This window comes from Panthera tigris, chromosome F3 (genome assembly GCF_018350195.1).
Source record: "Panthera tigris isolate Pti1 chromosome F3, P.tigris_Pti1_mat1.1, whole genome shotgun sequence".
Taxonomy (NCBI): Eukaryota; Metazoa; Chordata; class Mammalia; order Carnivora; family Felidae; genus Panthera; species Panthera tigris.
Window position 1 is genome coordinate 21,327,974 of NC_056678.1, and position 144,179 is coordinate 21,472,152.

General features: G+C 38.9%; 2 protein-coding genes across 8 annotated transcripts in view; both read left to right on the forward strand.

Moving 5' to 3' along the window:
- The first annotated feature begins 2,472 nt into the window (after window positions 1–2,472).
- TDRD5 (tudor domain containing 5) lies at window positions 2,473–101,995 on the forward strand. Of its 7 annotated transcripts, XM_042975984.1 has the most exons (19): window positions 5,269–5,284; window positions 8,077–8,314; window positions 9,023–9,087; window positions 9,256–9,430; window positions 11,434–11,630; window positions 27,404–27,487; window positions 29,784–29,840; window positions 50,486–50,639; window positions 59,550–59,758; window positions 63,765–63,985; window positions 69,124–69,336; window positions 69,879–69,945; window positions 74,129–74,329; window positions 75,083–75,241; window positions 78,001–78,162; window positions 90,041–90,223; window positions 90,991–91,134; window positions 93,758–93,968; window positions 101,428–101,995. In XM_042975984.1, exons 2-19 carry the CDS (start codon window positions 8,083–8,085, stop codon window positions 101,670–101,672), a joined length of 2,979 nt encoding a protein of 992 aa, XP_042831918.1. In that variant the 5' UTR covers window positions 5,269–5,284; window positions 8,077–8,082; the 3' UTR covers window positions 101,673–101,995. The 7 variants fall into 7 exon arrangements, with proteins under 7 accessions (XP_042831915.1, XP_042831917.1, XP_042831918.1 ...); XM_042975981.1 differs by lacking the exon at window positions 5,269–5,284 and adding an exon at window positions 2,473–2,720 and having other exon boundaries at window positions 9,023–9,430; XM_042975983.1 differs by lacking the exon at window positions 5,269–5,284 and adding an exon at window positions 4,875–4,889 and having other exon boundaries at window positions 9,023–9,430.
- Window positions 101,996–142,780: 40,785 nt separating this feature from the next.
- The window catches only part of FAM163A (family with sequence similarity 163 member A), a 78,722-nt gene continuing 77,323 nt past the window's right edge, over window positions 142,781–144,179 (forward strand). The window contains exon 1 of the mRNA XM_042976727.1: window positions 142,781–142,822. The gene's annotated coding sequence lies outside the window, so the exon portion shown is untranslated. The remainder of the gene's footprint in view (window positions 142,823–144,179) is intronic.

Sequence of the window (144,179 nt, forward strand, 5' to 3'; positions counted from 1 at the left end):
GGCACTGCTCACCTCTGAGGACGTAGAGGGCACATGCCCTCGAGGAACTTACAGTCTAACAGGGAGAAACTGATGTGTAAACAGGTGTAATAAAGTGTTATGATGGAAGGGTAGCCTGGGATAAGGCTGTTCCTTTTATTTTATTTTATTTTATTTTATTTTATTTTATTTTATTTTATTTTTTATTTTTTTAAAGGTTTTTTCGGGGGGTTATTTATTTATTTTGAGAGAGAGAAGGAGAGAGGGCACACACAGGGGAGGGGCGGAGAGAAGGAGGGAAAGAATCCCAAGCAGACTCCGTGCCATCAGCGCAGAGCCTGATGTGGGGCTTGAACTCACGAACCGTGAGATCATGACCTGGGCCGAGATCAAGAGTCGGCCGCTTAAGCGGCTGAGCCACCCAGGCGCCCCTCCTTTTATTTTTTTAATGTTTATTTATTTATTTTGTGTGTGTGAGAGAGAGAGGCAGAGAGAGAAGGAGAGAGAGAATTCCAAGCAGGCTTTGTACTGTTAGCACAGAGCCTGATGGGGGCCCTGATCCCACAAACCCTGAGGTCATGACCTGAGCGGAAACCAAGAGGCAGACACTTAACCAACTGAGCCACTCAGGTGCCCCAAGGCTTTTCCTTAATTGTAGGTAATCTTCCGTCCCAAATCTGGAGGTATTCCTGATTGCCAAGAGGGAGGGAAGACAGAGAACCATGAAAAGAGAACATAGCACTCGGAAAAGGGATTATGGACAGCTTTGGCTCCATTATACTTCAATTTAGAATTTGTTCCCATTGCAGATGAAATTCCCTTAAATTTCTTATTTCTGCTGACTTGTGTGACCCTGAGGATGCTGTTTTGTATGTTACCTGTTTAAGTGTTGGGTTATGGAGGAGATGGAGGGGGAGGGAGAGGGAGGGGGAGGAAGAGTGAGAGAGAGATCTTGAGATCCTAGAGCAGTGCTTCTAATTTGCCCATTATGGCAAACATAATTTGAATAGCATACTGGGGCAAACAAAAGGATTTGAGGTTATCTATAAAGGGCACAGCAATAAAATTATATCTTTGAGGGGAGCTGGGTGGTGTAGTGGGTTAAGTGTCCAACTTTGGCTCAGATCATGATCTTGTGGTGAGTTTGAGCCTCATGTCCAACTCTTGTGCTGACAGCTTGGAGCCTGGAGCCTGCTCTGGATTCTGTGTCTCCCTATGTCTCTGACCCTCCCCCGCTCATGCTCTGTCTCTGTCTCTCTCTCAAAAAATAAACACTTAAAAATTTTTTAGAAAAATATATCTTTGATATATGATCATGGTAAAAAGAAAATGGAAAAGTATTAGGGATTCAATATCAGAAGGTTTGTGTACTAATAAAATATTTTTTTAATTACTTTGAAAAAATGTTTATTTATTTATGTTTGAGAGAAAAAGAGTGAGAGCATGAGCAGTGGAGGGCAGAGAGGGAGAAAGATAGAGAATCCCAAGCAGGCTCTGCACTGCCAGCACAGAGCACAATGTGGGGCTTGAGATCTCACTCATAAACTGTGAGATCATGACTTGAGCTGAAATCAAGAGTCAGATGGTTAACTGACTGAGACACCCAGGCGTCCCCTAATAAAATATTTTCAATTTTAAAATACAATCTTGAAATGCATGAAGGGAGTAAAGAGATACAAACTTCCAGTTATAAATAAATAATGGAGATATGTAGTGGCATGGTGACTGTAGTTAATAGTACTGTATTTCATAAGAGAGTAGATCTTACAAGTCCTCATTACAAGAAAAAAATTTTTTCTAAACTGTGTAGGGGCATGGATGTTAACTATTGTGGTGCTCATTTGCAATATATACAAGTATCAAATAATGTACACATGAAACCAACATGTTACATGCCAATTAATTATATAAAAAAATTAAAGTTCACTTTAAATGAGGAAAAGAAGAATCGTGAGCTTGCTTCCACAAATATATTGTTTGAAGTTGTTACATAAAATTTCTAATCAAATCTTTTTAATAACAAACTTTTAAAATTTTTGTCACCATTGATGAGAAATGTGTTCACACAATTTTAAAAGTTATTTTCCAGCTTTAGTGAGCTATAATTGACAAAAATTATTTTTAAGGTGTCTAACACGATAATTTGATATACATCGTAAAGTGATTAAAAGAGTTTTTAAAACTGGAATGTGTGGGTGGCTCAGTTAAGCACCGAACTCTTGATTTTGGCTCAGGTCATGATCTCACGGTTAGTGGAATCGAGCCCTGCGTTGGGCTCTGCACCGACGGTGCGGAGCCTGCTTGGGATTTTCTCTCACACAAAATAAAAGAACGTTGGAAAAAAAAGCTGAAAACTATTCTTACAACCACTTAAAAATTTAGGTTAACAGTTGAAGAGTCGAGTAGCTTTCATCAACAAATGTAATTTTGATATTCCTTGTGATGATGCAAATGGATTTAAAATCCAATCAACCTTTTTCCTAAGGACTATTTCAGAATCACGATGAAACCTTAAGGACCAGGTGCCTTACTAAGAGCGCTCAAAGCACAGCTAGAGCGGAAGCTGTCCTGAGTGCGCAGACAAGGGCCCAGCAAGAGCCACGCCCCTCCACCGTCGCGGGCCTAGCTTCGCGCTGCGCTGCGCAGGCTCTCTGCGTTCAGGTCGGGAACTTCATCCGCGCAGCCGCAGGGGTGGCCCTGAAGCAGAAGTAGAACCTTTAGCGCCTAGCTTGAGCCTGTTGGTGAGTGTTGAACGGCCCTTGCCTTCCTACCTGGGTCCCTGTGGGTACTGCGTCTGACCCCACTTGCTTGCCTCTGAAAAGTCTGGGTGGAGGCTACTTTGGGCTGGAGGGCTTCCAGCACCTGCTTGCCCCCACCCCTGAAGTCGCCCCAGTGGGCTGAGAAAAATCAGCATTAGACTCCAGGCTTGTAATGTATTCATGACGCGTGCGGTGGGAAACTGCTCTGGAGTGGTGGTTCTCACTTTGCATGCCTCAGAATCACCTGGAGGGCTTATTAAAACACTCTGCTGGACCCTCTACCCCTCCCCCGCTGCCGTTTCTGATTCAGCAGGTCTGGGGTGGGGTCTGACAATTGGCGTTGCTAACAAGTTTTCAGGTGATGCAGCGGCTCTGGAACCACACGTTGTAAAACCACTATCGTAGAGGCCAAACAAAACAGTTTTCTAAATACTTCATTTAAAGCAGTCCCTTCTCACTCCCTTAAGCAATTATTACTCGACATATATTTATCTGCCTTTTGCTTGTCCTTGTTACGGTCCGGGAGAACAGGCACTTTGTTTTGCTGTTTTAGTCCCATCTTCTAGAACGCTGCCTGGAACGTAATAGGAGCTAAAAAGATATTTGTTGCTTAAATGAACAAAGGCAGCCCCCAAAGCTGAAACCATGAGAAAGAAAAAGGTCACTCAGGAAGAGGGAAGAGTAAAAAGGAGAAGGGCCAAGGACACACCCTGGAGTACGTGGGCATTTCATATCAGAAATAAATAGAGCAGAAAGCTAGGATCCAAGGCTGGTGCAGCATAGAAACCCACCAAGGAGAGATTTTTAGAAAAGGAGGGGACACCAAAAGTAAACATCAGAGATTATCAAAGATGAAAAGATTGAAAAGTCCTTAAGAGTTGTCAATTACAAGATTTGTCATTGGTGATTTTGCTAAAAGTAGCTTAAGAAAGCTATTTAGAGTAGCAGGCTCCTTGCTTTGGGTTGAGTAGTGAATGGTGGATGAAAAAGTGGGAAAAAAATGAGCGTGGACTGTTTATTCAAGGACTTGGCCACGCAGGAATGGCTACAGAGGTACATAGGTCAAAAGTGTATTTTTACGTTTCCCACTCCCTGTGTCTGTGTTGTGTAAGATTAAAAGGATTAGCGCAAAATTTTGTTACAGGAAAGGAGTGTAAAGAGATGTTGATTATACAGGACTGTGTAATAATAGCCAAAGGTCATGGAGCTAGAGGAGTTGGGGAGATAGACACAAGAGTAGGATGGATGGGTGAGATAGATGGTCCCTCACCTGCTGAGACCACAAGGAAAGCTTGAGAGCAGGGCTAGTTGAGTTGTTTGTGAGTTGGAAGCTCGGAAGGTTCATGCATGAGAGCCTCCACTTTGTCTGGGAGTCCAAGCAAAGTCAATTTCTAGTGGTGAGGCAGGAGTGGGTAAAAAGTGTAGGAGGGATGGCAAAAGTTGGAGTAGTTGCTTGTGGGAAGAAAAATTGAACAATACCATCAAATGGTCCCAAATTAGGCATAATGTTAAAAAACGTTGGGAGGCAGGAATGCTATATTGGTTCTGTCATGAACTTGAACTCACCCACTCTCTCTTCTGTTTATCTAAAGATCCTCTCATTCTTGTCATGAGGCATATTTAAAGCTTCAGAAGCTTGAACAAAACACAAAAACCTCTTTCCTGGCTGTTTTCTAAGGCAGAACTGCTGGTAGCAGCAGCTGCAATTGAAATACACTCCTAGATGCAAGCAGGGATGGGAGGAGACCAGCTGGAGACAGTTAATTACCAGAATTAACTGATCATCATAATAGGCAGCAGGGTGGAAAAACACATTGGTCTAACTCACAGAACTCTCTGGTTGTTGTTAATTAATGGTAGGATCCCAAGGAATGAACTCAAAAAACAGCGGAGTCTTTTTGATTTGTGTAACAACAAAAGCAAACAGACCAACAAAACACTATTGTAGGTCCAGGGAACAGACGCATCTCATGAGTGAGAGACCTGGCTTTGTCACCCTGTTCCTCAAACTAAATCAGATCCTGGACCCAGAGTCTCTTGAATGCAATCTGACTATTCTCTTACAGAAAGATGCTGCCCTACCTAACATTGCAAACCTTCATCCTTTTTAGGATAACTGCTCTGAAGAAAAGGAAGCGCCTACGTTTTTCGGTGACTATCACTTCCTAATGCTAACTAACTCTAATTTCTGGGACCCCAAAAGTCAGTTTGCCATTCACATTCTGAGTGTACAGGGGTTGGTGATAAATGAATTCTGGCCCACTGTCACCTTTGGATAGGGCTAGTGGGACTGTGAGTTCCTCTTGTGGTTATGTACCCTGCTTGCCAAGTGAAAAACTGGACTAGGAATCTCAGTAACAGACAGAATTCCTGCATTGGTGCATTCACTCATTGAGTAAGGGCTATTCTGGTAGAAAATGCCAAGCAGAGTGCCAGAAACATACATCAAAAGCCTACCTGGAGAACTGCAGAGGCAAGTGTTACCATCAAAGACATGGAAGATACCTGGTGTGATTGTTCCTACCTTATTTCCATTCACTTCCCAGGTGAGTCATCACAAAAGACTTTTGGGTCTTGGAGAATGACTGCATTATCATAAACCCAAGCACGTGAGGACTTTCAGTGGGGTCTCCTCACTGGAGTAATTCAAATAGCCCCTGACTCTTGGTTTTCAGTTATTGATCTGGGATTTAGCTCCAGAATAGCTTTCTAAAAGTCTCTTTTTTCTTACCTTTCTAGATTGAGCCGTAAGTTTTATGTTTTTCTTGCCTATCACTCTTTGTTGTACCTTTGTTCATGTCTGTATACCCGTTTCTTCACTTTAACGTGGGGATCATGATTGTACCTCAGAGTAACTGGGGAGAAAATTAGATATTCTACATAAAAGAGCATCTTGTAAATGCTCAATGTGTGGTAGCTGTTAGATAATTGGGGATGAGAATCTGGGATATTGTTTTTTCAATTCATTGTTCATTTTGCAGGAGTCATTCTCAAGTTAGATAAGCTTTCTGAACCTTACATGTCTGAAAATGTCTTTTCTTTTCCTGCACTTAATGCTGGTTTGGCTGGGTAAAGGATTTGTTTCAGCTTTGAAGATACTGCTCCACTGAGAAATCCGATAGCTATCTAATGTCCAGTGCTTATATAATCCCTTTATATAAAATCTCTTGGGTGCCTGGGTGGCTCACTTGGTTAAGCATCTGACTTTTGGTTTCAGCTAGGGTCATGATCCCACTGTTTGTGAGTTCGAGCCCCACATGGGGCTCTGTGCTGACGGTACAGAGCCTGCTTGGGATTCTCTCTCTCCCTCTTTCTGCCCCTCCCACACACACTCTCTCAAAAAACTTAAAGAAAAAACAAAACTCTTGATTCCCTTTCTCCTAGGCTTGGGATGGGATCTTCTCCTAGGATGGGATCTTTTTTTTCATTAGTTATTCTAAGGACTCACTCGGCCCTTTTAATCTGAAAATGTGTTTTTCTTCACATCTGGGATATTGTCCTTCTTTTTTAACTCCCAGACCTCACCACCATTCTTTCCGTTGCTTCTGTAACATTTGTCATTTGGATGTTGGAACATCTAGATTCACTTTACACATATCATTTTCCTTTTTGTTAATTTGCTGTTTAGCCTTGTCCATTCGACTATAAACCAGCCCATAAATCTTTTCTATTTTCTGTCAGGGATTCCTCAATATACCTGCCTCATTGATGGAACATTTTGTTCCTAGAGCTTTTTTGGATTTAACATGTCATGGAATTTTAGGTGGAAATTAAAGTAGATGTGCGTGCACAGCTTTCCTTCTTAATTCAGATTCCTTGGTTATGTTTTGGTTTGCCTTTTTACTTTTTTAGAGTGTACATCTTAAAGGTCTTTATACTGTGCCTCTGTTCTGCACCTCTTAAACTGTTTTCTAGTTCTCCAGGACCATACAAATCGGGCTCATTCCACCTATCCAGTAAATACATTCCCAGGTTATTTACCCAAATATACATTCCCTTTTTTAGTTTGCCAGCTCGTTTTTCTCCAATGGCACCAGTAAGTTTCTTTTTCCAGGTCCCAGTCATTCGTCTCTTCCCGGAGCTTAAATTGCATGTAACTCTGCAGGGATTCAACACCTAGCGTCAGAAATGCCTGTAATTTCCCCCGACGATCAGACCTGGGTATCTTTTTTCCCCTTAAACAAGCTCCACCGGTGATTATGAGGCACACCCAAGTCAAGAACCTCGAGGCCCCCTCCACCTCCTCCTCCCACCTGCCTGTCCCAAAGGCGGGACGGCCCGCTGCCCTTGCCCCTGTCGGGCTGGGGATGTGGTCGGAGAGGTTCTCGAGCCGCGGCCCCACCTCGCGTCTCCCAGCCACGCTGGACGAGGTAGGCGCCGGCGATTTCCGTACCTCCCCACCCCCCACCGAAGGAGCCAACGCCGCCCGAGAGCCCCGCGCCGGCCGGCCCCCAGCCTGGACCCCCGAGCGTCCCGCCCTGCCCAACCGTCCCACCCGCCGCGCGCCCTCGGGGCTGGAACGCCGCGCGGGTTGCACGCTTCCCGCCCTCCAGCACTGGTGCGCAGGCGCGCGGGCGCCTTGGCGCTGCTCCTCCAAGGCGGCTGGACGGGAGAGCGCCTTTGAGTCTCTGGGCCACGCAACGGCAGCGCCCGCACTGTGGGCGACACGGGTGAGGGGCGACACTCCACCCCCCTGCCTCCTGCCGGCCTCTCCCTACAACCCCCTCGCTGCGTGGGCAGTCCCCAGGGATCGAGGGAAGGGAAGCTTCCCCTTCCGCCTGGGGGCAGGGAGGGACGTTGGGGTGGGCAGGGGACCCCGCTCCCGGGCACAGATGAGGTCGTTGACTTGGGTAAGAGGAAGCGGGCAGCCTCCCCGTCGGTCTGGGCCGGACCAGGTATGCCGGTGCGAGCGTCTTTACCGGGAGCCCTCTCCTGGCGCTGGGGAAGGCGGTATTGCGTTTGCCTCCTTCCCGAGCTTTTTCCCAGCGTCGAGGAGGGATCCCGTCTGAAGCGAAGTTTGCGGTGTAGAGACCCCAGACAAACCGTTATCGGGGCTTCAGCAAAGTCGAGCCAGGAACTTGGACTTCCCACACGTTAGCCAGGGGCAATGATGTCTCCAGACGCGTGCAGGTGAATCGACACAGGTTGAGAGAGCTTGAATTGTGTGAAACGCCGACTTTCAGAGAATCCTCATGGTTTTGCTTCTGCTTTATCACCTTTAGAACTCTGATGTCGATTGTTTATATTCCACTATCGATCCTTTTAAACTCTCCCCTCCCTCCGTCTTGGGTTTGTCTGCTCTTCCTAATGAACCACGTTTCTATCTTAAATCCGGTAGGGTGCCATGTCTGAACAAGAGCGTATCCAGGAATGCCTGAGGAAAGAAATAAGGTCACTTCTCATCTCCACCAAAGATGGTTTGACCCCACAGCAGTTGGAAAAGGAGTACCTTTTGATGGTTGGCAGCCATTTACCACTCCGGGTTCTTGGATATCGGTCCACTATGGAGCTGGTGTTGGACATGCCTGATGTTGTCACTGTCTGCCCTTGTGGGGATGGTACTGTAATACTGAAAGGTAAGCTTAGAATTTGAAGATCTATAAGTAACACGTAATTAGCAAAGAATTTTTCTGGTAAATAGGCAATGGGGAGTACGCCAGGTGATGTATGGAATTATTGAATGTGGTACACCTGAAACTAATATAACACTGTATGTTAACTGGAATTAAAAATATAAAAGAAAAAAGAATTGTTATAGCGATTATCCTGCACCCCAGGCAGGGGATTTTAATTTTTTGAGGGGGAGAGGGTTCATGGTTACCTTTGAAGTTGTGGGCAGAGTTAAAGCTTTAGCAAAATCAAGAATTTATTTCTCCAGAAAAATGTGCATTCACAGGAACTACATTTTGCATGTGATTTCAAATTATTGCACCTTAAATTGGAAGAAGCATAACAATGGGACTTTAACCATGAATTCATGTTTTAAATTTCGTGACGCACAGAAAAAAACATTGCAGGAAAGTTTGTTCATCTTGAGAGTTTCAGATATTTCAGGAGTCAGAAGTAATGTTAAATATTGGGCTTGATCTTTCTGTCTTCATCTTCTGATAGAGGAGCTAACAAGTGGTTGTCTAAAAGAAATGGAGGAACCAAGGGTTCATGTTTATCATGTTACCTAGATACACAGCTCCTTGGAGAATTAAAATTGTATAACCACAGATGTAAGGGTAAAGAAAGGAGCAAGTTTTCATCTAACTGTGATTTCTTTTTTCACACCTCCTTAGCCATTCCAGATGAATCCACCAAAGGAATAGCAAGTTTAGTTGCAAAACAGAGGAGCAGCCATAAGGTTCGAAATTCCATGCCAAGGGGAAGGGCCAGTGTTTGCTCTGGGCCGAGCTCCCGTCGGCGAGTACCTTACCGGGGAAGGGTGCCTCCCATTCTTCCAGCTGTTGTGAAGAGTGAGTTGAAAGACCTGTTGGCGTTATCTCCCGTTCTCCTTTCTGATTTTGAAAAGGCATTTTCCAGGCGATTTGGACGTTCATTCCAGTATGTACAGTATGGATTCCTCTCTATGTTCGAAGTACTTAATGCTGCTTCAGATGTCATTTCAGTAGAGCAGACCAGAGCAGGTTCTTTGTTGATGCTAAGGAAGAGCGTAACAGAGGAAAAGCAGAGAGGATGGCCAGCAGGTAAGCATGTTAGCATTAGTACTTAGTAACTTAGTAATTGTGGGTTAGCAAATTTTGGAGCAGTCATGGTAGATAGAGAGGTAGGTAATGCCTAAGCTCCCAGAGTTTGTCAAAGTTGCATCTTGGCTCTGCCACTTGCTGGTTGAGTGATCTCACTCCAGTTACTTAAAACATCTGAGCCTTAGTTTCCTCATCTCTAGAATAGGAATAATCATACTTGCCTCTTGGAGTAGTGCTGAGGATGAAACGAGATGAGGTCTGAAAAGTGCCTGGCATTTATAAGGGTGTAATAAGTGGTAGCTATTATAAAAATACAAGATCTGCTTTCTCTGGAACACTGTAAGCGAACATTAGTTGCGTGTGTTCATGTAAGGAAGATAGGGAAGATGAAAAGTTTAAAACTAATACTAGTTAGTAACATTTGCCATCTGAGTTTTGCTGGCACTGATGTTTGGTATCCTAGCAGGCGCTGCAATAATTTATGTAGTGTAATGATAACCACTTATATAGCGTTTTACCTTGGATTCTCCTAGCCACACCGTAGGGTAAATGACCCAGTCTTAGGGATAAGGAAAACAAAGCTCAGGATACGTAAATGACTTTTGCAAAGTTGCACGGCTAGAAAGGTGTTATAGCCAGGGTTAGAAACGCAGCTGTTAATACTGTTTAGCCAGTGCTGTTCTTACCCAGTCATTGTCCCTCTTGTTTTTGTTTTATGTTTATACACGCACACTACTATATACCTATATAGTAGTTGAGTTGACACACAGTGTTACATTAGTTTCAGGTGTGCAGCACAGTGATTTGACTGCCTTGTGCTGTGCTCCCCACAGTGTAGTTACCATGTGCCATACAATGTTGTTATAATACCATGGATTGTATGCTGTACCTTTCGTCCCCGAATCACTGTCCCTCTTAAAGTCTCAGAAGACCAATGTGATCATTTGTATAGTGCCTCACTAGACCCTTGACGATACAGAATCTATACACTGAGCCTATTTTGGGAATCTCTACGCCTATTTCAGTGATTTTTCTTTTTCTCTAAAATCTGTATTTAGATTAATATAGGTGAAACCATGAGAATGTCCCCAGTTTAGAAACGAATACTTAAACTGTGGTAGGAAATGTAATTTGATGTAGATATCCTAGGGGGTTTACGAGCTCTGGTCAGGGAAGACTATAGGGGCCAGTGTGTGTTTTGAATCTTACCCTCAACCATCAGCAATATCGGTATTCTTGAGTTACTTGAACTTGGGGAGACAAACCTATGCTATTAAAGTTGTAAGAGGTTGATAGTGTATAAAGCAGCTTGCCAACTTATTGAATGGGGGGAGTGATATTCCTTCCCAGTGATTGGATTGTTCATGTTTCTCACCTGTGATCCTTCTTCCTATCATCAGGGTATCTTGGAAACAATTTGTGTGGGGGGGGGGCTTGATCTTATGGTAAAGAAAGAGACCACAGTGAGGTCTAGTGATTGATCATTCATGTTGTACATCAGCATATATCTTGCCAGTGGTATTTTCCTCCCTATAAATCTTGAAGAAAAAAATCTGTACTCTAGAACAATATCCTTTATTCTATAGCTTTTTATCCCCCTTTCCTGCTCCCATACTACTAGGTGATTATTCAGTTTGAGAAGCATAGTTTTAAGCAGACTTCTTAGTTGGAGACTTTTTGGCCTCCTAAACGTTTTTCGGTTTTTACCTATTAAAATCTGCCTTTCTGTATTATATTCAGGTGATCTTAAATGGAGTTTTTAGATAGCTCCAACCTTTTCAGTAACACATGTATGATCCCTTGGTTTTCTTTTATAGATGACTAATCTTTTCCATTGTATGTAAATTTTATTTGGCAATATGAAAATGTAAGCTTACTTTCCATAATTGTTATTTCTAAGTTGAGAACAGTTAGGTCACAGTAGCCTCTATATAGAATCACCAGAAAATAAAGTAGAAATTGTTAGTGACAACTTTTCTCCGCTCTTCTTTTATTCACAAAAGGAGGTAAAATGTTTACCCAGCCTTTTAGAATGAAACAACAAAGGTCCTACCCTACAGTCTCCCCAGTCACAAAGGCACGCTTTTCGCAACCCACTTCAAACTTGGAACCACCGAAGCAAATACTGAACGTGGAAAATACTTTTAAGTCAAATGTGGTAGAGACTTCAAGGCTGCATCACGCTGAAAAATTAAACCAGGTGAGATATAGGAGTTTGGAGGTATAAACCAAAAATGTGTTTAAATTCAGTGGTTAATACTTAGACGGAGAAGCTTAATTTCAGATTTAACTTGAGCATTTTCTATGGTTGTGTGGATTATTAGCTAGTAAGAGGTGGCAGTGAGAAAAGAATAAAATTGTATCAACTCCCATGGTTTCTGTTACAGGCTTCCCCCACTATTGGAAAGTAGGGTGTTCCTATGAAACCTTTTGAAAGTTGAAACCGTGTAAAGCAAAGAAACAATTGCCATTAATTTATATAGAAAAAATTTTGAGCCTTCTTAGACCCCAAAAATAACCTCTCTTAGGCTTTTCTGATACCTTATGATACATCTAGCCAATGGATTTTCTACCTTAGGACACATCTTGCTAATGGATGCACAAAATAAATGGGGGTAAAGCACAATTCAAAGCTATGGTGGTTTGATGCTGAATGTAGTTCTTGGGGAAGGAGGCTGGTGATGCCACTCTGGCTGCTCGGCGCGCGCTGCCCCTATAACCGCTCACTGCAAAACGATTGCTGGATGCTCTTTTTGCTTTTGGCCTTTATTGATAAAAGTGAAAATCCTCTTTCGATTTCTTTGGGTTAGCAAAAATGAGAACGGACCCTAGATTTTTCATAAAAGTGAAAGGGCATAGCATGAACTTTTGAAAAGTGAGGGACACCTGTACTTTGTGCAGCTGTCTCTAGTTCCAGCTTCTCACCAAAGTCCTAGAAGTATATGTGCAGCTTCCCTCATGAATATCTTTACCTGAATGGCTGGCCCTGAGCACTACAGTCCTGGTACTTTTCTGACTGTGTGTATGCTGAAGGAGTTTTGAACAAAAGCTACTAGAATATAACCAACAAAAACCCTGGTTAAATTAGCAAGATGACAACTTTCGTAGAGCTTAGAAGAAGCACATGGAAATTAAATTCAAGATATAAAAGTGCCTTACCTTTATAACTTAAAAAATACTAGCTTTAGTAGCAGAACTTACATATAGTTTATCCATTTAAAATGTACACTTTGAATTTTGACAAATGTACCTCACTGCATAATCATCAAAATCAAGAGGCCAAACATTTCCATCATTCTCAAAAATTTCCATTATGCTGCTTTGTAGTTGATCTCTTTCCCCAGCTGTAGACACTACATAAATATTGCTTTCTGTAAGTTTGACTTTTCAAGAATTTCATATAAATGGAATTAAATAACATCTAGCGTTTGTGTCTAGCTTCTTTAACTTACCATGGTGCTTTTGAGATTCATCAGTATCAGTAGTTTGTTACTTTTTCTTGTTGCGTACCATTCCACTATATTTATCTCAATTTGTTATCCATTCCCATCAGGTGATATCTGGGTTCTTTCCTGTGTGGGGTATTTATATAAATAAAGCTGCTATGAACATTTGTATACACTTTGATCGTGGACTTCTCTTGAGTGAATACCTAGGAGTAGGATTGTTGGGTCGTTCAGTAAGGGCATGTTTAACTTTATAAGAGATTGTCAGACTCTTCTAAAGTGGCTGTATGATTTCACATTACTGTAAACTACATATGAGAGTTCTAGCTGCATCTTTGTTAATGTTTGGTATTCTCCACTTAAAAAAATTACTATTCATGGGGCGCCTGGGTGGCTCAGTTGGTTAAGCATCCAAGTTTGGCTCGGGTCATGATCTCATGGTTCATGGATTTGAGCCACGCGTTGGTGTGGTGACACCTGTGCTGACAGCTCAGGGCCTGGAGCCTGCTTCCGATTCTGTGTCTCCCTCTCTCTGCCCATCCCTGACTCGTGCTCTGTCTCTCTTTGAAAAATGAATAAACATTAATTTTTTTTTTTTAATTATGGGTGTGTAGTGGTATTTCATTATGGTGTTGAAATTTCTCTAATGATGAATAATGTTGGGCATCTTTTCATATGCATATTTTCCATTTGTAAATTTTCCTTAAGGTGTCTCCTTGCATCCTTTGCTTGTTCTTAAAAATTGACTTTTGTATTGAGTTGGAAGAATTATTTATATATGAATGGGTACAAGTCCTTTACCAGACATGTTTTGCAAATACGTTCTCCTGGTATATGCTTATCTCATTTCCTTAGTTCTGCCTTTTGTGAAGTAGAAGCCTTTAATTTTGATGAAATCTAATTTATTTATATTTTTCTTTTGATTCTTGCCTAACTAATCTTTGTTGAATCGAAAGTCACAAAAATGTTGTATGTTTTCTTCTAGAAGTTTTATGATTTTAGTTCTTAGGTCTATTACTGATTTCTTTTTTTTTGTTTTTGTTTTTTTAATTTTTTTTTTCAACGTTTATTTATTCTTGGGACAGAGAGAGACAGAGCATGAACGCGGGAGGGACAGAGAGAGAGGGAGACACAGAATCGGAAACAGGCTCCAGGCTCTGAGCCATCAGCCCAGAGCCTGACGCGGGGCTCGAACTCACGGACCGTGAGATCGTGACCTGGCTAAAGTCGGATGCTTAACCTACTGCGCCACCCAGGCGCCCCGGTCTATTACTGATTTCAAGTTAATTCTTATATAAGGTACCAGTATGGACCAGAGTTTTTTGCAATGGATTGCTAATTCCTCTAGCACTATTTTTTTGAAAAATACTCTTTTCCTTGCTGAACTACCTTATTACTTTGGCACCTCTGTGAAATCTGTTGACCACTTGTATGTGTAGGTTCTGTTTTTAGGACTGTCCATTCTGATCCATTGATCTACAGGTTCTTTTGCCAGTACCCTTCTCTCTTAATATAGCTTTATAATATCTTTCTTTTTATTTTTTTTAATGTTTATTTATTTTTGAGAGAGAGAGAGACAGCAAGCGGGGGAAGAGTAGAGAGAGAGGGAAAAACAGAATCAGAAGCAGGTTCCAGGTTCCGAGCTGTCAGCACAGAGCTTGACACGAGGCTTGAACTCATGAACCACAAGATCATGACCTGAGCCCAAGTCCGTCGCTAACCCAGTGACTGAGCCACCCAGGTGCCCTTTAACATCTTGAAATTATGTAGTTAAGTCCTACAGCTTTATTCTTTTTCAAATTGCTTTGGCTACTCTAGGTTCTTTGCATTTTCATATAAACTTAATTTGATATAAATCAGCTTGTCAATTTCTACCAAAAATAAATATGCCTCTTGTGATTTTGATTAGAATGAAACAAGGGATCTAGAGGTAAGTTTGGGGATAAATGACATCCTGACAGTATTGAATCTGCTGATCCATGAGCATAGTATAATTTCTCCACTTCAGTCTTTAAATTTTTAGTACTCTTTTATAGTTTTAAGTACTCAAGGCCTACATATGTTTTGCTAAATTTTACCCCCCCCCACCACCATTTTTCATACTTTGGATATTATAAAGGGTATTTTCAGTTTATTTTCTAGTTAATTGTTATTAGTACATAGAAATCAATTGGATTTTTGTATATTGACCTTGCATCTTGTGACCTTGAATCAGGGCACTTGATAAACTCAATACTGTAGTTGACAGGTATTTTCAGTTTATTTTCTAGTTAATTGTTATTAGTACATAGAAATCAATTGGATTTTTTTTTATATTTTGACCTTGCATCTTGTGACCTTGAATCAAGGTACTTGATAAACTCAATACTGTAGTTGATATCATTCTAGTAACTATTTCGTAGAGTTGGGATTTTCTGCATAGACCATCATACCATCTGGGAGTAGACCATTTTACTTCCTTTTCAATCTGTATGCCCCCCCCCCCTTTTTTTCCCCTTACATAAGCTGGGCTCTCTAGTATAATAATGCATAGAAATGGTGAGCATGGAAATTCTTGTCTTGTTCCTGACTATAGGGGAAAAACATTCAGTCTTTCATCATTAACTCTGGTGTTAACTCTAGCATTTTTATAAATGCTGTATACCAGGTTGAGAAAATTCCCTTCTGTTCCTAGATTCTGAGAATTTTTTCCATGAATGTGTGTTGAAATTTTCTCCATCCATTGAGAGGATTATAGGATGTGCTATTGTGATTTATTATATAAAAATTATATTCCTTTTCTCATTTCTAGCATAGAGCTCCTAAAACTCTTGGAATTTTTGAAGTGGTAAGAAATGTAAAGGTATCTTTTGTTGCTAATGAAGTGTCTTTAGAAAGGACCTAAAGATGGGGGCTGGTTGCCAGTTGGAGCAAACGATGTCATTAGAGGGTCTGAACTTTTAGTCCTACCCCAACCTCCTGAGAGAGGAAGGGGGCTACAGATAGAATCACTGGCCCCTAGTGAATGAATCAATCAGTTGTGCTGTTGTAGTAAAACCTCCATAAAACCCCAAAATACTGGATTTGGAGAGCTTCTAAGCTAGTGAACAGTAGAGTTTTGGGGGAGACTGGCATGCCTGGAGAAGGTATGGAGCTCTGTGCCTCTTCCCACTTATCTGGCTGTATGCATCTTCTCCATCTCACTATTTCTGAGTTCTATCTTTAAAAAAAATTTTAACAGATTTTTAAAAAAAATTTAAGATACAGTTGATATATTAGTTTCAGATGTACATGATGCTTTGATATGTGTATAATGTGAAATGATCACAGTATGTCTACTTAACATCCATCAGCACATATAGTTAGAAATTCTTTTTGTGATGTCTTAAGATTTACTGTCTTAGCAATTTTTTGTAGTAACATATAATACATGTTATTATAATTGTATAATGTGTCATGTAGTCTTATTATATTTATTAATACATTATGAAATATAGTTACCATGCTGTATATTACATGCTGTACAGGACTTAATTATTTTATAACTGGAATTTTATACCTTTTGACCCTGTCCACCTATTCTACCCACTCCCAAATACCTGCTTCTGGCTATCATCCATCTGTTCTCTATATCTATGAACTCAAGTTTTTATTTTTATTTTGTTTTTTAGATTCTGCGTATAAGTGAGATCATACAGTTGTCTTTCTCTGACTTATTTTCCTTAGTGTGATGCCCTCAAGGTCCGTTCATGTTGTCACAAATGGTAGGATTTCCTTGCTTTTTTTTTATGGCTTAATAATATTCCAGTGTGTGTGTGTGTGTGTGTGTGTGTGTGTGTGTGTATGTGTATCATACCATCTTTGTCCATTCATCCGTTGATGAATGCTTAGGTTGTTTCCATGTCTTGGCTATTGTAAATAATGCTGCAATGAACATAGGGATTCAGATATTTTTTTGAGTTAGTGTTTTTATTTCCTTTGGATAAATAACCAGAATTGAAGTTGCTGGATCATGTGGTAGTATAGTTTTTTTGAGGAACCTCTGTAATGTTTTCCATAGTGGCTACACCAATTTACATTCCACCAACATGCCCCAGGGTTCCTTTTTCTCCATATCCTCACTAGCACTTACTGTTTCTTGTCCTTTTGATAATAGCCATTCTAACAGGTGTGAGGTGATACTTCATTGTGGTTTTGCTTTGCATTTTTATGATGATTAGTGATGTGGAGCACGTTGTCATGTACCTGTTTGTCCTCTGTATGTCTTCCTTGGAAAAATGTCTATTCAGATCCTCTGCCCATTTTAAAATTTGGTTGTTTTCTTGCTGTTGAGTTGTATAAGTTCTTTATGTATTTGGGATATTAACCCCTTATCAAATATTGGACTTAGAAATTTTTTCTCCTTTGAAGTAGGTTGCCTTTTGATTTTGTTGATGGTTTCCTTTGCTGTGTAGAAGCTTTTTTGATGTAGTCCCATTTGTTTATTTTTGCTTTTGGTACTTTTGGTGTCCAATCTAAAAAATCACTGCCAAGAATGGTATCAAGGAACTTACCATCTGTGGGTTTTGTTTTTTTTTAGGGTTTGTATGGTTTCACATCTTACATTCAATTTTAATCCATTTTGAGTTTTTGTGGGTGTAGCATTATATTGTTTCATAATAAACCAGTAATAAATCAGTAAGTAAAATGTTTATGAGTTCTGTGGCTGCTTTAGCAACTCGGTTGAACCCAAGGAGGGTGTCATGGAACTTCTGATTTATAGTAACTTGATCAGAAGCACAGATAATAACCTGGACTTGGAATTGTGGTGGGGGTGGGGCACAATCTTGTTGGACTTGGCCCTTAATTTATGGAAGCTGATGTAATTCCAGGTAGATAGACATGAATTGAAGTACAAGATACCCAGCTGATGTTGGAGAATTGCTTGAGTGTGGGATAAAATCCACATACATGTAATTCGAGTCAGAATTCTATAGTGCTTTTCTTTTCTAAAGAAAAATTATTATAATTATAAAAAAATTATAATCCAAGTAATACAGGCCTCTTAAAAGGAATTGGGAAGTTTTTCTTTTATTTATTTATTTGGCGTTTTCTTATTTTTTATTTTTAATATGAAATTTATTGTCAGATTGGTTTCCATACAACACCCAGTGCTCATCCCAATGGGGGGGGGTGCACCCCCCCTTCCCTCCCTCCCCGCCCCCATCAACCCTCAGTTCTCAGTTTTTAAGGGTCTTTTATGTTTTGGCTCCCTCCCTTTCTAACACTTTTTTTCTTCCCCTTCTCCATGGTCTTCTGTTAAGTTTCTCAGGATCCACATAAGAGTGAAAACATATGGTATCTGTTTCTATGTATGACTTATTTCACTTAGCATAACACTTTCCAGTTCCATCCACGTTGCTACAAAGGGCCAGATTTCATTCTTTCTCATTGCCACGTAGTACTCCATTGTGTATATAAACCACAATTTCTTTATCCATTCATCAGTTGATGGACATTTAGGCTCTTTCCATAATTTGGCTATTGTTGAGAGTGCTGCTATAAACATTGGGGTACAAGTGCCCCTATGCATCAGTACTCCTGTATCCCTTGGGTAAATTCCTAGCAGTGCTATTGCTGGGCCATAGGGCAGATCTATTTTAAATTTTTTGAGGAACCTCCACACTGTTTTCCACAGCGGCTGCACCTGTTTGCATTCCCACTAACAGTACAAGAGGGTTCCCATTTCTCCACATCCTCTCCAACATCTATAGTCTCCTGATTTGTTCATTTTAGCTGTTTTCACTGGCGTGAGGTGGTATCTGAGTGTGGTTTTGATTTGTATTTCCCTGATGAGCGACATTGAGCATCTTTTCATGTGCCTGTTGGCCATCTGGATGTCTTTGGGGAAGTGTCTCTTGATGTTTTCTGCCCATTTCTTCACTGGATTATTTGTTTTTCGGGTGTGGAGTTTGGTGAGCTCTTTATAGATTGGATACTAGCCCTTTGTCCGATATGTCATTTGCAAATATCTTTTCCCATTCCGTTGGTTGCCTTTTAGTTTTGTTGATTGTTTCCTTTGCTTTGCAGAAGCTTATTATCTTGATGAGGTCCCAGTAGTTTATTTTTGCTTTTAATTCCCTTGCCTTTGGGGATGTGTCGAGTAAGAAATTGCTGCGGCTGAGGTCAGAGAAGTTTTTCCCTGCTTTCTCCTCTAGGGTTTTGATAGTTTCCTGTCTCACATTCAGGTCCTTTATCCATTTTGAGTTTATTTTTGTGCATGGTGTAAGAAAGTGGTCTAGTTTCATTCTTCATGTTGCTGTCCAGTTCTCCCAGCACCATTTATTAAAGGGACTGTCTTTTTTCCATTGGATATTCTTTCCTGCTTTGTCAAAGATGAGTTGGCCATACTTTTGTGGGTCTAGTTGTGGGGTTTCTATTCTATTCCATTGGTCTATGTGTCTGTTTTTGTGCCAATACCATGCTGTCTTGATGATTACAGCTTTGTAGTAGAGGCTAAAGTCTGGGATTGTGATGCCTCCCACTTTGGTCTTCAATATTACTTTGGCTATTCAGGGCCTTTTGTGATTCCATATAAATTTTATGATTGCTTGTTCTAGCTCCGAGAAGAATGCTGGTGCAATTTTGATTGGGATTGCATTGAATGTGTAGATTGCTTTGGGTAGCATTGACATTTTGACAATATTTATTCTTCCAGTCCATGAGCACGGAATGTTTTTCCATTTCTTTATATCTTCTTCAATTTCCTTCATAAGCTTTCTATAGTTTTCAGCATACAGATCTTTTACATCTTTGGTTAGATTTATTCCTAGGTATTTTATGCTTCTTGGTGCAATTGTGAAGGGGATCAGTTTCTTTATTTGTCTTTCTGTTGCTTCATTATTAGTGTATAAGAAAGCAACTGATTTCTGTACATTGATTTTGTATCCTGCAAATTTCCTGAATTCATGTATCAGTTCTAGCAGACTTTTGGTGGAGTCTGTTGGGTTTTCCATGTATAATATCATTTAATATTGTTATAAATCTATTCTCCTATGCTTATAAAGGAAACATATATACTTGTAGAGTTTTGAGTAGGAACAGCTAGTAAACTCCTCTATAATTTTGAAGAAATGGCAAGTTGTACTTTTATAAATAGGATCTTCAGAAAGGTAATACCTTTGTGGGTAGCTCTAGACTGAAGGTTTTCTCTGGACTGTCTTAGTCACTAGTGCTTCCATAATAAAGTAACTTAGATCAGGTAGCTTTAAACAACAGAAATTTATTTTCTCACAGTTGTGAAGGCTGGAAGTTCCAGACTGGGGCGATAACGTAGCTGTGTTCTGCTGAGAGTTCTCTTGCTGGCTTGCCCCTTCTCACAGTGTGCTCACATGGCCTTTCCTCAGTGTGTGCACATGGAGGAGACCAAGCTCTCTGGTTTCTCTTTTTGTAGGGGTGCTAATCCCATCACCACAAAAAAAAAATTACATTGGGGGTTAGGCCTTTAAAATACGAATTTCAGGAAACATAATACCTATCCTAACAAAGCAAAACTCAGAATGATTGAGTCCAAATAAATTAACTGTGTGAAGCTCCACAATGAATAAGTTTGTTTTGGCTTTTCCAATGTTTGAAGTTATTTCCATTTTCCAAATTTATTGTATTGATTAAAAATTCCCGAACAAAATATTAGAGAATGATATAGCATGTTTTTTGGAGAGTTTATAGAATTGGGTGGGACTGTGTGTTTAGCCATCAGAGCCAGGGAATAACAAATGCAAAGTCTAGGACCTTTGCTCCTGGCATGGCTCCAGGGAGAAGGGTGAGAAAGATGCACATACACTTCTATATTTTTTCTCCTTTGAGTTTCATCCTGTGTTTTGCAGCTCCAAGAATTCCTCGTAGCTGCTGTCTAATAACCACATTTCACTTCTGGGTGAAGTTTTTGCCATTGGAACTATTTAAATCTTGTTCCAAAGAGTTGGCTCTCATTCTTGAACTATGTATTTTAATTTGGCAGCAGACCATACTCTACATAATTACCAGATCTTGCATAATCCTATTTGTAAAAAGTACAACTTCCATTTCTTCAAAATTTTAGATCAGTTTGCTATGTGTTTTTGATCAAAACTCCACATGTATTTATGAGCATAGAAAAAGAACAGATCTATAACAAATTTAAATTATGAATTTACAGACTTCTTTTTGATCATCTGTATTTCACGTATTTCCAGTGAACACATTATTTTGTAATAAGGAAAACATGTTGTTAACAAGAAGAAAAATAAGTTTCTCCTTTGTAAAATGAGGGTTAGTATTTTTTTCATCTTTCACCTTCAAGAGAAACAGCCAGGGTGGTCACTAGTACCTACCCTTTGTCCATTGTAATGCTTTGTTTCACAAAGGAAATGGTTAGAACAGTTTAAAGCCTCTTTTGCAAGATACGAATAATCTTTTTACCACATTCTATTAAATTTCCTTTAGATTGACTGAAGGGAAGTTTGGATGGAGATGCAAATGTGAGTAGGTGAGAATGGATTAGCTGTATTTTCTAGTGAATGAAGCTTCCTGTAGTCCTACATCACAGGTAACCATAGTGTTACTGTTATTGTGAATAGGTCATGGCCTGTAACAGTGGCCGGGGTTTGGTCGGGGAACAGGGATCTGACATTTCTAGGTTGTCTAGCTTTAAGAGTACCCCATCCCACCCTACCGCACCCTACCCCACCCTACCCCACCCTACCCCATCTTACATAGTAGAAAACTTCATTGTAACATTCAGCATGAGGTTTAAAGTAGGTAAACCTGGAATTATAAAAAGATCTCGCCTTAAACGAATTAAAAATCAGGGCTGGGTGTTAGTTTGCACCTAACTTTTAATTTGCAACCAAACAATTTGGTAGTTTCTGTGTGAATAAGGAGGTGTGCTTGGTTATTGCATATAAGAAAGGATACTTCTTTTATCTCGCTTGGTGACCTGGCTCAACTATCCTGTAAGAGTATCTTCCCTCAACAAGCAGCTGGATACGCTAAACAGTTCCTGTCGGCAGGAGCCGTTCCTGGCTTCATTAATGGAGTTCTCTGGCCAACTCAAAGTAGCTGTTCACTATCTCGTTTTCTTGTGAGTTTGGGTGAAGTTTTTAGTATGGCAAGTCACATTCCGTGCTGCCTGGCTTTTAGTCAGATGAGGTATCTGGCAAATATTTAAGCAGTTGAAAGTTTTGCTTCCGTGTGTGTATTGGTGCCAGTTTTGTGATCTTTATAAGAAATGTGTTCATGTTGTACCATATGGCCAAAGGGCTGGAGCATATTCCTCTAAGGTGTCACTTCTGTACCTACCTTCTTTTCAAAATGCTTCCACCCTCATGTTTCTAAATAGCAACCAGGTGTCTGTTTTTAAAACCTTTTTTTCTTATTACAAAAGTAATATAGATTGATTATAGAAGTTTTGAAATACAAGAAGGCACAGAAGAAAATAAAAATCACCTGTACTTTTATCATCCAGAAAAGCTGATTTTTTAAAATTTAAATTTCAGTTCGCTAACATAGTGTAATTAGTTTCAGGTGTTTAATATAGTGATTCAACCCTTCATACAACACCTGGTGCTCATTGCAAGTGCCCTCCTTAATCCCTATCACCTATTGACCCCTTCGCCTCTCTAGCCATCATCTGGTTCTCTGTAGTTAAAGGTCTGTTTCTTGGTGTGCCTCTTTTCCCCCCCGCTTTGCTTGTTTGTTTTGTTTCTTCAAGTTCACATATGAGTGAAATCATATGGTATTTTTCTTGCCCTGACTTATTTCAAAAAGGATACCTACACTCAGATGTTTATAATATCATTATCTACAATAGCCAAATTATGGAAATAGCCTGTGTCCATTGACTGATGAATGGATAAGGAAGATGTGGTATATACGTACACTGGAATATTATTCAACCATAAAAAAGAATGAAATCTTGCCATTTCCAATGATGTACATAGAGCTAGAGAGTATTATGCTAAGTACTTTTTCTTTTTTTAAATAGAATCATTCTGGTCCAGGTTTGTGACCTGCTTTTTTAAGTCCTAACTGTGAATTGTGAACATCCCACACTGTTAAATATTGTAATGCAACATAATTAAAAAATTGTTTTTAGTGTCTATTTTTGAGAGAGAGAGAGACAGAGAGAGACAGAGCATGAGCAGGGGAGGGACAGAGAAAGAGGGAGACACAATTCGAAGCAGACTCCAGGCTCTGAGCTGTCAGCACAGAGCCCAACGTGGGGCTCAGACTGAGGAACCATGAGATCATGACCTGAGCCGAAGGTGGACACTTAACCGACTGAACCACCCAGGTGCCCCACCAATACAATTTTTAATGGGAGTAGGATGCACCATAATGTATTTAACTTGTAACTTTTGTTAGGCACTAAGGCTGTTTCTAGTGTTTGCTATTAAAAATAGCCTTGTGGGGGCACCTCGCTGGTTCAGTCAGTAGAGTGTGTGAGTCTTAATCTCAGGGTCATGAGTTTAAGCTCCACGTTGGGCATGGAGCCTAGTTAAAAAAATAAAAATAGCCTTGTGATGAAAATCTTGTTCAAATTTGCATATATCCGCTACTCCACAGAATAAATTTCTAGAGCAACAGTCACTGCATCAAAAGGAGTGTGTATTTTTATGTGGTTAAGTTGTCCTCGTAAAAGTTTCAGGTAGCACTGAGATAAGGTGCGTAAGGAATGTGCTTCTTGTACCTTTGATGATACTCAGTATCTCTCCCTCACCACCAACCCAGTATGTTCGGTCTCCCAATGCTTTTCTAATGCCTTCTGGCATATTATCCCTTCATAACACTCTGTGGATCTTTTCATGATATTTTTTATAATTGCAATTATATTTATGATTGTTTCATGTCTGTCTCTCCACACCAGACTGCAAGTTCCAGGAGGGCAGTGACCATATCTAGTTTATTGACCCCTACAGTGTGCAGCACATGTGTTCAGTACATTTTTGTTGAATGAATGGGCATTATTATAAAATTAATTTTCCAATATGATAGGTAACTATATTAGACTATTGTCTTTTTATGAGCTTGATGCTTTTATTGCTTAATATTTATCAGTTGCCTATTTAAGTCTTTATCCTTTTTTCTGGGGAGTCCATCTTTTTGATTCAAAGTTCTTCTCTGCCTCTTTGTTCCTAGAGGCTCCTCTCTGAATATGGTATTTTTTCGCATCACTTTCCATCTTTATTTATGCCCTGATAATGTTTTGTTCACTTGATTTATTCATTCTTTTTGTTTGGTATTTAGGCATCTGGGACTGGAGGATTATTGAAATCAGAGGCCCCTCTTGATTACTTTCCTTATGTCAGTCACTGATTACCTTCCTTTCTTACCCCTGCCCCCGGCCCCCATTTTAATTTCTACCCTCCAATTATAGATATCTCCAAGATTAACTGGACTTTAAAAAAATCTCCCCACCCCATTCAGTTTAAAGTTAGCTTAATATAGTGGTCTAGCTTGAGGCTAAAACCCAGTTTTTTACTTTTTAAAAAAAAATTAAAAAAAATTTTTTTAATGTTTATTCACATTTGAGAGAGAGAGAGACAGAGCACAAGCTGGGGTTGAGGGCAGAGAGAGGAGGAGATACAGAATCTGAAGGAGGCTCCAGGCTCTGAACTGTCAGTACAGAGCCCGATGTGGGGCTTGAACTCACGAACCACGAGCTCGTGACGTGAGCCAAAGTCAGACATTTAACCAACTGAGCCACCCAGGCACCCTGAAGAAAAAATTTTTTTTAATGTTTATTTTTGAGAGAGAGAGAGAGAGAGAGAGAGAGAGAGAGAGAGAGAGAGAGAGAGAGAGAGAGAGAGAGGGAAGGGCAGAGAGAGAGGGAGATACAGAATCCAAAAGCAGGCTCCAGGCTCCAAGCTGTCGATACAGAGCCTGATGTGGGGCTCGAACTCAGGAACTGTGAGATCGTGACCTGAGCTGAAGTCGGACACTTAACCGACTGAGCCACCCAGGCGCCCCTGTTGTGTTGTTTTTTTTTGTTTTTTTTTTTTTTTTCCTTCTTGAGAAACACTCTGTTCCTAGGTAAGAGCATTGTAAACCCAGGCTTGGTAACTGTTTTCTCTAAAGGGCCACATGGTAAATATTTGAGGCGCTGTTATAAACACCCAACTCTGCCCTTGTGGTGCGAAAAGCAATCATGTGAATAATGTGTAAATGAGTGAGTGTGGCCATGTTCCATTAAAACTTTATGAATACTGGAATTTGAATTTCATATAATTTTCATGTGTCACAAAATATTATTTTCTCCCCTAGCTGTTTAAAAATGTTGAGACAATTTTTAGCTTGTGATTTGCCTGTTACAAGCCATAGTTCAGAGGGAAAAATGACATTTGTAATCCTCATCCTGTTACCTCCCAGTTTCTCAAGCTTTTGGAATTGATTGAAAAACAGCAAAATCCTATCTCTGTGTTCCCAGGTCCTTTTTCCTTCTAAACTGTATAGTCTTTGAGGCTGTTTCCCTGGCCTCTTCCTATTCATCCCTCAGCAGTTCCCTCCTTTGCACGGTGTTCTTTCCTAATTTCCCGGATTCCATGTCCCACCTTTGTCGTGCCCCCTCTCTCTAGTCTGACTTGCTTAGTGCCCTGGTGAAGACGCCTGCCCTCAGTTTTCGTGGCCTCCCAGTTGGTCGTCCACCCTCCCAGTATCATTTTCTGCTGCTGCCAGATTAAACTTCTGATGATGCCTCTCCCCTGCTAAAAATCTCCAACATATGGATTTGTCTACATAACCTGGTGAAACTCCTTAGTTTGGCATCTGAAGTATTCTGTAGTACTTCCTTCTCCTTTTGTCAGTGTTCTCTTCTGCTCTTTCCTTATTCCCTTCAGGCAAATTATTATTATTTTATTCCTTTTTTCCTGTGTTCATGAAGTTTCTTATACCTTTATTGCCTTCTCTACCGCCCTTCTCTGTGATGTTCCCCGGCTCTTCAAAAAGGAAGCCTTCGTTACATTTATAACTTAGTGTGATAATATGTCCTTGTGCAATTCTGCACCTCTTCAGTGATGCTCAGAGTCAGCCTTAGCTTATAGTGGTTTATCCATTTATCTCCTTTCCCTACTTAATTTTAAGGGGCTTGAGAAGAATGGCACTGAGGTGACTGTGTGTGTGTGTGTGTGTGTGTCCCCTGAAACACCTAGCACAGTGATAAGAAGTTGTTGTATTGAATCTTCAAATGAGGGGAGCATGTTGGGATGTGAAGAATCCGTTACCTTTAGATGCTCTTACTGTTCACTGGGAGAGCTTTAGGGGGTTATCTCATGGCGATTCAGAAGATGTATGAAGAACATAAGCCCAAGGGCTGAGGCTTTTTGTGAAAGCTAGTGATATAATAATCTTAGGAACCTAATCCGCCCCCCCCCCCATCCCCTTTCCCTGTCAACCTTAAGAGATAGTGAAATTCATTTTTCAGATGAGGAAACTGAGACCTAAAAAGGTTACACAGTTTGTAACTAATAACAGGCCAAGTGTCAACAAGAAGAAAGATGAAAAAATGCAAAGTTTAGAAGGAAAAAGTATTAATAATGTTTGCATCTGTGTGATAAAATTTTAGGTAATTTGTTGTTTTTCTCTTTTGTGTCTTTTCTAACATATTTTTTCCACTCATTGTCTTTAAACATAACTGCATGATCTTTCATTCCACTTTAGATCTCCCTGCTGTAGCTGTTCCCTGGGTGTGGGCTGTCTGCATATGCTCTGTGCTTCTCTGACCATGCTTGCCTGTGCTTCCAGCTTGCTTTTCCGAGTATTCCTGTACATCTTCTGCCTTACTGGGGCCTCTCCATGCCATTGGCTTCTCTCAGCTAAAATCCTGAGTCCCCTGTTGTCTTAACTTTGGCCTCTCCTGTTTTCCTTTAGAACTGCCGGTCTGTTGCCCTTGCACAGTCCTCCATCATTTTCTCGCCTTTATTTTTCTACTGTCTCAACTGCCTGAACTTTCTTCCCCTTCCCTCTAACTCTTAGGAATGGGCCTTGCTGCCCAACTCACAGAGAATACTGAAGTCATCAGGTAGTAACTCCACCTGACCCCACATTCTGTATCCTATGCCTCCTGGTTCTTTCTCTCTTTTTTTTCTACTACAGCAGAAGAGCTTTTCCTTCTTGCCAGGCTCAGGTGCTTTCCTGCCTCCCAGGGACCTTCCATCATCCAGTCTCTTCCTTGCATTTGGCATTCACTAAGCATATGTTTAGTAAACACTGAATTTTTTTAAATAGAAGGAAACTAGTAACAAGAATCCTTTCTGGGTACGAGTAGGAGATTGAAAAATTGGATACTCTAGAATCTAATTGTTAAAGAGAATGTTAATTATTCTGGAAAATTGAGAGTGTTTAGTTTTATAGATTCCATCTATTTTAGAGGTATTTTACATGGTATGAAATGCTACAGTGCCTCTTAAGAACAATGTTTTACCCATTTGATTGAAATAAAATGTCCTGTGGTAGATGTTTCCTTTTACATATTGTTCATATTTATCTTTGATCTTTTTGGATTATAACCTGAACTACTTTTTTTTTTTCATAGTTGGAGAACACATTCAAATCAGTTATTGCACAAATTGGGCCTGGAGGGACTATCAATCCAGAACTAAAACATAAGATAAAATTGGTAAGTATTTTCTGTTTCTGGGAAATGAATAGGGATGATTGATTGTACAATTTAAAAATTTTTTAATGTTGGTTTGTTTTTGAAAGAGCACGAGCAAGGGAGGGGTAGAGAGAGAGGGAGACACAGAATCCACAGCAGGTTCCAGGCTCTCAGCTGTCAGCACAGAGACAGATGTGGGACTCAAACTCACAAACTGCTAGATCATGACCTGAGCTGAAAAGTTGGCGTTGAACAGACTAAGCCACCCAGGCACCTCTAATTATATATTTAGATCTCATTTGTGGTTAAATTTAATTTGCCTGTAAGTATTTATTAGTTTTACACATATACCTGATCTTTTCAAATATATAGCAAATGGAGTGGCTATTCGTTTAAGATCAGAAAAAAAAATACCCACTCCTAAAATTTTTTAATGTTTTCAAAATTATTTTAAAAATTGAAGTGCCAGAAATGCTGCCTGCCTTTTGTTCTTCCCCTTACCCCAATAAATTGTTAGCAAACAGTTCAAGGTCTTTACAGTATCAGTTTCGTACATATGTATGTCAAATATTCTAAAAGTTATGTGGCATTTTACTCTGTCGATGTACTATGTTTCATTTATAAGATGTGCAGTTAATTAAATTGGGTTATTCTAGCCTTGGCTATTAAAAAATACTACAGGTAATGTCCTCAAACATGTATCTAGAAGTAGACTTGCCAAAGGTATTGAATAGTGTCGTTTTGGTCATTAATACCTAATTACCCTCTAAAAGGTTTGAACAGATTGACACCCCAAGTGACCGTGAAATGTTACTATCCAATTGGGTTTTTGTAATTTATACCCCTTGATTTTTACATTGAGCATCTTTTCATATGCTTAGTAGCCATTTGTATTTCTTATGTGAATTGCTTTTTCTTGTCTTTGGCTTAATGTGTTGTTTTTCCCTATTAACTTGTGAAAGTTCTTTGCCTGTTACGTATCAGGCTAAAGGGTATGTACACTTGAAATTTTGGCAGGAGCTATTCTTATTTGAATGGTCAGAGTGCCATTACAACTCTTACTGCTTTTGAAGTTATTCCATTTCTGATGTCATGATTTTACTGGGAGAAATGCAAAAACCATGGTGCATTCAAATCCTGCTTTTTTGTTTGGACATTTGACCATGTATCCAACGATTATTTAAGGATGTTGAATATGATTTTTTTATGGTAATAAAAAGGAGAAAAATTAAGTATTCACTGGTAAAGCATTGGTTAAATTAACTACCCAAACTAGACAACATCATGTGGCTCATAAAAATGTTTCTTTATCTCTCACTTAATTTACATGGGAGTATCTTCTGGACATATTGTTAGACTTTAAAAACAGGGTTTATAGAATAGCATGTTAAGTGTGGTCCTTTCATGTAAAATCATGTGTAATGTGTGTGTACATAAAGGGGTTTCTAAAAGGATGATTTCTGAAAACCAGCAGCAGCTATCTCTGGGTCACAGGATTTTGGAGTCATTTTTATATTTTTCTGAAACTTGATTTAGACTTTTTAATTAAATATGTAAAATTTGGAAAAATCTGGGAAAACAAAGCTTTTTATACTTCAAGGGGATAGAATAAGTTTGCTTTTAGGAATTTTTCCTAAAAATTGGACAAGTGTGAAAGATGCAAATAAGAGAATAATTATAAGATTTGTGATGATAATAAACAGGACACAACCATAAAGAGAGGATCTAGTAAATAAATTTAAATATATTGAATTATTAGAAAACCCTATAACCAGTAAATATGTTGATCCGTATTTACTGCCATGGAAAGATGGTGGTATGATAATAAAAACTTGTTATGGAAATGACCTTATTTTTTATATTAAATATAGATATTTTTATGTGCATATGGACAACAATGACTATGGATAATTTTTTTCTTTGCTTAGTGGTATTTTTTCAAAGTTTTCTATAGTGTCCATTGTATTTTTTCCTTCCATTTAAAATACTTGAAGCTATGCTGTAGGGTATTTATTTTATGTGAGCTAAAGCTAAATATGTTTGCTAAAGATTTGTAGGAATTTCTGGAGAGCTGTGGCATTGCAGTGTTATGTAAGAATGATTTCCCACTCTGGAAACATTGGAAATCACTGCCTTTGTTTGGTTATAACCTTTTTTAAAACTGGAAACTGATCTAAATTATTGTGACTTTTAATTCATTCACTCAATAATTTTTTTTTTACCTTTATTACTATTTAAGTTTATACTGTTTTATTTTAATACTTTGTTAGCAGCATCCTAATGGTGTCTATTTATATTGCATTTTATTTTCTATTAGGTTGTATCCAAATTTCCAGAGGGTTTGCTTATTTCTAAACTTCTTGGAGAGTTTGAGGTGAGTATTTTTTTTTTTTTTTTTTTAATGGCTTATGTTTCTTGTGATGGATAGAAATTTTGTTGCCACTCCTGGGATCTTCCAAGTGTGTGCCCTAGAACTTAAATATTTTGTTTTGCATTTTGGTATCCTTTTCTTTAGCAAAAGAGTTAAGAATATGGTGCTTTGTAAGTACTTCATTATACATAGGAAGGATATCTTTACCACTTAAAATTATTATTAGAATCAAAGTTAATTTATTTTTAAGGCCTGACAATACCAAGTGTTAGTCGGCATGTGGAGAAACCAAATACGTCCTCCACTGCTTGTGCAACAGAGCCCCTTTGGAGAGCATTTTGTCAGTATCAAGTAAAGTTGAAGATTTGCACCCCCAGTGATCCAGCATTTCCACTTCTAATGTACACTCTAGAGAAACTGCTGCATGTGTGCACATGCACACATATGTAAGATGTGCACGTGGCAGCAGAGTAAAAAGTGGAAACAGATTAAACGACTGTCATAGGAAGATGGATAAATTGAGGTGGACATTGATGCACTGGAATAATACACAGTAGATAAAATGAACTAGGTTTGTTGTGCAATGCAGATCATTTTTGGAGCCATCTGTTGAGTGAAAAAAATCAAGCTGCAGAAGGGTAATTCAGTTATTACTGTAAATCCAATTAAAAAAAAATGCTAAGACCTGTATGAGTTCTATGCCAAGCTGCATTCTGACTGCTTTTCATATTGTAATTCATTTGACTTTCACAACAGACTGAGGCACACAGCAGTGACTTGCCTAAGGGTCACATAGCCAGTAACAGGTAGATCCAGGATTTGAACCCTAGGCATCCTGGCTTCAGAATCCTAAATCTTAACTACTGTGCCATGAAAACTGTCATATATTCGCAGATAAAAACACAGATATTGTGATATACTACCACATAATAGTTAAGATACATTAACCTTTATGTGCTAGTTAAAAAAATTTTTTTTTAATGTTTATTTTTGGGAGACTGAGAGAGGCAGAGCATGAGTGGGGGAGGGGCAGAGAGAGAGAGGGAGATACAGAATCTGAAGGAGGCTCCAGGCTCTAGGCTCTGAGCTGTCAGCACAGAGCCTGACCTGGGGCTCAAACCCATGAACAGCGAGATCATGACTCAGATGCTTAACTGACTGAGCCACCCAGGTGCCCCTGTGCTAGTTTATAAATGATACGTAAAGTCAGGATATTATTTACTCAGAGAGTTTTGTGAAGTTGTAATGACTTCAAAATGAAATGCTTAGAACAGTGCCTGCCATTGCTCAATAAATATTAACTCTTAGAAGAAAAAGAAAGATTGAAAAGACACACATCATGGCTTGGGGTAGTGATAGAGAAAGCTTAACACTGTTTAAAAAAAATGAATCTTTTAGAGCCACACAGTTTATTTCAAATGAACTTAAACAAGGGCTCTTTTTTTTTTAATCAGAAAATTAACTTATCTAATGAAATTCCAGAAAAAAGTCTATAATAGAATATGACTTAATTATCACAAATCTATGGATGAAATCAATCTCCTATGCCAGATTCATAACTCAAAGTGAATAGTTTTATACCACAAATGTAGCTTATGATAAAGTTCATGGCATTAAGGTTGCAAGTCAGCAATCTTGGAGAAATTAAAACAAACCTTTTAGGCTAGTATCCAAAATCTATAAAGAGCTCCCCAAACTCCACACCCGAAAAACAAATAACCCAGTGAAGAAATGGGCAGAAAATATGAATAGACACTTCTCTAAAGAAGACATCGGATGGCCAACAGGCACATGAAAAGATGCTCAACGTCGCTCCTCATCAGGGAAATACAAATCAAAACCACACTCAGATATCACCTCACGCCAGTCAGAGTGGCCAAAATGAACAAATCAGGAGACTATAGATGCTGGAGAGGATGTGGAGAAACGGGAAGCCTCTTGCACTGTTGGTGGGAATGCAAATTGGTGCGGCCACTCTGGAAAACAGTGTGGAGGTTCCTCAAAAAATTAAAAATAGACCTACCTTATGACCCAGCAGTAGCACTGCTAGGAATTTACCCAAGAGATACAGGAGTACTGATGCATAAGGGCACTTGTACCCCAATGTTTCTAGCAGCACTCTCAACAATAGCCAAATTATGGAAAGAGCCTAAATGTCCATCAACTGATGAATGGATAAAGAAATTGTGGTTTATATACACAATGGAGTACTATGTGGCAATGAGAAAGAATGAAATATGGCCCTTTGTAGCAACGTGGATGGAACTGGAGAGTGTGATGCTAAGTGAAATAAGCCATACAGAGAAAGACAGATACCATATGGTTTCACTCTTATTGTGGATCCTGAGAAACTTAACAGAAACCCATGGGGGAGGGGAAGGAAAAAAAAAAAAGAGGTTAGAGTGGGAGAAAGCCAAAGCATAAGAGACTTAAAAACTGAGAACAAACTGAGGGTTGATGGGGGGTGGGTGATGGGTATTGAGGAGGGTACCTTTTGGGATGAGCACTGGGTGTTTTATGGAAACCAATTTGACAATAAATTTCATATATTGAAAAAAAAAACCTTTTAATGTTACAGCAGAGCTCTTTGCTCTTCCTAGTAAACAGATTTATGCAGAAATTCACCTTGATGATTAGAAGTATATACTAAGTATAGATTTAATTTAACTTTTGTTCTAACTTGTGGAAACACTTGCTTAACCTTTATTTATGCAACATGATATAAAAGCTACCTTTATGATTTGCTCTCTTGAAATACCTGGTGAGTAGTCTATCATTTGTTCAAGATCCCTTGTTAAATTGCTAATTGAAGGGAAGATACAGTGCAGTGGCAGCATAGTTTTTGGCTTCTCCTGAGGCTCCACATAAAGAGAGAAAACCAGATAGCAAAACCAGAACTCCACTGATAATATCTACAACAAAACTGGGTAATATATTTTCTAAGAACAATTGTGTGGGGAGTAGTTACCAGCAGCCACAAGGTCTTACTGATACCAGTGTCTGTGTCAGGGTAAAAGAGGGAAGCAGGGGAGCCAATGTCTGATGGATTTAGAAACAAAAAACTATGAAATAACCATCAGATATTCAGTAGATAGTACAGCAAGCCATTTTGAAAACAGCAGCTGAGACTGGATAATATTTTGATATATCTAATAGCAGAGAGTGCAAAGCACATGTATCTAAAAGCAGGGAGTGTTTCATGGTAAGCCTTGAATTAGGCTGGAACATATAGTTACCTGTGAATTCTTGAAATGGACAGGCCAAAACTCTCTTCCAGATAGGACCAAAAATGAGGGAGAAATTGAGCAGGATAGGGACCATAGAAAAAGAAGAGTCCAGATGTAAGTAGGATTAAGGGAAAAGAGCCAGGATGCTTGAAAAACAAGCTACTATATATATATTTTTTATTCATTTTTAAATTTGAATGTAATTGACAACGTTGCATTAGTTTCAGGTGTACCACATAGCAACTTGACAAGTTTAAATATAATGCTGTGTTTACTGAAAGTGTAGCTACCATCTGTCACCATACAATACTGTTATAATATCATGGACTGTATTTCTTGTGCTGTGCCTTAATTTCTGTGACTTATTCTGTAACTAGAAGCCTGTATCTCCCACTTCCCTTTACCCATTTGGCCCCTCCATTCCATCCCCTCCCATCAGTTTTTTCTGTGTGTTTACAAGTCTGATTCTGCTTTTTGTTCTTTGTTTGTTTGTTTGTTTTTTAGATTTCACATATAGTGAACTTATATGGTATTCGTCTCTGACTTATTTCACTTAGCATGATACCTTTTAGATCCATCCATGTTGTTGGCAAGATCCCATTCTTTTTTATGATTGTGTAATTGTGTGTGTGTGTACACCACATATTCCTTATCCATTCATCTACTGATGGATTCTTAGGCTGCTTCCATATCTTGGATATTGTAAATAATGCTGCAATAAATATAGGGGTGCATAAATTAGTGTTTTCATTTTCTTTGGGTAAATTACCCAATAGCGGAATTATTGGATTATCCTGTATTTCTATTTTTAATTTTTTGAGGGATATCTACAGTGGTTATAGTAGGATACTATATTTTTTAACAGTATATGAAAATAGTAGAAGAAGGAACTCTGTGTAGCAGAAAAGCCATCCAGAGTGATGTTTTACAAATTAGGAGAAAGAATTTCACCTAAAACATGCAACAGAAGAGGATCAGGGTCAAACCTCTTCATTGTGTTAAGAAAAAAGAGAAGAAGAAGTAGAATATATTTACAGGTAGTGAAAGTATATCAGAAACACATGCCCCTAGTACAGATCAAAACTGAATCTTCTTTTTCAAAATGATACATTGAGAAAGTGATATAATACATGATATAAAACATAAATCCAAAATACATGAGTTTGAAAATAAGGTAATAATAGACTGGAAAGAATGGGAAATGAAAGAAAAAGTCATTTCCAAAATGAAGACTAAACTGCAAAGATGACAAGAGCAAAAATGCAACAGATAATGCTCTCAGAAAAACAAATATGAGGAACCTTTTGAAAATCAAAAGGAAATGAAGGAAACACTGGGCATCCAGGCATAAAAAAGTCTGTAAGGTTTTTGAAATATAGTGAGAAACTCAGGTATGCAAATAAATTAAGATGATACTATGTCTGAGTAGCATATATTGGAACAGTCTTGAACGTATTACCAATTCTGGACGTAGCGTAAAAAAACTGTCTGAAGTTACTAGATCAATATCTAAAAGTAGGCAGAAACTGGACAGGATTCAGTATTTGCAAGAGGGAAGGCTCCCACCCTGTTTTTGTTTTGGCACCTCTTGTTTGCCTAGATTTTGTCCTGATTGTGGTTCCCATCCAATGTTTGGAATTTGGACAAAAAAATGAGAAGTTTTTACTTCCTTAAGTAACCAAAGGAGCTACATAAGCAGCTGAGAAATGAGAAATTTTAGGATGGAGACAGCTACAGAGAAGTTGCATCAAGTTCTGCATGTAAATTCTGCCCAAATCTCTGGCTGACAGTTGAACTGCACATAGGGTAGGCTCAAAGCAGCCTACTAAGGCTAAAAGAACTGAATATGTTTCGGCTGTTGACCATTACAGAGAGGCAAACTTTGTGTTTAAGTTCAGCCAAATTAATTCCCTGCTGAAACAAAGCAAAAAGCAATAGTCTTAAAAGGAATATAAATGATTCCTAAGTCTTTACACTCTATAATTCATGATGTCCAGGATATGAAACAAATTACTAAATATATTAAGAAACAAGAAAATGTGATCCTTGGTGAAGAGAAAAAGTAATGCAAACATTGGTAACGCAGATGTTGAAGTTAGAAAAAGCGTTTTAAAGGCACTTTTATAGTCATATAAAAGGATATAAAGAAATACATGTTTTCAGCATTACCTTGATTTCAAAACCAGACAAAGATCCCATTAAAAAGGAAAGCTACAGACCAGTTTTCCTGATGAACATGGATGGAAAAATTCTCAAGAAGATATTAGCCAACCGGATCCAACAATACGTTAAAAAAATTTATTCACCATGATCAAGTGGGATTCATTCCTGGGCTGCAGGGCTGGTTCAGTATCCACAAATCAATCAGTGTGATACATCACATTAATAAAAGAAAGGACAAGAACCACATGATCCTCTCAATAGATGCAGAGAAAGGGTTTGACAAAATAAGGCATCCTTTCTTGATAAAAACCCTCAAGAAAGTAGGGATAGGAGGATCATATCTCAAGATCATAAGAGCTGTATATGAAAGACACACTGCTAATATCATCCTCAATGGCGAAAACCTGAGAGCTTTCCCCCTAAGATCAGGAACACAACAGGGATGTCCACTCTCACCACTGTTAATCAACATGGTATTGGAAGTCTTAGCCTCAGCAATCAGACAACACAAAGAAATAAAAGGCTTCCAACTCACAGAGGAAGTCAAAACGTTTTACTCTTTGCAGATGACATGATACTCTATATGGAAAACCCATAAGATTCCACTAAAAAACTGCTAGAACTGATCCATGAATTCAGCAGTGTCACAGGATATAAAATCAATGCACAGAAATTGGTTGCATTTCTATATACCAATAAGGAAGTAGCAGAAAGAGAAATCAAGGAATTGATCCCGTTTACAATTGCACCAAAACCCATAAAATATCTAGGAATAAACCTGACTGAAGAGGTAAAAAATTTATACACTGAAAACCATAGAAAGCTTATGAAATAAATCGAAGACACACAAAAAAGTAAAAATACTCCATGCTTCTGGATAAGAAGAACAAATATTGTTAAAATGTCAATACTACCCAAAGCAATCTACATATTCAATGCAATCCCTATCAAAATAACACCAGCATTCGTCACCGAGTTAGAACAAACAGTCCTAAAATTTGTATGGAACCAGAAAAGACCCCAAATAGCCAAAGCAATCTTGAAAAAGAAAACCAAAGCAGGAGGCATCACAATTCTGGACTTCAAGCTGTATTACAAAGCTGTAATCATCAAGACAGTATGGTACTGGCACAAGAACAGACACTCAGATCAGTGGCACAGAACAGAGAACCCAGAAATGGACCCACAAACCTATGGCCAATTGATCTCTGACAAAGCAGAAAGAATATCCAATGGAATAAAGACAGTCTCTTCAGCAAGTGGTGCTGGGAAAACTGGACAGCGGCATGCAGAAAAATGAACCTGGACCACTTTCTTACACCATGCACAAAAATAAACTCAAAATGGGTGAAAGACCTCAATGTAAGACCAGAAGCCATCAAAATCCTTGAGGAGAAAGGCAGAACCCTCTGTGACTTAGGCTGCATCAACACGTCTCTGGAGGCAAGGGAAACAAAAGCAAAAATGAACTACTGGGATCTCATCAAGATAAAAAGCTTCTGCACAGTGAAGGAAACAATCAGCAAAACTAAAAGGCACCTGACAGAATGGAAGAAGATACTTGCAAACGACCTATCAGATAAAGGGTTAGTATCCAAAATCTATAAAGAACTTACCAAACTCAACACCCAAAAAACAAATAATCCAGTGAAGAAATGGGCAAAAGACATGAATAGACACTTCTCCAACGAAGACATCCAGATGGCCAACTGACACATGAAAAAGCTTCACATCACTCATCAGGGAAATACAAATCAAAACCACAATGAGATACCACCTCACACCCGTCAGAATGGCTAACATTAACAACTCAGGCAACAACAGATGTTGGAGAGGATGTGGATAAAGAGGAACCCTTTTATACTGCTGGTGGGAATGCAAACTGGTGCAACCACTCTGGAAAACAGTATGGAGGTTCCTTGAAAAATTAAGAATAGAACTACTCTATGACCCAGCAATTCCACTAAGTATTTATACAAAGGATACAGGTGTGCTGTTTCGAAGGGGTACATGCACCTCAATGTTTATAGCAGCGCTGTCAACAATGGCCAAAGTATAGAAAGAGCCCAAGTGTTCATTGACAGATGAATGGATAAAGAAGATATGGTGTGTATACACACACACACACACACACACACAATGGAGTACTACTCGGCAATCAAAAAGAATGAAATCTTTCCATTTGCAACAACGTGGATGGAACTAGAGTGTATTATGCCAAGCAAAACTGGAGAAAGACAAGTATCACGATTTCACTCATGAGGAATTTAAGGTACAAAACAGATGAACGTAAGGGAAGCAAAAATAATATAAAACAGAGAGGGGGACAAAACATAAGAGACTCTTAAATATAAAGAACAAACTAAGTGTTGTTGCAGGGGTTATGGGTGGGGGGATGGGCTAATGGTCAGGGGGCATTAAGGAAGACACCTACTGGGATGAGCCCTTGGTGTTATATGTAGGGAATGAATCACTGGATTCTACTCCTCAAATCATAAGTGCACTATATGCTAACAACTAACTTGGATGTAAATTAAAAAAAAACTTTATTGTCACTGATATGAATATTAAGCAATTTTACTCTGTAAAAATGAATTCCTAGTGGGGAATTCCAATGTAGTTTGATACATTAAAGTTATTTTATGATTACTACACTAAAATTTTTTGAAGATTCTTCTCATTAAAAACCAAGAAAACCTTTGGTAATGACAAAGCAAAAGCTGATTGGAGGTTTTTGAAGTTAATGCTAATATGAATTTCAAGTTATTTTTACAGTGGCTTCATTCAATATGACAAGAACAAAATTTTTTAACTGTGTTGTTTTTATTGGTAATATTTTTCACCATCTTGAGTATTCCTCAGATGTTTTTAAGTTGAATAGTTATGAAATGGAGTATAAGTTATTAACTTACTGAAATTTATATGTGTAATCACAAATGATGACAATTCTTACGAATTTTTCTTTCCCATGTAACCATGCACTGTTTTTTACAGAATTAAATATTGATGAAAACTTAAAAAATAAGAAAATAAAGTTAAATGAAGTCATGAGGTGAGGCTCTAATCCAGTAAGGCTGGTGTCCTTTTAAGAAGAGCAAGAGATACCAGGAGTGCGTGAGTGCAGAGTAAAGTCTATATGAGGGCACAGTGAAAAAGCAGCTGTCAGCAAGCCAAGGAGAAGCCTCCTTGCCATGTATTTGATCTTGAACTTTCCAGCCTCCAGACCTGTGAGAAAATAGAAAAGTCTGTTGTTTAAGCCCCCCCCCCATTTGTGGCATTTTGTTACAGCATCTCTGCTTATACTAATACAATATCTAAGATTTTTACCTATTTAAAAAAAATGCATATGCTCATATTGAATGAACAGATAAAATATGTTAATGGAGAAAAATGATTTTCTAGAACTGGAAATAATAGAAGTAAAAAATTCACTGTAGTATCTTAACAAATTGGAAATGGCAGAAGAAACCATCAGTGAACTTTAAGACAGATCAACAGAAATAATTCAATCTGAAGGACAGAGAAAATAAAGATAAGAAAAAAAGCAGAGTCTGAGAGACTGCTGGGAAAATACCAAGTGGTGTAACATATGTGTAATTGGTGTGGAGAGAAAGGACAAAATATTTGAAAATATGGCTGGAAATATTCCAAATTTTATGAAAAGTTTACAGATTTAAGAAGCCCAGATAATCCCACACAGTGAATACAAAGAAAACCTTACACAGGCACATTCTAGTCAAACTGCAGTAAACCAAAGATAATTAGAAAATTCTGAAAGAAGCCAGAGAAAAATGATTTTCAGAGAAAATCCTGAAAGCACCCAACAAAATGCACACGCTTGAACAATGATACAAATGATGACTGACTTCTCATTAAAAACAATAACAGCTAGAAGATAGTGGAAGTATATCTTTAAAGTGCTCAAAGGAAAAATGTTAGGCCAATATTTTGTATCCAGTGATAGTGTCTTTTTTAATGTAATTAATTTTTTCTTTTATTTATTGAGAGAGCACTCAAACAAGGGAGGGGTAGAGGGGGAGAATCTTAAGCAGGCTCCACACTCAGTGTGGAGTCTGACGTGGGGCTCTGTTTCACACCTGTAAGATCATGATCTGAGCCAAAATCAAGAGTGAGATGCTCAACTGACTGAGTGAGAGACCCAAGTGCCCATCCAATGATGATATCTTTTAAGAATGAAAGTAAAATAAAGACATTTTCAAATAAAAAAATTGAGAATAGTAAGCAGTCCTGCACTATAAGAAATTCTAAAGAACTTTCTTCAGGAGCAATGAAATGATTCTAGATTGGACTTAAATCTGCAGGAAGAATTGAAGAGCACAGGAAATGGGTATATATGAGTTTTCTTTTTATTTATTTTTTAATTTACATCCAATTTAGTTAGCATATAGTGCAACAATGATTTCAGGGTTAGTTACCCATTTAGCCCATCCCCCCTTCCACAACCCCTCTAGTAGCCCTCTGTTCTCTATATTTAAGTCTCTTATGTTTTGTCCCCTCCATATTTTTATATTATTTTTGCTTCCCTTGTGTTCATCTGTTCTGTGTCTTAAAGTCTTCATATGAGTAAAGTCATATGGTATTTGTCTTTCTCTAATTTCGCTTAGCATAATAACCTCTAGTTCCATCCACATATTGTAAATGGCAAGATTTAATTCTTTTTGGTTGCCGAGTAGTACTCCGTGTGTGTGTGTGTGTGTGCGCGTGCGTGTGTGTGTGCGCGCCACATCTTCTTTATCCATTCATTCATCGGTGGACATTTGGGCTCTTTCCATACTTTGGCTATTGTTGATAGTGCTGCTACAAACATTGGGGTGCATGTGTCCCTTTGAAACAGCACACCTGTATCCCTTGGATAAATACCTGGTAGTGCAATTGCTGGGTCGTAGGGTATTCTATTTTTAATTTTTTGAAGAACCTCCATACTATTTTCCAGAGTGGCTGCACCAGTTTGTATTCCCACCAGCAGTGTAAAAGAGATCCTCTTTCTCCACATCCTCTCCAACATCTGTTGTTGCCTGAGTTGTTAATGTTAGCTATTCTGACGGGTGTGAGGTGGTATCTCATTGTGGTTTTGATTTGTATTTCCCTGATGATGAATGATGTGGAGCATTTTTTCATGTGTCAGTTGGCCATCTGGATGTCTTCTTTGGGGAAGTGTCTATTCATGTCTTCTGCCCATTTCTTCACTAGATTTGTTTTTTGGGTGTTGAGTTTGGTAAGTTCTTTATAGATTTTGGATACTAACCCTTTATCTGATGTGTTGTTTGCAAGTATTTTCTCCCATTCTGTCAGGTGCCTTTTAGTTTTGCTGATTGTTTCCTTTGCTATGCAGAAGCTTTTTATTTTGATGAGGTCCCAATTGTTCATTTTTGCATTTGTTTCCCTTGCCTCTGGAGACGTGTTGAGTAAGAAATTGCTGCGGCTAAGATCAAAGAGGTTTTTGCCTACTTCTCAAGGATTTAAAAAAAATTTTTTTTAATGTTTGTTATTGAGAGACGGACACAAAGCATGAGTGGGGGAGGGGTGGTGTGGGGAGACACAGAATCTGAAATAGGCACCAGGCCCTGAACTGTCAGCACAGAGCCCGACATGGGGCTCGAACTCACGGACTGTGAGATCATGACCTGAACCAAAGTCAGTCGCCTAACCAACTGAGCCACCCAGGTGCCCCTCTTCTCAAGGATTTTGGTGACTTCCTGTTACATTTAGGTCTTTCATCCATTTTGAGTTTATTTTTGTGTATGGTGTAAGAAAGTGGTCCAGGTTCATTTTTCTGCATGTTGCTGTCCAGTTTTCCCAGCACCACTTGCTGAAGAGACTGTCTTTACTGCCTTGTCAAAGATTAGTTGGCCATATGTTTGTGGGTCCATTTCTGGGTTCTCTGTTCCATTGGTCTGAATGTCCATTCTTGTGCCAGTACCATACTGTCTTGATGATTACAGCTTTGTAATACAGCTTGAAGTCCAAAATTGTGATGCCTCCTGCTTTGGTTTTCTTTTTCAAGATTGCTTTGGCTATTTGGGGTCTTTTCTGGTTCCATACAAATTTTAGGGCTGTTTGTTCTAACTCGGTGAAGAATGCTTGTGTTATTTTGATAGGGATTGCATTGAATATGTAGATTGCTTTGGGTAGTATTAACATTTTAACAATATTTGTTCTTATCCAGGAGCATGGAATATTTTCCATTTTTTTTGTGTCGTCTTCAATTTATTTCATAAGCTTTCTATGGTTTTCAGTGTATAGATTTTTCACCTCTTTGGTTAAATTTATTCGTAGGTATTTTACGGTTTTTGGTGTATATGACTTCTTTCATCAATTAAATATATGACTGCTTAAAGCAAAAATTATTACATAATTGGGTTTGTAACATGTAGGTGCAATACATGTGAAAACTATAGCATAATGAGTGGAGTGCATGGAGCTATAGGTTTCAAGGTTCTTGATAATTTATATGAGGTTGTACAGTAGTACTGACAAGTTAAGGCTCTATAAAGAAGTCATAAAAATGCAGATTTGTAGCTATAAAACCAGTAGATAAATTAAAATGGAATTATATAAAAATACTTTGTAAATCCCAAGGAAGATAGGGCTTACCGATCAGCTCTCTTGCTTGAAAGATGGTGAAGGAACAAAGTTTGAGAGGAACAGAATTCAGATGGTATCAGAAAAAATTGAAGAGAAAAGTGGTAGCTGTAAATCCAATTACATTAATCTCATAAATGTAAGTATACTAAATATTTGGTTTAATGCAATTATAAGACAGGGTGAAAAGGCAAGGTGCAACTAGCTGTCATCCATAAGAAACACACTATAAATATAAAGACAGAGACTGAAAGGAAAAGATGAATAACACGTACAGGTACATGCAGTAAGCATTAAAGGACTGAATGGATTTAAAAAAATCAGATAGGGGCACCTGGCTGGCTCACTCTGTGGAAGTGTGCAACTCTTGATCTCAGGGCTGTGAGTTTGAGCCCCATGTTGAGTGTAGAGCTTACTTAAAAAATAAAATAAAATCTTTAAGAAAATCAGATAAAGCAGAGTTCAAGGCAAAGTATATTATCAGAGGGCCCTTTCATAAGGGTAAATGATCGATTTATTAGGCAGACCCAACAGTTAAATGTGTGTTTACCTATTATTTTAAAATAAATGGTCCAAAAATGGACAGAGCAAATATTTCCATAAACAGATTTTTTCCCCCAGCAGTTGATGGGATAGTAAAAAAAATGAATAAGGATATAGATAATCTGAAACACCTCTTTACCATTTTGATCTATTTTATAGAACACTAGACTCCGCAGTTGCAGAATAAACATTCTATCCAAGTATACATGGGACATTTGCCAAGATAGAACATAGAATAGAGTTAGCTATAGAATGAAGTCTTAAAAAATTTCAAAATACCGAAATCTTAGAGTATGTTCTCTTATTAAGAAGGAATTAAATTACAAATCAATAAATTAATTAAGAATTAACCCTTCAGATAATTTGGAAATTAAGTAGCGTTCTTCTAAATAATTATTAGAGAAGAAATTACAGGGAAATTAGAAAATATTTCCAGCTGCACGGTAATGAAAATGGAACATATCATCTGTGAGATGCAGCCAAAGCAGTCGTCATATGGGAATTTATAGCTCTGAAATGCCCAGATTAGAAAAGGAGAAAGGTATAAAACCATCACTGATCTAGGGGTTTACCTTAAGAAGGCTAGAGAAAGAGGAGCAAAGTAAACTCAAAACAAGTAGGAGGAAGCTAAGGATAGAAATCAATAAATTACCAATTAAGAGAAAGTTAACAAAGCCAAATGTTGATTCAACCAAAACTGATGAACCACTGAATACTTAGGAATAAAAAGAGAGGACACAGATTGCAGTATTACGAAGGAAGAAGATTTTGCCATTATAGATAATTTAGTATTCTACAGGTACTAAAATGACAGGGAATTTATAAACTGTGCCAGTCATTTGACAACTTAGATGAAATGGGCAAGTTCTACAAAAGGCAAATTGAACCTGAAGAGGAGAAATAAAATTGTCTTTATTTGCAGAAAACATGATTGTCTATGTAGACTATATTAAGGAATCCAAGAAAAAGCTACTATAATAAGTGAATTTACTGAGACCAACGGTTCATGGTTTAATATTTAAAAAATCTGTTACATTTCCTGACAAAGTAGAAAACAATTGGAAAATGAAATTTAGAAATTCCTATTTACAATAGTGTCAAATTACTTGAAGATAAGATTAAGAAACATAAAACATTTACACTGAAAACTGCTAAACATTGCTGAGAGAAATGCAAGAAGAATTTATTTTTTTAAATTTAATTTTTAAATATAATGTATTGTCAAGTTGGCTAACATACAGTTTGTACAGTTGGCTCTTGGTTTTGGGGGTAGATTCCCCTGGTTCATTGCTTACATACAATACCCAGTGCTGATCCCAACAAGCGTCCTCCTCAGTGCCCACCACCCATTTTCCCCCTCTCCCCCGCCCCCCCCCATCAACCCTCAGTTCTCTGTATTTAAGAGTCTCTTATGGTTTGCCTCCTTCCCTCTCTGTTTGTAACTATTTTTCCCCCTTACCTCCTCCCCCCATGGTCTTCTGTTAAGTTTCTTGAGTTCCACATATGAGTGAAAACGTACGATATCTTTCTTTCTCTGACTGACTTATTTCACTTAGCATAATACCTTCCAGTTCCATCCATGTTGTTGCAAATGGCATGATTTCATTCTTTCTTATTGCCAAGTAGTATTCCATTGTATATATAACGCACATCTTTTTTATCCATTCATTAGTTGATTGACATTTAGACTCCTTCCATAATTTGGCTGTTGTTGAAAGCGCTGCTGTAAACATTGGGGTACATGTGCCCCTATGAATCAGCACTCCTGTATCCTGTGGATAAATTCATGGTAGTACAATTGCTGGGTCATAGGGTAGTTCTATTTTTAATTTTTTGAGGAACCTCCATACTGTTTTCCAGAGTGGCTGCACCAGTTTGCATTCCCACCAGCAGTGCAAGAGGGTTCCCGTTTCTCCACATCCTCACCAACATCTGTTGTTTCCTGAGTTAATTTTAGCCACTCAGACTGGTGTGAGTTGGTATCTCAGTGTGGCTTTGATTTGTATTTCCCTGATGATGAGTGATGTTGACTTGAGCATCTTTTCATGTGTCTGTTTGCCATCTGGATGTCTTGTTTGGAAAAGTGTCTGTTTATGTCTTCTGCCCATTTCTTCACTGGATTATTTGTTTTTCAGGTCTTGAGTTTGGTAAGTTCTTGATAGATTTTGGGTACTAACCCTTTATCTGATACATCATTTGTAAATATCTTCTCCCATTCCATCGGTTACCTAACCAAAGATGTAAAAGATCTGTATGCTGAAAATTATAGAAAACTTATGAAGGAAATTGAAGAAGACACAAAGAAAGGGAAAAACGTTCCATGCTCATGGATTGGAAGAATATACTGTTAAAATGTCAATACTACCCAAAGCAATCTACACATTCAATGCAATCCCTATCAAAATCGCACCAGCATTCTTCTCAAAGCTTGAACAAACAATCCTAAAATTTGTATGGAACCACAAAAGACCCTGAATAGCCAAAGTAATATTGAAAAAGAAAACCAAAGCGGGAAGCGTCACAATCCCAGACTTTAGCCTCTACTACAGAGAAGAATTTAAATAGAGAGCTGTAACGCATTTATGGCTGAGAAGTCTCAGTATTGTTATTAATTGCTAGATTCATTACATTTGCCATTATAATTCCTGCAGGCTACGTGTAAATCTTGAAAAACCCACGGATTAGTCATATATGAGTATACTTGAAGAGATCTACTCAGATGCACTCAAATGATTTTTGACAGAGGTGTCAAAGGAATTAAGTGGGGAAAGGAAAATCTGTTCAGCAAATGATTCTGGAACATCTGAATATCCATAAAGGAAAAAAATGAACCTCAGCCCCAACTTCATACTGTGTACAAAAGTTAATTTGAGATGCATCATAGACCCAAATGAAAATTTAAACATCTAGAAGAAAACACATATTCACAATCTGGGTTTGGATAAGAGTTTCTTTCTTAGGACGTAGCAATAATTGTTTAAAGGAAAATTGACAATGAGGCTTTATTAAAACTCTCTCTGGGAGAGGCACAGACTACAAACTCGGAAGAAATACTTAAAACCATCATCTAAAAGACTTAAATCTAGAATACATAAAGAGCCTTCTGTAGCTCCATTACAGAAAGGCAGACAACTCCATTAAATTGCATAAAGATTTGAACACTTTACAGATGTAGATATGTGAGTGATTAATAGCATAAAGCACAAATGATGGTAAACTTGTATTTTTGGTACGAATATAAAATGATGCAGTTACTTTGGAAAATGTTCTGTTTCTTATAAAATAATTATATATGTACCCTTTGACCCAGAATTATACTCTTAGATATTTACCCAAGAAAAATCAAAGCCTGTGCTCCCTCTCTCACGCCAAAGACTTCTATATAATATAGCAGCTTTATACTTGCTTAATAGCCCAAACTGAAAATGCTATTATTCATCAATGGGAAAATGAATAAAGATATTATGATACATTCTTACAATGAAATACTTATTCAACATTAAGAGATAAGCTACTCCTTTGGATTCTGTGTCTCCTTCTCTCTCTGCCCCTCCCCCACTTGCACTCTGTCTCTCAAAAATGTTAAAAATTATTTTAAAAAGAGCTAAGCTACTGACACATGAACCAACATGGATGAATCTGAGAAATGCTGTGGAGCGAAATCTCACACAGTGGAGTATTATTGGATGTGTTCCATTTGAAGTGCAAAATAGCCAAAGTTAATCTGGTGAAAAAGAGTTGTTTGTCTCTGGGAAAGGGAGAACTTACTGGACTGTTGGAAATGTTCTAGATCTTGAATACTTTCACTTTTTCAAAGCTAATTTAATTGTAAGCTTAAGTTTTAAACATTTCACTGTATGTAAATTTTTACCTTAAAAAAACGAACAGATCTTGAACTCAGCTAATTATGTACATGCTAACTTATTTTGGGGTGAAGGGCAGGTTCCTTTGAAATGTATAAAAAAATAAGATGGATTGGTAAGTGGATGTATTGATGATAAAGCGAATTTAGTGGAATACTAATAATTATGGTGGTAGATGGTAGGTGGTAGATGTTCACTGTCTAACTCTTTCACCTTTTGTTGTGTTTGAAATTTTTCATAAGAAAATGCTGGAAAAAAATGAACAAAGAAAAAGATTTAAGAGAAAGTAACAGATTTTGAAAACATGCCAAGAAGAGCCAATATAGAAGTAATAAAACCAAAGAATGGAACAGAACAAATCCTGAAAACTGTAATTTGAGTGAACTTTACTGAAATGGAAGATGTGAAACTATATATTGAAAGAACACATGACATATGTGAGAATGTTGACCAGAATGACCCACACCAAAATTACTGGACTTAAAGAACAGTCCTTTGGGCATCTAAAACAAAAAGAGCAAGTGACTTATAAGGGAGACAGAATTAGGTTATAGATATTTTCACAGTAGTGTTTTATACTAGAAGAAAAGAGTAACATATTTCATATACTCAAGGAAACAAAATGTAGGTCAAGGATTTTATAACTAGCAAAATTGACTTTGAGCTATAGAAAGCCAACAAAGCTATTATCACCATGTAAGAATTTAAGAACTTGTTCTGATGAGCCCTTCTCAAGGAGTCTACCGGACAATGAACTTCAGATAACCAGAATTGTTGAGTGATACCAACAGAAGAATTAATCTGTGTTACTTATAAAACTAAGACCAAATGAGAGTTAGAAATGAGAGAATATAGTATATAATGGCTATATACTCTGACAATGTAGATAAAGAACAATTACACAAAATGGTAGAAAGAGAAGAGGTCAGCACAGGCAAAAAAGTTTGATTGCTTTTATTAATGGTATTGATGTTAGTACTGTTATTCAATTTTGAGACTGTTGTGTATTGTATAGAGCATTGAATAATTATGGAATATATGGGATTAATTATGGGATAATTTTTATTGTGTGCATAGTCTAGTTGCATATGCAGAATCTGGAATGTCTTGTCATTCCAGACTAGCAAGGAAGCTTATTAATGACTAGGTTCACATCAGGATGGCTTAGGAATCCACTTGAGTTAGTTGAGGTTTCAATAATGATAATACTTGCAGTGTTTTTGAAACCCACCAAGTATGTTTAACTTTTGAGTTGCTCTGATATTAAAAACTAATTGGTTATCTTGGAGGATGATAGAGGACCAATTTATTTTCTTGAAAAAAGATTAAAAGAAGGAGCCAATCACTTATCCTTGTTTTCCAAATAATCTGGTATGACTGGGTAACCAAGCAGCAGATGAGTGGAGCATATCTCTATAAAATGTTCCAACTAAATAACAAAAAAGAATTGATACAATTTCACTCTACAATTTCTCTTAGTAAAATAGTGGATCTAGGCATTGACCAGGAATGGCTACTAACACCATCAAAAAAGAGACAGCTAGACGTTACATGCCTCTTCATAAATACAGCATCACTTACAGTCATGGAGCAGGAGTCTGACCAAGCCTTTGGATCTAGCTGTCAGTTTGCAGAAAATAGTGTTTGCACTATGAGTATGTCATCTGCAAAATCCACACAGTGAGGAAATGAAATCAGGTTAATAGGAAATATTCATATATTTGAAGGCATAAATATAAACTCTATGGAAGAAATAATATAGCTAAAATTGGAGATGGAAGAGAGAAATCAAGGAAAGTGGGAGTAGAAATACATCAATTCTTCCTTGCTTATGGTTGGGAGTCTATCAACCTGGAGGCATAACTAAGAAATTAGGAAAAAATATATCTGACATACCAATCAGTGGACAGAACCAACTTACTAAAACTGGTTTTCAGAATCACAAAGCAAAACTCAATTTTTCATGTACTGATAAGGAATTCTCTCTGTATTAACTGAAAGCAAAAATGGGCACAATAAATATATGTTGAAGCATGATGTGTATTCATGTTTTGACAATTTCTAGAAAGTTGCCCAAGAAACTGGTGATTTTGGTTTGTGCAAGAAACTGGTAATAATGGTTACCTCCAGGGAAGTGATCTCCTGGGCCACTGAGGGTTGGGAGTGGGCCAGAGACTTAGTTTTTGCTGTATGTTTTTTTGAACCTTCTAAATATCATGTATTAAAAAATTAATAAAATCCTTTCCATCCTAGTCTTGTATTTGACTGACTTGCATGTTCATAGTACTAGCTACTTACAGACAAGGTAAAGAAACCATTAAAGAGACTAATGAACATAAAAGGTAAAGAAGTCGTAATATGTAACGTGCAAAGAAGTAGAGACATAAAGGTTGTGTGGGTGGCTCAGTCAGTCAAGTGTTGGACTTTTGATTTTGGCTCAGGTCATCATGTCATGGTTTGTGAGTTCAAGCCCTCTGTCAAGCTCTGTGCTGACAGTGCAGAGCCTGCTTAGGATTCTCTCTCTCCATCTCTCTTTGCCCCTCCCCTGTGCACATACTCTCCCTCAAAATAAATAAACTTTAACAAAAGTAGAGATACAGTGTCATTTACCATTACGTGACCCCTGTCTTCTACCAAGCCTTTCTCTCTTGGTATTTTCATGATTGGTTATAGAGGTGATATTAATGACCGTTTAAAACCATGACTTGGCTGATGCCCATGACTTGGCCCTCATTTTTCAAGTGTTTTGGGAGAAGTCATAAAGAGTAGAGTTGGGTCTCAGCATCCATCAACAAGAAGGTATACAGCTGTCCCATCCTCTATTAGAGGTCCATTCTTTTAGAGCGTTTGCTTTCTGTGTTTCTATTGATTTTTCCCTAAGGTTATTAAGTCAGAGAAAGTTTATTTCCTGCTCGAAGTTGGAGGAACAGAAAAAGAACTGTGAATAGCTCAACTGCTTTACCTTGGTTAGGGAGACAAAAGTTTGACAATTTGAACATTTTTTTCTCTTTAGAGGGAGCCTGAGAATAGGGGGGAGAGAGGGAGACGCAGAGGGAGGGTGTGCAGTACCCTGTGTGGTGCTCAAACTCACGAACCATGAGATCATTATCTGAGCTGAAATCAAGAGTCAGTTGCTCAATTGACTGAGCCACCCAGATGCTCCAAGAATTTGAACAATTTAATAGGAGATCTCACTAAAAAGGGCAAACTTCCAATTCACTGTCCAGTTTAAACCAAACATATTTAGTATATACCCTGTATATACATTTTTTTATTTGGTATAATTTTTTCCTAAGGCAAGAGAAACAATATTGTGGGTGATACACTGATACCTACTTATTCATCTCAGCTTCTAGGGCGAAATCCTAGAATTTTAAGGAAATATTTTAAAATCATATTACTTTATTGCATGTTGAAAATGGTAGTGAATACTTTCAAAACTGAGAAATACAAGTTTTATTATGACTTTTGTATTTTGTGTACCCCCTTTATTCTTTTGCTTTATAATTAGACATTGTTAAGAACAAGAGGTAAGAGTACCCTGATTTTCACTTCATTGTACCACATACTATATTTATTTATAAAGCTTATTTATTTATTTTGAGAGAGACAGAGAGCAAGTGGAGGAAGGGAAGAGGGAGAGAGAGAATCCCAAGCAGGCTTCACACTGTCAGTGCAGAGCCCAACATGGGGCTCAAACTCATGAAACTGTTAGATCATGACCTGAGCTGTAATCAGGATTTAGAGGCTTAATTGACAGAGCCACCCAGGTGCCCCACCATATACTTTAAAAGGAAGTTGAAACTGGCCTGGAAGCTTTATGTTGTAGGTCTCTAGGTTTGGATTATACCTATATGGAAACAAGCCTTTACTGTAATACCTGAGATTGCTGACCCTTACAAATTTAGTTTGACTAAACCAAAATTATTTAAAAAAATTTTTTTTTCTTAATGTTTTTATTTATTTTTGAGACAGAGCATGAGCAGGGGAGGGGCAGAGAGAGAGGGAGACACAGAATCCGAAGCAGGCTCCAGGCTCTGAGCCATCAGCACAGACCCCGATGTGGGGCTCGAACTCACAGACTGTGAGATCGTGACCTGAGCCGAAGTCGGATGCTCAACCGACTGAGCCACCCAGGTGCCCCTGACTAAAACAAAATTAAGACATTGTTTTAATCTGTGTATGTATCTGTATATATTGTATTACATTTATCTAATGTTTTATGTTATTTTTGTTTCTTTTGTGACAGATAATCTTTAAAGAGCAACTTTCACCAAAAAAATTGGGCTTCTTAAATGTGACAGAACTCGTTGGAGCTCTTGGTGACATTCTGCGTGTTGAGTTCAGGGAAGGAGAACAAGACTTACTGGTGTTTGATGCTGATATGAAGCCACTCCCACCTGGTGAGTTGAATCACAATATGATGCAAACCTGATTTTTTCTTTTTAAATTGAAGTATAGTTAACATCCATTTATATTAGTTTTAGGGGTACAACATAGTGTTTTGACAATTTCATACATTTTGCTGTGCTCACCATGATGAGTGTAGTTACCATCTGTCACTATACAATATTATCACAGTATTATTGGCTATATTCCCTATGCTGTATATTTCATTTCTGTGACTTACTTATTTTATAACTGGAGGTTTGTACCTCTTAATACCCATCACCCGTTTTGCTCCTCCCCTGTTATCCTCCCCTCTGGCAACTACCAGTTCTCTGTATTTATGATTCTGTTTCCATTTTTGTTTGTTTTGCTGTTTAGATTCCACATATAAACGAAATCATGCAGTATTTGTCTTTGTCTGTCTGACTTGTTTTACTTAGCCTAATATCCTCTAGGTTCATCCCTGTTGTCACAAATGGCAAGATTTCGTTCTTTTTATAGCTGAGTAATATTCCATTGTATATATACTACATCTTTATCCATTCATCTATCGAAGGACACTTAGGTTGCTTACATAACTTGGCAATTGTAAATAATACTGCAGTAAAGATAGGGTTGCATATGTCTTTTTAAAAAAAATTTTTTTAACGTTTGTTCATCTTTGAGAGACAGAGAGAGACAGAGCATGAACGGGGGGAGGGGCAGAGAGAGAGGGAGGCACAGAATCCAAAGCAGGCTTCAGGCTCTGAGCTGTCAGCACAGAGCCCGATATGGGGCTCGAACTCACAAACCACGAGATCATGACTTGAGCCGAAGTCGGAGGCTCAACTGACTGAGCCACCCACGTGCCCCGCATATATCTTTTTAAATTAGTGTTTTCATTTTTGGGGGGGGGGGCAAATAACCCAGTAGTGGAATACTGGATCATATGTTATTTTTATTTTTCATTTTTTTAAGGTAACTTTACAGTGTTTTCACAGTGGTTGCACCAATTTACATTCCCACCAACAGTGCACAAGGGTTCTCTCTTCTCCACATCCTTGCCAACACTTGTCTATTTCTTGTCTTGATATTAGCCATTCTGAAAGGTATAAGGTGATTTCTTACTGTGGTTTTGGTTTTGCATTTCTCTGATGATTACTGACGGTCAGCATCTTTTTGTGTGTCTGTTGGCTACCTGTATGTTGCCTTTGGAAAAATGTCTATTAAGATCTTCTGCCCATTTTTTTTGGATTCTTTGTGTTTTCTTGGTATTGGATTGTAGAAGTTCTCTATGTATTTTGGGTATGAATCCCTTATTGGATATATCATTTGCAAATATATTCTCCCATCCAGGAGATTGCCGTATTGTTTTGCTGATAGTTTCCTTTGTTATGCAAAAGGTTTTTAGTTTGATGTAGTCCCAATATTTCATTTGTGCTTTTGTTTCCCTTGTCTGAGGAAACATATTCATAAATACATTGCTAAGGCTGATGTCCAAGAGATTACTGCATATGTTTTCTTTGAGGAGCTTTATGGCTTCAGGTCTCATATTTAGGTGTTTAATCTGTCTTGAGTTTATTTTTGTGTTTGGTATAAGTGGTCCATTTTCATTCTTTTGCACGAAGAGACTGTCTTTTCCCCATTGTATATTGTTACCTCCTATGTCATAGATTAATTGACCACGTAAGCATGGGTTTATTTCTAGGCTCTCTCTTCTATTGCTCTGTGTGTCTGTTTTTGTTCCAGTACCATACTCTTGATTACCATAGCTTTGTAGTATGTCTTGAAAGCTGGGATTGTGATACCTCTGGGTTTGTTCTTTTTCAAGATTGCTTTGGCTATTTAGAGTCTTTTGTAGTTCTGCATAAATTTTAGAATTGTTTGTTTAGTTCTGTGAAAAGTCCTATTGGTATTTTGATGAGAATTGGATTGAATTTGTAGATTGCTTTGGTAGTATGGAAATTTTAACAATATTGGTTCTTCTAATTCATGAGGATGGTATATCTTTTCATTTGTGTCATCTTCATTTTCTCTCATCAGTATTTTATAGTTTTCACAGTACAGAACTTTCACTTGGTTAAATTTATTCCAAGGTATTCTGTTCTTTTTGGTGTAGTTGTAAATGGGACCATTTTCTTAATTTGTTTCAGCTTGCTTCATTATGGTATAGAAATGCAACAGATTTCTGTATATTAATTTTGTATCCTGCAACTTTACTGAATTCATTTATTCTAATAGATTTTTGGTGGAGTTTTAAAGGTGTTTTATATATAGTATCATGTCATCTGTGAGTAGAGACAGTTATATTTCTTCATAATCAATTTGGATGCCTTTTTCTTTTCTGATTGCTGTAGCTGGGACTTCGAGTACTATGTTAAATAAAAATGGCAAGAGTAGACATTCTTCTTTTGTTCCTGAGAGGAAATCTTTCAGTTTTTCACCATTGATTTTGATGTTAGCTGTGGGTTTGTCATATATGGCCTTTATTATATTGAATTATGTCCCTCTGTATACACTTTGTTGAGAATTTATCATGAACAGATGTCAGATTTTGTCAAATGCTTTTTCTGCATCTGTTGAGATGACCATATGGTTTTTATCTCTTCATTTTGTTAATGTGATATATAAAGTTGATTGATTTGTGGATATTGAAACACTCTTCCGTTCCTGGAGTAAATCCCACCACTTGATGGTGGTGAATGATGCTTTTAATATATTGTTGAATTTGGTTTGCTAATATTTTGTTGAGGATTTTTGCATTGTATGTTCATCAGGGATATTAACCTGTAGTTTTCTCACTCTCCCCCCCTCCCCCACACACACTTTCTGTCTGTCTGTCTGTCTTTCTTTTTTGTAATGTCTTTGGTTTTGGTTTCAGAGCAATGCTTGCTCATTGAATGAATATGGAAGCTCTCCTTCCTCTTTTATTTTTGGCACAGTTCGAAAGAGTGGCTGTTAATTATTTAAATGTTTGGTAGACTTCACCTGTGAAGCCATCCAGTCCTGGATTTTCATTTGTTGGGAGTTTTTTGATTACCTATTCAATTCTGTTACTAATAATTGGTCTGTTGATATATTCTGTTTCTTTCTGATTTAGTTAATTCATCCATTTCTTCTAATTGGTTGTCCATTGGTTGTCCAATTTGTTGGTATATAATTTTTTTGTAGTGTTCTCTTATAATCCTTTGTATTTATGTGATGTTGGTTGTTTTGTGTTTCATTCTGATGTTATTTGTTTGAAACCTCTTTTTTTCCCTTGGTGAATCTGGCTAAAGATTTATCAATTTTGTTTCTCTTTTCAAAGAACCAGCTCTTGGTTTCATTGTTATTATTTTTTTTAATGTTCATTTATTTTTGAGACAGAAAGAGACAGAGCATGAACGGGGAGGGTCAGAGAGAGAGGGAGACACAGAATCTGAAACACGCTCCAGGCTCTGAGCTGTCAGCACAGAGCCCGACGCGGGGCTTGAACTCACAAACCGTGAGATCATGACCTGAGCCAAAGTCAGAGACTTAACCTACTGAGCCACCCAGGCCCTCCTTGCTTCCATTATTCATCTACTCTGTTACTTTTTAGGCTCCATTTCATTTATTTCTGTTTTCGTCTTCATTATTTCCTTCCTCTTACTAACTTTGGGCATTGTTTATTCTTTTCCTAGTTCCTTAAGATGTAAGAATAATTGTTTACTTGAAATTTTTCTTGTTTCTTGGGATAGGGACGTATCCCTATAAACTTCCCTCTTAAAGCTACTTTTGCTACATCCCAAAGATTTTGGACCATTATATTTTCATTTTCTTTAAAAAAAAAATTTTTTTTTTAACGTTTATTCATTTTTGAGACTGAGAGAGAGCATGAACGGGGGAAGGTCAGAGAGAGAGGGAGACACAGAATCTGAGTCAGGCTCCAGGCTCTGAGCTGTCAGCACAGAACCCGATGTGGGGCTCAAACTCACGGACCGCGAGGTCCGGACCTGAGCCGAAGTTGGACACCCAACCGACTGAGCCACCCAGGGGCCCCATTATATTTTAATTTTCATTTGTCTTTGTTTTTTTTTTTTTTTAATTTCCTATTTAATTACTTCATTGATTTTTTTGGTTAATAGCATGTTGTTTGGCCTCCATGTTTTGGTGTTTTTTGCAGTCTTGCTTGTAGTTGATTTCCAGTTTCATACTGTTGTGTTTGGAAAAGATGCTTTATATGATTTCAGTTTTCTTAAATTTATTGAGTCTTGTTGTGTGGCTTAACGTGATATAGAGAAGGAAAAAACTTGAAAAGAATGTATATTCTGTTTTTGGATGGAATGTTCTGTATATATTGTCTATCTGGTTTAATGTGTTGTTCAAAGCCATTGCTTTCTTATTGATTTTGTGTTTGAATGATCTGATCATTGATGTAAGTGAGCTGGTAAAGTCCCCTACTATTACTGTGTTAATATCAGTTTCTCCCTTTGTGTCTTTTCATATTTGCTTAATGTATTTAGGTGCTCCTGTGTTGGGTGTGTAGATACTTACAATGGCTCTGTTTTCTTGTTGGATTGATCTTTTTAACATTATACACTGCCCTTATTTGTCTCATTACAGTCTTTATTTTAAAGTCCATCTTATCTGATGTATTGCTACACTGGCTTTAAATTTTTTCTTTCTTTTTTTTTTTTTTTTTGCTTCCATTTGCATGGTATAAGTTTTTCCAGGTCTTCACTTTCAGTCTGCATGTCTTTAGGCTTGGAGTGAGTCTCTTATGGGCAGCTATAGATGTCTTTTTTTTTTTTTTTTTTAATCCATTCAGTCACCCTTGTCTTTTGATTGGAGCAGTTAGTGCATTTACATTTAAAGTAATTATTGGTTAAGTATGTACTCACTGCCATTTTGTTTTTGTTTTCTGGTTGTTTTTATAGTTTTCTGTTTTTCTTCTCTATCTCTCCTTGTGATGACCTCCTTCAGTGTTATGCTTGGATTCCTTTCTCCTTATTTTTTGTGTATCTAGTAGAGGTTTTTGTTTAGTGATTACCAGGAGGCTCATATATAACATCCTGTGTATGTAGCAGTCTATTTTATATTTTTAGTTGATGGTAAGTTTGAACACATTCTAAAAATAGACATTTTTGTTTTATGTATATCATATTTTGTATCTTTTTATTTCATGAGGCCCTTAACTAATTTTTTAGATAACATCGATTTTACTACTTCTGTCTTTTAACCTTCATACTAGTTTTATAAGAGATTGATTTACTACTCTCTGTTTGCTTTTACTTGTGAACTTTTTTCTTTTTATAATTTTCTTCTAATTATGGTCTTTTCCTTTCCACTTAAAGAAGTCTCTTTAACATTGCTTGTAAGTCTGTTTTGGTGATGATGAACTTTTGTTTGCTGGGAAACTAGTTCTTATTAAATTCTGAATGATAACCTTGGTGGGCAGAATATTTTTTGTTACTGTTTTTTTTTCCTTTCATCAGTTTGAATATACCATGCAATTCCCATCAGAGCTGATACTCCTACGGGGCTTCCCTTGTACATGACTTGTTGCTTTTCTTTTGCTACTTTTTAGATATTCTCTTTATCTTTAATTTTTGACATTTTAACTAATGTGGACTTCTTTGCGTCCTTGTTTGGGGTTCTCTGTGATTCCTGGACTTGGATGTCTGTTTTCTTCTCCAGGTCAAGGAAGTTTTCAGCTATTATTTTTTCAAGTTATTTTTCTGTGCGCCTGTGTGTGTGCTGTCTCTCTCTCTCTCTCTCTCTGTCTCTGTCTCTGTCTCTGTCTCTGTCTCTCTCTCTTTGGGACCCCTATAATATGAATGTTAGAATGCTGGATATTGTCCAAGAGATCTCTTAAACTTATCTGAGTTCTCTTAAACTTATCCTCATTTGAAAAAACATTTTTCTGTTTAGTGTGGGTGCTTTCTATTACTGTTTTCCATATCACTGATCCATTCTTCTGCATCCTCTGATATGCTGTTGATTCCCTCTAGAGTAATTTGCATTTCATTTACTGTATTCTTCAGCTCTGATTGGCTCTTTTTTATATTATCTGTTTGTTGAAGTTTCACTGAGTTTATGCACTCTTCTCTGAAGTCAGGTGAGCATCTTTATGATCATTATCTTGAATTTATAAGATAGTTTGCTTATCTCCATTTTGTTGAGTTCTTTTTTGAGGTTTTGTCTTGTTCTTTGATTTGAAGTATGTTATTCTGTTTCATTTTATTTGACGCTCTGTGTTTTCCTATGAATTAGGTGGAACAACTACTCCTAGACTTGAAGGAATTGCCTTATGCAGAACATCCTCTATGTACACTGTGTGTGTGTGGCAGCTTTGGCTGGCTGGCTTAATCTTTAGCAGGTACAGGCTGGGTGTCCCATGGCACTTTGTACTGGGACTACCCTGGTGGTATGGCTGGAGCTGAAGCAGGTACACACCAGGGGATCCTGGTGCTCTTCATACAGGGGGTATTCTGGAGGGACAGTTAGAGCTGAAATGAGTGTGGGTTGGGAGTTCCCAGAGTGCTCTGCATAGTGGGTGCCCCGGTGAGTTGTCTGTAGCTGAAGTGGGTATGGGCCTGGAGTATGCTGGGAGATGCTAACCTGATTTTTAATTGTCTTTGTAAGGACAAGGAAATAAAGCATGATTATGTAATATTCTTTATTGTAAGCATATGAACCAGACAGATTACACATTAGCCTTGAAAACATTTTGTATATGATGACCTTTCTGGTGATACTTATTGTAATAAGGCTAATCGGTATTATTAATAAAGACCATCTATCTGACTTTTTAAAATATACTTTCTTCATTATCCAGATTTTTGTATAACTTTGAGGAAACCAGTTTTCTGAAACAGTGATCTGATGGGGAAGTGCTAGATCAGCGGTTGTTAACTCTGGCTGTGTATCAGAAAGCTTTTTAGAAATACAAGGACATTTTTGGTAAATGGGTGTGCATTGGAACCTAGCACATGTATTTGTTTTTTAAACAAACTTTTTCAAACCTAAAACTAAAAATTATCTTAGGTTTACAGAAAAGTTGCAAAGATATTATAGATTCTCTTGTGCCTTTCATCCATCTAATATTAACATCTTACATTACTATGATACATTTATCAAAACTAAGAAATTAATTCTGATATACTGTTATTAGCTAAACTGTAGATTTTATTTAGGTTTTACCAGCTTTCTCACAATTGTTCTTTTTCTGTTTCTGGATCCACTCCAGGAAACCACACTGCATTTAAGGCACTTGATTTTTGTTTTTTGGGTTTTTCTTTTGAAATTTTTATTGAGAGTATTGTAGGCTTATATACCATTAAAAACTAATACAGGGAGGTTCCATGTATTCTTTATTTTGTTCCTTCAGTGGTAACATGTTGCCAAATTATAGTAGTGTAAGGTACAGTTGACTCTTAAATAACATGGGTTTGAGTTGCATAGGTCCACTTATATGTGGATTTTTTATGGTAAAATCAGTATAATATTGTAAATGTAATTTCTCTTCCTTATGATTTTCTTAACACTTTCTTTTCTCTGGCTTACTTTATTCTAAGAATGGGCATTGAGGAGGGCACCTGTTGGGATGAGCACTGGGTGTTGTATGGAAACCAATTTGAAAATAAATTTCATATTAAAAAAATAAACTAATGGAGGGAAAAAATAATACAGTATATAATACATAAAATATATGTTAATCAACTATTTATATTATCAGTAAGGCTGCTGGTCAGCAGTAGGCTCTAGTAGTTAAATTTTGGGGGAATCAAAAGTTATATGCAGATTTTTTACTGCATTGGGGGTTGATGCCCCTAAATGCTGCAGTGTTCAGGGTCAACTGTCCTTGTATTTTTATAAGCTTGTAAAAGTGGTTTTGATGGATAGCAACTTTTTTCCAGAATATCAATGTATCTTTGATACATACATACCCACTTTGTTGATTTTTCTGATTAAAATAACGAGTTATAAATAATGTATAAATAACTCATGTTATTTTAATAAGTTGAAAGTGAATATTTCCCATCATTTTACTTCCCTGAAAAAATCTGTTAGAATTTTTATTGGTCTTTGAGATTTTTTTCAATGAATATGTAAGCATACATAGATTTTTTAAAAAATTATAAAAGCAATATTTGTTTAAAAATTCCAGTAAGGTAGATTGGTAACTAGTAATTGTTTTAATAGGTCTTTTTCTGGACCTCTTGTATAATACCATAGTTATTTATTACATGTAGAATTTTCTTGCATAAGATAGTGTTCTGTATATATATAAGTTCTTTTTATACTTCGTATGTTATGGATGTTTTTTTCATATCAGCATATGTAAGTTTATTTCATCCTTTTTAACTACATATAATTCTTTTATGTGACTGTATTATAATTGATTTAGTCTCCTGTTGGCAGACATATAGAGTGTATTTATTTTTTGTCATTATAAAAGATACAGTGATAAACATTCTTGTACCTCCATCTTTGTGCACTTACTAGTTTTTCTGTAGGAGCCACTATGGTTTTAGGTCTATCTGGGTCTGTTTTAAGGTGTCAGTCTCTTAAAATCATCATACACATGTAAATTTGAACACAATATGTGATTGATTTTGTAATCCCCTAAAAATTAAGGCATTATATTATGGGATATTCAGTAGTCACATTAATACATTAAGTAACTATGCATATTCACTGCGAAAGTTGAGCAGGAAGTAAATTGAAATCAGGATATTGAAAAAGAAAACCTTTAACTAAAGTTCAAGAAACTTGCCCTTTCCCTGCCAATGTAAGTAATTTAAGATTTGTTCCCATCTAGAACTTCCTTTTGTTTCTCCATACTGAAAGGTCTATAAAGTTAGGTTCGTATCTCTCATTTGTCATTATTTGCCCAGTGCCTGGGCCATAGAATGTGCTTTGTAACAGTTAGACAAATTACTATAATGGCTATCCACAGACTACTCTGTTGATTTTTTCAGATGAACCCATTTCATCAGTCAAAAATTCATGTTTAGTTCAAACAGATAAGAAAATAGAAGTCAAAGCTTGTGTCTCCAGTCCCCCTAGAAATTCACTGTCTACTGCTGCTATCAAGGAGACTGCCTGGGATTGTCTTCCTAAAAACCCTAAAGAGCCAGAAAAGAAGATTTGCAAAAAGCCTAATCTGGTGGTAAAGCCTTTGCAGCTGGTGAGTAGGTGTAAAGACTTTGTACACTGGAGATCAGCATTATGGAAAGTAACTAAATGAATATTTCTTTTTTTAATGTTTTATTTATTTTTGAGAAAGAGAGAAAGTGGGGGAGGGGCAGAAAGAGAGGACCGAGGATCTGAAGTGGGCTCTGTGCTGACAGCAAAGAGCCTAATGTGGGGCTTGAACCATGAGATCATGACCTGAGCTGAAGTTAGACACTTAAGTGACTGAGCCACACAGGCGCCCCTAAATGAGTATTTCCTTACATCAAAATTCTGTTCAGGAAAATGTTGTTTCTAGATGCATGATTTTTTAGAAGAGAGCAGAGTTTTGGTCTGAAATCACCTTATACAGCATTTATTCTTGTTTTCAATCTTTTGTATAACTAACTTTCAACTCTCATTTTAAAGTTTTCAGATGGGTTTGAAGATTTGCCAGTTTTCTCAGGATGATCAAGCCAATGGTCTGTCCATGTTTTTGAAAATGTGGGCTGGAAAACCCTTAAGGGCTTCAGAGGGAAGATTTTGAGGAGCTTTGTTTTAGCTATGTGTCTCAATAATTGCTGCAAATTGCCCCTGCTCATGTACTCAATTATAGGGTGTATTTATTTTTTCTTTTTCATTACGTTTCCACACACAATTTTCCTTTTTTGTGTTCTCATCTTCTGTTATTTATTTTGCTGTTATTAAGGAATTAATTGCTTACACTTCTTTTCTTCTATCGTCTGTAACTGGCTTCTTTCATGGAAGGAAAACATTTTGTTTCAAGAGACTGCTACATATTTTCTAGAGGGTGAGAGAAAAGTCTAAAGGAAAATAATAGATTTTAGAATGAAAATGTTTGAGAAACCCTATTTAAAACAATTTTGGGGGGGGGGAATGCAAGCTGGTGCAGCCACCTTGGAAAGCAGTATGAAGGGTCCTCAAAAAACTAAAAATAGAACTACCCTATGACCCAGTAATTGCCCTACTAGGTATTTATCCAAGGGATACAGATATGCTGTTTCGAAGGGACACATGCACCCCAATGTTTACAGCAGCACTATCAACAATAGCCAAAGCATGGAAAGAGCCCAAGTGTCCATCGATGGATGAGTGGATAAAGAAGACATGGTGTATATATATACATATACAATGGAGTATTACTCGGCAATCAAAAACAATGAGATCTTGCCATTTGCAACTACGTGGATGGAACTGGAGGATGTTATGCCAAGTGAAATTAGAGAAAGACAAAAATCTTATGACTTCACTCATATGAGGACTTTAAGAGACAAAACAGATGAACATAAGGGAAGGGAAACAATATAAAAACAGGGAGGGGGACAAAACAGAAGAGACTCATAAATATGGAGAACAAACTGAGGGTTATGTGAGGGGTTGTGGGAGGGGGGATGGGCTAATTGGTAAGGAGCACTAAGGAATCTACTCCTGAAATCATTGTTGCACTATATGCTAACTAATTTGGATGTAAATTTTAAAAAATAAAACTAAAAAATATAAAAATAATTTTTTTTTTTAAGTTTTTGAGAGAAAGTGCAGGTGAGCATGTGAATGGGGGAGGATCAGAGAGAGCAGGGGAGGGAGAATCCCAAGCAGCTTCCACGCTCAGGTCTGAGCCCAATGTGGGCCTCCATCCCACAGCTGTGAGATCATGACCTGAGCCGAAATGAAGACTTGGACACTCAACCTCCTGAGCCACCCAGGTGCCCTGAGAAACTTGTTGATTGGAAGATTAGTGTGAAATTTATTCTTTAAAGTTACCTTTGTTGGTAGGGTTGGGTAGGAAGACTGTCTTCGTTTAGCCTGAATATTTAAAGTACCATATTTTCAATTTTGAATGGGGCAGTTGTATAACATACTTTTGACTCTTAATTTCATAAGGCAGTTTTCATATATTAATGTAGGTAAGGATCACCTAGGGAATTTTTTTTTAATTTAATTTTTTAAATTTACATCCAAGTTAGTTAGCATATAGTGCAACAGTGATTTCAGGGGTAGATTCTTTAATGCCCCTTACCCATTTTGCCCATCCCCTCTCCCATAATCCCTCCAGTAACCCTCTGTTCTCTTTATTTAAGAGTCTCTTATGTTTTGTCTCCTCCATGTTTTTATATTATTTTTGCTTCCCTTCCCTTGTGTTCATCTGTTCTGTGTCTTAAAGTCCTCCTATGAGTAAAGTCATATGGTATTTGTTTTTCTCTGACTAATTTCACTTAGCATAATAACCTCTAGTTCCATCCACATATTGTAAAAGGCAAGATTTAATTCTTTTTGGTTGCCGAGTAGTACTCCGTGTGTGTGTGTGTGTGTGTGTGTGTGTGTGTGTGTGTGTGTGTGTGTGTGTTTGTATACCACATCTTCTTTATCCATTCATTCATCGGTGGACATTTGGGCTCTTTCCATGCTTTGGCTATTGTTGATAGTGCTGCTACAAACATTGGGGTGCGTGTGTCCCTTTGAAACAACATACCTGTATCCCTTGGATAAATACCTAGTAGGGCAATTGCTGGGTCATAGGATAGTTCTAGTTTTAATTTTTTGAAGAACCTCCATACTGTTTTCCAGAATGGCTGCACCAGTTTGTATTCGCACCAGCAGTGCAGAAGAGATCCTTTCTCCACATCCTCTCCAACATCTGTTGTTGCCTGAGTTGTTAATGTTAGCCATTCTGACTGGTGTGAGGTCTCATTGTGGTTTTGATTTGTATTTCCCTTATGATGAGTGATGTGGAGCATTTTTTCATGTGTCAGTTGGCCATCTGGATGTCTTCTTTGGGGAAGTGTCTATTCATGTCTTCTGCCCATTTCTTCACTTGATTATTTGTTTTCTTGGGTGTTGAGTTTGATAAGTTCTTTATAGATTTTGGATACTAACCCTTTATCTGATGTGTTGTTTGCAAGTATCTTCTCCTGTTCTGTAGGTTGCCTTTTAGTTTTGCTGATTGTTTCCTTCGCTGTGCAGAAGCTTTTTATTTTGATGAGGTCCCAGTAGTTCATTTTTGCTTTTGTTTCCCTTGCCTCTGGAGACGTGTTGAGTAAGAAGTTGCTGTGGCCAAGATCAAAGAGGTTTTTGCCTGCTTTCTCCTCGAGGATTTTGATGGCTTCCTGTCTTACATTTTGGTCTTTCATCCATTTTGAGTTTATTTTCGTGCATGGTGTAAGAAAGTTGTCCAGGTTCATTCTTCTGCGTATCGCTGTCCAGTTTTCCCAGCACCACTTGCTGAAGAGACTGTCTTTATTCCATTGGATATTCTTTCTCCTTTGTCAAAGATTAGTTGGCCATATGTTTGTGGATCCATTTCTGGGTTCCCTGTTCTGTTCTAATGATCTGAGTGTCTGTTTTTGTGCCAATACCATACTGTTTTGATGATAGGGAATTTTGTTTTTTTAAGTTTCGAGATAACACTAGCTGGGGAGAGGGACAGAGGGAGAGAGAGAGAAATCTCAGGCAGGCTCCACGCTCAACATGAGACTCAATGTCATGAACCATGAGATATGACCTGGGCCGAAATCTGGGGTCAGACACTCAACTGACTGAGCCACCCAGTACCCTCTAGGGAATTTTTTTTTTTTTATTTTTTTTTTTAACGTTTATTTATTTTTGAGACAGAGAGAGACAGAGCATGAACGGGGGAGGGTCAGAGAGAGGGAGACACAGAATGTGAAACAGGCTCCAGGCTCTGAGCTGTCAGCACAGAGCCCGACGCGGGGCTCGAACTCACGGACCACGAGATCATGACCTGAGCCGAAGTCGGCCGCTTAACCGACTGAGCCACCCAGGCGCCCCTCTAGGGAATTTTTTTAATACATAATTATGGGTCCCACTTCTAGGTATTCTGAATTAGTAAGTCTGGAATAAGCCTAAGAAGCTTTGTTTTTGTTTTTATAATTTTCCAGGTGATTCTGATAAAGATGACTCATGAAATATACTTAGGGAAATGTCATCATAGAGTTTGAAATTTCACCCAAAGATTTCTTTTATTTCTTTTTTTTAACTTGTAGCAAGTGGAAGGTAACAAGTCACAGCTCAGCCTGGCAATTGCAAACCATGATATCCCACCAGATGCTGTACGGGATAAGAAATTATGCAGACTGCCACCATTAGATACCAGTACCCTTGTGGGGGTCTTTGTGGAGTATATCATCTCTCCTAGTCAATTCTACATCCGAATCTATAGCAGGGATTCATCAGAGTTACTTGAAGACATGATGATTGAAATGCGGTAGGAATCTGTTGTTTTCAATGTATTTTTCATGTTATCTCATTCTAAATCAGTGCTTGTCAGCATTTTGGTTTTAGAGCTTTTAGCAGTTAAGGACTTGAGAGCTTTTGTTTACTGATATTTATCTTAGAAATTAAAACTGCAGCATGTAAAAAAATTTTGTTTAAAAAAACAGTAAGTCCATTTGTGTGGATATAAATGACATATTTCTATGAACAGTAACTACTTTGTGGAAATTAGAATAGTGACATTATTTTACATTTTTGCTGATCTCTTTATTATCTGTCTTAATAGGGGAAAGTTTGATTTTAATGTCTGCTTTCATCTTTAATGTCTTGAGCTTCGTTGTTTTGATTGTAGTGTATGAAAACATCTGGTCACACAGATGCATAGTTGTGAAGAGGAGTATTTTCTTTCTTTTGCCGAAAAAACCTATTTTTATTTTAGAGAGCATGTGAGTGGGGGTGAAGGGCAGAGGGGGAGAGAGAGAATCTTGAGAATCTTGAGAGAGAATCTTGAGCTCAGCATGGAGCCTGATGTGGGATTTAATCTCACAACCCTGGGATCATGACCTGAGCCAAAATGAAAAGTTGGATGCTCAACCGACTGAGCCACCCAGGCACCCCTCTTTTCAAATTTTTATTTTAATTTTAGTTAGTTAAACATACAGTGTAATATTGGTTTCAGGAGTAGAATTCACTGATTTATCACTTACGTACAACACCCAGTGCTCATCACAAGTGCCCTCCTTAATACCCATCCCCCATCTAGCCCATCCCCCACCCATTTCCCTCCATTAACCCTCAGTTTGTTCTCTGTATTGAAGAGTCTTGTGGTTTCTCTCTGTTTTTCTTCCTTCCCATGTGATCATCTGTTTCTTAAATTCCATATATGAGTGAAATCATATGGTGTTTGTCTTTCTGTGACTGTCTTATTGTGTTTAGTGTAATACATTTTTGCTCCACCCACATTATTGAAAATGGCAAGATTTCATTCTTTTTGATGGATGAACGATATTCCATTGCATATATATATTCTATGCATATATATACCACATCTTCTTTATCCACTCATCAGTCAGTGGACATTTGGGCTCTCTCCATAGTTTGGCTATTGTTAATAATGCTGCTATAAACGTCAGAGTGCATATACTTCCTTGAATCTGTATTTTTGTATCCTTTGGGTAAATACCTAGTAGTGCAAGTTCTGGATCATAAGGTAGTTCTATTTTTAACTTTCTGAGGAACCTCCATACTGTTTTCCAAAGTGGCTGCACCAGTTTGCATTCCCACCTACACTGCAAGACGGTTCCCCTTTGTCCTCATGGAAAAAGGCGTTATTTTAGTAGCCTTTTCAGAAATTTGTGAATAATCTTTGATATTTAAGGAAATTTGTGAACATTCCAAAATTTGACAAGTGGTAGTTTCTTAAAGATTGGTTGCAATGTGGAATTTGAACTTTTCATACGCTGCTGTTAAAATTCATTGGTCTTCCTTTGTACTTTGAACAGATTCAGGTTTGGTTATGCTGTTTCAGGTTCCAGTGCAAAATTAAAATGCAAGTCTCCAAGTTGTAAAATTATTAAGTATTTCAAGACAGCAATAGCAGAACATTAAAGCAAGCATAAGGCACTCAGTGTAACCAGCCCTGAAAGCATCTTTTACCTTCATGTATAATTTCAAAACATCATGCATTGGAAAATACTGGTTCACTGAGTTATGTAGGTCTTCCAAATGTTGACACATTTCATCACATAGTATAAAAAATCACATTCTTTAATATCACCACTGATCTCAAAGTATTACGTATTAGGAAGCTGTCAAACTCGTAGTGGATGCAACATTTCCAGAATCTAAATTTTCGCTCGGAAGTCTTGAATTTTAACATTGATGACAAATACTGTCAGTGTTTTTCTTGAAGTGACGGGCTCACTTCATTTTTGAGAAAATGTGCATCAGATACTCAAGTCTGAATAAACATAGTTTGATAGTAGTCATTTCAAGCAAAAATGATGTTCCATGAAAAAAATGTCTAGTTCCTCTTCCAAGTAAAAATGTTCCACAAAACAGCTAGTTCAGTTCTCAGATGCATAATTGCTTTTCTTAAGACAACTTGAGAAGTGTTTTATGTGTCTATTACTTCCTTTTTTGTCACATAGAATATTGAAAAGATGGTCACTCAGTGGTTGAGATTTAATATACTTAATTTTTATTGGTTTATGAAGGACATTCTTACGTGACATTGGCCTCTTTTTCTTCTTCTTCTTTGTCTTTAATATGAGTGCATGGCGGTGACAAGTGACTGCTAGTAAAGTTTGGTGACACTGCCTTGATTTGGCTAAGGCACCTTGCTTTTACACCTTCATTACAAATGTTAATGCAGTGAAAAGGGCAAATAACTATTTTCATAGTAACACTAAAATATTAAATTAGTCTTGACCTTATGGACTTGTTAAAAGGGCATCACAGTCCTGGGGGTTTGTGAACTGCACTTGGAGAACGACTACTCTAGTTAATCTCTTTTATCTGCCGAAATATCATGTCCTTTCTTAGTAAAACACCCTGTAAAATGTGTACATTTGCAGTCACTTTAGATTTATTCATGAACAACAGTGTCTGATTTTTACATTGATGTCGTATATAAGAATAATGTATTTATTTATCCAAGAGCATTCCATCTTTTAATCTAATTTTACTGCATTATAAACTCCTCTCACCCAAGAACACCTGGTATAATGTAAGTCACATAATAAACACTTAGTAAAAATATTATATATTCCATTCCAGTATGCCTGTAAGATTTAGCACATGTTTTAAAGCACACGTACTGGCTCTATGGCCTTGAAGTTACTTTTAACTCTGGGCCTAGTCTCCTTATCTCCAAAGTAGGGATAGTACTCATACCTGCCTCACAGAGTTGGGAAGATTCAAGCACTTAGAATGAAGTCTAGCTCACCTGTTGGCTGCTATTGTTACTAATCCCACATCTGCTGTGTGCTTGGGATTTGGGCATGAGCAGTATGAGGAGAAGACAGACATGGTCTTTGCCTTTGTGAACACCACGATTATCTGGGGATACAGAGAGCGGATAAGTGGGGTACTGCATGAGGCAGTAATTCTGCCTGTTGAAGGTGGAAAAAAGCTTCACAAAAGGAGATATTTGAGCTAGGCTTAAAAAACAAGTAAGAATTTGCCAGTCAAAAAGGTGTGAGTGGGTATGTGTGGATCCAATCACTGGCACCAAGGCCACTGTTGACAACAGAGTAGCGTGGTGTTCTGGGAGCAAGAAATAGGGAAGTGAAGCACCGCTGCATGAGGTTGGGTGACAGTGACTGAATGTGAAACTGGAATACTGAGGAAGAGCTGGAGTATGAACACCATGGGCGGGAATTCTGACTTATTCTGTAGACAGTGTGGAGCCTCTGAAGGTTTAAGAAGGTAGGGGCATCAACAGGTTTGTATTTTAGCAAGATAACTCTCGTTGCAGTGTGGAAGATGGGGTGAGTGAACAGGAGAGCATCCATTAATATGCTAGTCTTGGTAAGAGAGTGAGAGTTGAAAGAAATTGGAAAAAATTTGGGGAAGTAGTTGTCAGGTCTTGGTGACAAGAATGGGGTTGAGAAGGATGAGGGAGAAAAGGAGAATATGAAACCTGTGTTGACTTTAGAGATTGAGTAGGTTTTAGCTGGGGCTAGAAGTTTATACCTGGTGCGTCTAAGGTGACCATGGAGTAGTGAATTGACAATGTTGAGTGGACAGTAATAGTTAGGATTAGGTTTAGCCACTGTTACAGAGACATAACTTAGCCTAAGACATAGTAGCTTAAAAAAGATAAAAATTTATTTCTTCTTCCCATAGTAGTCCATATGTAAGCAGTAAAGGTGGATAAGGTAGCTCCCTGGTGTTAGGGACACAAGTGTTTTCTGTCTTGCTGTCCCAGACAGTGTGTTGCCCCATCTACATGGTCCAGCATGTAGCTCGCCATCACATCCATGAGATCCTCATTTCAGCCAGTGGGAAGGAGAATGAGAAGAAGCTGGGTGGTTGGAGATGTGCCCTTTTCTTTGAAAGACATGAGCTAGAATTTCTATACTTCTACTTTTTTTAATTGTGGTAAAGTACACATAAAATTTACCATCCTAATCATGCACACTTTTTCTCACATCTCATTGCTCAGGACTTAGTATTCACATCTAGATGCTAAGGAGTCTGGGAAGTCTGAATGGCTATATACTCAGATAAAATTTGGGATTCTATTAGGAGAATGAAAATTGGGGAACAACTAGGATCTTCTCTGTATAGCTGGAAATAAAGTTTTAAAGTTCCGAAGTGATTCAGAGTTTAAAGGTCAAGATGGAGAATCATCGTTTATTTGTAGTGGTATAAAGATATGAAAATGGATGAGATGGTGTACAGAAAGAATAGTAATAGTTAATGGGTACTTAACTGTATTTGGACTCTGTGCTTAGCATTCATCTATTTTTGCTAAGGTTTTATTGTCCTCTCCATGCTCAACAAGTAAACTGAAGCACAGAAAGATAAAGTCACACAGCTAGTACATGATGGAGTCACGATTTGAGCTCATGTGACTGGGTTCAAAGCCTGAGCTCTTATTATTTTATACTTCCTAAATGTAAGATCCCAGAGAACCTGAACTTTAAAGGCAATTAGAGAGCCAATATAAGAATAATTATTGACAGAGAAGAAGTAGGAGAAAATAGTGTCTTGGAAACTAAGTAGGATAGAGTTTGAAAGAGGATAGGATCAGGGTCATGCTGCAGAGAAAGAAGTATATTGAAAGCTGGCGAGACAGGCTATTGGATTTGGGAATTAAGGGGCCATTGGTGTCTTTAAAATGTCTATTTTAGGAAGTGCTGAGGAATAAAGTTGGATTCCATTTTGTTCAGAGAATATGAGATAAAATGAGTGTATAACTTTCCATGTGAAGAAGTTTATTGATGAAGAGAAGGGATTTGGAAAAGAAAGAGGAAAATAAAATTAGTTGGTATTAATAAGCATTAACCAATCAGAAAAAGGAGGATTTTTTTTCCTTGCTTTTTGCCAAGACTTTCTTGGTCTTGATGCATCAAATGATATTTTCTCCCTCTTTGAAATTCCCTGTTTTATGGAATTCTACAGGCGCTGCTATTCCAATCAACTGGTTTCTGATCGATATGCCATGCCGGAGTATTTTATCCAGCCGGGACATCTCTGTTGTGTCAGGATTTCTGAGGATAAGTGGTGGTATCGGGTCATTATCCATCAAGTCCTCGGGAAACAGGAAGTTGAAGTATTCTACCCAGACTTTGGAAATATTGGAACTGTTCAGAAGTCCTCCCTAAGGTTTCTCAAGTGAGTTAACAAATCTGGTTAAATTATTACTAAGTTTTGAATCATAATGCTCCTAATGCTAAAGCTGCATGGGGTTAAGATTGCTCTTTTCTCTTGCCTTCCTTTCTTCCATCCCTCTTTTTTTTTTTTTTTTTTTTTTTTTAGTGCAAATGAACTTGGCATATGGTCCCTTAGTTTCACGTTGGGATTATAATCTCTTAGGTCTTCTTTCACATGACTGAATCTGAATGGACCATGAGACTCTAAAAAAACAATCTCTTATTAAGAAAATGATTCTTGGGGTGATGCTAAGAATTGCATTTATATAGCATGAAGGTTGGTCTGTTCCTACCTATATTTTAATTGCATGGGTTTCAAGGACTATGATGTTTAAAATTTTTATTACTTAGAATGCTTTAAAGTGTAAGGCATTAATTTAAAGATGCATGAGTAAAATAGTCTGAAGTGCTGTAAACAGCTAAAATCAAGAGTGGATTAGAGATTCCATAAAATGCAGTTTTAAAACATGATGGAATATTGGGGTTTGTGATCATCTCTTGCAGGTGCTGCTACACAAAGCTCCCGGCTCAGGCCATTCCTTGTTCCTTGGCTTGGGTGAGACCAGTACAGGTATGCTTGTTCCCATTTAATCAGCAAACATTTGGTGCTGAGAACAGTCTGAGGATCTCAGGATACAAAAACAAAACCTGGAATGGGCCCTAAAAGAAATCGTTGTAGATAGTCTGGAAGATGGACATGGAGCCAGAAGTCAGTCCTGTGCTGTGTCACATTCGCTGTAGGGATATTTAATAGTATGTGCCAGGGTTGCCTGGGTGGCTCAGTTGGTTAAGTGTCCACCTTCAGCTTAGGTCATGATCTAGCAGTTTGTGAGTTTGAGCCTCACGTTGGGCTCAGCTCGGATCCTGGAGCCTGCTTCAGATTCTGTCTCCTCCTCTGTCTGCCCCTCCCATGCTCATGCTCTGTCTTTGTCTCTCGATAATAAATAAACGTTAAAAAAAAAAAAAAAAAAAAGCATGTGCCAGATGTGCAAAGAGAGGACTGTGCTTACATCTCTGTTGAAGCTGGTCAGGGATGACCCTGTGGTAGAGTGGAACTTTGAAGGAAGAGTAGGACTATAACTGGACACAAAACGAAGAACATTCCAGACAAAGGGAAAAGTAACATAAAACATCTCGAATTTGAGAAATGTTAAGTGGCTCTGCCTCTGTGGCAGCACGTGAGCTGGAGTTGATGGACGGCAAGCTATGCCAGAGAAATAGGGCCCTGTGATGGGGATCCGTATCCATGTTCAGGAGTGTACGCGTTGTCCTGTAGATGTGGGGGAGCAACTGAAGGGCGTACCTCAGGAACTGCCGTACTCAGTTATGTGGGGTTTTTTTTGAAGAATTCTCTAGTAATGTAGTTGTGCGAGATGAGTGGGATGAAGCAGGAGGCGTCTTCATCCACAGAGATACATTTGTTTATGTAATTAAGATTATCGTGCACCTGACTTTGTGTTTTTCCCTCGGAACTCTTAAATATATGTGGCATACACACTTATTACACCACATTTGTTTACCTTATCATTTGCTTACATGTACATGCATTATTCCTTAAAAAATTTTTTTTTATCTGGAAAGCGCAGTAAAAGGAAAGAAAAAGAAGAAAACATGACCTGTTATTCTACCATTCAGACACATTCAGTTTAGAAATTTGATGTGTGTTCCTTTCAATTTAGTTTATTGGATATTGGGGGGTCAGGGTTTTTGTAGGGTTTCCAGGGTTACATAAAATAGTAATCATATTCTTCACTCGGCATTATTATAGCATAAATTTATGTGTTGCCATAGTTCTCAATTTTCATAGATTCACAGTAATCTGTTAGGTAAGTGTCTATCATAGGTTAACTATCCCTTTATTGTTAGACATTCAATCTGTTTTGATGTTATTGTGAATAATGTATGCAGTTATGACTTTTGTGCAAGTCAGTATTCAGGATTGTTTTCTAGGGTGCATGTTAGCCTTGACCAGGCTTCTCTTTACTACTACCATCAGGAAACTCAGGGCTAAATTTGTGACCCACTTGTGGGTAGTGGTCATTATTCTCATATTATTCAGATGGCTTCCATTTTTGTTTCTCTTTTTGTTTTCTTACTTCCTTCTTGAAATTCTTCTGACCTTAGGGCTTTTGCTGATTCTGATCATTGGAATAGCTTGTTCAAAGAACTATCATGGGTGGTTCCTTTTTGTCATTCAGATTTAAGCTCAGATGTTATTTCCCCAAGAAGGACTTCCTTGACCATGGTGCCAATTGAAAGTACGCATTTCCACTTCGTTCATTGTCACTTTATCTTTATAATACTGTCGGGTATGATCTTAATTATTTGTTCACATACACAGGGTAAGCTCCTGAGATGAGGGGCATTGTCTCTTTACCACTGTACCTCTGATGCTTAGATGAATGGTTGTTTTATGGTAGGTGCTTAATAAATGTTTATAACTAAGTGAATGACTCTCACTGTATTTCTGCATCTTTTTCCTGGTTTCAAAAATAGTAAATGCATTTGGTAATGGCAGAGTAGCAATAGAGTAGCATGGTGGGATGACTATTCCCATAGACAAAATCCAAAGCAGGCAGAGAAGCAGAAATCTATCCTTGGAGGTCAAGCTGCAGTAGGTAAGATCAGGAAATTTTCAGCTTCTATCCTGGGGTCACTCCCCCGTCCATAGCCTTGCTGGCTTGAAGAGTTAGAAGACATCATTTGGGACTGGCTGAAGCTGAGAGTTAAGGGAGAAATGCTTGAAGGGAGGGAGCCACAGAATGGGTGTTCCAAAATCAGTGCATGCAATCTGCCCAAATCCTTAGTTGATTACTAAACTCTGCTGGTGCTAGGAGAACCTAGTGGCCCTGGTGAAAAATCACTGGCTTACCTATTCTTTCTTTTTCTCACCCTGCATGCATCATTTGGAAGTTTTTAAATAATTCCATTAAGTAACACACTATATTATTTTAGGGATCCCTCTAGGACATAAACACATCTGTATGTAAAGATGCAAGAACATTAGAACACTTTCTTCTTTAACCTCCTCTGCTGATCTGTTTTTGTTGTATAATTATTGTTATTGTTTTTAACCCCTCAACAAATTGACCACATAAAATAATGTGCATTTAGATTTAGTCATGTATTTCTCAGTTTCTTGGCTCTTTGTTCTCACCACTCAAACCCTACGGGAACATTTTGCTTGTATTTAAACTGTATCCTTTAAGATTTCATTTTGTGAGGGTTTGCTGATGGCAAACTTAGTTATGTTTACCTGGAAACATAACTTTGCACTTAATTTTGGAAGATACATTCACTAGGTGTAGAATTTTAGGTTGGCAGGTAATACATTTAGTGAATTGAAGATCTCATCACAGTGGCTTCTGGTCTCCCTTACCTTATTGGAGAGGTCAGTAGTCGGTCTGATGGATGTTCCTTTGAAGGCAGTGTCCTTTTTGTCTGTAGCTCTTTGTAACATTTCCTGTTGGTTGCTTGTAGCTTTAGTGTTAGTATCTTTATGTGTGAATTTATTCTTATTTATCCTACTTTGTGGTTCATTGAATTCCATTTTATCCGTGCTTTGTTACTTTTTATTAAATCTGGCAAATTCCCAGCCATTATCTCTTCAGTTATTTATTGTCTTTCCCATTATTCATATTTATATTCCATCTGTCTCTGTTTTTACGTCTGTTTTTCCAGGACCACAATTGAACGTATGTTAAACTTTCTCAATTTATCTTCTGTATTTTTTAACCTCTCTTCTGTATTTTACATATTTCTGTCTTTCCATGTTGTATTCTGGATATTTTTTTCCCAAATTATCTTCCACTTTACTGATTTACTCTTTAATTCTACCAAATCTGCTACTGAATCAACCTATTGGGTTTTAAGTTTTGGTTATTGTGTTGTTACTTTCTAAAAGTTCTCTTTGACCTGTAATTTTGCTAGATAAATTTTTATAGATTGCTGATACTTGCAAAAGCTTTCAAATCTTTTTTGTTTTTGCTTGAAGTGTAGTAAGTCTGGTTGTTTATAATTGTCTGGGAAATCAAATATCTAAAGTTTTTGAAGGTTTATGTTGTTCCTCCTTGTTCTTACTTGTGATTTGTTGTTTCTTTGTGTGCCTTTTATCTTTGCCTGCATATTTTTCATTGTCTTTGAAAAAATTATTTGTAAGAACGTTTGAATAATATGGGCTGAGACTGCCTACCTCTAGAGAGATCTGCATTGTTCCTACCAGGTGCCTAGGAATACTACCAGTCTGGAATCACCTTAATTTAGATGAACAACTTGAGGATTTGTGTACTGTCCAGGTGATGTGAAAATTGAACTGCAAATCCATGTGAAGGCTAGTTTATTTCTTTTCCTTTTTAAGGTAAAATAGTTCCCACTTTCCCTTTAATTTTGTCCTGATAATAATGTTACTCTTGATAGTTCTTGGATACTTTTGGACATATTTTAAAAATACTTTAGAAATTTCAGTTGTTTCTGTGGGAGAGTTAGTCCAGTAATTTAACCATTTCTGAAAACGGAAGTTTTTCACCACATAAATGATAAAAGATTTTCTACAGTCACATTTTTCATAATTTTTCCTTTTTTCTTACTTTTCTCATTCCCAATCATAATTATCCTGAAGTGTGTTATTCTAGTGCTGTTACGGTTTTGTTTTTCGACTAAAATCCCTAGTTCATTAGGAATTTATTTTTGTATATGGTTACTATAATTCATGTTTGAATTTATCATCTAAATCTCATGTCTTGATTCTATTTCAGGAACACTGGACGTCCAGAGCTATTTTGCAGTTCCAGAAGTTGTGTGGTTTGAAGCCATTAGTGGGGGTAGTGGATGAATATGTAGATGGAATCCTTAACATTTTTCTCTGTGATACATCCTCAAATGAAGACATCTACTTCCATCATGTCTTGAGAACAGAGGGCCATGCTATTGTATGCCGAGAAAATGTCCCTTCTAAGGTGGATCAGTCGGGATATATTGTGTAATAGATTTTATTTAATCTCAGCCCTTGAAGGTGTAAGAGAATTTAATGCAGGAGGTTATTTGATACACTCTTTAATCTTGGAGACATTTGTAAGATTCCTGCCCTCTTAATGCAGAGCCCTGTCTTAATTTTCAAATAACCGCAAAAAATACATTTGGCTTATTGTTCTTTAGAATGTGAGTGCTTGTATTTTAAATAATTGATTTGAGGATTTGATCTTACCTCAGACTATTTTCTTTTTTTTTTAATTAAAAAAAAATTTTTTTTTTTTTTTAACATTTATTTATTTTTGAGACAGAGAGAGACAGAGCATGAGCAGGGGAGGGTCAGAGAGAGAGGGAGACACAGAATCCGAAACAGGCTCCAGGCTCTGAGCTGTCAGCCCAGAGCCCGATGCGGGGCTCGAACTCACGGACCGCGAGATCATGACCTGAGCCGAAGTCGGACACCCAACCGACTGAGTCACCCAGGCACCCCACCTCAGACTATTTTCTTGGAGGTCATCTTAGAGAAGACAGCAGTCTCTTATTTTGCAAATATTGATAGTGATGTCTGTATCACTGTTAATATTGATGTTAATTTTTGTGACTAGGAAAAATTGTGACTATGGAAAATTTTTTAACTGTTAAGTTTTTGAAGATAGTACATTTCCACAACACTTGAAAATTATGAAGTGCTAACTTTTTGATTGTTTTCTCTAACCTCTTCCTTCTTTTTTTAATCCTAGGGTTTCAGAGAACTCAACCCTTTAGCTTTATATACTAAGTCTGGTGCAGGACCAGAGGACGTGGTCCTGACAGAACTGGGTTATCCTTCCCAGCAACGCTATTTTAACGAAGACCGAGAGATAAGTCCACAATCAAAGGAGAGTGAGTTATATACCCTGGTAAGAGTTTTTTGGCAAATATTATTATAATTGTTTTTATTATTATTAACATTTAATGAGTACCTGCTATATGCCAGCCCCTATAAAAAGCACTTTTCAGCATAACGTATTATTTAATTCTTATAAAATCCCTGTGATAAAGTTACCATAATTGTTCTTATTTTAAAATTTATTTTTGGGGACGCCTCGGTGGCTCAGTCGGTTAAGCATCCGACTTCGGCTCAGGTCATATTCTTGAGGTTTGTGGGTTCCAGCCCTATGTTGGGCTCCATGCTGACATCTCAGAGCCTGGAGCCTACTTTAGATTCTGTGTCTCATTATCTCTCTGTCCCTCTCCCACTTGCGCTCTGTCTCAAAAATAAAATAATAAAAATAAAATTTATTTTTTTAATATTTATTTGGGGGGTGGGCAGAGAGAGAGGGAGAGAGAGAATCCCGAGCAGGCTTCACGACACGGGGCTCAATCTCACAACCTAGAGATCACAACCGTCCGAAATCAAGAGTCGGACACTTAACTGACTGAGTCACCCAGGCGCCCAATCCTTATTTTATAGATGAGGATCTGAGGCTTTCCAAACCTAGCAAAGTTTGGAAACTTTATGCAATGATCTTAGCAGTACCTTGTCTCTCATTATTTGGTTTGAACCTTTGCTTCAGGAACGCCTGGGTGGTTCAGTTGGTTGAACGTCTCTTGATTTGAGTGACTCTTGATTTCACCTCAGGTCATGATCTCCTGGTTCGTGAGTTCGAGCCCAGTGTTGGGCTCTGTGCTGATGGTGTAGAGCCTGCTTGGGATTCTCTTTCTCTCTCCTTCTCATTCTTCTCCTCCCCTGCTCGTTCTTTCTCTCTCTCTCTCTTTCTCTGTCTCCTCTTTCCTTCTCTCTCCCTCCCTCCCTCCCTCCCTCCTTCCTTCTCTCTCTCACTCTCTCAAAATAAATAAATACACTTAAAACCCAGAAGTCTTTGCTTCAGTCATGCTTTCTTCTGTATTATTTCTTGCATATGCTAAATCCCATGGCTGCCTTGGTGCATTTGTGAGTTTATCTGTACTCATCCAAATGCTGTTCTTCCCTCTGCCCACTTCAGACTCTTCATACTTTATTTCTTTCTCTGTAAACCTTGGTGACTCCCACCCACAATAATAACAATATTAGTATCATTACTACTACTATTGTAATTATGTATTATTCCAGCCAACAAATTAAATAAAATTTAAAAAAATTAGCAACAGCAACCTTTATTGAACTTGTACTACATGGGAGGGGCTGTTTGAAGCACTCACATGTACTGGTTAAGTTAGTCTTCATGATCACTTTTACCAGCTTGGTATTTTAGTATCTCTGTTTTAGATATAAGTAAAGTCAAGCACATAGTAAGAACTTAAATGATTTTTGAACAAATCAGTATGTCCTCTGAGTCTTCTATTCCTCATGACAACAACAAGTATTGGGCTGCGAATACAGGGTGTGTTCAATTTGAGAGCCAAACATGTTTTGAGCACAGCAAGCCTTTTTACTCTCTTTGAAGAAAATAAGAAAAGGGTCTTTTGCTTAAATAGGATTTATATATTTGACTTGTAAAATCAAATTGTGGATGTGATCTTAATATTTTTAGTAGACATTTACAAAGTATTTGATAAAAAGGGAAGGCCAGTTTGACCACTGGGAGATTAACCTGTTCTGGAAAATATGTATGAATGTTTATTGCTGCATGTTTGAAACAGTAAAAGAGTTTTAGATTTCTAGTTTATGTTAAAATTTTAGGCTTGTTTGGCCCATAACACTTTCTGAAGCCTGAATTTTCTTAATATTTATTACTTGATTAGAACAATTATATTTCCTGATTCTTAAATAGTGGCTTGAATACAACCTTTATAATTTTAGAATATCCTGTCATTATTGTATTGATCATAGTTCAGTCCCGAAAATGAAATAAGGCCATCTTTTCTGCAAAAGAGATAAGACTTAAAATTCTCGTATCCCACCCCCGCCTATATTTTAACATTTTAAGACCCTCCCCCACCCCCGAAACCCAGCCCCTGGCCCACCCGCCATATACCTGATTCCTTATAATTCCTACTCTTCTTTTAAGCATCCTGACAGTTTGTGTTACCTCTTTCATTGCATCTTCTCAGGCATCTTCCTCCCCAGCAATATTTTGGTCATATCTCTGTGATGGTTCTACACTGAAGGTTGTATGTTGACTATCTGATTGTATGTCTTCCTGCTATATTTTGAGTTCCTTAAGAGCTGGGACATGCTGCACTCATCTCTGTATCCACAGAGCTACCTTGTGTACATTTCATAATGTGTGCTCAACAAATGCTTGTTGGCTTGGACAGTTTAGCAGGATAGGAAGATACAGGGTCATGGATAAAGTTGGAAAATAATGTAGCATTTGTGTGACCCATAGTGAAAAATTCCTCCTAGAATGTATGGGCATACAGATTTTAGAAACAGCATTCGTGTAGAAAATAATTTCTTTAAAATAATTTTTTTTACCATTTATTTTTGAGAGACAGCATGAGTGGGGGATGGGCAGAGTGGGGAGGGGCTGAGAGGGGCACAGAATTCGACGCAGGCTCCAGGCTCTGAGCTGTCAACACAGAGCCTGACATGGGGCTTGAACCCACAAACCATGAGATCATGACCTGAGCTGAAGTCGGACGCTTAACTGACTGAGCCACCCAGGTGCCTCTGTAGAAAATAATTTCTAAAATAATTATTTTAGAAAATAATTCCTTCTTTCATATTTACAAGCAGGCTATTAATGATGAAAAGGCTTTCAGTCACCTTAAATCTGAGTTAAAGGAGCCATTAAAGGATTCTGAACTCAGTTCTTTGAAAACCCAAGATAAGAGCTGTGGAGAAGATCCCAAGTGGTCCTTCCCGGAGCTGAAGGATCTGAAGGAAGAAAATGAGGTAGGAGAAGGAAGGAGTTTTTTGAAAATGTGATTAATATAATTAATTCACAAGTGAAGGGGATTGGAATAAAATAGCTCTTTACATTCTGCTTTCAGTGCCATCAGAGCACCTTTCACAGATGAATTACGTTTTCTCTACAACTGTCACCAACACCAAAGTTGAAGCAACATAGTCTTGATCACAAAAAAGGAAAGGCATTATCTGGCTTTGATGTGTTAGTTTCTATCTTGTTGCTTCGGATGGTCTTCAAGAATTGTGTAGTGGTGAGAAACTAGTATTGAGAAACAATATTGGGAAAACCCAAGAGGAAAAGTGTTGACAGCATTATTGGAGGATGTATTGTATTTTGATTTTCCTATGTTTTAAAATGTTTATTTTCAGAGGCAGAGAGAACGTGTGTACTAGAGAGAGCGAAGGAGAGGCAGAGAGAAAGGGGGTGAGAGAACCCCAAGCAGGTTCCATGCTATCAGCACAGACCCTGATGCAGGTCCATTCCCACAAATCATGAGATCATGACCTTATTTGAAATCAAGGGTTGGATGCTCAACCAATTGAGACACCCAGGCACCCCTTATTTTTATTTTAATCAAATGTTTATGTACACCTACCTTAGAGTGACCTATAATCCCTTCCTCTACATTTTGTATTTCACAGAGCAACCATTTCATCTCTTTTAGCTGCTGCTTTTGGAATTTACTTCTATTTCTTTCATTAAATAACATGCTTATGTTGTTATTTACTGAATTTTCTGTGTTATGTCCCTCTATGAATGATGAGGGTTTACTTCTCTTTAATCCCTTCACCTCACCACATACACACACACACACACACACATATCCTTTCTGCCCCCTCCCCCTCCATCTTACTAATGTTGTTAAACCTTTTTTTTTTTTAATGTTTATTTATTTTTGAGAGAGAGAGTGTGAGTGGGGGAGGAGCAGAGAGAGAGGGAGACACAGAATCCGAAGCAGGCTCCAGGCTCTGAGCTGTCAGCACAGAGCCTGTCGTGGGGCCAGGCTCGAACTCACGAACCGCGAGATCATGACCTGAGCTGAAGTCGGACACTTAACGACTGAGCCACCCAGGCGCCCCTTACTAATCTTGTTATATACCACGCTTTCCATTAGATCAATATTTACATTATTATGACTGTGAATGCTATTGACAGTCAAGTAGTATGCTGTAGCAACTTTTCCTTTCCAGAATGACTTTTTATTTTCTCTAGTGTTAGGATTTCTTTCTTTTTAAATCAACGTAGAGTAAAATTGACTTTCTTCTGGTGTATTGTCCTATAAACTTTAATATATGTATCATTTTGTGTAACTGTCATTATAATCAGGATACAAGATGGTTCAATCACTGGACAAACCTCCCTGGTGCTATCCCTTTATAATCAGTCTTCCCACATCCTCACCTCTTAGCAACCGTTGATTTGTTTTCTGTCACTATGTGAGTTTTCCATTTCTAAGGTGTCATGTAAGTGGAATCATAGACTAACTTTTTGAGACTGGTGTCTTCAGTTTAGCATGGTACCTTTGGGATTTATCCAAATTGTTACATATATCAATAGTTTGTTCCTTTTGATGGATGAGTAGTAGTTTATTGAATGGATATACCATAATTTGTGTATCCTCACTCATTGAAAAATATTTGGGTTGTTTCAGTTTTGAGTAATTATGAATAGAGCCTCTATAAATATTTGTGTACAGATTTCTTTATAAACGTAATCAGGAGTAATATAAGTGTATGCCAAACTGTTCTTATCTGGAGAGCACTAGATATTATTAATAATTTTTATTTTTAGCTATTCAAATATGTAGTAGCATCACAGTGTGAATTTGCATTTCCCTAATGACTTGTTGAACATCCTTCCATGTGCTTACTTGCCATCTATAATACATAGTTCTTGGTGAAATGTCCAAGTGTTTTGCCCATTTTTTGGTTGGGTCATTTTTTTTCTTTAAATATTCTGAATACAAGTGCTTTGTCAGATACGTGATTTTCAAATATATTCTACTTGTAGCATATCATATATTGTCTTAATAGTGTCTTTTATATGGCAAAAGTTTTTAATTTTGAGAAATTCCAGTTTATCAGTATTTTTCTTCTATGTACAGTGTTTTCTGTATCAAGACATCTTGAGATAATTTTAGTGTAAGGTATGAATATTAATTTTGTTATGTATGGATGTCCAGTTGTTTTAGTATCATTTGAAAAGACAGTGCTTTCTCCATTGATGAATAGCCTTTGTAGACTTGGCAAAAATCAGTTGTCTACATTTGTGTGTCTATTTCTGGACTCTGTGTTCTGCTCCATTGATCTACCTGTCTCTTCAATAATACCACACACTGTCTTGATTACTGTAGCTTTATAATACCTCTTAAAGTCAGGTAGTAGGATTCCTCCTCCTTTATTCTTTTTCAAACTTGTTTTTATTTATTTATTATTTATTATTATTTTTATTTTTTTAATGTTTGTTTATTTTAGAGAGAGACAGAGAGCAGGGGAGGGGCAGAGAGAGAGGGAGACACAGAATCTGAAGCAGCATCCAGGCTCTGAGCTGTCAGCACAGAGCCTGAAAGGGGCTCGAACCCACAAACCATGAGATCGTGACCTGAGCTGAAGTCGGCCACTTAACCGACTGAGCCACCCAGGTGTCCCTCAAACTTGTTTTTAATATTCACCTTCCTTTTACTTTTCATGTAAATTTTAGAATCAGTTAATATCTGAGATTTTGATTGGAATTACGTTAGATCTATAGATAAGTTTAAGGAGAATTAACATCTTTAATCTGTGAACACAACATATTTCTCTCTGTAGGTTTTCTTTTATACCTTTGTCAGGGTGTTACAATTTCAGTATACAAGACATCTTTTATTAGCTTTATACCTAAATATTTCACTTGTTTTGGGAGCAATTGTGATACCTTTTTGTTTCCATATTTTCATTGCTAATAAATACAAGTTGAGTTTTGTATTTTGACCTTAATCCTATGAATTAGCTAAACTAGGAGGTGCTTTATGGATTTCCTTTGAGATTTTCTACAAAGATGATAATGTCTGAATTGGGACAATTTTATTTCTTCTTTTCCAATCTGTATGTCTTTATCTTTCTTCCTGTCTTATTAATAATTATACTGGCTAGGATTTCGAATATGATGTTGAACAAGAGTTGTGGGAGAGGACATCTTGTTGTCCTGCTGAATGGTTTTATCATGAATACATGGGTGTGAATTTTGTTAAATGGTTTTTCTGTACGTATTGATGTGATCATGTTGTTTTCTCCTTTTGATCAAATATTGCAGAAGACTGGAATTCTTGGGATAAATCCAACTTGATCATGGTGTATTATTCTATTTATATTGCTTGATTCCATTTGCTAATATTTAGTGTTTTATGTCTGTTTTCATGAAAGATACTGGTCTGTAGTTTTCTTGTACAGTCTGCCTGGTTTTTTTTTTTTATGTTTTTTTCAACATATGAAGTTTATTGTCAAATTGGTTTCCATATAACACCCAGTGCTCATCCCAAAAGGTGCCCTCCTCAATACCCATCACCCACCCTCCCCTCCCTTTGCCTGGTTTTAGTACCTGAGTACTGCTGGCTTCATAAAATAGATTTGGAAGTGTTCTTTTTCTTTTCTATTTTCTGGAAAAGATTATATAAAATTAGTTTTATTTCTTTTTTATTTTTAATTGACATTTTGTGGTAACTGAAGATTCTTGTGCAATTATAAGAAATAATACAGAGAGATCTTCTGTAATCTTTGCCCATTTTCTCCAATGGTCACATTTTAAAAAATTGTAGTAAGTATTGCAACTGGGATATCGACATTGATAAAATCTGCCTATCTTATTCAAATTTCTCCAGTTTTAATTGTGTGTGTGTGTGTGTGTGTGTGTGTGTGTGTGTGTGTGTGTGTGTGTATAGTTTTATATAGTGTTAGTACATGTGTGGGTTCGTGTATCCAGCAGCACAGTCAAGATACTGAGCACTTCCGGGGGCACCTGGGTGGCTCAGTCAGTTAGCGTGACTTCAGCTCAGGTCATGATCTCATAGTCTGTGATTTCGAGCCCTGCTTCGGGCTCTGTGCTGACAGCTTGGAGCCTGGAGCCTGTTTCAGATTCTGTGTCTCACTCTCTCTTTGCTCCTCCCCTGCTCATGCTCTGTCTCTCTGTGTCTCAAAAATAAATAAAAACATTAAAAAATTTTTTTTTCTAAAGATACTGAACACTTCCTCCATCCTCATGAGGATTGTATTGTCCTATTACAACCACACTCATCCTCTCTCCATAATCCTTAACCCCTGGCAACCACTAACTATTTCTACCTTTTAAAATTTTTTTTTGTCATTTTAAAAATGCTGTATAAATGAAATCATATAGTTGGCATTTTTTGCTCAGTATAACTTATCTGAGTTGTTGCACAAATTGTTCTTTTCCTTTTTTTTGCTGAGTAGCGTTCCATGTACATGTACATGTCACGGTGTTTCACCATTAGCCCTTTGAAGAATATTTGGGATGTTTGGAGGTTTAGCTATTGGAAAGCTGTGATGAACATTTGTATACAGGTTGTTGGGTGAACATAAGTCCTCTGGAATAAATATTCAGGAGCGAAATTGCTAGGTTGTGAGGTAATTACATGTTTGGTTTGATAAGAAACAGTCATCCTGTTCTCCAGAGAGGCTGTACTACTTTATATTACCTCCAGCCAAGTATTGAGTAATCCAGTTTCTCTACATCCTTATTGGCATTTGGTGTTGTCACTATTTTTTAGCCCTTTTGTTAGGTATACGGTACTTTTATTGGTATTTCCCTAATGGCATATTTGGCCTCTGTGTATCATCCTTGGTGAAATGTCTTTTTCCCATTTTCTAATTGTTTTTTTTTTTTTTTTGATGTTTTTACTCTTGAATTATGAGAGTTCTTTATATTCTGGATCCCACTCCTTTATTAGATATTTGGTTTGCTAATATTTTCTCCCAGTTTGTATCCTTTGTCCTCTTTACATGGGCTTTTGCAGAGAAAACATTTTTTAATTTTGATGTAGTCTATTTTAACACATTTTCTTTTTTTAATTTTCATTTTTTAAGTTTTTAATTTTAATTCTAATATAGTTGATAATAAAGTGTTATATTAGTTTCAAGTGTACAATATAGTGATTCAAAGTTCTATACATACTCTGGGCCCATCATGGTAAGTGTACATTTTAATCCCTACCACCCACTTCCCCTCTGGTAACCATCAGTTCGTTCTCTGTAGTTAAAAGTCTGTTTCTTGGTTTGTCTTTCTCTCTCCTTTTTTATTTTTTCCTTTTCTCATTTGTTTTGTTTCTTAAATTCCACACATGAGTGACAGGTTGTATGGTATTTGTCTTTCTCTGACTGGCTTATTTTGCTTACATTATACTGTCTAGCTCCATCCATGTGGTTGTAAATGGCAAGATATCATTCTTTTTTATGACTGAATAATATTGTTTATATATATGTATATGTATACACACATATATATAACAGACACCACTCTTTACACACCATACACACACACCACCTCTTTATCCATTCATTTATTGATACACACTTGGGCTGCTTCCATAATTTGGCTCTTATAATTAATGCTGCAATAAATATACAGGTGCATGTATCCCTTTGAATGAGTGTTTTTGGGTAAATACCCAGTAGTGCAATTACTGGATCATAGGGTAGTTCCATTTTTAACTTTTGAGGAACCTACATACCGTATTCCAGAGTGGCTGTACCAGTTTGCATTCCTACTTACAGTGCACAAAGATTCTCCTTTTTCCATATACTCTCCAACACTTGTTTTTTGTGTTTTTGATTTTAGTCATTCTGACAGGTGTGAGGTGATAGCTCATTGTGGTTTTGATTTGCATTTCCCTGATGATGAATAATGTTGAGCATCTTTTCATGTGTCTCTTGGCCATCTCTATGTCATCTTTGGAGAATTGTCTGTTCATGTCTTTTAGCCATTTTTAACTTGGATTATTTTTGGGGTGTTGAGTTGTATAAGTTCTTTGTATATTTTGGATGCTAACCCTTCATCAGAGATGTCATTTGCAGATATCTTCTCCCGTTCAGTAGGTGATCTCTTAGTTTTGTTGATTGTTTCCTTTGCTGTGTAGGAGCTTTTTATTTCACTATAGTCCGAATAGTTGATTTTTGCTTCTGTTTACTTTGTCTTAGGAGACAATATCTAGAAAAAATTTGTTATGTCCACTGTCAGAGAAATTGCTGTCTGTGCTCTATTCTAGAATTTTTATAGTTTCAGGTCTCACATTTAGGTCTTTAATCCATTTTGAATTTATCTTTGTGTTGGGCATAGGCCAGTGGTTTAGTTTCATTCTTTTGCATGTAGCTGTCCAGTTTTTCCAATACCATTTGTTGAAGAGACTTTTTCCCCATTGCATATTCTTTCCTCCTTTGTTGAAGATTAATTGGCCATATAAATATGTAGGTTTATTTCTGGGCTTCCTGTTCTATTCCATTGCTTTATATGCCTATTTTTGTGCCAGTACCATACTGTTTAGATTACCATAGCTTTGTAGTATGACTTGGAATTGGATTGTGATTTTTCCACCTTTATTTTTCTTTATCAGATTTTTTTTCAATGTTTATTTTTGAGAGAGAGAAAGAGAGAGAAAGGGAGGGAAGGAGGGAGGGAGAGGGGCAGAGAGGGAGACAGAATCAAAAGCAGGCTCCAGGCTCTGAACTGTCAGCCCAGAGCCGGTCATGCGGCTTGAACTCATGAACTGTGAGATGGTGACCTGAGCCAAAGTCAGACATGCAGTTGACTGAACCATCAGATTTTCTTTTGATGGATTGTGATTTTGATGTGAAGACTGAAGACTCTCTGACTAGCTTATAAATCTATTCACTTAATTTTTGTATAAAACATGAAGTTTAGGCCAAGGCTTTTATTTATATTTATATATATAAATGATTATTTTTGAGAGGGAGAGAGCACAAGTGGGGGAGGGGCAGAGAGCGAGGGGTGCAGAGGATCTGAAGTGGGCTCTGCACTGACAGCTAAGAGCCCGATGTGGGGCTTGAACTCATGAACTGTGAGATCATGACCTAAGACAGAGTTGGACACTCAACTGACTGACCTGCCCAGGCACCCCAGTCAAGGCTTTATTATTATTACTATTATTATTGTGCCTGTTGATACCCACTTGTTCTAACAACATTTGATTAAAAGACTACTTTTCTCCATTAAATTGTTTATGCACCTTTGTAAAAAGTCAGTTGAGCATATTTGCATTGGTTTATTTCCGGGTTCTCTGTTCTGTTTCATTGATCCATGTGTCTCTCCCTCGACCAATACTACCTGATTACTGTAGCTATATAGTATGCTTTAATATCTGTGATTCTTCTCACATTATTTTTCTTTGTCGAGATTATTTTAGCTATTTGAGGGTTTGTACCTTTCCAGGATCATTTTAGTATAAGTTGTCTACTTCAACAAAATACCTTGTTGGAATTTTGGTAGGAATTACATTACACTTACTCATCAGTGGGGGACAGTTGACATCTTTACTATGTTGAGCCTTATAATATACAAACATGTTTCTACATTTATCTAGATCTTCTTTGAATCTTTACATCAACATTTTGTAATTTTCAATGTATAGGTCCTGTACATGCTTTAAGTAGGACCTATTTATTTCATATTATTTGGAATGATTGTAAATGGTGTTGTGTTTAAATTTTAGTTTTGTATGCTCATTGCTGGCATATAGAAATGCATTTGATCTTTCTATACCAATCTTGTATTCTGTGACATTGCTCAGATTTTTTGTAGATTCCTTGGCATTTTTTTACATAAACAACTGTGTCATCTGCAAATAGGTTTTGTTTCTTCCTTTCTGATCTGCATGCCTTTTATTTCCTAGCACTATGTTGAATAGGAGTGGTGAGAGACAAACTTGCCTGATTCCTAATTTTGGGGAGAAAAGCATTAAATATAATTTTAGTTGTTTTTTTTAAGATTTTCTTTTTTTTTTTTATCAAGTTGAGAAATTCCCCTCTATTCCTATTTTTCTGGGAGTTTTTCTCAAAAGTGTGTGCTGAATTTTATCAAATGCTTTTTCATTGATTGTTACCATATTTTTCTTCTTTAGATTGTTCATATAGTGGATTACACTGTTTGAGTTTCACATGTTAAACTAGCTTGGCATACCTATAGTAATAGCACCTGGTCATGGTATATAATTCTTTTATATATTGTTATATTTGGTTTGCTAATGTTTTATTGAGGATTTTGCATCTCAGTTCATGACAGATACTAGTCTGTAGTTGGTTTTTGTTTTTTGTACTATCATGTATGGTTGTAGTATCAGGGTTGTAGTATCAGTATACTATTTTCATAAAAGGAGTTGAAAAGAAATGTTGCCTTTTATTTCCTGGAAGAGATTATGTAAAAATTGGATCCTTTTTTGTGGGTGGGTGGAGGTTAAATCTTCACATGGTTTGTAGATTACTTCAGTAAAACTGTCTGGCCTGGAGATTTCTTTTTCAGAAGAATTTAATTCATTGCTTTAATAGATAAAAGATTACTAAAGGTGACTTTCATTTTGGGTTAGTTTTAGTGTTTTGGGTTAGTATTTTGTGTTTTTTGAGGAATTGGTTCATTTAATTTAAATTGTCGATTCTATGTGTCTACATAGAATTGTTAATAGTATTCCTTTATTATCCTGCAGCAGTAATACCCTCTTGCATTCCTGATCCTGGAAATTTGTGTCTTTTATTTTTTTGTCAGTTTTACTAGAGGTTTATCAATTTTAGTGAATTTTTTCCAAATAATCAGCTTTTGGTGTCATTGATTTTATCTGTTTTTCTGTTTTCAAGTTCATTTTTGTTGTTCAGTGTTCAATGTTGTTCATTGCTCTTTTTGCTTTCTTTGGGTTTATTTTCATTTCTTCTTCTACTTTCTTAAGATGGAAACCTAGAGGGGTGCCTGGGTGGCTCAGTTGGTTAAGCGTCTGACTTTGGCTCAGGTCATGATCTCACGGTCTGTGGGTTCAATCTCCATGTCGGGCTCTGTGCTGACTGCTTGGAGCCTGAAGCCTGCTTTAAATTCTGTGTCTCCCTCCCTCTCTGCCCGTCTCCTGCTCATGCTCTCTCTCACTATCTCAAAAATAAATAAACATTAAAAAAATTTTTTTTTAAAGATGGAAACCTAGATTATTGATTTGAGACTTTTTTCTTCTAATGTAAGCATTTCATGCTATGACCTTCTAAACACCACTTTAACTACATCTCACAAGTTTGAATCTATTATATTTTCATTCATTTCAAATATTTGGTGATATCTTTTGAGCTGTCATCTTTGACTCATTATATGACCCATAATTGTTATATGGGGCGTGTAACAGTGGGTCATATACATATGGATTGTTTAGAAGTGTGTTGTTTAGTTTCCAAGTGTTTAGACATTTTCCTGTTATCTTTCTCTTACTTGTTTACAGTTTAATTCTCTAATCTGAGACTTACATTGTATCATTTCAGTTTTTTAAATTTGTGAATGTTTGTTGACACAGGATGTGACCTACCTTGGTGAATGTTCCATGTGCCTTTCAAGAGACTGTATATTCTCCTTTGTTGAGTGGAGTGTTCTATAAAGGTCAATTAGATCTAATTGATTGGTGGTATTATTTACTTCTGTATCCTTGCTGACTACTAGTTTACTGATTACTGAAAAGGATGTTGAAGTCATCAACTATAATCTTGGATTATAGCCATTTCTCCTTTTTTCTTATTTTTCCTTATGTGTTTTAAAGCTTTATTGTCAGGTGCTATCTAGTTAGGATTGGTATGTTTTCTTGGTGAACTGACCCTTTTATCATTATGAAATGTCTTTCTTTGTTCATAGTTACTTTCTTTGCACTGATGCCCACATTGTCTAGTATCAGGATAGCCACTCTAGCTTTATTTTTTTATTCTTGATGTAGTAGATCTTTTTTCATCCTTTTACCTCTAACTTAACCTACCTATATCATTATATTTGAAGTGTTTCTTGAGACAGCATGAAGCTTGGACATTTTTTAATCCATTCTAATTATCTGAATTTTAATTAATATGTTTTAACATTTTACATTTAATATCATTATCAGTATGTTTTGATGATAGGTCTGCCATTTTATTATGTTTCTGTTTGCTCCTTCTACCTTTCATGTTTTTGCTTTTTCTTCCTTCTTTTAGTAGTATTCTTTTTCAGTATTTTTTTATTTAGTACTTTTTTAGTAGTCCATTTTAGTTTATTATGTTTTTATTATATCTACTTATGTAGTGTTTTTACTAGTTACTCTAGGAATTACAATATACATCTTTGACTTTTCACAATAGACATAATCCATATTTACCACTTCAAGTGGAATATAGATATCTTAGCCACCATGTAGGTGTTTTACCCCTTCCCATGTCCTTTATGCTATGTTTACGTAGAACAACTACAGATGTTGAGAATTTATAATGCTAAATTTTTTTGCTTTACACCTTCAAACATATAGATGATTTAGGAGAAAAATAGTCCATTGTACTTACTCAGGTACTTATCATTTCTGTTATTCTTTATTTCTGATACTCCAATCGTCCTTCTGGTATCCCCTCCTTTCTATCCAAGGAACTTCCTTTAGAAATACCTTTAGAGTATGTCTGCTGACAAAGAATTTTTTTAGTTTTCTTCATTCAGAATGTATTTCATCTTCATTCTTGAAAGATATTTTTGCTGGATGTGGAATTCTGGATTACTAGTTCCTTTCTTTCAGACCCCTTTAAAGATTTCATTCCACTTCCTTCTGGCTTTAATAATTTGTGATGAAAAATCTGCAGTATTGAAATTGTTGTTCCTTTATAATTATCATTTTCTTTTGGCTACATTTTAGATGGTTTCTTTGTCTTTAGTTTTTAGCAGATAGATTATAATCTATCTAGACATGAATTTCTGTGGGTTTATCCTGTTTACTAAGCTTTTTGACTTTGTAAGTTTATGTCTTTCATCAAATTTGTGAAGTTTTCAGACATTTCCTCAAATAATTTTCTGCACTGCACTCTTCCCTTTTCTCATTCTGGGACTCCCATGAAACAAATGTTAAACCTTTGGTATTGTCCCCAAGGCTCTGTTTGCTTTTGTTTTCCCAGTTTTTTTCTCTTTGTTGTTTACATTAGATCTGTCTTCAAGTTCATGCATTGTTTACTTGCATTGTTTACTCTCATCTCTGTCCTGCTATTGAAAACAGAGCTAGGGGGTCTTGATATTCAGGGTAAAAACCTTCACTTAATTCCCCTGTTTTTATTATGCTTGCCTTACCCTCAGTTTTATCCCCCAAGAAGACCCTCTGGTTTTCCAGTGGGAAAAAAAAGTATAGTTTCTTGGGTTTGTGAAATAGGGGAGGGTGTCTGAAGAGCTAACTGCTTTTTACACAGACTTTCAACCAGTGCTTTTGTTTTCATTCCCACTTTACATTCTCACTTCCAAAAACCTTGTAGTAGCAATTCCTGAGGGTTTATAGTATCTGTAGTATAAATCTGGGTTGCTTCTCAGTTTTTCCTGCCTATAAGCTCAGGATTCTAGTTTCTCAGGACTGCTTAGTAAGTTGTCACTTGTCTGTTTTCCTGTATCTATAATTGTAGGTGGTGTTTTCTCCTCTTTTCTCTTTATGAGTTTATACCTAAATCTGTTTATTTTGGTGATGTTTCAGAAGAGAGACAGTAATAAATTATGTATTTATAAATTATGGCAAACTGCCATCTTTACCTGGAGTCGGAAAAAAAATTGTAAACCTAAATTTTAAAATGTACTCATATAGCAACTGTAAATTAAAGTTTTTCTTTTACTTTGTCTTCTGATACATTCTAGGATGAGATCCCCACTGGAATGCCATGCCTAGAATCAGTGACTATTGGTGATGATGTTTGGGATGAGAACTGGCTACCTTTGCAGGCTAAAATGGGAAAAGGGGGTGATGCTGCCTCCCACTTATTTACCTCAAGCCTTGGTGGAAAGAAGCCTTATCCGTCATGTGAGGAAATGCCGCAGAAGGTTAGATCCCTGGGAAGACAGAAAGCTTATCATTACTGAAAAACGGAAATGTAAATTTCCTCAAGAAATCTATACACTCGGGTATTCAGAAGCATCTGTCAGATGATAATTCCCAAGAATTCATTTTTTTCCCTCAAGATGGCAGTGGTCGGGAAGAGGACAAGTTGGAACATGGAAGAGTAAATCATGGGCTTATTGTCCCATCTGTCCTTTCAACTATTATGATTTTTATTTTATCACTGGGAACCTTTGGCCTTAGGATCTATAAATAAACTGTTTTCCCTAATTTTATTTTTATTGTATTAGCCTTGTAATATAATCTCTGAATCTCTGCATTGAGAATATTAGCTAATATTAGGCCTAACTATATACTTAAAATTTATTTCCCACTGGTTATTAGAAGAAATATCTATAGTTAAATTGCTCCTTATTATTTGTGCTGTTTAAAATACTAGATGATCATGAAAAATCATCTGGCCATGAAAAACAGTATTGAAGAAAATAATACAAACCAGAGTTGTATTTGTTTCTATGAGAGCTGTGTTCCAAGGAATTCAGGGTATTGGGTGTGGACCAATAAAATAAGGGGGGAAAGTCACACTGATACAGAAACTTAATAAACACTTTTTCTTGTTTAATTGACTTTGCCTCTTTGCCTTTCCCTTGCCCAAGTTATTCTCTGTTTGGATCATGTACTCATATAGCAACTATAAATTAAAGCACTCTAAAACGTATCTTAGTTTATTGTAGCATTTTTTTCTCTATAGGATTGGTGCTTTTCTAAACCCAAAGATACATGGGATGATTCGTGGCAGCCTTCAGGCCTTGTGAATGGAATGAAAGTAGAAGCTCAAAAGCAAGAGGGACTGAGTGCTCAGGAGAAAAACACTGGCACAACCAGAATTCAAAAGGTAAATGTCTAATGAATGTTACTGTGACAGATTCTTATGGGGAAGTACTTTCATTTTTAGAAAGTAAAATTCTGGTTAATGATCCCACTCTGAGCATTTGGTGGAATACATATACACAAAATGTATGTTGATTTAAAATTAATTTCAGTCAATTTAATGTATTTATCTCTTCAGAAGAAAATCCTAAGCCTAGAATTGAAAGATTGATTAAACCTCTATGTTAGAGAAATAGAAAACAGATATTTTCATATAATTTAGCCATAAGGAATGTTTATAGCAATAAATGCGTACATAAAAAAGAACAGTGACACACAACTTAACTTTATACCTTTGGGAACTAAAACAAACAAACAAACCAAAAACAGCAATGAAAAAAACAAACTAAGACCAAAGTTAGCAGAAGGCATGAAATAATAAAAATTAGAGTAAAAATCTATGAAATAGAGAACAGAAAAAAATCAATGAAATTAAGAGCTAGATTTTTGAAGCTATAAACAAAATTTGCAAACCTTCAGCTAGACTAATAAAAAAAGGAATACTCAAATATCAAAATAAAAGAAGAAACATCAAATTTGATGCCAAAGAAATAAAAAATGATCTTACTACAATTATATACAAACTGGATAACCTGGAAGAAATGGATAAATTCCTACAAACATAACAACCTACCAACACTGAATCACGAAGAATAGAAAACTGAATAAATAGGTCAATAACAAGTAAGACTGAATTAGTAACCAAACCCCACCCCTCTCCCCAAAAAAGGATCAGATAACTTCACTGGTGAATTCTACCAAACACTTAAAGAATTGACCTTCTCAGTCTTTCTCAAACTATATCTATATCTATCATAATCATCCTCGTGAGTGTGAAATTGTATGTTATTGTGGTTTGGGGCTATGCTTTTGATTGCATATGTTAATCATGAACATGTTTCTTGAAAGTCTGTCATTAATCTCTAGTTCCATGAGGTATATTTCTAGATAATTATGATGGAGTCAGTCATTAATAACTAGAGAGAGCTGAATTTGGCAGAACAGTGCTTCTCAAACTATAATGTGCCTACAGATGCCCGGAGAATCTTGTAAAAATGTGGGTTCTTACTGGGCGGCATTGGGACAGGGACACAGGTTGTGCATATCTAACACAAGCTCCCGGTTGATGCTGCTACTGCTGGTTGGCGAACCACACTTTGAACAGCAAGGCTGGACAGCACTCTTTGGAGAAGGAATCTTGATTGTCGCTAAGTGCTTAAGTTGACTGAAGGTACTTGGTCTCAGAGTACCATACAGATTTAGAAAGGATTCATCCATGGGTTTGGGGTTGTTGTTTTTTTCAGCATGAGAAGCTATCACAGTGCATCTTAAATACGTTTTAACAGTGCATCTTTCTTCAAAAATCACACTTAGGAAAGAAAAAGAATATAGCTTTAAAAACTTGTTTCTGATTTTGATTTTTGTTAAACTTGTAAAAATAGGCAGCAGACGTGTGGGTGCCTGGGTGGCTCAGTTGGCTGAGTGCCCTACTCTTTATTTAGGCTCAGGTCATGATCTCACGGTTTATGAATTTGAGCCCCATATCAGGCTCCGTGCTACCCGCGAGGAGCCCATTTGGGATTCATTCTTTTTCTCTCTCTCTCTCTCTGCCCCTCCCCCACTTGCATGTGCATGCTCTCTCTCTCTCAAAACAAACTTAAAAAAAGGCGGCAGGGCATAATGTAAAAATCACTTGGTCTGAGTGGTCTGCAGTTTAGGGTTTAGCCTTATCACAACTTAATGCCAGTTAACATTGAAGAAGATAAGTGCTAAGTTACATAGATTGTATCTACTTCAGCAATGACGGTATAGTAGGGTACAGGATCTCATGGTTAAAATTTGACACTCCATTCACTGAAGCCCAAATTTAGTCTCCATATGGGATGTTCATCTCTTTCTCTCAAATCCTAGTTCTTAATGCTCCGTTTTGTCTCTTCTGAGGAGGCTTCCTTTAACTACTTTATGTTCTATGCAGGTAATGCCTCCATTCGTGGCTCGCTGCAGCACATACGCTATTTCCTAACTGAGGACTGTGAGTTTAGGGACAGTGATCCTATCTTACTAGGAGGTGGGCAGGTGGGGCATAGAGAACATGGACTGGGCTGAGTTCTGGTCTCTGCTTTGTCTCCTACTTGTTGACCTTGGATAACTTAGCCTCTTGTGAAAAGCATTATGCTAAGTTAAAGGACCCACAGTAAGGAAGACCTAACACCTAAGCTAGTGCCTTGTACTGTGGTTTAAAGGAAGAAGCACGTGCAAGTAACTTCACGCTGTGCCTGACAGTGTGCCTGCCGTGTGCACTTTCTCATTTCCTGCCACTCTTCCTTAGCTCTGTGTGGCAGCAGACATTACCATGTTTGCTTATAACATGTGTTCAGTAAATGCTTCATGGGTTGAATTGATGGTCACTAAGTTAGAAAAGGACTTGTTTCTTCTGGAGAGTATCTAGGTTCTTAAAAGTGAGTCATTTATTAATTATGATATGAAAAATATTTGTCTTGTATATAAGGATCCAAAACAGGGTTAATTCTTCCTGTTATACTAACAATTACCTTTCATGCTTTTGCCCTACTTTTCCCATACTGCAGCAGCCAAGCTCAGAGAGTTCTTCAGACTCTTCCACATTGCCCAAATTGGAAGAGTTCTACATCTCTCTTATCCAGTCACAGCAGTCAGCAGAAGGGAGCCAGTTTGAGCCCAGCAGCACTCGGACTCAGGCAAAGCAAACCCAGCTACCCCCAGCAGCCTTCAGCGCAACCCCTACGGGATTGGATTCCCCAGAAAAACACTCTGGTTCAGGTAGGTTTACATACAATTGACAGATAACGGTGGTTTGTCATTTATCTTTTCCAGAACATAACTTGAAAAATTGCTGACTTTAGCATTTGTCTCAAGTCCTTACGTTATTCTGGGCTCAATTGTTCCCTTTTATTTTTCCACTCCTTTTTTTTTTTTTTTTTCTTTTCTTTTGCAGTTTGGTTGGGGGAGTCAGTTTTACAGACAGTGAAATTTGCCACTTTTGACGTGTACAGTTCTGTGAGTTTTGACATATGTATCCAGTCTTGTAACCACCACCACCACCATCATGATATAGAGCAATTCCACCAGTTCCTCGCGTCCGTCTGTTGGTCTGCAGTCATTCACTCCCCTTGCTTGCTGGTTCCTGACATGTTACTTTCCTTTTTCTAGAATTTCATAGAAAGAGAGTCATACAGTGTATAGTTTTTAAGTCTGAACTTTTTCACTTAGGATGTTTTAGAGATTCATTTATATTGTTGCCAAGGTCAGAAGTTCGTTCTGATTTACTGCTAAGTAGTACCCCATTGTATGGATATGGCATAATTTGTTCATTACATGACAGACATCTGCGTTGTTTCCGGATTTGGGCCATTATGAAAAAAGCTGTGAACGTTCCCATACAGCTCTTTGTGTACGCATACTCAGTACACGCCAAGGAGTAGAATTGCTGGCTCCCATGATCATTACATGATTAACTTCTTAAGAACTGCCAAAATGTTTTCCAAAGTGGCTGTACCATTCTTTATTCACACCAGTAATATATGAAAGTTGCAATTGCTCCATCTCCTTGCCAACACATGATATTATCAGTCTTAAAATTTTGCCATTCTAGTGCGTGTGTAATGGTATCTTGTGGTTTTAATTTGTATTTCCCTCTTTGCCAGTGATGTTGACCGTCTTTTTGTGTGCTTACATGCAATCTGTATATCTTCTTTAGTGAATTGCACATTCAAATATTTGTTCATTTTTATTAAATTATCATCTTTTCATTGATGTGTAAAAATTATACTTGACACAAAAGCTTTTTTCAGATATATATATATATATATGTGTGTGTGTATATGTATATATACATCACAAATATTTTCAAGTGTGTGATTTCCTTAACAGCATCTTTGGAAGAGCAAAAGTTTTCATTTTGATGAAGTCTGATTGATTTTTTTCTTAGTGTAAAGGTTGACCTTTTTGTGTCCTGTTCAGAAATCTTTTTTAACCCAAGTAACTGATTTTCTCTTTTTCATATGAAAGTTCTCTAGTTTTAGGTCTTACAATTAGATCTGTGATCCAACTTGTTAATTTTTGAGTTACTATTTGTATTGTTATTATTATTATGGTGCGATATAAGGATTAATGTTTATTTTGACTGCATATAAATATTCACTTTTAGCACCAGTTCTTGAAAAGGCTGTCCTTTCTGGGGCACCTGGGATACTCAACAGTTAAGCATCTGACTCTTGATTTCAGCTCAGGTCATGACCTCATGATTCATGGGTTTGAGCTCCCACATTGGGCTCTGAGCTGAGCCTGCTTGGGATTCTCTCTCTCTCTCCCTCTCTCTCTGCCCCTCCCTGGCTGTCTGTCTGTCTGTCTGTCTGTCTCTCTCTCAAAATAAATAAATAAATTTTAAAAAGAAAAGGCTGTCATTTCACTTTTAAACTGCGTTGATATCTTTGTCAAAAGTCAGCAGGCTGTATATGTGAGGGTCTATTTCTAGACTTCTATTATGTTTTAGTAGTCTGTATATCTTTATACCATTGCCTTGATTAGTGTGGCTTTATAAGTCATGAAATCATACAGTTTTGTTCTTTATCAGATTGTTTTGGCTATTTTAGGTCATTTTCCACATGAATTTTATTTATTACTTTTAAATATTTATTTTGATAGAGAACGTGCGTGCGCGCAAGTTGGGGAGGGGCAGAGAGAAGGAGACAATTGCAGGCAGGCTCTGCACTGTCAGCACAGAGCTCAATGCAGGACTTGAACCCATGAACCATGAGATCATGACCTGAGTCGAAATCAAGAGTGGGACACTTAACTGACTGAGCCACCCAGGAGCCCCTTCCATATGAATTTTAGGATTAATGTAAATTTACACAAAGCTTGCTAAAGTTTTTATTGAGATTTTTTTTTTCATATGTTATAATATTAGTTTCAGGTGTACAATATAGTTATTCACCACTTGCATACGTCATCTGGTGCTCATCACAAGTACACTCTTTACCCTCCATCACTTTGCAGGTAGGTACCTTCTCCCATTCAGGGAGGTTTTAGGTTTTTGATTGTTTCCTTTGCTGTGTAGAAGCTTTTTGTTTTGATGAAGTCCCAATAGTTTATTTTTGCTTTTGTTTCCCTTGCCTCTGGAGACTTATCTAGAGCTATGACTGATGTCAAAGAGCTTACTGCATGTGTTCTTCTCCAGGATTTTAAGGTTTCAGGTCTCATATTTAGGTCTTTCATCCATTTTGAATTTATTTTTGTGTATGATGTAAGAGAGTGGTCCAGTTTCATTGTTTTGCATGTTGCTGTCCAGTTTTTCCAACACCATTTGTTGAAGAGTCTGTCTTTGACCAATGATAAGATTCTTTCCTGCTTTGTTGAAGATTAATTGACCATATAATTGTGGGTTCATTTCTGGGTTTTCTGTTCTGTTGATATATGTGTCTATTTTTGTACCAGGACCATACTGTTTTGATTATAGCAGCTTTGTAGTATAATTTGAAGCCCCAAATTGTGATGTCTTCAGCTCTGCTTTTCTTTTTCAGGATTGCTTTGGCTATTTGGGATCTTTTAGTGTTTCCATACAAATATTAGGATTGTTTGTTACAGCTTTTTGAAAAATGCTGTTGGTATTTTGATAGGGATTGCATTAAGTGTGTGGATTGCTTAGGGTAGTATAGACATTTTAACAACGTTTGTTCTTCCAGTCCATGAGCAAAGAATGTTTTTCCATTTCTTTGTATCCTAGTTTCTTCATAAGTGTTGTATAGTTTTCAGAGTACAGATCTTTTACCTCTTTTGTTAGGTTTATTCCCAGGTATCTTGATTTCTTTTTCTGCTGCTTCATTATTGGTGTCTAGAAATGCAACAGATTTCTGCACATTCATTTTATATCCTGTGACTTTGCTGAATTCATGTATTCTAGCAATTTTTTTTGGTGGAGTCTTGAGTTTTCTATATAGGGTATCACGTCACCTGCAAATAGAGAAAATTTGACTTCTTTGCTGATTTGGATGCCTTTTTATTTCTTTCTGTTGTCTTATTGCTGAGGCAAAGACTTCCAGTACTGTGTTAAATAGTAAAAGTGAGAATGGACTACCTGGTCTTGTTCTTGGATGTAGAGGGAAAGCTTTCAGTTTTTCCCCATTGAAGTTGATACTAGCTGTGGGTCTTTTGTATATGTGTTTTATGTTGAGGTATGTTCCATCTATCTCTACTTTGTTGAGGGTTTTTATCAAGAATGGATGCTGTATTTTGTCAAATGCGTTTTCTGCATCTATTGACAGGATCATATAGTTCTTATCCTTTCTTTTATTAATGTGATATATCACATTGGTTGATTTGCAAATATTGAACCAGCCCTGTAGCCCAGGAATAAATCCCACTTGATTGTGGTGAATAATTCTTTTAATGTATACTGTTGGATTGAATTTTCTAGTATCTTGTAGAGAATTTTTGCATCCAGTTTCACCAGGAGTATTGGCCTGTAATTTAGTGGGGTCTTTGTCTGGTTTTGGAATCAAGGTAATGATTCATAGAATGAGTTTGGACATTTTCCTTCCTTTCCTGTTTATTTGGAACAGTTTGAGAAGAATAAGTGTTAACTCTTCTTTAAATGTGTGGTAGCATTCTCCTGGGAAGCCATTTGGCCCTGGACCTTTGTTTGTTGGGAGACTTTTTTTTTAATTTTTAAAAAATGTGTATTTATTTTTGAGAGAGAGACACAGAGCATGAGACGGAGAGGGGCAGAGAGAGCAGGAGACACAGAACTCGAAGCAGGCTCCAGGTTCTGTGCTGTCAGCGCCGAGACCAACATGGGCTCGAACTCATGAACTGGGAGATCATGACCTGAGCTGAAGTCAAGGCTTAACAGACTGAGCCACCCAGGCCCCCTGTTTGTTGGGAAAGATTTGATTACTGATTCAGTTTCTTTGCTGGTTATGGGTCTGTTCAAATTTCCTATTTCTTCCTCTTTCAGTTTGGGTAGTGTGTGAGTTTCTAGGAAAGCAAAGCAGCCATAAATAATACACAAACGAATGAACATAGCTGTTTTCCAATAAAACTTTATTAAAAACCAGGTGGTAGGCAGGCTGGATTTGGCCCACAGACTGTCGTTTATCAACACCTTTGTAGGTCCAGGTTTCTGTCCAGCATTATTTTCTTTTTTGCTTGAAGAACTTACATATCTTGTGGTGCTGGTCTGCTACTGATGTCTTTTCTCAGTTCTTTCACATTAGGCAAAGCCTTTATTTTTATTTCATTTCATTTCATTTCTTTAAGTTTTTTTTCTGGATATAAAGTCATAGGTTGGTAAATTTGTCACTGCATTAAAAGATGTCACTTTGCTTGTCACTGTGATGTCAGGTCTGTTGTCATTTTTGTGTTTGTTCCTTTGTAATGTGTTATTTTCTCTGGATGCTTTTAAGATTTTCTCCCACATCACTGATTTTCAACAATCTGATTATAAGGTGGCTTGGTGTAGTTCTCTTTGTATTTCTTCTGCATAGAGTTCATTGAGCTCTTGGATCTCCAAGTTTATAATTGCCATTAAATCTGGAAAAAATTCAATCATTATTCTTCAAATGTGTTTTTCTGTCACTCCCCCCCCTTTTTTTTTTAACTCCAGTTTTACACATTATATACGATAGGTCACTTTTTCTACACCTACTGGTATACTTCTTTTCCCTAGTCTTTGGATGGTTTCTATTACTGTCTCTTAATGGTGCTCACCTTTTCTTGTTCAGTGATTAATATATTCTTTTCCCATCCAGTATATTTTTCATCTCAGAAATTGTATTTTTCATCTCTACCAGTTTGGTTTGGGTCTTTTTAAATCTTTTTTTTTTTTTTTTTTTTTTCCTCATCATACATGTGTTTTTCTCTGCCTTCTTGTGCACCTGGAGTACCCTTTTTAAAAAAAAAAAATTTTAATGTTTATTTGTTTTTGAGAGAGAGAGAGAGAGAGAGAGAGGCAGACAGAGCACGAGCAGGGGAGGAGCAGAGAGAGAGGGAGACACAGAATCTGAAACAGGCTCCAGGCTGTGAGCTGTCAGCACAGCCCGACGCAGGGCTTGAACTCACAAACCGTGAGATCGTGACCTGAGCCGAAGCTGAACGCTCAACCGACTGAGCCACCCAGGTGCCCCTATACCTGGAGTACTCTTAGAAAAGCTATTTTAATACCCTTTCCTTGTGATTCTGGCATGTGTACCATTTCTGTCATTTGTGTCATTGCTGAATTGGCTTCTACCTGTTGCTTTTTCTCCTGAGAACAAGTCCTATTTTTCTCTCTTCTGTGCACATCTGGTAACTTTTTATTATATGGCAGACACTGAATTTTACATTATTGACTGGGCCTCTTTTTCTTTTCCCTCCCCTCCCCTTCTCTCCTTCTTTTCTCCTTCCTTCTCTGTGTGTATCTCTCTCTCTCTCTCTTTCTCTATCCACCCATCCACCAATTGGTTGGGGGGGATTGGGGAAGATGCAGTTTAATTACCTGAAATTGGTTTTATCATTTTTGCATTTCTTTTAGGTTTCATTAGGCTGGCCTAGAAAAGTCTTTAGTCTGTTGGCCCTGCTATTTAGGCAGTACCATTCTGAGGGTAGAGATAGGACTAGATGTTCCATATGTTAGGATTTCTTTACACTCTGTCTGGTGGGAACACGACCTACTTTGCCCAGAAGCTACAATGATTGTTCTGCCTGTTCCTTTCAGGATGGTTTTCTCCTTGGCCTCATGGTCTCCTCACGTGCCTGAGCCAGATCACTAGCCAGCCTAAGACTCAAAGGGACCTCTCTGCAGATTTCCATCTGCTTCTTCTCTGGTACTTTCCTCCCACAAATTCTAGGCAGCTTGGCCTCCATGAGTTCTAAACTCTGTCTTTTCAGCCCAGTAAGATCTCCAGGCTCAGTTTGGATTCTCCCTTCTTGTACTGAAGCCAGGAAATCATCTTAGCAGTGAGCTGAGGCCCTTGTAAAGCTCACTTCATTTGTTTCCCTTCTCTCAGGGATTACTATCTTGCATGCTTGCTGTTCAGTGTATAAAAGCTGTTGTTTCATACATTTTGTCCAGTTTTCCAGTTGTTTAAGGCAGAAGAGACTGTTTTTCAATTCCTGTTGAATTAACCTTATGTCCGGAAGCAGAAGTTTCACTACTCTTTATCCCCTTTAAAATCTGAACTCACCAAAACTTTGTGTAAAACCACTTGTTTTTATTTGAATGCACCAGCTCTTTTCCCCTCTCGTGGGCATTAGTTACAACTTTTTGATCAGAGTTTTACTCTCAAATTTTTGAACGTAATTCACCACAAATGTACGGAACATATGCCACATGCTGCTATGTTAGATGCTAAAAATGCAAAGATGAATAAAGTACTGATTATGCCTGCGTTTTCTCTAGATTTACTGAAATATGTGTTTTTAAGATCTAGGGCAATGCTTTACAAAATGTAATCATACCGGTGGCAGTTTGGGAAGTGTTTGTGATGATGGACATTGTTTAGCTCACCTAGATTTTTTTTTTAAACTAAAGCAGAGCTTTCTTGAAGGAAGCAGTGTGTTTGCTTAGATGCTGGCATCAGAGCGCCTTCTCTCATTGTAAGCAGGCGGTAAACGGGTGCGCTGGCCTGGAGTAGACGCGTGAGAATGCCTGGCATCCCTTCCTGCTGTTCAGAACTTTTGGCATTGGAGTTCCCAGCGAATTTATTTCATTTAAAAGGTTCTTTCTTCATAGTTGAAACTAATTCCTAAGGAATTTGTTTTATGGCCGATAACTGGTTTTTGGAACTTCTTACAAACATCTTGGTCAATTTTGTTTTTACATTGGCACAGTCTCAAATTGGAGCCACTTTGGCAATAGAAAACACCCGTGGGATACACTTGTGTTCATTGCCGGATGGAAATAGGGGAGCTTAAGGGCTCCTCCCTGGAGTTGGAATCATATCCAACTTATTTTTATCGTGTCCTAGAAAGAAAATTTCCCTTCCTGTTCATAAGTACGTTTCCCCCCTCTTTCCCTCTCCTCATTCTGACAAGGATTTACTTCATCTCAGTGCATGACTCTCCACCCTCATTTCTTTTCCATTTGTTGACTGGTTTCCCAGGCTCATCTCTGATCGTAACAGAAGGTGTCACCATGTAACAGAAGTTGATTGTAACACACGTTAATAAAGAACTAGAATGGGAGAGAGAAGGCAGAGTATGAGAACCCCCTGAGAAGACTTGTGTTTTCTTTCTTTTTCAGTGGAGAGCTCTCCAGAGCGCCTGAAGAATGATTTTTCTAGTAGCCATGCTATTACAGTGTTCAAAGACAAGAGTCACGGAGCCATGGACCAGCTGTCTTTGATTTTGTCTCCTGAGCACCAGATCTCCCAGAAGCTCTACATTCCCCGGAGTACAGCCACTGCCGCCTTAGGAGCTGCTGCGCGGCTGGCCACATCCAGGAGCCTCCTACATTGGTACCCCAGTGTGAAAAGGATGGAAACTTGAGGGAGGAAGTCGAGGAGAAAACAATAAGCCAGGTGCTTTAGGGCTTGGTGATTTCCCAAGGCCAAAATAAGGCGGTATTGAGACAAAACGGTATTTTGATAGTTGATGCTTATGTCTTTCTGTGTGATTGTATGTTAGCTGTGTTATGCTAACAGTCCACTTTGTTGTGTAAGTATTGATATTTAATGTTTTAATTTTTATTAAGTGTTTCTTCCCTATAGTTTTGTTCACCTCAGTTTAATGTAGTGTAAAGGAATTCGTGTGTGTGTTTCTATAAATGTCTTTCTTGTACATAACATGACTGATAAATGAAAACTGGAAAACTGATGTCTTGTGATCCATATTTAGTAAGACAAAAATGATCTCTGATTCTTCAGAAAAAGGATGTCTGAATTGTAAGGCTGCTTTTTTTTTTTCTCATTTGAAATTTTCTAGATCATGGAGATAATGCAGAGCTCCACTTCTTACCATTATCATTTCTTTAAAATGCTAGGCTCGGTGAGAAAATCCATATCCTGAGGCTTTGGTCGTGAAAGAACTTTCACATTAAAAAAAATTAAGCTGTCTTTCAGTACAGGCAGTTTCTTGAAGACTCATAATGCAATTCTAGAGACCGGTTGTTCACACTTAGCTGACTGAGCCTTCCCTGTAGGACTCACGGTTCCCAGGAGCTCCTGGGTGGTAGTCATTCAGGAGGGTACTGTTTAAGCATCTGTATAACATGATGCTCTCTGAAGTCAAATTGTGGGAAACGCTATAGGACATTTTGTTAAGTTCATAGAATGAACCGTCAAGAACAAACAAGAGACTGAAAGGTGAAATTAAAGAATGTGAGTGATACTAATTTTAATTCTTTGTGGTAAAATACTAGACTTATCCCCAAGTTTAAAAAATCCAATACAGAATCATTTCTTAGAATTAAAATTTGAGAAAGCTGTGAATTACTGGTGTGCTACTTATAACTAGAGTTTCACCTTTCTAGCCCCTCTTCTAGGCCTCCTATTTCGGCATTAAATGCCAGAGCTGGCCCCTACTTCCTTTCTCTCTCTCTCTACAATACAGGATTTCTCTTCTTCTCAAGTACTTAATCAGGAAAATGTCCACTGAGGAAGAGAATGAGATGAGAGTAAATTTAGAGTATTACTGGCTGGAACTTCTTAGGATTAAGAATCGTGAAACAAAGTTAAACCCAAAGTCTCTAAATACTGATGGCTTTTGGTTTAAAAACTTAAGAGAAAACATATTTAATGCAATAAAATTTGAAAATCCAGATTCACCTTTAATTCCAATATATCTTTAAGAATGATATTCTAATTGACAAAAATAATAATCTGGAAACATCACGATAGCTGGCCTAGTAGAAAGAGCAAGTTCCCATTTGGGCTTTTGTGATTTTATATCAGACATCTTTATTGGAGAAGACAGTTGAAAAGTTATATGGAGGGTCAGCGACCAGTTAAATATCCTACTCAACTGTGATATGAACTGGAAAAGTTCTGGTTTTCATTGTAGGTTTAGGTAATTATCCACAGCTTGTTTCTAAAGAAGAAGATTCATTTTAGAATCACACTTCTTAGAATTCTTCCTTTAAAGAAACCAAGTGTGAATAATATACTTGACTTCTCCAGATGGGCAGTCATTGGGCTTGGGGTGAGGTGAATCTGGTAGAAGCGATGTTTATATATTTCGTCGGTTACACTGTAACTCTGTGTAATGGCACTGAGCTACCAGTAGGGACTCTGCCAATACTGGGTAACCTGATGGGGATTACAGAATCACTGTGCTAAGGCTCTTTCATATTCCCATCCTTTTGCAAATGGCCAGATGATTATTTAGACACAGGCATCTCTAACAAGTGTCAGTATACTTTGAAAGAAGCCTATTTGGCAATTAATAGTTAACATCCTGAGTGAGCAGAGTGAAGAATGAGCCTCGGAGAGGCTTGTACATATTTTGGCTACTTGACTTTGACTGGGATGGCCAGTCTGCCAGTTTGTTTATGCCATAAGGTGGGTTTTGCTTGGTAGTTAACTAAAATAGCCCAACACATCAACAAAATTTAGTAGATCATTTGAACATGAGTAAATAGATTTATGTATATGGGCAGGGATAACAATAAGAGATGTTAAAACAATAGGTAGCTGCTCTGTAGTTTAGGGTTAACTGTATTTTATTGTCTAAAGATTAGTTGACACATATACTTAGAACAGACCCCGCCCCCTGTATTTTTGTTGTTAAAGATCTGTTAGAAGTGATGGAGGTCCCCAAGAAGTGTTGACTGGGATGTGGGGGCCTGAGGTGTGTGAGAAGGAATGGGTATAAGAACATAAAGGAAAATTCTGGTTATAAACTCTTTAGGGATGGAAGGAGTAGCTTTACTAATAGCCATTCAGGTTTTAAAACCAGTGGCTTGTAGCCAATACCTGTCTTCCATCTAAAAACACCCCACGGGATATCAAAAGGGGCCCTCCTCACTGCAGTCAGCCATGCCTGGACTGACCCTTTAAGTTGCAAACATTTGAGATGCCAGTTGCCCATTTTAAGGTATGAGGCTAACTAGAGGCTTTTGCTTACTGTCAGACTCTGTCTAACCTAGAGAGTTAGAATTGTAGAGTTTTGATCTACATCTTGATATTAGATGAAGAAATTTGAAGCCTAGAAAGACTGACTTGTCTATGGTCACATGCCTCAAATTCCCTTATCTGCTGACTTCTAGGGTCAGTGCCTTTTCCAAAGGAAAATATTGCAACTCTGTGTTTTGTAATTTAAATGATTTGGTTCCAGAAGACAAAGTTTATTACATAAGTCCAAAAGAATGGTGATTCTTTTTGTTGTTGTTGTTGTTTATTTTTGAGAGAGAGAGGGAGACACAGAACCCGAAGTAGGCTCCAGGCTCTGAGCTGTCAGCACAGAGCTGGATGCGGGGCTTGAACCTACAAACCACGAGATCATGACCTGGGCTGAAGTCAGACGCTTAACCGACTGAGCCACCCAGGTGCCCCTAGAATGGTGGTTCTGATAGCTGGGCAAACCCCTGGTGTTGGAGGGGAGAATGATTGATTTACAACATCTTGTATTCTTGAATGTAGATAGCTTAAATGACAGCAGGCCAATTCTAGGGCTAAAGAATCTAAATGGGGTGGGGGGTATGGTAAGGGATGAGAAACCAACATCTTACAGAGCAGTCTTTCTGAAGCTTCCTATTATATTTATACATGTGTAGCAAGGCTTTTCTAACAAACTTCTGATCTCTTTTCAGAATTAAATTCATTTTATTTATATATACAGTGCCATGGACAGCGTTATTCATAATTTTACAGGAGCCATCACTAAGACATCAAAAATTTTTCATTTCCTATAGCGCATTCAGATCTTGATGTTTTACAAGATGACAGTGAAGTTCTGTCTATATTCTTTGAACACAGTCCTTTTCCAAACAGGTGTCATTTGTCTCAGTCACCAGTCAGCCTGGTAAGTTCTTCGTGTCATTAGTCTCTGGTTCTGCAGGAACCAGAATACTTTAAATTCTGCTCGTTTTTAAGCATGTAGACAAATTACTTTAACTTCTCAGTGAAGAAGGTCTTCTCTAACATTTGGAATCACAATTGACTTGGGTGCCACTTCTCACAGGAAACTGAGTGACCCACTTAACAACTGAGTGGAGAATTTATTCACAGCTAAATTTTCTTGGTTATAAGCATAGTTTTCAGGAAATGCTTTTTAGATTTCTGTTTAATATAAACTTTGTTTTATATTTTCTGTTAAAATTTTTTCAAATGTTTTTTTCCTTTGTGGAAAAATGTAAGAAACAATGTTTACTTGATTATTATTACTTCTTAGTGCAATTTAGATAAATAATTTGATGAGGAAACCAAACTTCTGACCCTTTCTCTGCTCTCTAAACTTTTGTTATAGAACTAATGGGAAGTTACTGGGATCAAGGAATTATGATTGGCCTGCTCTTTGGAGTTTGTAACAGCATTTTGTTTGACTTCTATATATTTATGAAGTTGGAATTTGTTTTGTCAAAAAATGTCTAGGTTTTTTATTTGTTTTGTCTAGTTTTTGTTGTGATGATTCTGCAGGAATGAAAATTTCACTTAATATATGACCCAAAGAACTTAATTGACTGAAATACAAAGGTTGCTTATTATATAGTTATGAAAACAGAGATTTGACAATTTTCTTGATTAAAACGTTTGTCTTCATTTTTGGCACGACCTTTTTGTTCTTGACCTTTGTAAGCCTTTGCTGTGTTGTAGATAAAGACTTTTATTCCATAAAGTTGGAAGTTCATTCCCACTAGAGACGCTTCTTAAGTGCCTGACAGCTACATCTCAGACTTGTTTTATTTCTCTTGTTAATAGCAACATCTCAAACCCTTGTAAGCCATGTTCCAGTTTCTTAAATTCTCTTCTGAGACTGTTCCACTCACTGAATACCAGTTTAGTCTCCGCTTGCAGCTGTCATTCAGTGCTGTCTCAGTTGCTTACCTGATTTCCTGGTTCCACATTCAGAGCCTTTGCTACAGTGGGTCTTCTGTCTGGAGCAGATGATTTCTGTTCTCAAGCTCCATGTGGGTGGTTTGGTACAAACTTATCCTTAATCTGTCATTCGATGGGACTATAAGTAGGTACCAAAGTCAGTTTCTTACTGGAACAAATGACTCCTTGACAGAAGTATCCTGGTACTGCAATTGTCACTCATATATTAATACAAAAATTGCTTCTGATACCATATATACGAAAAAACCTGGCACAGCGTACCCTTCTGTTCTCTATTTCTTCCTCATGATACCTGTCATGATACCCTTTGCTTAGAAGGAACTTAAGTGAGCATATATGGGCCAGAGCCAAAAGTTTACCCTTTCTTTTCTGAATTTTAAAAGTGATGGCCTTCCTGTATTGATTTGGAGTAGGATAGTTAAGCAAATTGAGAGTAGGGAGGTGGAACATTTGGCTCTAATTAAGTGATAGCATCCTTTTTACACCTTATGCTTTTGGCAGTGGAACAGCTGTTTATGATCAGATAGAGTGTGAGCTTCAACAACCTTTTCTACAATTGATGTAGACTTATTTTTGGTAAACTTTTTAGATTCAGAAATGGAACTCCATGAAAACTCTTTGGTCTCTATGTAGTTTTTACGTGGAATTGGTCCAATTACCTGGACTCTGTCCAGATTCATGAGGCTCGGAAAAGTTGCCTCAGCAACTTGATTTAAGAGAAATGGTGAGTATTTCAATGAAAGCCAAAATCGGGTGTCACAGGCATCAGTGTAGTTAATTACCAGTGAACCTGCCTTCTGTTTTGGCTTGGCTTAAGATCTTGTCAGAGTCAGAGAGTCCTTCAACATTGTGGAAATCAGTTTGTGGTATCAAATCTGGAGTTCGGTGGAAGTTTTGTCAAGTCTTTTGGCTAAATTGAAAGTAACCCATGATCATCACTGGTACTACTTTGTCCTGGTACTGGGTCGGAAGCATGGAATGCTCTCGAGACATAGCCTTATTAAAGACCATTTGCTTGAGCAGCTTGGTAGAATCATCTGTTTGACATGAATATCTAAAAATTACCAAATTCTATAAGCAATGGACCAGTGATCCCTGACCTTTTATGATGTCATTAACTTCATTTAAAATGTCAAATACTGAGGGCCGTTTCCTGAGAAAGTACACATTCATACAAAATTATTTCCTAATTTCCAGGAGTCCATGACCCCTGTAACTTACCCTACACTTTCTTGAACAGGAGGAGTTGGAAAGATAGCCCTCCTCCACCTCCAGTGTTCCCCACATCGTCCACTAGTTGCTTCAGATAAAAACCTAGGAGTAGAATCGCCCTTGAATACTCCTGGCCCTTCATCCCCACGTTTGATCCATTGTCAAATCCTGTCAGATTCTACCTGCTAGGTATCTCAGTAGCCCCCCTGTTTTTCTGTAAATCTACTGCCATCACCTTAGGTCAAGCCAATTTCACATCTCTCCTGGCATGGGGTAGATGTTCAGTAAGTTTTATTGGGTGAATGAGTAAACAGGATGGAATGGGATATAAATAAGGTTCACCAACATCTTGATCTTTTTTCTACGATGCTATGTTCTGAATGTCTATGAAACAGAAGGCTTCATTGGGAAGAGTTTAATCAAACACGAATAGACACCCAATTTAAACTTTGCATTTAGAATTGAATGAAGAGCACATTGCTCAGGTAAGAGAACAGAGTAGAAAGACCCAAATATTTTGTCTAGGTTATTCTTCTGTACAAACCACACTTGGTTATTTTTCTGGTTTGGTCTGTGAAAGAAAAGGGAAAAAAAAAAAATGATTTGCAGCTTCTTAGCAATCAGCCTCTTGGCCTTCTTACAGAAAAGTTTAATTTATCAAATTGGCTCTTTTTAGTTCATTGTTCTTTGTTCCTGGAAGTACATCTCTGACATCAAAATCCTTCAGTTCCATAGACCCCAGTTCGGTGATGAAACAAATTCATTTAAAAGTGCTCTTTAGGGTTAATGTATTAGTTTGGACGCAAACTGCTTTTTGTGGACTTTCTGGTGGTCTCTCAATTTGGGGCTGAATTGTGTTGTAAGGAGGGGGAGGCAGGCCTGTAGCAGTGCTGAACTGTGCCAGAGCCAGATCGTGACTCCAGGGGCAAAGGCAAAATGAGAGACAACTGAAGAACCTGCTCTCCTTAGCAAGATTCCCCCCACCTTCTGGTTTTGTGGTGACTTTTCTGCCATTAATCTTTTTAAAGAACATATTGACTTTGAAGATTTAATATTGTGAGGCTTCCTGTTTTGAATTCAGTGTAGTGTGAGAAAATGTGATAAAAAAAAAATCACTAAGGCAGCTAAAGAAATGAGCAAGGAAGTTACCGCTAGCTTTAAATTTGTTAGCCGGTTAAATTCTGGATTCACACTGACAAATAAAATGCTGTGACTAACCGTTACCAAGCACCCCTGAGCCAGCAGGGAGGGCAGCAGTTTGCAGGCCTGGCCTTGTATGGTAATCACCTGGAGGAGTGCTCAAAAACTTGCTTGGATCACATCCCCGAAGGTCCTGCCCTTTCCTCCTTTCCCTTTGCCTCTCTCCAGTGGAGCCCATCGTCCAGCCAGCCTCCCTTTCCTCCCAGGCATCCCTGACACAGTGAGCTGCTGGGACAGACTGGCGTGGGAAGAAGTTGAGAACTGTGTTAGAAACACGGTAGTGACAGGCGACTACAGCTGATCGTTTAGATTTTATTTAATCGTAGTAAGAACACAGCATGGGGTTTTACCCTCTAAACAGATTTTCCTTTCCTTTTTTTTTTTTTAATATGTAATTTATTGTCAAATTGGTTTCCATACAACACCCAGTGCTCATCCCAGCAGGTGCCCTCCTCAATGCCCATCACCCATTTTCCCCTCTCCCCCACCCCCATCAAACAGATTTTCAAGAACACAAGACAATGTTGACTATAGGCACAGTGTCGTACAGGGGATCTTAGAACTTCTCCATCTTACTTTACTGAAGTTTTAACCCCACTGATTAGCAACTCCCCATTGCCCACCCAATGATCTTCAGTTGATTGTCATGTTCTTTTATATCCTGTGATGGCACCTTCCCACTAAGTATCATAAAGGTTTAATGTGGGTGGTGTTGCGTCCTTGAATTGTGGTGACCTTACCCCCGCCCGGTGAGGACCGAATGTGATGGCGCCCGGAGAGTGTTGAAGCAGCACACACCACAGTGGGGGGGGTGGGGGGGGGGGAGTGCTCTCCTTTTATTGTTAACCAAACAGTGGTCGTTTTACCTTGGAGGCTTGATAGGAAACCTGAACAAAACTGAATTTCCTGCTGTCTTTGGAAGGAGTCTGTAGGAATGTCAGGGTGGTCTGGTAGTCACGGGGCACTGGCTGGGGGCTTTCCTTCTAGACTCCACACAGCCCAGCTTTCAGGAGCAGCTCCTGAAAACAGAGATAGTGTATGAAAACCTCCGGGGAGTTTTCACGTAGGGATTATAAACCTAGAATGCTTCTACTTGAATTACTCGCCAGAGTAGATTTGGTGAAAGGAATATCTCACCAACGCTGGATTTAAAAAAAAAAAAAAAAAAAAAAGTTTGTGAAATGAAGTATTCTTTACAGAGTAAGTCTTGCCTTCTCCTTACCACCGGGTGGCGCTCTAGGACAGGCGTTCCATTGCCAAGCCCGGAGCCAAATCCTTTCCCTGAAATCCTTTTGTTTCACAAAAAGGAAAAATAAATCCTTTGTTTCATGGCACTGTATGGAGAATTGTTGAGTTGGAAGTGGAGCTTGGAGTTCACTTCCTCCAACCCGTCTTTTCACTTGAAAACAAGCTAAGTGACAAGTGAATTGGGGTAGGGTCTTGGAGGAATTTTCATAGGATCCTCTTTCCCACAGTTTAAAATTTCTCCAACTCGGCCTTACAGGAAGCTGCCTTTTTACACAACTTAGACTTTAATACTGTATGGTTATTTTTACTCCTTGAAGGCAGTGGGGAAACACAACAGGCCTCTATCATATTCAGATGCGACAGCTACTAATTCTCTCTGGCTCCGTTGAAAAAATTGTAAGGAAAAAAAAATCACCTTTCCATCTTTATTTTGGACTTTCCAGGTTCTTACCTCCTTTATAAGTTTCTGTTGTAGAAAAAAAAGAAAAGCAAAATTCTTACGATTTAGTCACATTTTGAGTCTTTAAAGGGATTTTATTCCAGGCATTAAATTTTGTGTGTTTGTATGTTTTCAGAGGAAGGTTCCTCAGGTTCTCAGAAATGATTAAGAACGCCTGCATGAGTTCTGCATCCTGTGTTCTAAGACTCTGCTTCCCAGGTTCTCCAGGGAGATGGAAAACACGTGTTAACCTTTGCGACTTCACTCCCAAAGATCCCTGGTGTAGAGAGTGGGTTTAACTCACAGTGAGATCCTGAGTCAGTTATAATAACCATCACTTGCAAAGGGCTTTACACATCACAAAACAGCAGAGACAGCTGCTGTTAAAAACATCAAAAGACATCAAAAGTTAATGAGGTTAGGGGCGCCTGGGTGGCTCAGTCGGTTGAGCGTCCGACTTTTGATTTCTGCTCAGGTCATTATCCCAGGGTTGTGTGATGGAGTCTTGCAGTGACCATGGAGCCTGATTAAGACTTCCTTTCTCTCTCCCTCTCCCTCTCCCTCTCTCTCCCCCTCCCCCCCCTTCCTTACTCCTTCTCTCCCTCTCCCCAGCTTGCACATGCTCACAGGCTCTCTCTCTCTCTCTCTTAAAAAAAAAAACCAGTGAATGAATTTAGATCACATTACCCAAGGATAGTATTATCTGACAGGAAATTATAAGTTCTGCACCCCATTCACTTCTGAGCAGCACTGCATTTACAACATTCACAAGAGACTTGCTTGGATAATCAGAGCTTTATTGCCACAAGTTATTTGCTTCCAAGTGCTGTATGTAGATTATCTCATTTAATCATTACAACAACACTGTGGGGTGGGTACTATTATTACTTCCACTTTACAGGTAAGGAAATTGAAGCACAGAAAGGTTAAGTATCTTACTACACTCTGACAGGAATTAATACTGTCGTAACAATGTTAATGTTAATTTACTAAGTACTTATATGCTGTGCCCTTTACATATTTAATTTTCACAGCATCCTTATTACTATTTCTTTTTTTTACAAGAGGAGACACTTGTAGCTCAGAAGATTAAGTAATTTACCCAAAGTCAATCTAGGGAGTTGCAGGAACTATAGTTCGATAGTTTCAGGAACTATCTATATTGTCTTCTATTATGCTTCCCCTGTTCCCTCTTAAACCCACTCCAATTCTCCCTGTGCCATTCTTCCAGAAATGCTCCTGTTGAGGCATCCACTGATCTCCGTATTGCTGAATTCAGTAGTCAGTCCTCAGGCTCCATCTCATCTGACTTATCAGTAGCATGTGACACTTTACATGTCCTCCAGTGACCTCACATTCTCTAGGGTTCCCACCTAGAGAGCTGGTCAGTCCTCCACTCCTCCTTTTCTGGCTCCTTCTCTCTTCCCTGACCTCTTACTGCTGAGGGGCAGCGTTAAGGAACTTGCTGAATTCCTCCAGGCTCATGGCTTTAATTACCATCTACACTCTGAAGATGCCCACATTTAGATCTCCAGCTCTGTCTGAGCTCTCTCCTGAGCTCCATACTCAAAATTCCTATGTGACCTTTCCACTCAAGCTGCCCAAATGCCATTTCAGACCTAACAGGTCCAAAATGGCACTCATGGTATTTGTCCCACCTGTACCCCAAAGCATGCCATCTACAGAGCCTTCTGTAAATTAGTTGCTGCAACTCCCTCTAACTACACAGACCAAATTCTTGGAGTTACTACCGACTCTTCTCTCTCCTATCCTACACCCAGTGAGCCGGGAAATCCTATTGGGCATTCTTCCAAAATGTATCTGCAACCCTTCCCACCACTTGCACTCCTACCACCTGGTCTGAATCGTGGTGTTTAGTCTGGGTTACTCCAGCTTCATCTAGTTTCCCCGCTTCCTACGTTACTCTTTCATCTGTTTTCCACAAAATAACCGGAGGGAACCGTTCAAACTCTAAGTCTAATGGAGTCCCTCTTCTGCTCAAGACCCTCCAAGGGCTCCCAGTTTTACTCCCAAGTTCCTACAATGGCGCTCACGTGGTGGCATTGCTAGGTAAGATGCAGGATGCCCAGTTCAATTTGGTTATCAGGGAATGACTTTTTAGTATGTCTCCTGCAATATTTGGGACATAATTATGCTTTTAAAATATTAGGACTCTGAGATTCAGGTTAACTGGGAGTCCATGTTTTTATTTGCAAAGTCGGCCAGCAGTGCCCACAGGCCCCACGTGATATGCCCCTCACCTCATTGCCTCTGACCTCATCCCCCACTCCCTTCCCTTGGCTGACTCCATCCTGCCCAGGCGGACGGTGCGTTCCTCCGGCACAACCAGGCAGCTCCCACCTTTGACTCTGCCTTGGCTGCTCTCCCTCCAGTGTCTGCCTTGTCTCAAAGAGGTCATTTTGAAAATGATTACTTAATCCCCATCCTCCTCATGGCTCCCTTTGCCCTGCTCTACTTTTTCCCCATAGCACCTGACTTTTAGGCTATACCTTTTCATTCTGTTTTGTGTCCATCAACCACAATGTAAACTTCCCACAAAGCAGGTATTTTTGTTCATTATTGTATCCCGAGAGGCTGACATGAGAGCACACAGGTACGTGATGCATTTCTGTTGATAAATAATTGTTGAATGAATGATTTTAAACGCCTGTGTCCCTTTCCGTTGCATTATAGCCCCTCTGTTTCACTTCGTCTTAGGACAAATATTTCAAGAACCTGAGAGAGTGTAAAGCCTGGAGAGGTGATGGGGGAGGCGGGCGCGAGGCGGGTAGAGCACTCACATCTCAGATGTGAGTTCTTTTATCCTAGGGCATTCTGGGTCAAGGCACAGGGCTGTCCGTGCCTCTCTGCTCGGCAGTTACCATGTCCCTGCGCCCTCAGCATTGCCTTCTATGTAACAAAAAAGTTTATTTTCTGTATGTCGGGGCCTCATGCAAAACTCCAAGGCTGTGAGGATAAACAAGGTAACTCCTACTTAGAAGGACCTTACAATGAGGTTCCTGCCTGTCTGATAAAATGAAAGGGAATGGGGCCTTTCCTAATAAAACAAGACAGCTTCCATGTGCCCCGTATATCCTGTCCTCTCCCCCTAGGTTTTTTGTTGTTGTTTTTGGGTTTTTGTTTTTGTTTTTGTTTTTTTTTTTTTCCTACTTAGGTAATCCCCAAGAGAAAATCCCAGCGAATCTGAAGCAGAAGAAGCGAGAAGAACAACTGCTCTAACCTCTCTGTGACCCCGGTCCGTGGCTCGCAGAGATAAATTGCAGCAGGCGCAGGACGCCAGTGGCGTCAGTCTCGAATGACGCCAACAGGAAGGTGGCATGGGAGGTGGAGGGAGCGCAAGTGCGCACATGGGGGCTGAGAAGCCGATCTGCAGCTGAGAATCCTTGCCCCCCGCCCCGCCACATCCCAGGAGCAAAGAGCATTAAAACTGGGGTGGTAATGCTTACCCAGGGGCTTTGTAGAAATTTTCAACCCACCTTGTTTCTGCACGATTATGTTCCTGAATTACCGAACAGAGAACTATCTGAACATGCAATTTGCTAACTAGGAAAATCTAGGGCAGGTCGCGTAAGTGCCCTAGTGACATGGCTAAAATGCATAAACTAGGAAGATGGGGAAAGAAATCTCTTTGGGGGAGGATGGTTTTCTCTTCTGCCTTCCCCAACGTTCTAGGTGAACTGCCGGCATGTATCTGTCGCTAGATGAGAGGTTCTGCCATTTTCTAATTCAATGAAAATTTATTGTGGGCCTGTTTGACACAGGCTGCGTAACTTCCTGTTTCCATGGTATTAAATTTACTAAGAGAGCGCATCCTTTACTCAAAGAACACAGCTCCCTGGTGCAACTGACCAGGCCTACCAGGGCGTAAAAAAAAAAAAAAAACAGGCCTTGGGATCTATTATATGCCAGTTGCAAGAACTTGTTCTTTCTTAAAAAAAAAAAAAAAAAAAAAAAAAAAAAAAAAAAAAAAAATGACCAGGTGCCAGCTAGAACTCAGGACAACTCACAGGACAGCCCCGGGATATAGAGGGAAGCGGACCTCATCAGGTGAACTGGCCCAGCAAGACTGGGAATGAGCCATTCTGATCCAGTACTCTCCCTTCTAAATTTGCTCGCTGTGACCCAGAACTGGCCACAGAGTGCCTGGCCCGGCCCCATCCCGGTGCACGTCTTAGAGTCAGGATTTAGCGGCCAGCGGTACCCACAGGCCCCACGTGATATGCCCCTCGCCCCATTGCCTCTGACCTCATTCCCCACTCCCTTCCCTTGGCTGACTCCATCCTGCCCAGGCACACGGTGCATTCCTCCCGCACAGCCAGGCAGCTCCACCCAGTCCAAACTTCCACTCATTACTTAGTAACTATGAGCGTCTTCTAGTGAAATGTGTCCCTGACTAAACCTCCCCCGCCCCTTGCCTTTCCTTTGCAGTGTATGTAAAAAGGCAGAGAATCTATGCTCTCTGAGTGCTTGCTTCAACACTCTTCATCCTTGCCCTAATATAATGCTTTTCTGTTCCTTGACAATAATGTTCTGTGAGGAAGTATTTTAAACTTATTTTGGCACTGTGCATTTATTATTCTTACTACCTCGATGGGGTGGAAGTCTGGAAGTAAATAAGAATTGAATTGCCAAAAAAAAAAAAATGGTTTTCTTTAAAATTAATTAAATAATTTTACTGGAAAAAAATGACACTTTGAGCACCAAAATAAGAACCCTGTTTTCAATCAGTCTGGTAGATCATGTTGCAAGAGCAAAATGCCCAGGGCAGGCCTGTCAGACCTCCCATAACTATTGGGAATGTTCAGGCATCAATGTCTAGTGCCGTTACTTTTATTTTAAAGGCTAATAAAATTTCCACAGCTACAAAAAGTAGGATCTCACAGGATCTGCTTAAAACTATCCCAAACCCCAGTCTTCCTCCCTATAACAATTCCCAGGAAACTCGGCTATCTAGCAGGGGAACGTGACAAAACCAAATTAAAGGGAGTACTGATTACTATAATAGTTTATCTAACCCTTTCTGGAGAGCTTGCCTTTTGGAAAGTCAATGAATGAATAAAGAAAGTGAGGCTGTAAGTGTCTAGGACAAAATAATTCCTTCTTAGATTTTATGCTTCAAAGTAATATGAAAACTAAGTGAAATTCTGAGCATTATACCAAGGAAAGAACATTCCATTGACCCTCATCATAATGGAGTCAACTTTCAGTTCTTTTTAAAAAAAAAATTTTTTTTAACGTTTATTTATTTTTGAGACAGAGAGAGAGGGAGACACAGAATCCGAAACAGGCTCCAGGCTCTGAGCTGTCAGCACAGAGCCCAACACGGGGCTCAAACCCACAGACTGTGAGATCATGACCTGAGCCGAAGTCGGACGCTTAACCGACTGAGCCACCCAGGTGCCCCACAACTTTCAGTTCTTAATCCTCCCCTGTTTCAGACAAATGTCGGTGAGTAAGTAGTTCCCTTGTTTCTAATTGCTCATATATGGTAACACAAAGTGGTATCATTTTAACTATGAAAAGATGTTGCATTTCTTCATCATGTTATTACAAAGTGTGTAATTTAGTCACACACAAAATGAAAGATGGCCGTTAAAGTTTTCTTCCAAGATATGTTAAATCTCCAACTCTTCCAAACTCAAAGGACCCATTTTAAACTGAGGAATCAGCTCTAACAGGAGACGCTAAAACAAGTGTTAATAAATGTCTGGATGCTTCTGGACGGCTAACGCTCACCTTCTTCAAGAAGCAAATAATTGCCAAGGACCCACTGTGCCAGGCGTTGTACTAGATGCTAAAGAAAAAAGATTATTCCTATATTTAAGGGTTTCACAGTTGGGTGAGAGGGTGGACAGGGTGGAGAGAACTTGCAGATCGACGACCATAATAGGATGTGATAAGTGCCGTAGGGAGCATGTACAGGCATCCTTGGCCACATAGAAAGCTTGACCCAGCGTAGGTTTGGAGGGCAGTATACATTGCAGGGAGTTTTTTCAGAAGTTGCCACCGAGGCTGGGTTTTCAAGGTCATACACCTGTGTCTAGTTTTAGTTCATGGAAGGTATTTCAAAAACACTTAAAAGATACTTAAAAAGCACAAAAGGAAGACACAGACCACTGGGAAATAACATTCCAGTTGGCTGGGAAAAGAAAAAAGTTAAAAAAAAATCAGTTTAAGGAAAATTACCCCAAACTTTTAAGCGTGTAAAAGATGATTTTATGATCTTTTATGTTAAGCTAGGGAATTTTCTGATAAGCCTACCCAACTCTTACTTGCACAGCTAATCATGGCCTAAACATTTTACAAGTCCGTAACATGTGTAATGAGATTTTCTTTCCTGCCAATGTAAAGAAGAAACTCCAAGGGTTGTGGTTTATTGTCTTGTTGGGCATTAACCAATTGGAAACTAACTTAGCCAATTTATTTCACTATTTTTTTTTCTTCATTCCTTATAAATATCCCAAGTTTTCACAGAGTCTTTGAAAATAGCTTTGACATCCTGCTGGTGTCATCATTATGTATAAATAAACACATTAGACATAAACTTTGCAATGAGCTCACTGGTTTTTGTTTAAGAATCAAGTGTTTAAAATTTTGAGAATGACACCTTGATGGATAAGTATGAGCAGAAAATAAATAGCTCATTATAAAAGCATATGCTGTACATGAAGTGTTTATTCAATATAGGTATTTGATTTACTGTTGTTACCCAACCGTCATTAGCTACCCTTTGTTTTTCCATCCTAAGAAAAATTATGATATTCAGTAATGCTCTAGACTCGGCATTTTTATCTAGGCAGCAATTCCAGCTATTGTTCTGTCATCTATATGCACTAATAAGGATATTTTTCCACTGCTTCATCTAGGGAATCTGTGGAAATGTTAATTTGTGCTTCTCCTTCTGGTTTAAAAATACTCTCAGAAAAGCATATACATTCAACAGAGATTAACTTGAGAACATCAGAACCATACAGTGTCATGTAGCAATAGAGAACACGTATACCTGCCAGGAAATCACCTTATATCCTTCTAGAAGCAGTGCAATCTCGTGATTGGGATACTTTCTACTGCTCTTGCCCATCACAAAATCCAAAAGTTTTGATACGAATTTAAACGGGGTAAGTTTTAAGTGAGTGCATGGATATTTTTAAAGGAGTTCATTCCTTCTTCACTTAATTCATTGCACCCACAGTGAGGGACAAGTGTATAGATAGATAAGATGGAGAGCAGCTATGCCCCAGGGAGAGGGACTACATGTACAGAGGCACAGAGATGTGGGGCGCAGGGGCAGAGGGTGTTTAAGGAGCTTCGAGTAGCTCAATATGGCTGAATCACGGAGTGCAGGTAAGGTAATGGAGAAAAAGTTCTGCCCAAGCAGGCAGGGGCAAAATGAAAATGGGCCTTGCAGGTCATGCAAAGGGGTTGTGATTTCTGAGAGCAATAGGGAGTAATTGAAGGATTTCTTTTTTTTTTTTTCTTTTTTAGTTTTAATTTAAATTCCAGTTAGTTCACATACAGTGTAGTATTAGTTTTAGGTGTACAGTTTAGTGATTCAATATGTATATACAACACTCAGTGCTCATCACAAGTGCCTTCCTTAATCCCCATCACCTATTTCACCCAACCCCCCACCCACCTCCCTCTGGTAACCATCAGTTTGTTCTGTATGGTTAAGAGTCTGTCTTGGTTTGCCTCTTTTTTCCCCCTGTGATGTTTTTTTTTTTTTTTCTTAAATTCCACATATGAGTGAAATCATATGGTTTTTGTCTTTTTCTGACTGACTTATTTTGCTTAGCATGATACTCTCTAGCTCTATCCATGTCATTGCAAACGGCAAGATTTAATTCTTTTTTATGAATTGAAGGATTTCAAATGCACTTTATAAAGATCACTTTGACACCAAATATGAAGCCTAGTCTGAAAGACACAAGACTGGAAATAGGGCCATTGGCTAAGAGGTTATTGCAATAATTCATAATTCATGTAGGAGTAATGAAAGTCTAAAGGTGGTAAAAGGGGTAGAGAGGATCAGATTACTTCTTTCTGAAAAGGAAAAAGTCTAAAGATCTTATCAGAAAATACAGCTCTTTTCCATGTCTTGTCTCCACATCTGTCTGAAAATAAAGAGACAACAATAAAATACCAAGCAATAATTGTATCTATGTGTCTGAGTCTATTCAGAGAACAATATCCATTGACATATGGCCTCTCCAGCTATATCTAACTCTGTATGCGTACTTAAGTACTGAGAGTTCATGAAACTTTCCCCCCATTTCTAGGATGAGCATACTGAGAAGAATTGGTCATATGGAAGGAATACTGAACTACTGTTATCTCCCGGTTAGTCTTTTGGAAACAGAAAATTTCCATTTTCACAATTCCAGTGAATCACTTATAACTAATCAAAGCACATTTCTTTAAAAAAATGCATCATTTTCTTTTACTAAATTTGGTATTTTCTTTGGCATGTGGTGGAAAAGCAGATAAGTTGATTTCTTAGAGGGGGCTGTGATACCAGCTGGTTATTTAAGAATGAGAAGGAGGGGCACCTGGGTGACTCAGTCAAGTGTCCAACTCTTGCTTTCAGCTCAGGTCGTGATGTTATGGTTATGAGATTGAGCTCCACATCAGGCTCTGTGCTGAGTGTGGAGCCTGCTTGGGATTCTCTCTCCCTCTCTCTCTGGCCCTACCCCACTTGTGCTCACTTTCTCTCAAAATAAATAAACATTAAAAAAGGAAACTAATGAGAAGAAGACAACTGAAGAGCCCAGGACCCAAAGCTGTCCTCTTTTTCATAAAAGCAACAAGAACACTGGCAAAGTTGTCAGAATCATCTTTTTCAGAATTCTGGAAATTAACCAAAGGTTTGCTGCAATTCAGAGGATGTTTATGCAAGAAAAACTTGCTAAGAAGGGCAAGATTTGTGGCATTTTAACTTGCCCCTGTTTCCATCCTCTCTCCCTAGCATCACAGTAGCCTGGAAACCAGCCACCCTCATACAGAGAAAATCAGCAGACTGGCAGCTGTTGTGGGGGGTACAACAGGATTGGAGCTCTTTCAAGGCCCTGTTACCAGAGAACGTTCATTCTTTGACCTGTCCAGTGGTTCCCTGGAACACTCCACTAGCAAGGATGTCTTTGCTTGACCTGATTCAGAGTTTAACCAGTGCAAACAGCCTTTTATCTGGGGATATTTTATTGAAAATAATCAGAGGCAATTGTTTTACATCATGAATGCCTGAGGTAGCAGATAATAGTTGGAACTATAGGTGAATCCAAAAGCTTGAAAGTAAGGAATGAGAAATGCATATAGAGCTTTGAAAAACTTTGATATATATGTATGTCAGTATATATATAAACTTTGATATATTCCTGGGAATAAAGAACGCCACATGCAAGGCTGTGCACATGCTCTGGAAAGAATTAAGAAAGCCCTAAGCTCTCACCTTTGGCTAAACTTGAGGCTCTCTGCAAGCAGGTAATTAAGGCTAAAGCAGAGTTATAAACAGCCTGGCTGAGTGTTGAAGGCATGCCCCAAATATACACAGAGGTCCTTGGCAAAGAGTGAGAGAATTACTGGCCTCAAGCATTTAAGGAAGTCTCCATCCATTATTAGCTTACCTCTAAGCTAACAAAGAAGGGACTTCAATGGCCACATGAGACTAAGAATACAAACTTCACAGAATTAGTTCACTAAACAACAACAACTACAGCAACAACAAAAACCCTAGGAGGAGGGAGAATATGACTTCCAGAGTTGCTCATTATATTATGTCAGGAATTCCATTTTCAACAACAAATTATAAGACATTCAAGGAAACGAAGTATGGCCCACACATAGGAAAAAGCATTCAATGGAAACTGTAGCTGAGGAAGCCTAGATATTGGGCATTGGACTTACTAGTCAAAGACTTTAAGTCAGCTATTTGAAATATGTTTGAAAATGTAAAGGGAAGTATTAGAAGGATATCTTGCCAAACAGAGAATATTCATAAAGAGATAGAAATAATTTTTTTAAAAAAGAGAAACTTGAGGTGAAAAATAAAATAAATGAAAAATTCACTAGAGGAGTTCAACATTAGGTTTATGCAGACAGAAAGAAGAATCAGCAAACCTGAAAATAGTTCAACTGAGATTATCCAGCCTGAGGAGCAGAATGAAGAAAAATGAACAGAGCCTTGGAGATTCTGTCAAGGCATGGGCATAATGGGTGCCCCAGAAAGAAAGGAGAGAGAAAAAGAAGCAGGATATTCTAAGAAATAATGGGCAAAATCTTCCCAGATTTGATGAAAAACAGAAGTCAAATAGACTTCAGTAGAAAAGGTCAAATGCATCCCCACCTGAATCAGTTTAAACAGTGCAAACAGCCTTTTATCTGGGGATATTTTATTGAAAATAATCAGAGGCAATCGTTTTGCATCATGAATGCCTGAGATAGCAGATAATAGTTGGTGAGAATATAAAATGATTCAGCTGCTTTGAAAAACAGTCTGGCTAGGTGTGCCTGGATGGCTCAGTCGGTTAAGCATCCAACTTCAGCTCAGGTCATGATCTCATGATGTGTGGATTCGAGCCCCATGTCAGGCTCTGTGCTGACAGCTCAGAGCCTGGAGCCTCCTTCAGATTCTGTCTCCCCCTCTCTCTCTCCCCCTCCCACTCCCCTGCTCTCTTTCTCTCTCTCTCTGAAAAATAAATAAACATTAAAAAAAAAAAAAAAAAGAAAAACAGTCTGGCTGAACACATTATTGCCCTATGACCCAGAAATTTACCTCCTACCTATTCACTCAAGAGAAAGAAAAAAAGCTACATCCTTACAAAAACCTGGACACGAATATTCATAGAAGCATTATTCATAGTAGCCAGTAAAATGACTCATGACAACTCATGAGTGAATATACAAAATGTGGTCTATCCGTAAAATGGAATGTTACTCAGCCATAAAATGGAATGGATTAGTGGTGTATACCAACAACACCCAACAGAGATGAACCTTGAAAACATGCTAAGTGAAAGAAGCCAGACACAAAAGAGTACATATTCTGTGATTCCATTTATATGACATTTCTAGAACAGACAAATCCATAGAGACAGAAAATAGATTAGTGACTGCCAATGGCTCAGTGGCGGTGGGGGAGAACAGGGAGTAAATGTTAATGGGTATGGAGTTTCTTTTGAGAGTGATGAGAATATTCTGGATTAGGTAATGGCAATAGTTTCACAATTTTATGAAAAAACTAAAAACCACTGGATTGTACACTTTAAATGGCGTATGAATTATATTTCAGTAAAAAAAAAAAAAAGTTAATAAAAAACAGCCTTTTGATAGGAGCAAAAAAGCCCATGTTGATCAAGCAAGGAGATGTTGACTTCACAGACTCCAGAGGAAGCTTAGTACAAAGTGCTGTGTGGTGATGGGTCTTAAATAGAAACATAGTTGAGAATCACCTGTGGAAGTCTCAGAATATACAGACAACTGGCCCATTTGGAGGTTTTCTGATTTAGTGGGTCTGTAGTGAATCTTGAGTGTTTCCATGCCCATCCCACCCTACCCCTAAAGTGTGGATAAGATGGAAAATAGGATTTTGTATATTCCTGACTTAGTTGTTGAAGACTGCCCAGTTATTAGAGGACAACATTAGAAATCAGAATTAGGAAATCCAGATGCCTCTCATTGTAAGTTATTTTGGTTCTATACCAAAATTTCTTTTACACCGTCTAAGAGTGGTTGCTATCCACGACTCATGAGGAATATTTACACAATATCTCTGTCACTGATACTTCCTTTCTCAAATTCATGCCAATATCTCAATTGTGTCAGACATGTAGCAGGTACTCAATAAATGTAATTTATATTCCCTTCTTTATATCAACTTATGTCCAAGACCCTAAATCTTTAGGAATGAATAGCTTTCTCTACTAGTAGCTTTGGGACTTGGAATAGTAGCTTTTGTAATAATACTTGGAGGGTATTTCTATAACAAAAAGAATCTAGACAAAGATTAATATTGGTTGATCTAAAAGTAAATATAAATTCTAGTGAAAATGGGAAATCTCCTTCATCACTGAATGGCATTACGTATGTAATTCTGTCGCTCACAGCCTGCCTTGGCAAGTGTTAGAACACGAACTCTTTAGGGTTGTCCCAAACACAGTGGGTCCCAGAAAAAGAAGAATGACTTGTGACATGAACCCTGCAGAGTACCTCAATCTGTTTCTATGATTTACGATTCCCTTACCTCAGTGATGACTCCCACCATTTGGTTCAGACCTACAGAGGCCATGTCTGAAATTTTGGCAAAGAGAGGGGCACGTACCATATTGAATCTATCTTGGGTTCGTGAATCACCTTTCTTCCCTGCAAAGTTATCAGCTGCTTAATTATAGATGAGAAGTTTGCATCTGTGGCCAGAAACCAGGGCCAGGTTTAGTAAAACCTGAGCTGGCTCCCAGTTTCCAAGGACAGTCAACATCAAGGAATCCCACTGCATGCTTTTCCAGGACTGTAGGGTTGGTGAAAAATGCCAGTCTTCCCAGGTATGATGTTTTCTCAGATTCATAAATGGCTCCCGACAGTGTCAGTAAAACAATGCTAGTCGATCTGGGTTTAAGTGAGATGGCAAGAAAACCAAAATTCACTATCAAGGTGACCTGTAAAAATTACTTCCCATCTGTCTCCATTCCTTGTCCTCTAAAACAATATGGTGGGGCGTTTGGTGGGGCCCTGTAAAAGGTGGGGGAGAGGAATGAATGACTTCTCCATATTCTTTCACTTCCCACACCGTATATTCCAGTATTGGGGAAATTTTGCGCAATTACTGTTTTTATAGCCCAAAACATACACATTGTACAAAACTTAAAATAATTGAAAAGGTTCCACAGTCTCCCCTCATCCATTTCCCTTAATCTGTTTAGTATCTCAGCCACGGCGGCACTAGACACTGCCCTAGGTCCTGGGGAGAGAGCAGTGAATGAAACAGAGTTCCTGTCCTTCATGAGCTGCATTCTAGTGTAGAGAGACACAAAACAGCTTTGGGTACTGATAGATCCTACACGAAAAATAAAAGAACCTGACAAAAATCAGCCTTTGAGGCTCTGAAGGAGAGTATGGTCAGCTCTTTCAAATGTTACCAAAAGGTAAAGAATGGAGTAAGATGTAGTCATGTGTCTACTACTAGATGGAAAGTAGTCTTCAACCACGAAGATGGTTGGTGACCTCGAAGGTAGGAGGAAGAATGAATGGGAAGTGAGACCGTGGAGACAATGTCGGCTCACCCTGGAGACTTGCTGTGAGTAGGCGGCAAATGGGACGTTGTGACACAGGTTAAACGAAACCGTGCGCGTTCAAGTCCTGAGCCCAGGGCCCGGCCTGGAATGAGCACATAGCTATTCTTAGTGTTATATCTCCTGCCCCCTGACTTTCCTGTGTCTCTTCAGAGTTCATTTTTCTCCTGAAAGTGTTTCCGGTCTGTGACTGTCTTATGCGAGTCCCAGGATTGTACAGTCACTCAGAGAATTATCCACAGTTATGAATGATTGTATCTCTGGCCTCTCTAGACGAAAGTTATGCTTCCAGGAATCGTAAATGGAAGGGCTTTGTGTCTTCAGCGGCCCGTCAGAGTGCATTTGGTGCCGGCAGGATGAAGCTGCATGTCCGCTCACGTCGGCCTGACAGGGTGCTTTGGAGGTGCCAGCAACCACCAGATTTCAGGCCGTGAGTGATCTTCCTGCTTCTCTCTGTGGCGCCGCAGCACAGATGCGAGAGCACCCAGGGAATTCGTGGTCTCCAGACAGGTTTTCTGGTATTTCCGTATTTTCCTGTGACGATTTGGGAGAGGTGGTGTTGGCATGTTTGTGGTTGGATGGCTTCTGGTCTTTTGTTTGCTAAATGTCTGCCAAAAGGACATATGTCCCCAGTTGTCACTATTCATGATCACTTATACGGCCAGAGATTCGTCACAGGGGTTAAAAGACAAAGCAATCTGGATAGCCTACAATCAGCACCAACTACCCTAGGGATGGTTGTGTTCAACCTTAAGTCACTGTGATCCTGTTCCTCAGGGCACCAGCTCATGTCCCAAGCACCAGACCCATATTTGTTCCCGAACATGGGCCTAGGTGCACAGCATGTCAGTCCTGTTAAAGAATCAGTTAATCCCAGATTCTCAGTAAGTGCACCTATTTGTACCCAGCTGGGTAGCTATCATTCTGGGAGGAGAAGAACATTCCTTGTCATATTCAAGGTGCCAGAGTCAGACTGGACTCCCTGCTTCTCCTCCTCCCAGCTGAACAGCAGATCCTGAAGCTACTCTTCTGGGAGTTGTTGCTTCTTAATGCCCTCCCTTGCGGTCTCTCTAGCAGAATCTCCCTTTCCAAGGAAATCTGATGTCCATTCTTCATATAACACCACATATTTGTGACTTCACTCAATCATTGCCTTGCATTGACAGAGAGTTGCTTCGTGTCTGTCTTATTTTTGTGAGCCGTTTAAATGTCTTTGAATTCCATTCAGCTGAGTATGCAGTGTAGACAGTCTGCAAATATTTTTGAATTCGTTTTAATGCATTGCTTTACCCTCAAGGATCTCGGAGTTTCACTGGGAAGGCAAGAGGTAGCCAGGTGAAATAGTTCACTAACAGGGCAAGGCAATAGGTCAGTGCCCAAGCGGAAATGTAGACCCCGGAGGTTCTGTGCTGAGGAAGTGGGGGGAGAAAAGTCTGGAGGCAGGGCCAGTCCGAGAAGGCTCTTGCTTGTAACAGCGGTCGCCTGCAGAGAGAAAATAAGTCCGTAGTTGCTTTCCAACTTGGCCTGGTTTTACAAATGAATCTAGCTAGCATAACAGTATTTCTGCGACTGTCATGTCCTTTGCACACTGATCTCTCTGCTTCCTCAAAGGCATTTGTCCTGCAGACAAGCCAAGCTCCTGACCCCTAGAAATCTCACAACAAAGTTGACTTCTGTCCTCCTTTCCCACTCACCAAAGCCCTTTCATCGCTAGTCTTTTTTTTTTTTTTTTAAGCCTCTGTTTCTTTGAAAAGTTTTATCTTATGGTTCAGCTCTCTGAAAAAAAAAAAAAGAGCCAATAGCAGGAGAAGGAGCAGACAGAGGATGCATACGCTTTCTGGCACCGCTTTCTGGGTGCTGCACTTGTGCTTTTTAATCCGGCTGCTGTCAAGCTCCATTAGGAGATTTGAACATCAGCCTCTTGCCTTTGGGGCCTCGCCTCCCATCAGCCCTGGCTGGAAGGAGGATGGCATTTGAAGGCGAAAGACAGGTTGAGTGTTGCAAAGAGCCCTTCCTCACCATCCTCACAGCCCAGTCACCTTTCGTTCCATATGGCGGCCTTCATGCTCCCACGTGCAAGCACTGACCACTACAGGGAAGCCATCAGATTGCCACGTGCTGGCATCCGCAAGGTGATTCGAAAACCGTAGAACAGGAAGCAAGGCCAGGCCCCTGTAACCCCTGTCTACCTTTGAAAAGAAGCAGATTTCCTCGTTCAGGAACGCCAAACAATGTTGGAGGAGGATTAGAGCCTCCACTCCCACCAAAGTGGTAAAAGTCACTCAAAACGGTCCTGGGACTGCAGGGCGACAGATGTTATAGCCAGACATCCTTCCACCTCTGGCCTCTGCTGTGGCTTTGGTGGGTCGAAGCAACATTTGGACTCTTGCCTCGGGGGCCTGGCAGCAGGTTTCTAGGAAGGAAAAGTCCCCTGGTGACATTCTCTTTCTTTGCATTTGATAAGAAATAGAAACCAGTCCTGCAGAAAGAATCTGTGAGAGTGTTTGTTTCTCAAGCTGAAATTAACACTTTTGTTGGCATCAGCAGAAAATATTAAGTGCCCGACTCTGTAAGTCATTGTGCTGGATCTAAAACCAGAGTCTATGTATGGTTGGTTGGTTGGTTGGTTGGTTTGTTTTGGTGAATGCTTAGTGTAAAAAAGCACTGGTTTGCATTCAGCAAATCTTGAAAATTATATGAAAAAAAAAATAGATGGACCATAAAGCTCATATCATTGTTAGTAGGAAGAACAAATGGAGAGTATGTGTTTATTCCTGTGTTGTTCCCACTATTAATTATTACAGTAAATGCTGCTTCTTTGAAGCTCAAAGTTTAGAAAGAAAGTTCAAGGCTTGCTGAATCAGGTATTTAGTTTGGAAATTTAATTTATTTTCCATTTAATTCAAAATTTTAATATATATACATATTTTTTAAATGTTTATTTTATTTTGAGAGAGAGCGTGAGCAAGGGAGGGGCAGAGAGAGAGGGAGACACATAATTCAAAGCAGGCTTCAGGCTCTGAGCTGCCGGCACAGAGCCCGACATGGGGCTCGCACTCATGAACCTGTGAGATCATGACCTGAACTGAAGTCGGGACCAACAGTCACCCTTTACAATTTTAATATATATATTAAAAAAAAATTTTTTTTAACGTTTATTTATTTTTGAGACAGAGAGAGACAGAGCATGAACAGCAGAGGGGCAGAGAGAGAGGGAGACACAGAATCGGAAGGAGGCTCCAGGCTCTGAGCCATCAGCCCAGAGCCCGATGCAGGGCTCGAACTCACGGACCGCGAGATCGTGACCTGAGCCGAAGTCGGATGCTCAACCGACTGAGCCACCCAGGTGCCCCATACAATTTTAATATATTTTTTATGTAACGTGGTATTAAAATGAATTTGCAAAAGAAGGTGTATTGTAATGCCTATGATTGGGTTTAGTGATACAAATCCAAAACACTTAGTTTTTGAAATGGTTAAGTTGTGCTTCCTTCATTAAGTTGGAGCAAAACTTCTGCCAGTGTTGGGGCACCTGGGTGGCTCAGTCGGTTAAGTGGCTGACTCTTGATTTCGGCTCAGGTCATGATCTCACGGTTTGTGAGTTCAAACCCCACGTCAGGCTCCGTGCTATGAGCAACTCACACTGTCTCTGTCTCTCTCAAAATAAATAACTAAAGTAAACTAAATAAATAAACTAAAACAAACAAACAGCTTCTCCCGGTATTGTGTGTACAGTCAGTGGACAAATCCATGCAGTACTGAAGGTCTGAGACAAGCTGAGACAGAATGGACTGGGAGGAGAGGGGATACAGACTTCGGAGGTAATATGCCCTGAAGAGCTACACACGCAAGCTTGGATGTGAAGCAGTGGAAGAGGGACTGAAGCAACAGGAAATGTCCAGATGACAATGAGCAAATTCCGATGGGAGAGCCTCGGAGAGCGATACCGAGCTAAGCACGGAGATTTGGGGCTCTCCTCCGGGCAGCAATGGTAACAGTAGGAGAGCAGTCTCAATTTTCAGAGGAAATAAGGCAGTTTGCTCCACAAGACAAGACATAGGAGACAACAGTACATTTATATGGTAGATTTTAAACTAGAACTTCTGGAATAAGAAAAAAATACTGACTCGTGGTGCCCACCTTGGGCCAAATAAACAATGCTCGGCCCTTGCATCACTGCAGCAAGACTAAGTGTTGCCCCCACGGCGGTACTAATGGCCCATCACAATCCTCCTGTGTCTTCGTGCAGTTTGCAGATTGCCAGAACACCGTCTTTTCCCTTGTGCTCATCTACCTGCTTACAAATATGCTATAAAAAGTCTTTTTTTAGGGAGCAAATATTGCATCCTTTTTTTGTTGTGGCGTTTCTGTCCTTTATTTTTTCTTTTTTTCCAGCTTCATTGAGGTATAAATGACAAATACATGTATTTAAAAATGTATGATGTGGTGACTTGATATACTTTGTGAGATGATTACCACAATCAGGTTAATGAACATCTCCATCAGTTCACGAAGTTACCTGTATGTGTGTGTGTGTGTGTGTGTGTGTGTGTGTGTGTGTGTAGTGAGAATGTATAAGGTCTACTCTCTTAGCAAATTTCAAGTATACAACACAAGATTATTACAGTATTACAGAGACCATGCTGTATGTTAGCTGCCGAAATTTATTCTTCTTATAGCTGAAGGCAAGTACTCTTTGACCAGCATCTCCCCCATTTCCCCTACCCCTCAGCCTCTGGTAACCACCATTTTACTCTGTTTCTATAAGTTCAGTTTTTTAGATTTCACTATAAGGGATATCATGCTGTCTTTGTCTTTCTTTTTCTGGCTTGTTTCACTTAGCATAGGCCCATCTGTGTTTTTACAAATGTCAGGATTTCCTTCTTTCTCATGGCTGAATAATAGTCATAATTATATGATATATGTATATATCACATCTTCTTCATTCACTCATCTGTTGGTGGACACTTAGATTGTTTCCATATCTTGGATATTGTGAATAATGCTGCAGTGAACATGCAAGTGTAGAAAATTTTAAGATAATGACTTTGTTTCCCTTGGATATATACTCAGAAGTAGGATGACTGACTGTATGATAGTTCTATCTTTATTTTTTTGCAGAACCTCCATGCTGTTTTCCACAATTGCTACACCAGTTTACATTCCCACTAGCAATATACAAGGATTCCTTTTTTCCCACGTGTTCGCTTGTCTTTTTGATAAAAGCCACCATGACAGTTATGAAATGATACCTCAGTGTGGTTTTGATTTCCATTCTCCTGATGATGAGTGACGTTGAGCACCTTTTCATGTACTTGTTGTCCATTTCTGTGTCTTTGAAAAAGTGTCTATTCAAGTCTTTTGCTCATTTTTTTAAAAGTTTATTGACTTATTTTGAGAGAGACAGAGACAGCGCTAGCAGGGAAGGGGCAGAGACAGAGGGAGAGAGAGAACCCCAAGCAGGCTGTGCGCTGCCATGAGGCTTGAACTTACAAAACTGTGAGATCGTGATCTGAGCCAAAACTAAGAGTCACCTACTGGGTGACTTAGACACCCAGTGTCTGGGTGACTGGGTAACTTAACCTACTGGGCCACCTAGACACCCCTTGCCCACTTTTAATTGGATTTTATTTTGTTTTGTTTTGCTCTTGAATTGTATAATTTCTTTATATAGTCTGGATAATAACCCCTTATCAGATCTATGGTTTGTAAATATATTTTGCCATTCTGTAGGCTGCCTTTCATTTTGTTGATGGTTTCCCTTGCAGTGCAGAAACTTTCTAATTTGATGTAGTTCCACTTCTTTTTGCTTTTGTTCCTTGTGCTTTTGCTGACATTCCAATAAATCACTGGCAAGACCAACGTCAAGAAGCTTTTTCCCTAAGTGTTTTCTTCTAGAAGTTTTTTAGTTTTAGGTCTTACCTTTTAGTCTTTAATCCATTTCTGGTTAATTTTTTTCTGAGTAGTGTAAGATAGGGGTTCAATTTCATTCTTTTGCATGTGAATTTACAGTTTTCCCAGCACCATTTATTAAAGGGACTGTTCTTCCCCTCACCCCCCCACCCCCCACCAACCATTGCATGTTCTTGGAGCCCTTGTCAAAGATTAGTTGACTACATATGCATGGATTTATTTCTGGGCTCTAAAATTTGTTCTATTGGCTTAGGTCTTTGTTTTTATGCCAGTACCATACTGTTTTGATTACGGTAGTTCGTGTGATACTTCTGGGCTTGTTCTTTTTCCAGATTGCTTTTAGCTATTGGGCCTTTTGTGGTTCCATACAAATTTTGGAATTTAGTATTTTTTTCTACTGTGGAAATGCCACTGGAATTTATTTTAGAGATAGCATTGAATCTGTAGATCACTTTGGGTAGTGTCGACATTTTAACAATATTAATTCTTCTAGTCAGTAAATGTATCTTTCCATTTATCGATGTCTTCTTCAATTTATTTCTTCAGTGTCTTGTAGATTTCAGTGTATAGGTCTTTTCCTCCTTGTTAAATTTAATTCTAAGTATTTTATTGTTTTTGATGCTATTGTAGCCAGGACTATTTTCTTGACTTCTCTTTCTGATGGTTTGTTGTTAGTGTATGGAAATGCAACTGATTTTTGCATGTGGATTTTGTATCTTGCAACTTTACTAAATGTATTAGTTCTAACAATTTTTTGATGGAGTCTTTAGGTTTTTCTATATAATATCATGTCATCTGCAAATGGAGACAGGTTTACTTCTTCCTTTCCAATTTAGATTTCTTTATCGCTTTTTGGAGTCTAATTGCTCTGGCTAGGACTGCTAGTACTGTGTTGAATAGAAGTGGGGAGAGTATGCATCCTTGTTTTGTTCCTGGGGCCAGCATTACTCTGATACTAAAGCCAGACGAGGACACTACAAGATAAGAAAACTATAGGCCAATATCCCTGATGAACATAGATGCAAAAATCTTCAACAAAATAGTAGAAGCAGAATTCAACAGTATGTTAAAAGCACCAAACACCATGATTAAGTTGAATTGGTCTGTGGGATGTAAGGATGGTTCAACATACACTAAAGTAATAAATGCGAACATCACATTAATAAAAGACAAAAATCACTTGATTATTTTAATATAAATTGACAAAATCAACAACCTTTCCTGATGAAAACTCTCAGCAAATTAGTTATAGAAGAAATGCACCTCAGCATAATAAGGGCATTTATGACAAGGCCACAGCTAATATACTCAATGGTGAAAAGCTCTAAGTTCCTCCTAAGGTCAGGAACAAGACTAATATCACATCTTTGAAGGCAAAGAGATATTTTAGTGCCAACAATGAGTTCCTAGGTCTATGCAGATCTTTTGCATAACTTGAGTAAGTCACTTACATACTCTATCCCCACATGTAAAATGGGCTAATAATCCCAGTTCTTGTGGCCCTTGGAGAAGCTCCCAAAGATGTGAATTCTTTGCTACATGTATGATTGGGTTGGGAAAGATAAATAAGTTAATATCTTTCTCATGCTTTAGGTGGCTAAAAGCAGACCCAAGGCCAACTAATTCCATTTCTTTAATTCATTCTGCTGTCGTTTAAGATTTTACAGAAGTCTCAGGAACGACTTGCAGAGGCTACAAATCTGAATAGGAAATTGCTCCTTACTCATTTACTGAATTATCCTATAGCTCTTTTGCGAATTTCTATTAAAGAACTGATTCACCCTCAAGTATCTTCTGGTGGCCCATGCCAACATGTCAACTTTTCTTTATACTGAAACACAAATGCCCTTCAGCTCTTTGGTGCTGGTGGAACATTTAGGGTGTGGATGCTGGTACTCTGTCCCCATATAGCCACACATACTTTTTTTAATTCCCATTTTGCTCTACCAATTACTTTAATTCAATCATGAGAAAGTACTTCACTATGCTGAGAGTGCTTTTCAGCACATTGTTTTCATGAGTCCTATTTGTATCTTCCTAAGAGAAGAGGCTGACCAGTCACTCTTTTTTTTTTTTTTTTTTAACGTTTATTTATTTTTGAGACAGAGAGCGACACAGCATGAACGGGGGAGGGGCAGAGAGAGAGGGAGACACAGAATCGGAAGCAGGCTCCAGGCTCTGGGCCATCAGCCCAGAGCCCGACGCGGGGCTCGAACTCGCGGACCGCGAGATCGTGACCTGAGCTGAAGTCGGACACTTAACTGACTGAGCCACCCAGGCGCCCCTAACCAGTCACTCTTGAAAGCAGCTGTTCTGGCTGTGAAACGGTGGTGCAGACGGTCTCATGCATCAGCCAGGACACCAGGGCAAGTAAGTGGAATTCAATAATCCCTGAGTCCCACAAAATGACCATAAAATAAAAGACTTTGTCTCCAGAGAGGATGGATGTTTCACTTCTATAAGAGAGACCAGGAAACAGAGACAGAAGAAAACGCAAGATGACATCCAGACTTTCACAGCGGTCGCACGCCCTGTTATTACCTTTTCCTTAGATATTTAACTATACCCTACCACAATCCTAATTCCAAGACCTTGTGAGAGAGGACAACTCCCTCCCCCCAATAACTTCTGGGAGTACTCAGAACTGTCTCACATTCCTCTCTGTCTCTGTGCTCACATATCCATCCCTACTTGCTGCCTCTTTTCTGACCTACATTGAAACAGGCACAAAGCCAACCACTTGCCCCCGTTCCCACACACCTGCAAATTCACTCACAGAAACGCATATTGTCAGTTTGGAAACACTGCTGAAGATCTGGGGGGAGAAGGTCACGGAACGGGGTGCCGCGAGAAAGCGCAGTCTTCAGTCATATGCCCGTGTCCACTTTCCTCCTCTCTTCCTCCTTGTCCCTTACATCCCAGGAGCAACCGCGTCTTCCCCTCACCTCACAGAAAACAGGTTTTTGAAAAATCAATCACCCCTCCCAAATTTAGAAAGGTAATTTGGTGCACTTCCTGTCTATTAGCGTAACACACCCCTAACAGAGACCTGAGCGGCAAACGCATCAATGTTTTTGCAGCAAAATGAATAAATATTGGCACCAAATGAGATAAAGATTTTAAACATCCTCCCTAGAGCTTAAGTTTTGCCCCTACATCAGATCAGGTCAGCTCTGGTTTTGTTCTCAAATGAGATCTTTTCTAAGCTGACTTTCAGAGATTTGTGAATTTGAAATTGTGAAGAAGCCATGGTAGATCTATATGAGAGAAAAACACTGAGCTGGGCCTTATAATCCAGTCCTCTCTAGAGAGAGCTGTGATCTTAATTGCTTTAAAAAGAAAAACTTGAATCCTAATGTGTAGTTTGAATATCAGATGGCAGAGTTGGTCATACAGAAGAAATTAAACTAATATTCCTTTTTTTTTTAATTTTTTTAAAAGTTTTTTATTTATTTTTGAGACAGAGAGAGACAGAGCATGAACGGGGGAGGGGCAGAGAGAGAGGGAGACACAGAATCGGAAGCAGGCTCCAGGCTCCGAGCCATCAGCCCAGAGCCCGACGCGGGGCTCCAACTCACAGACCGTAAGATCGTGACCTGAGCCGAAGTCGGACGCTTAACCGACTGAGCCACCCAGGCACCCCTAATATTCCTTTCTGATATGTCAGGAAGCTTCCACCAGAAGAACTTGTGTTTAGACAAAAAGTAATTTCCCCCCCAATGATACCAACAACACAAAAACTGCTTTGGGAAGAGAGGATGGCCTCCTCAGATAAAGCAGAAGGAGAGGCTTCCAGTGGCCCTGGGAAACGGGGTGTGGGAGGCAGGGTTTTGTCTCACTCCTATTAAGTGATGTGGCCCCTGTCGGAATGGTCCTTTGATTGATTGATTGATTGATTTTTTTAATGTTTTTATTTATTTTTGAGAGATAGACAGAGCACGAGCAGGGGAGGGGCAGAGAGAGAGGGAGACACAGAATCTGAAGCAGCCTCCAGGCTCTGAGCTATCAGCACAGAGCCCAATGCAGGGCTTGAACTCATGAACTGCGAGATCATGACCTGGGCCAAAGTCAGACGCTCAACCAACTGAGCCACCTAGGCACTGCTGGATGGTCCTTTGATTTTATAATGAAAGTCGGTAGAAAAATAATACTTTACTAGAATGCACCTAAGAGTGCAAAAGGTCTGGGTAATTACTTTTTTCCTTGATGGATGTAGTGCTATTGATGTTTAGCAAAAAGGCAGTATTTTCACCCAAAATAAATCCTTCCAGATTAAAACAACAGCACATTCATATATGCTACCAGAGAACTTCTGCTTCTGATGATGATGGCAGACCCATCGTCCTGCAGGGTAAGCTGAAAAGAACTCAAATATTTGATAAAATGTTTTAAATCATCTTAAAAGCATCAAAGAGCCAACTAATTCATAAGGAATTACTAGCTTTAAGTCTCAAGAGAGGGTAGACATTCAAACAGATGAGTCTTACATGTGGGGCCACTGGGGGGCATCTGGTAATCCTGGTTGGAAGTCAAAAGTTAGAGCCCATGGTTCGCCAGAGGTATGGGTGCTGTAGAACCACCCCCTGCTTTGGGTTGGGATCTTAAAGGAGTTACACTCTAGGGTGGGGTGAATGGGAGGCACTTGTACCTGAGTGTGGACTGGATTCAGTGACTCACTTCCAATGCATATTGTCTGTCAAAAGTGACTTTTTTTGCCCATGGCCTTTCATCCTGGGTTTCTTTACACCATGGTGGGTTCAGGGCTCCATATCACACTTGTGAAAATTTAGAAGTTTTGCTTGCGCATTCACATGTGAAAAATGTCATAGTTCCAAATTATATGAAACAAAAAGTGATAGAATTGAAATGAAAAATAGACTATTCTACAACGAAAGTTGGAGACTGTAATTTTAGAAAACTTTTTTTTTTTTTTTTAAAGCAAGCTCTACATCCAGTGTGGGGCTCAAACTTACAACCCTGGGATCAAGAGTTACATGCTCTACTGACAGAGCCAGCCAGGCCCCCTGAAAGTTGGAGACCTTAATATCTCACTTCTGAAAATGAATAGAACAACTAGACAGAAGATCTACCAGGAAATAGCAGACTTTGAGAAACTTTAAGAAAGTTATTCACAAATAGGAAGAAATTAAACAGCAAATAACCACTCCCACATAACCAATGGTTCTAGGAAGAAATCACATGGAAAGTTAGAAAATTTGAGACGACTGAAAATGAAACCAGAATGCACCCAAACTCATGGAATGCAGTGAAAGCATTCTCTCTAAGTGAGAAGTTGACGCCTAGAAACACCTATATTAAAAAGGAAAAAGGATCTCAAATCAACGGCCTAAACTTCTACCTTAGGAAACTAGAAAAAAGAGCACACTGAACCTAAAGCAAGAAGAGAGAAGGAAATAATAAAGATTAGGGTGGACATAAGTGCAATAGAAAATAGAAAAACAATAGGGAATCAATGAAAATAAAACTGCAACTTGGAAAAGATCAACAAAGTGAACAGACCTTTAAGTAGATTGATCAAGAAAAAAAGAGAGAAGAAAACTCGAGAATGAGAAGTAATCACCTTACACAAGCATCAGGATGTTAAAGGAACACCACAGACAGCTGTATGCCAACAAACTGGATGACCTAACTGAAATGGAGAAACTCCAAGAGAGACACAAACTACAGAAACTAACTCGAGAAGAGATACAAAAGTCTGAATACACTGAAGGCAGATTGAATTAGTATTAAAAAAATTACTCTCAAAGAAAGCCTAGACCCAGGGAGCTGATGGATGATACTATTTCAAGATGAATTAACACCAACCTTCACAAACTCCTCCAAACAATACAAGAGGGAATAATTCCCAATTCATTCTATGAGGTCTGTATAACCCTGATGCCAAAACCAGAGAAAGACATACGAGAAAAGAAAACAAATATCCCTTATGAATACAGGTGCCAAACATCACAACAAAATACTAGTAAACCAAATCAGCAACATAGAAAAAGGATTATACACAGGACCAAGTGAGAGTTAATCGAGGAATTCATGGTTGTTTTTAACATCCAAAAATCAATGAATATAATACACCATTTGAACAGAATAAGGGCCAAAACCATTTGATGACAGTAACAGATGCAGAAAACATTTAACAAAATCCTCCATCCTGTTATTACAAAAAAACCCCTCAACAAACTAGGAATAGAAGGGATTTCCTTCAGCCTGATAAAGGATATTTATGAAAAACCTACAACTAATAATTTACTTAATGGTGAAAGGCTGGATGCTTTCCTCCTAAGGTCAAGAACAAGACAAGGATGTCTGCTCTTTCCACTGCAATTCACAATTTCACTGGAGGTCCTAGACAAGACAGGAAAAGAGGAGAGAAGAAGGCTGACCGCATGGAATCAAAGTAGAAATCAACAACTGAAAGATAACAGAAAATCTCCAAACACTTGGAAACCAAACAACACACTTGCAAATAACCCCATTGATCAAGAGGGAAGTTTTAGGGGAACAAAAAAATACGTTGAACTGAATGAAAATGAAAATACAAACGTCAACATCTGTGGCACCCTGCTAAAGCAGTGCTAAGAGGGAAATTTATAGCACTAAACACATATATTAGAAAAGAAGAAAGTCTTTAGTCAGTAATCTTAAGCTTCCACCTCAAGAATCTAGGGGAGGGACGCCTGGGTGGCTCAGTCGGCTAAGCGTCCGACTTCGGCTCAGGTCATGATCTCGCGGTTTGTGAGTTTGAGCCCCACGTCAGGCTCTGTGCTGACAGCTCAGATCCTGGAACCTGCTTCAGATTCTGTGTCTCCCTCTCTCTCTCTGCCCCTCCCCTGCTCACGCTCCGTTTCTCTCGGTCTCTCAATAATAAATAAATGTTAAAAAAAATTTTTTTTTAAAGAATCTAGGGGAAAAAAGAGCAAAATAAACCTAAAGCAAGAAGAAGAACGGACATAATTAAGACAAAACCAGAAATCAATAAAACTGAAAATAGAAGAAAATCAACAAAGAGCTGTTTCTTTGAAAGATTCGATAAAATTAATGAAACTTGGGCAAGACTGGCCAAGGAAAAAAAAGGAGGGCACAACACAAATTACCAATGTTTCTGGAATGAAACAGGGTCATTATACAGTCTGCAGATATCAGCAAGGAAAAAAAGGAATAAAATAAACAACTCTACACACATAAATCTGACAACTTAGATGAAGTGTCAGTTCTTTGGAAAATACAAAGTACAACACATCTCACCCAATCTGAAATAGGCAATTTTAATCACCCTATAACTACTAAGATAATTAAATTTGTAATTTAAAATCTTCATTTTATTTATTTTATTTTATTTATTCTCAAGTAAGTTAACATACTTCAGGAGTAGAATCCAGCGATTCATCACTTACATATAACACCCAGGGCTCATCCCAACAATGCCCTCCTTAATGCCCGTCACCCATTTTCCCCACCCCACTCCCATCAACCTCCAATTTGTTCTCTGTATTTAAGACTCTCTTATGGTTTGCCTCCATCTCTGTTTTTATCTTGTTTTTCCTACCCTTCCCCTATGACCATCTGTTAAGTTTCTCAAATTCCACAAATGAGTGAAATCATGTGATATGTGTCTTATAATTTCAAATCTTCTAAAAGGCCCAGGCCCAGATAGATTCACCAGAGAATTCCAGCAAACATTTTAACAAGACTTAACACCAAATCTACATGGTCTCTTCCAGAAAATAGTAGAGATGGGAACATTCTCCAATTCGTTTTATGAAGTTAGTATCACTCCGATACCAAAACCAGACAAAGACAGCACAAATAAAGAAGACTACTGACCAGTAATCCTCTCGTGAATATAGATGCAAGAAATGCTCAACAAAATATTAGCAAATAGAATTTAGCAATACATAAAAAGAATTCTATACCATGACCAAGTTGGCTTTATTCCAGGACTGCAAGTCTGCTTTAATTTTCAAAAAGCAATCATCAACATAATCCACCATATTAACAGGCTAAAAAAGAAAAATCACATGATTACATAACGCAATGTAAAAGCATTCAACAACATTTACTACTCATTTATCACAAACATTTCCACAAAAAATAGAAATAGAAATTTTGTTAGCTACAGCTAGTTTATACTTAATGATGAAAGGCTGAATGTTTCTCCTTTGTAAAAAAAAAAAAAAATTAATGTTTATTTTTGAGAGAGAGAGAGAGAGAGAGAGAGAGACAGAGTACAAGCAGGGGAGGGTCAGAGAGAGACACACACACACAGAATCCAAAGCAGGCTCCAGGCTCCGAGCTGTCAGCACAGAGCTCGACTCAGGGCCCAAACTCATGAACTGTGAGATCATGACCTGAGCCGAAGTCAGATGTTTGACTGAGCCACCCCGGCGCCCCTGAATGTTTCTCCTTAATATCAAAATGCTAGCAAGGTTCTTGGTAGATATAGAGAAGATTATTCTAATGTGTAAATGGAAAGGCAGAGGACCTAGAAGACCTACAACAATTTTGAACTATTTATTTTAATGTTTATTTATTTTTGAGAGAGAGAAGCAGAGTGCAGAGAGAGAGCAAGCAGGGGAAGGGCAGAGAGAGCGAGACACAGAATCTGAAGCAGGTTCTAGGCTCTGAGCTGTTAGTGCAGAGCCTGACGCGGGGCTCAAACTCACGAATCATGAGGTCATGACCTGAGCTGAAGTCGGATGCCCAACCGACTGAGCCACCCAGGTGCCCCTAAAACAATTTTGAAGAGGAAGAATAACATGGGCAGAATCAGTCTGTGTGGTGGTACTGGTGGAGGAAGAGATCAACGCAACAGATAGAGCATCCAGAAATAGACCCATGCAAATACGCGCAATAGGTTCTGGACAAAGGTGTAAAAGCAACACATGGTGCTAAAGCAATTGGACATACTTAGGCAAGAAAAAAGATCTCAACCAGAAGTTTACATCTTATATAAAAATTAACTCATAATGTTTCATAGACTTAAAGGTTAAAATGCGAAACAAAAAAATCTAGGAGGAAATCTTTAGGATCTAGGGCCATGCAAAGAGTTTTTAGACTTGACAGAAACTGCATGACCCACAGTAGGGAAAAGTGAAAAATTGGACCTTATCGAAACTTAAAAATTCATCTGCAAAATCCACGCAAAGAGGATGAAAAGATGATCTACAGACTGGGAGAAAATATTTGCAAACCATGTATCTGCAAAAGAACTAAGATCCAGAATATGTGAAGAATTATCAAAACTCAACAGTAAAAAAACAAACCCTCTAACTAGAAAATGTCCAAAAGGCATAAACAGATATTTTGCCAAAGAGGGCATTTAGATGGAAATACAGGTGCCAAGATATTCAACATTATTCTCCATTAAGGGGAATGGTAATTAAAAAGCACAATGAGGTATCACCATACACTTCTCAAAATGGGTAAAATTTAAAAAAAAAAGTGACAACTCTAAATTGCTGGCAAGGATGTGGAGAAACTGGTTAATTCATACACTGCTGGTGTGAATGCAAAAAGGTACAGCAAGTCTGGAACACAGATTGGCAATCTCTCTTAAAAACGAAGCGTGCAACTGGCACATGATCCAGCACGGCACTTCTGGGCGTTCATCCCAGAGATATGAAAGCTTATGTTCACACATAAACCTTCACACGAGTGTTTGTAGCAGCTTTAATCAAAATAGCTCAAAACTGGAAAAAAACCCGGATGTCTTTCTTCATATGAGTGAATGAATGGTTACACAAGCCATGGAACATCCATACCATCCAGTTGATAAACCTGGATGAATCCCCAAGGAATTACGCTGAGTGGTGAAAAAAAATACAAAAGTTTACATACTGTATTATTTCATTTATATAATATTCTTAAAATCACACTGTTTTAGAAATGGTAAACAGATAAGTGGTTTCTAAGGGTTAGGGATGAGAAGGGAAGTGGGTGTGGCTATAAGAAGGAAATATGAGGGACTCTTGTGCTGATAGAAATTGTTCTGTATTTTGACCGTGGCAATGCCAATCTCCTGGTTGTATATTGTACTATAGTTTTGCAAGATGTTAAAGATGGGGGAAGTTGGATAAAGGGTACCTGAGATCTCTGTATTATTTCTTACAACTGCATTTGAATCTACAAGTATCTCAAAATGAAAATTCTCTTTAAAAAATTATTCCTGATCATAAGATGAAGGTTAATGAGTGGAGAAGATACTTGCAATCTATAACCAACAAAGGCATTTAGCTAGAAAATACAAAGAACCTTTATGGATCAACAAGAAAAAAAAAATCAGATAACTCAATAGAAAAATGGGTAAAGATTTGAATAGGCACTTCACAAAACTGAAAATTCAAATAGGCTATAAACACATGTAAAGGTCCACAATCTTATTGGTAACTAGGGATATGAAATGAAGACCACAACTTTGATATCATTACACATCCACCAGATTGACAAAAATCAAGAAGCCTAATAATATTGTCTTGGCAAAGATGTGGAGCAATTGGAACATAGCTCGTGGGAGTGTACATTTCATGGCCGTCTCGGTAAACAACTTGGTATTATCTAATAAAGTTAAATAGAAACCTACCTTATAGCCCAGCAATTCCACCCCAAGGTATACCCTAAAGAAAAGTTTGCATTAAAAAATTTTTTTTAATGTTTATTAATTTTTGAGAGACAGAGACAGAGTATGAGAGGGGAAAGGGCAGAGAGAGAGGGAGATGCAGACTCTGAAGCAGGCTCCAGGCTCTGAGCTGTCCGCACAGAGCCCGACGCTGGGCTTGAACCCACGAACCATGAGATCATGACCTGAGCCGAAGTCGGACGCTCAACTGACTGAGCCACCCAGGTGCCCCAAGAAAAGTTTGCATTTAGACACCAGGAGATATACACAAGAATGTTATTAGCAGTATTACAGTAGCAGCCCCAACTACAACTATATGCAACAAAAATAACCCCACGAACATGACCAAGTGAAAGAACAAGCCAGCTACACATGAAAAATCCATGCTATATTATTCCATTTACAGAGATTACAAAAACAAGCAAACTAAACTACAGTGTTTAGGGATGCATAACAAGCTAATGAAACCAAAAAGATATATAAGGAAGTGATTACTATAAAGTCAGGATGGCTGTTGCTTGCGGGGGAAGGGAAGGGCTCAGGAAAACAAATGGGGGCGTTTGTAGGGTGATGTCAATGACCTGGGTGAATACACCAGTTTGGTTTATGATGATTGGTTAGGCTGTACATATACTTCATTTTCACTTTCCTCTCTTGTGTCATTGTGTACAACAAAATAACACGTCTCTTAATATTTCACTTTTGTCTCTGAGAAGAAGTGAGGCCAGGAAGGAATGTAGGCGTGAGGTTTGACTGGGTGAGAAAAGGCAGCACGTCAAGATCCGAGGTCAAAATTTAAAACCTGCGAAGAGAAGGAGGAAAAATGTGGAGTGTTGAAGCAACAGTAAATCTTCTGGAATGAGCAGGTGGGTAGCTTTCCTTTGGATATGATATGTTTTATATATAAATATTATATATCATGAATAAATATAAGAAAAAAATATATATTTAAATAGTGGTTTAGGAATAATAAAGGTTGCTCCAAGTGCTAAATTTCTTACTCCTCTCCTTACAAGTTGGACCTGGGCTGAGGGATCAACGTTTTTCTTTCTTCCTGTTTGAGAAATTGATACAGTGTTCGCGTTTGCTTTGAATCCTCCAGACTGTCCAGAGTATGAAGAGGAAAATATATTTGATGTGGGGAACACGGCCCCCCACCCCCGAGCATTAATTTGGGTGACCCCCTTTCCTCCTCCCCTGTCTTCAGCCCAAGACTGGAGAGCAGGGTCAGGAGAAACATGAACAGATCTGAACAGGCAAAAGTTCCACACTGAGATGCTTTGGAGACGCTAAAAAGTGAGTTTCCGTCCATCTCACCCCACCTACCATGTTCTCCAGGCAGACTGATGTCAGAACTTATTGTCTGGGGGTACAGCACATAAGCTATTTGTAGAGTTTTAAAACACTAAAGGAGGGTAATTTAAAAGAAATCTAGAGCACCGTTAACGTTTTCTTCTCTTGCTGGGGGATGGGGAAGACATTGCGTCCCCTTCCCTGCCTCTTCCTGCTAGATCTCGCCGTCACACTTCCAATTACAGATTGACTCCCTCTCTGCCCGCTACAAGGACGGGGTACCCCTCAACGGCGGGGGCACCCAGGTGTGACTGGACTTCCAGGGAACAGTGCTGGCCAGAAATAGGGAAGCAGATGAGCCTTTCAGGCGGCTCTCCAGGCAAAGTCCGGTGGACAGCGACACACCCTGGTCCTTAAAACTATCATTCCCACGGGATTTTCAGTGCTGGACTTGAGCTGTGGCACATATAGTTCCCTGTATAAGGCGTTCCTAGGGGGCCCGACTCCTGAGCTTACATTTCTTAGGCGAAAAGGCAGTGGAGCTACGGGAAGGCTCTTTGGAAGACGCCAGCCTGCTCTGCTTGGTCCCTTCCCTCCGCCCTCGTGCAAGCAGCGTCTCTCGTGGGGGATTCTCCCAGGACTGGGGCCAGCGCCAATCAGGTGGCTCGGTACCTGCCCCCAGCCCGGGCCACCTGGAGGGGCGTTGAGGCTGTCGGCTCCGTGCAGGGGCAGTTCTCAGAGCGCCGGGGAACGCACAGGAGCCTCACGTGGGCAGCCCCAGGCCCAGGCGCTCAGCAGGACGCGCGCAGACCGGGTGCCAGCCCAACGCGCGAGTGGACGCCGGAAAGGAGCTGCTCAGTCGCGGTAACGGGTTAGGGTGCTCCTCGAGCGAGGTTCCCCGAAGGAAGAAAAGGAGGGACGGGGCGGAGCGGGGCGGGCCGAGGATTCCTTCCCCGCCCCCCACCGGGGCGCCCGGCTCCGCGCGGGGAGGTGCCGGGCCGGGGCGTACTTCCGAGGGCGCCTTAGCACCGGGGTAAGCGCGCCCCGGGGCCACCTTCTCCGCGCGCCCCTATCTTGACCGCGGCCGTGCCGGACTGGGTCTGGGTCGCCGCTTGGCTCTCCCGCTCCGCACCGCGGGCCGCGCGCTCCGAGGGGGTGGGGGTGGGGGTGGACGTCTCCGGCCTCGTGGCCAGGCCGCCGGTCGCGCTGTCCCCGCCTCGGGGCTGGACTTGCCGAGTCCCCGTCCCCGCCTGCGTCGCTGCCGCGCGCTCCTGCTCCGCGAGCGCCTTCCGCCGGCCGGAGCGCACACGGACCCGGCAGCCGCGCCTCGGCGCCCGCCAGCACCCGGGAGCATGCGGCGGCCCGGGCCCGCGACGCTGCACGCTCGGCGGGACCGCGGGGCGCGCGTGAGTGAGCCGGGCCGGGGCTGAGCACCGCGGTGGGTGGGTGCGGGGCGGGCGGGACGCTCCGCCGCCGTCGGTCTGTGCGTGCGGGTTCCTCCGAGCGCGCGGGCGCCTCTGCGCCAGCCCTGCACCCTGGTGATCCTGCTCAAGTTTGACCATGCTAGGAGGGCGGACGTGCGTTCGCGGTGTGGGGTCGCCATCTCTGCCAGGCTGTCCGGGTCCAAGACAGCCGGCACCGACGTCTGCCTAAGGGACAGAGAAACCGGACTGTCACCCGGGCCGCTGTCCGTTTCCTCCCGAGGAGGGAGCTTGCGTTCCGCACCCCTATCCCCAGGGCCGTGCGCGGCGGGCTGGGCTGGGGGCGCCGGCCACATCGAAGCTTCGCTCAGCGGCCGGAGGAGGGTTTGGCTCAAATAGAGCAGGGCAGGAGCGGAGAGCAGTGTCGGGCTAGGCCCGGCGTCCCCCTGCTCCCGTCCTCTTCACCCTAGCTGGCTGGGGTGGCTTTGGTAGAGTGCCCAGCGCGGCGCCCCGGAGACCTCCTGCCCGGGTGGCTTCGTCCGGTCTCTGCGCTTCCCGAGGCCGCGAGGGAGGGCAGGGATGGAGCTTGGTCTTCTCTGTCGGTGCCCTTGGGCTGCATACACCACCCGTGCTTTTCTGTCACACTTGGGCATTCCTTTTCTCTGGGTGGAACTGTGGGGCCCCAGAAGTTCGCTCTTCCTAGCAAGTTGGCCGCGGCGGGAAGGTGGTGGGGGGCAGGTATGCAACCGCAGGCAGCCCCCACTCCCCCCTGCAGTCAGTTGAGGCACTTTCTCCCGTCCTTTCCAGTCTGCCCAGCCCGGGACCCTCCTTGAGGAGGCCACACTCGTGGCCCGGGGCTGGAGGACCCGGGTTGGAGCTGGGGGTTCAGTGCAACTGGCAAGGGTGACGTCTACGTAGTCGGATCTCTGTGCCCTGTCCCGCGTCCTCCAGTGGTTGAGCCAGACTCACGTTTTATACCGCGTGAGAAACAATGATGGGGGGACTTCAGATCTGGAAAAGTGCACTTTGCCTGAGATTTGCTGCGATTTGGGGTGTTCTTAGGGAGGTAGAGTGGGGGTGGAAGGCAACTTCCTTTCTGTGCTAATAAAGTGCTTGGAAGTACATTTGGCCCCTGCCCCTTCCCTTTATACTGGCAGAGGTGGATCAAAGGGGAGAAAGAGCAAAGGCATATTCTCTGGGAGCAATGATAATTTCTCAGACCCCTCTCCAGAGGTTCCAGCTCCCGTGTCTGTAGGGATCTAAACCAGTACGTAGAGACAGGGGTCGTGTTGGCACTCCGGGTGGCTCAGCTGTGGTCTTAGGCAAATCAGCTGCACCCTCC

Excerpts from the sequence above, each read along its gene's own strand:
- TDRD5 (XM_042975981.1), top strand. The coding sequence starts at position 8,083 with ATGTCTGAACAAGAGCGTATCCAGGAATGCCTGAGGAAAGAAATAAGG. Across the intron at positions 29,841-50,485 it reads AACTTCTTGGAGAGTTTGAG|ATAATCTTTAAAGAGCAACT; the intron begins GTGAGTATTTTT and ends CTTTTGTGACAG. Across the intron at positions 69,946-74,128 it reads CTTGGGTGAGACCAGTACAG|GAACACTGGACGTCCAGAGC; the intron begins GTATGCTTGTTC and ends ATTCTATTTCAG.